The sequence below is a fragment of the Micropterus dolomieu genome, linkage group LG04 (genome assembly GCF_021292245.1).
Source record: "Micropterus dolomieu isolate WLL.071019.BEF.003 ecotype Adirondacks linkage group LG04, ASM2129224v1, whole genome shotgun sequence".
NCBI classification, from domain to species: Eukaryota; Metazoa; Chordata; class Actinopteri; order Centrarchiformes; family Centrarchidae; genus Micropterus; species Micropterus dolomieu.
In genome coordinates this window covers 23,270,362-23,383,284 of record NC_060153.1, presented here as the reverse complement: position 1 = coordinate 23,383,284, position 112,923 = coordinate 23,270,362, and the positions used below count along the sequence as shown (strand labels likewise).

Here is a 112,923-nt window from a genome sequence, read left to right as displayed (position 1 = left end):
TGAGCACATGCCTTCATCAGCAGACATTAAAAGGTCATTGGTGACTTTAAGCAGGGCAGTCTCAGTGCTGTGGTACTTCCTAAAACCAGACTGAAACTTTTCAAATATTTTGTTATTTTCCAGCACAGTGAGCAGCTGTTTGGACACAATTCTTTCTAGAATCTTTGCAATAAAAGGCAGTTTTGAAATTGGTCTAAAATTATGAGGGAGGGAGGGATCTAAACCAGGTTTCTTTAAAAGTGGGTTCACGCAAGCCGTTTTAAAATAATCAGGGACACAACCAGTAGATAGGGAGCTGTTGAAAACAGAGATCAAATGGGGCCCAACAGAATCTATTACTTTCAGTAAAAATTTTGTAGGTATTATATCAAGTGGGCCGGAGGACACTCTCATTTGTGTCGGCTGATGTAAGATGTCACAGTGTCAGTTAGTTCGTCCAGGTCAGTGGCTGCAGACTCAAAAACACTCCAGACAGTGCAGTCAAATCCAGCTTTGACTCGTTGGTCCATCTTTTCACCCTCTTTGAAAATAACCAAACCTGTCCAGAGCCACATGCAACAAATTCGCCACATCAGGTTGCAGAACTCTCGTTTTTTAATTCTGACTTAATGGAAGTGTACTAAAATCCTGGAGTTCCCCTTTAAAGGAATAGTTAAACAATTTAGGGTAACTTTCTTGCTGAGAGTTAGATGAGAAGCTTTATACCACTCTCATCTGTCTGATTAATCTGAAATTGGAGCTAGCAGTCGCTCAGCTCAGTTTATCATAACGAGGGGGAAACCCGTAGCCTGGCTCTGTCTGAATCAACAAAATCCACCTATCAGCACCTGTAGACCTAAAATGAGATATAATGTGTAAATTTGTGAGATTTAGAGGTGAGCCACCTGGTTAAGGTGTGGCTGGATATGTGGTGTGAAGTGACCAACATGATGTCAGCTGGTCAAGCTGGACTGGTGTGACCAGATTCCTCCTTCAAAGACAAACAGTCCAACTCCTGTAGAAATGATTTACTATGAAGTGGAACAACTTCAGCATCACTGCACAATTGGAAACAGGGTAGTGTAATGGGTACTACAGTAGGAGATGAGAGGAAAACACTTGGCTGCTGAACTGAATATGTAAATGTAATCAACCACCCAGAGGCCATCATATGATTTGTCAGTGGAGCATGAGATTTGGTGCCGTTGTGGGTCTTCGTCAGGGAGAGGGAGAAATGCAAACCACAAGTGAAAATACTGATTTAGACAGCTGTGTTTATTATTTAGACATTTAGAATAATTATTCATGTATCAGGTAGTAGCACAGTGTGGAGCTGCACAGGATGAAGGGGAAACCAAAAAAAAGAACATTTTTTTTAGGAAACAGCACTGGTTCTGATTCATGTGACAAGTCATGCAGGGCCTCAGCAAATCATTACATCATATGAACACAAGCAGTAAATACATTTAAATGTATTCAATCATAATGATCTAGTGTACAGTCCAAATGCTTTCTGAGGCCTGAACACATTTTAATTAACACTTAGACTTAAATCTGGACCTCAGTAGGTGCCATGTGAAGTGAAACAGGGTATTGTTAGGCCCTAGCAGCAAACTATGTCAGAGTGGACTAATCACATAAGTCAACACATCAATATTGCACTGTCTGAACATGCAGATAATCTCTGTTTGTCCTGGTGATGAGGCAGACCACAGGAAGTAGATACACTCTTTGCTTTGCTATAGGACACCACTTCAAGGACTGATTGTAGTAATGCCACCTAATAAAGTCAAACACAGTATGATGCTGAACACAGATACTTTCATGATATTCTCAGCAAATATAACATGGGAAATAATGAAGCACTTGGGTGGATTTAACAGCTTTACAGGGTGCTCTTTTCAATTTCAACATGATTCCCAGTTACACTATTAGTGCTCTCTCTATAAAAGCGTCCAGCCATAAAGGGGAAAACACATCTTAAAAAACCATTAAGCAGCATCTGACAGGGTTTTCCCTCACTTTGTTGAAATGCTGCATTTGTTTTATAAAAAAAACACATTAATTAATTTAGCCTCCAGTTTAGTTCTTTCCCCCAAACGGTCTACTTTATAAATTGGTACAGTTCACTGCTTAAAAATGTGTCATAGGAATAAGGGATAATTACATGTCTATAAAACCTAGAGTTACTGTGTGTGGATGATTGCTGCCGCCTGTCGTTTCTTTGCTCCATATACTGTTAATACAACTTGTGGTGTAGTCATTTGGACGCTACATGTCGCTTTAAAGCAAGTAAATTAAACAAAAATTGTAAAAACCCTCCATCAAAAGTTCTACTAGCAATACATCTGATTTATCTGACTTAATTTACACTAACGTGATATGAAAGCAGCTATAAAAAAAAGTAGTTACAGAGACATGTAAAGCCGTTCACTTAATCAGACTATTTATTTTTATCTACCAAATATAACCAAAAAAATGCTTTGACCCATTTACTCTTGAGTCTTTGCACAAAACTATAATGTGGGCCTAGTTTGAGAGGAAACTAATGGATAATCCGTGAACGTGCGATATACATATAGCTGATCTTGGGTCTGATTTCTACTCATCTCCTCGCTCTCACTAACGTGTCAAACTGATCCCAGGTCGGCGTTCCCTGCGTGCTGCGTCCATGCGGTGACCACGTGTCTCCGTCCGGCCTGTCAGCGGACCATGTGGAGCAGCAAGATGGCGGCGCGGTGGAGGGGGGAAGACGGGGATTTAAATGCCGGCAACAGCGATTTTCTGCCCAGCAACATTCCCAACGAGGTACTGGTGTGCTCAGCTGAGCTATTTTGATGTTAAAAGAGCGGTGTACGAGCGGTTTTTGATGTTTGGATAGCGGCCGTTTCACGAGGCCACATGCGGGCATGGCGACACGTGGCTCAATCAAGGTAGTACTACTACTACTACTGAGGTAGTGGCAGAGCTGGTAAATCTGTCTGGTATTTGGCTGGTGTAGCGACGGAAACAGCTTAATGTGATGTTAGATAAAATCGTAACCTCGTTGTTCACGTTTAACACAATCTCCACCATCACATGTGAAAGCTGACAGGGACACCGGCTCATGCTCTCTGTGAAGTACAAGATGTTCAGACAAGGCTGCACCCTCAGCACTTCCCTGCTTGCTACTAACGTCATGTCCTTTTTCATTACATCTTCAACATTAGTCTTAACTTTAGAGTCTTCGTATTGCTGGATTTTATATTGTTGCAAGGCATGCGCGTTGATAAACCGCGGCGCTGCCACATAAGGGCGTATACCGGGAAATGCCTTGTTACAGTAAGGAAGGCCCTGACCTCTTGTTTCAAGTAACTTCCAGAGATGGAGTGCAGGTTGTGGTTGTGACCCGCCTCTTGTCCCCTCAGTCTACTTCCTCAATCCCTCTTAAAAAAAACAACACACATTTTCCCTAGTGTGGAGTAAGCACAGTTTTCAGATTCACGTATGTCTGCAGTTGTTTTCAGCAGAAATGATTACTGGATTAAGCAGTTGATTGAGTGACAGAAAATGAATCTGCAATCAATTCATCGTTTAAGTCCCTCTTAGGCAAAAGTGGCAAATTCACTGACTTCTCAAATGTTAATCATCAATTGTAGTAAACTAAATACCTGGTACAGGGACGGTTTTTGTGCTGTTGAACGTTTTAGAATTGTAATCTGCATATTTTACTATTTTCGACATTTGATAAACCAAATGATTAATCAAGAAAGCTGTTAGTTAATTTTATTTTTAAAATGTATTGATTGTCTGTCTAATATATCACATAGAGATGTCTCCTCATCAGTGTATTTATTGAGCTCAGTAAACATGGGTTAATCACCAGCATTGCCTCGATGGCGTTTATTCACAGCTGTATCTGAAGCTTTGTCAGAATTGGCTCTTCCTGTTTATGCTGAGAAAGTTTGTGTCAAGCTTGTTGCGTCCTGTGCCTCAGCTTCCGGTCACGTCCTTAGGAAGAAGGAGTGTATGGTAAACTTGCAGAACGAAGGGATAGACCAGACCAGCGTGCAGACAAATTCACAACCAGTGGGTGTAATATAATGTTTGTGTGTTTGTGTCTCCGCAGTTTGTCCCTAGTCAACGTGACGTGGAAGCCGTGGAGGTGGACGTGCAATCCTGCATGGATCACTCAATCCTGGCCATTTTTGAAGACTCCACTGTTGCAGCAGAGGTCAGAGTTCAAGCAGACATACATGCATCACCGCAGTGAACCATTCTAAGGAGCATTTTTGGGAGTAGCCCAGGAATGTTGCCTCCGTACATTAGAAGTTTTATAGATGACTCCTTTTATTCACATGTTTCTCAACATGTGTTCAGGTTTATTAATCCTAATGTTGCTGACAGTTTTTCTATTGATTCTCCTTTGGGGTCGAAAGTTGCCAAATGTTGGTAGAATATGAGTTTAGGTGTTTAAATCTGGATTGCCTCTCTTACCCTTTTCAGGGTAAGAGTGGGGTGGAGGAAGAGAGTGAGACCCTGCTGTCGGCCCTGACTGAGATGCTGGACAGTGTGGAGGATGATGATGGGACTCCCTTCGACACCCTGCCAGACACCAAGCTCCTTGCCCACCCGGAGTGCAGGGACAACTCAGTGGTGGGTGCACACTCAGGAACAAGAAACCCAAGTCTAAAATAACTTAAGTGGAAATAATAAATCCCGTTACCTAAAATCCACTATATAATAATCATTATTATTCAGTACGTAGTAGAATAGAAAAGAAAACTGTACATGGTAAAAGTACACAATAAATACATAGTATGTACTAAAATAAATACATAAGATGCAGACCTGGTGCATACCAGTTACCCAAACGCCTGCCTAAACAGGTGTGTCTTTAGCGGCCTTTATAAAAATGTCCACAGAATCTGCAGACCGTTCAGAGGCCCAGTAGTTTGCTTAATCATCTCTCATGCTACTCCACTGCCAGTCCCATTAACCCTTTCTGCTGACAGAAGTTTTGACTGTCAAGATCTAAGTTTTTTCTTTTTCTCTCTTCTTTTTAGGAACCGTTGCTTGCTGACAGACTTAGACCAAGATCCAAATCACCAAATGTAACATTCACAATTAAGATTGAAGAAGAAAAGAAAGATGAATGCAAAATAAAGAGGAGCAGCCCCCCACAGCTGTCAACATTGTTTCACTCCAAAACTAAGAAGGCGGTGGCTGAAGTCGAGCTCCTCACCTCAACGTCGCTCGTCAACCTGGTGAGGATCATGCACCCCTACTGTCTGCAGCTGCATGTGGAAGAGGAGGGAGATAAACTGAGAGAGCATGCATTATTCTCTCGGGAAGAGGTGTGGAAGTACGAAAGACCCACCGAAGAGTGTGATGAAGAGATCAATGTTGTGTCTGATGACGAGGTAACTGTGAAAGAGACAAAGGAGGAAGAAGAGGGAGATGAAAAGAGTGATGGGGGTAAACTCTTAAAGAGTGTGTTGCTGAATGGAAACTCACTCAGAGCTCCACCATCCAGAGAGAAGAAGAGGGTGAGCTTTGGCCACGTTCAAGTGGCTTCAATTGATGAATCGGAGGAAAAGGGATTGAATGGGAAAAATCTAACAAGTGGGCTCACAAGTGAAATGGTGTCGGTTCCAATGAGCAGCACAAAAGCTCTTGAAAATCCAGCTGGCTCCGCACCTGAACCCCAAACACATTCCTCAGAAGTGAAGAGTAACGATGATCAGGTTCTGCCACCTAAAGGTGAGACAAAGGTCAAGTCACTCAGCCTCCAGCAGTACAGACAGCTGCGTCAAAAGAGACAGCCCCTGGTGGAGAAACAGAGGAACTACACCACCAAGTGGCCCTCTGTCCCTGAGCCGCCCATGGAGCTGACCCCCATCCTCTGTTTACAGGGACAAAGACAAAACAGCTGTGCACCAAAGAAAGCACACCACTGTCCAGATGGTAGAGGAAGGGGTGCCGATCAGCTCCATAGATCTCGTACTCCTGGGTATAAGACCCATCGCACCTCTGCTCCACCCAGGCCTCAGCTGTCAGAGGCCAAACCATCCACTCATCTACATCGCAGCGCATTGAAGCGCCCAAGGACTGAATCCCAAATCCTCTCATATGCTAGTCCTCTGTCAGACATCACCGCTAACACAAAGGTGACTGTGTCTGAAAGCAAAATAAGTCCAGTGAAGAAACCAACACTGCTCAGCAGTGATCCCCCGAATCCTGTCCTCCTCCCCCTTCCAGTTAACCACACAACATCCCCATCCTCTGACCTCTCCTCATCAGAGTCCAAAGTGGAGTTCCTCAACAACAGAGACTCCAAACTTGACGGCACCAGGCACTTAGAAGAAATCCAAAATGACTCCTCAGGCACATCTGAATCACAACAGCAGTCATCCTCCTCATGGCCAAAGTCAGAGGTGTCGTTACTAAACCAGGACTGCACTCCCCTGTTTCAGGAAATGAAAAACGAGTTTACTGAGATAGATTCAGGTATCTCCTCAAGATCTCCAGCACTGTGCGCAACCACAACCGAATCTTCCTCAAGGAGCGAGAAACTACAACCTCAAAAACGCAGCCTGAACTTGACGAAAGAAACCACGCTGGAACCAAAGACTCCTCTGTCACCAAGTCCAGATACAGTGTCGCACATAGAGGCTCCTCCCGGTAAACCCCGGCCTGAGGAACCATCACCCATTCTTCAGTTGGGCTGTAGCGTGCAGAGTGCAACACCTGACTCAGGTAAACTGTTGCGATATGGGCTTTTAAACCTGACGCAGTGAAGGCACTGAAGCTACATTTATTTAATTGAGTTTACAATGATGATGAAGAATGGGAGAAATCAACAGCATCTTCTAAAGTAATCTTTACATGTCTGTTTGTTCTTCTACCTAAGGAATTGAAGCGCCTGATCTGACCAGCCTGCTGCAGCAGTTTGAGGAAACACAAGGTGAGTGACCAGATTACTGATGACACTGTATTGTTGGATGTCTTGGTCTTGTGTAACCTATTTGATTCTTCCTCCTCCAGCTAAAGAGGAGAGTGTGTGTGAGCCTGAACCTGTTAGTGCTACTAACCCACCATCAGATGGACACTTGGACAGAACTCAGCCTGTAGGAACAGAAAGAGCATCCAGATTAGTACTGACACCCCCTGTGGGGCCACTTAAAGCTTTAAGCACTTCAGAATCACCTGGCTCTCCAAAAACCCTCAGGAATTTACCACATCTTCAGATGTTGAACATCCCAGAGCCCCTCGGCACTGACGTCATCCTCAGCACTCAACACAATCTGCCAGCAAGACGCAGAAATCCTCTATCCAAGGCCATTCAGATAATCGACCCCCGTCCTCTACCGTCCAAGAAGACACACACAAACCTCTCAGAGTTCCCCGCGGCTCACACCTCTGCACACATTTATTCTTCTGTATCCTCTGATCACGATTACTGCGAGCCTGTATACCGTACTCAGCGTAGCAGAGCCACTAAACTGAAGGATGTTTCTAAAGGCGCTGATGAAGAGGTGACCACTCATAACTCAACTGCTGCTGAATGCAACAAACAGAATGCAACCGTTAGCACCGCCATCATGGCTGTTATTAACTCTGAAAAGGCTGTGATGCAGCATCTCTCTGAGCAACCAATGTCCAGATCAGACACAAAATCATCCACAGACAAAGTCCTGTTGCCTTCGGACAGTGCTGCTGCAGAGCAAGACTGTGGTGCAGCTGAAGACCAGACAGCCCAGTGCACTCTCCCTACACCCCCACCCAGCCCTCTTGACAGAAGGAGGGAGAAAATGAGATATGGGAGGAGATCTTCCCGTTCCGACTCCAGCTGCAGCTCTCGTTCCTCGTCGTCCTCCTCCAGCTCTGCATCTCCCTCTCCAAAAAGACAAAAGTAATCATCTTCTGTTGTTCATGTTCAGTATGAGTCTTTATTTGTCCTCTTTGTGCACATCACATACTAATTATTTTTTTGCAGGCACCGGCATAAGCGTTCAGAGAGCAGTTCATGTTCGTCGTCTTCACGCTCCGTTTCTCGCTCTCCACCTCGCCGCTACAGATGGTCTTACTCTAGGTCGAGATGCAGCAGATCCAGATCCAGATCTTGGTCCCAGTCTAGATCCCCATCCAGATCCCGATCGCCTTCCCCGCGGGTTTGCCGTAGGCAGTGGAGAGATGTTTACAGGTCAGTTAATGTTGAAATTTACCATGAAGATGTCTGATAAAAGGAAAATCAAATGTTGGTGTTCCTTTAAAATACCATTTATCTCTGCCTCTCGCCCTGGCTTTACCGCGTTTACGAGTCTAATCTCAGTCTCTGTCTTCCTCTCATCTCAACTCCTCATCCCTACAGCAGGGAGTCCAGGAAGCTCAAGAAAGAGCATGAGATGAGGATTCAGAAACTTAAAGCCATAGTGAGTAAAGGATTACTGTCAGTGTTTATTCTTTCTTTGTTTAATAGTGAGTGGTGAGTAATAACAAAATTCCTGTCATACAGGAAGAACGCAGGGTGGTGTATGTTGGCCGCATCTGCAGGTCTATGACACATGATGAACTGAGGGAACGCTTCACTCAATTCGGAGAAGTAGAATGTGTGTCGCTTCACTTTAGAGATAGAGGGTGAGTATGCACAGTTAAAATTATGCTTGAAAGTTTTGGACCAGTAATCTGTGTTTATCAGCATTAAAATTCTGTCTCTTTGCTTGCCATAGCGACCACTACGGCTTTGTCACATTCTACAACATGAAAGATGCTTTTGCAGCCATCGATAATGGCGGCAAACTGCGGAAGCCTGATGAGTTGCCGTTTGACATCTGCTTTGGTGGAAGAAGACAGTTCTGTAATTCTCACTACGCTGACCTAGGTGAGACTTACAACAACATAGTCATAGACAGTATAGTGAAGGTAAACATTTACCCTGTCAAAGCCTTGTTTCCAAGCACTGTTGTTTTTGCAAGCTGCACCATAGAAACCAAAATAAAATATTCCTGGTAGAATGTGAATTAACTGATTCAACCATTAGTCAAGTTTCCAGCCAAATGTTGGGCAAATTGTAAACAAATTACAAGAAAATTGGCAAATATTTTGTGAATGAATGGGTTGTTTTATGTGCTGATTGAAAATTTGCACAAAACAGGTGTAAGGAAACTTGCTTAGTGTTGCAATGATGAATCAACACCTTTCTGACAGTGCCGGTGTAAAGTGAGCATTATAAAACATAAGAGACGAGTCACTCCATAAAAACAGGTTGAGTTGTTAGGAAACATCATCAGCCTAAATGATGCATATGCGTAATCATCTGGTGTTTATTAGCTGCTGTTTCTGACACCTCTACCTGCCTCTGATGATTTATAAGTCAGACAGAAAGCAATGCTTCTGTCCTTTTAGTGGATGTTGTACGCTTCAGAGTGTTTACTGCAGGGCGACTGTGCCCATTACTTTTGTACACCCAGGAAGTCATTGAGCGTTAACAATGAGCCTGTAAATGTCCCTCAGATGCAAACAGAGATGCAGATGCAGACCCGTCTCCTGCCAAGAGCAAGATTGAGGACCTTGACTTTGATTCGTTGCTGAAACAGGCCCAGAGAGGATTGAAGAGGTAGCAGAGCTGTGTGGGAGGACAAGAACACCAAGCTGCATGTGGCACAGATGAAACGAGCGCTTTTTTCATGAACCTCAGAGCCTTATGCTCGCACTTATGTAACAACTTTCCATGTTTGTTTTTTTTCTTTCATGTTTTGACTCGTAATATGCATGTTGTTTCTGATGTGTAGAGTTAATATGTACGAATATGTAGCACTGTTCATTTGATAATATGTTGTTAGTGGAACCCACTAAAGATTAATTTTGCATTCCATAACACTGATAAAGTTTTTTATATTTGTGTATAAAAATAAAAGCTGTTTCTGGTTGACGAGTGTGTTTCCTGATGAAATGTGTTGAGTTTATGGTTTATTTAAACCAAAAGAACCATACGTATGTTAATCGTTACATCTATATGTGACAGGTTAAACTGTTCGCTGCCACAGTACAAGTCTGTCGGTCTAAATCTCACCACCTCTAGCCATGTTTTTCCTCACACTGACCCTGCATCTTGTCGGTTTCCACGTGTTTCTGTGGTTTTGCTGAGAAAGAATCTCATAACATCCCACCTGTTTGTTCTGCAGGCCCCTAATCTCAACTCCAATCTTGCACACTTTTTAAAATAAAAATTGTCTCGCTCTTATATTCCCATCCCTTATGGAATCAGCAACTTAACGCTCACCACATCATGTGCGTTTGGAGGCTTGACAGCCCTATCAAAGAATTGAAGCTGTGACATCAAATGGGGATTTAACTTTGTCAGATTCAACATTTCATCATATGTAACTTTCTCTGATAACTTGTTATGGGCTGATGTATGTCAAGGTTATGGACTTTACCTTCTCTGCTCTTTCAGTAGACATCATTTATCATTGTGGACATAATTCATTGTCAAAACACAGGTGTAACTAATAACTAATTATAAATGTACTCCAATTAAGTGCTACATTACCAGGCCCCTATTGTTTCCCCAGTGGCTCATTGTCATGGCTGTCATGAAACAGAGCAATCTTTAATGTTATTAATTACACCTGTGCCTTTCCTGTAATGCTGTATTAAAATGTCCAGATGCACTCGCATCCTCTCACATTCCCAAGAACTCCATATACTTTGCTGGAGGTCGTCATTGTGTCACTTGACCATGTAATTGTGATTTTAGCAATTACAAACCGCGATAGAAGTGATCTATTAGGGGTGTGATCAGATTAAACTCCACCTCACGTTCACTGAGAATGGACTTGACAGTGAAGTATGGAGCATCAACATCCTGTGTCTAGTAATCAATGTATATTCATAGATTTAGGATTTTTCAATAAGGGATTTACTTATTTATTTTTACCAGGTGATTGAACTGCAGATACAAATTATCGTTTTATGTGTCTATTACACAGTATAGTCACAAATACTGACAAAAGGAACAATTCTCTCAAATAACTGGGACATGTTATATGGAAAGTGTAAAAAGTACACCATCATCTACATTAACATTTTAGCTTAATCAACACTACAAAATAGCTGGCTGGTAGTTAAAAAATACATTTACTCAGCTACGAAATGCAAAGTGTTTGTGTTATTTAGACTGCACCTTCCAGTTTAAGGCGAACGGTGGGACACTGTCCCTTTAAGACACAGGGACACTGTCCCTTTAAGACGTTCACCCGGTAGTGAGACGCGCTCTGTCATCATGCGCAAGTGCGACTCTGAGGTTAACTCCAGTCATAACAAAACAAGAGGTGGTTTCCTTATTCTCCCCGAGTATTTACAACTTTAGACTTTACACTTGAAACGTGCTCTGCGCAGGCGTGAGAGGACGGTGCAGTAAAAGAGAGTGGCACACAGAGTCATGACTGATAATAGCGCAGTGTCAGTGCTGGAGCGTCTTCCTGAGCATTAGTAAACTGAAAGCAGAGACTGAGGTAACGTTAGGAACGACAACTCATTTTAAAAGTGAACCATGTCTAAACCGGGCACTGACGGGGGGCCATCCCAGAGTGGGGCGAGGCGGTTCATCAGTGGAGTAGTGGAAGGTGAGCAGACTGGGAAGCCAGTGTTATCATGATATCATCATACATCATGTTGATATAACGTAAAGCTGATGATACACGGGGCATCTTGAGCAGTGTTGCTGGGCAATCTTGCTAGTGGCAAGTCCGATTATGTTTTGAACGGATAGCGGTGGTGCTGGAAGGGGATTAGGGTAGTAATCTTTTATCATTACCATTGACAGCAACATTACCCAGCACTATTGCTCTAAAAGTTGCTCTGTGTATCGTCAGCTTAACAGCTCTTCAGTCAGCAGACATCCAAATGAGACTGCTATGAACTGCAGGTATATTTTGAGGATATCAATCATGCATTGATCACTTCTGGTCAGGTGATATCATTTGGTGCATAACTTGACCTTTGCTTAATGCAGGTTTTTATGGGCGGCCATGGACTATGGAGCAGAGAACAGATCTGTTTAAAAGGTATGTGGCCTCTTAGGGAGCTTAAAAGTCACATGAAAACGGAGCCTGTCCCAAAAAAAATGGGCAAATGGGTGTCCGCTGCTGGTGTTTATTTTATGTCCACCTTTAATTCAGGGAATAAGCTTAACAGCACTGAACACCCAATATATAACAAACATGAATGTATTTGTCTACGTGATATTGGCATCAGATGTCTCCCAGTGCCTAGTTTCATTTGCATTTTTTTAAACACAGAACTGTATTCATCATGTACACTGCTGATGTTTCACAGAGAACAGAAGTGGGGTTTGAACACGTACCTCTACGCCCCCAAGGATGACTACAAACACAGGATGTACTGGAGGGACTTGTACTCTGCTGAGGAGGCCGGTGAGTTTCACCTCTTCACATGTTGTCCTTTTTCATCATCAGGTCGCAAAGCTCGCTGTCTCTTGGAACTGGAGGGTGGCCTGAGACCTGCCAAGAACCACAAATGCGCAGCCTCTGAGCAGAATAATGCATCTGTAATTGTCAAAGAACCCAAAACGGAGATCACATTTTCTCTTTGATTAGTCCCCTATATTCACTCACATGAACGTAAAACACAATGTAGTCACTAAACTTACTGCCAGAAGGATTACATGTTGGCATCAAACCACTTAGAAACACAAGCTGTCACTGTTAAACTGTAGTTATTTCTCATTTTGCATCTGTGTCATATCAAAGTCCCATCCTGAGTCATCGTTATCTCCTTAAAGAGGCTCAGTTTGGAGCCTCTCCTTTTGTTAGTTGGATGCATCTTATCAATAAAGTTACATACGTAGGGGCAGTGATGATGTGAAGCTTGACCTGTTAAAGCTATCACGTCTCCAAGCGTATGCCAGAACAGACACTATCAGTGGACTTTGGGTCGTCACACATTATTATATTTGTACATTTGCATAAATTACAGGCCTAGTGATGTTGGAACGTGGAGAGAACGAACAGGGCTGACTGGGATTTCTCCTGGCGTTTTCATGATCATAGACACTACTTAAGCATCTAGGCATTGGAAAAGCATGTGGATCCATGATTGTTGAGAGCTGTTGGTTAACCAACAATCCAAACTGGGAACTTGTGCGTCATTTCCTTCCCATTAGACAGCATTTACTGAAGATCTTTCTGTGCCTGGGAGAACAGTTTTATTTTTATAAGATTTCTTTTCTCATCTCTTACTCTTTCCCCAGAACAACTCATTGCCCTGATATCAGCAGCTCAACAGCACGACGTAGAGTTCATCTATGCAATCTCTCCTGGCTTGGACGTTACTTTTTCCAACCCCAAAGAGGTTGCTGCCCTGAAGAGGAAACTGGATCAGGTAGGACTTTGTATGCCAAGATGAAGGGTGGAGAATGGAGAGATAATTTAATCTCCGCAGTATGTAGCTTTATGGCTCTCTGAGGGGTTGTTTTGGACACCACATTTTTTTTATTTAAAACATGCAGCAGTAAAATAGAAGCATTTGATAAACTGCAAGTAGGTCAATGGGCACCTGATGGCACTGACACTGCTGCAGGTACTGAGTTTAATTCCTGGTGGAATAACCCTTGGGAGGATGCTCACTGTACGGCATGTACAGTATGTGTTACACTCTGTATATACACAGTGTAACACACTTAAAGTGAGCAACATTTCCAAGTTTAATTTTATCATCCGAAAATGAAATTTACTTAGTCGGAAACGAGGAAAAACTAATTGATCGTAAGACCTCCAAATCTCAAGCTGTCCTATTTCTGCCTCAGGTGAGGTCATTTGGCTGCCGGTCTTTCTCTTTATTGTTTGACGACATCGAGACTGAGATGTGTCCAGCCGATAAGCAGGCCTTCAGCTCCTTCGCCCACGCTCAGGTGGCCATTACTAACGCAGTGTACCAGCACCTGGGAGAGCCTGAGACCTTCCTCTTCTGTCCTACAGGTCAGGCAGTAGGGGTTGCATAAAGCTGCTACTGAAAGAACGAGGCTACCGCAGTTGTTCCTGTAAAATGTTTATAATATTTAGTCTTATTGAACGCAGCCTGGGAGTTTTAAGCATATACAGTGGTGTGAAAAACTGTTTGCTCCCTTCCTGATTTGTTATTTTTTTGGATTTTCCAAAAATATTTAACAATAAAAACCTTCATTTAAAAACTGCATTTTGTGTTTACTTGTGTGACAAACATGCAAAAAAATAAATCAGGAAGGGGCAAACATTTTCACAGCACTGTATACACTGTGTAATACATCTATTTTACATAATAAGCTTTTTTTCCTCCTTCTTTTGTAACTCGTTCTGTCCCTGTAACTCCAGATTACTGTGCTGCATTCTGCACTCCCAGTGTGTCCCAGTCCTCTTACCTGCACACTGTGGGTGAGAAGCTGCTGCCTGGGATCGACATACTGTGGACTGGTGAGGCTGCACTGAACTAGCATCTCACGGAACCTGCGCTGATGTGTTTAAACTCCACAGAGTGCAGTTTCATAACACATTTCTCTGTCTCTCTAATTCATTTAGGTCCCAAAGTGGTATCCCACAAAATATCTGTTGAGTCCATAGAAGAGGTGTCCTCCGTCCTGAAGAGGGCACCTGTCATCTGGGACAATATCCACGCCAACGACTATGACCCCCAAAGACTTTTCCTCGGACCCTTTAAGGTACAAGATGGTATTGTAACGTGTGCTCCTGTCTGACCCCAGGGATCTGTCTCCAGAAATAATTAACATTATCTTCTATTAGGATCGTCCCACCGAGCTGATTCCCAAACTGAGAGGAGTGCTCACCAACCCCAACTGTGAGTTTTACCCAAACTTTGTGGCTATCCACACCTTGGCAACATGGTGTAAAGCAACCACTGAAGGAGGACAGAGGGATGTGGAAATGGGTGAGTGTCTTTAAAGACTCTGTGCTGCCTTTGATTGTATCCAACTGCTTTGGAAAATATGCAGACTATTTGCTTTTACGATGTAGCAATTTCTACTTCCATGTTTTTTTTTTTCCAAAGCACAACATAGGCTCTTAGAGTGCATTTTCCTCCTCCCAAACCACTTAAATGCACCAACAGAACAGGATTATATAGATATAGATTGATGTTACAATGGTATTTCAAGATGTATGTTTGTCCAGAGGTGATCCAACCTGAAGAATAGAGATGGCTGTGCACCCCTGTCACAAAATGTTATATCTGCTTGTTCCCACATTTCATCAGTGTTCCAACTCAGGATAACATTTTCTAAGGTTTCCCATTTACATCAAATGGAGTCAGAAATATGTGACATTGGTGGAAACACTGGGTTGTCTCATTGTCTCTGACCTCCATCATAGGTGATGAGGAGCAGGACCCCTGCTACAGCCCCCAAAGAGCCCTGACCATGGCCCTAACTGACTGGCTGCAGGAGTTTATGAGCACCGACCAACCTGGAGGTAGAGTCCCGAAAGAACAGCAAACAGTTTAATGATATGAAAAGGCAGAGATGGGGTGGGTATCACGTACAGTAAATCATCGTTCCTGGACCTTGTCGTCCTCCAGCTCGTCTCAGGAAAGAGGCGTCAGATGAGGAGCCCATGCAGACTGACATGGGAGAGAGCGCCTATGTTCCTGGACCTGGGGAGAACCGGCTGTACACAGCAGAGCCCCTGACCCTGGATGACCTGAAGCTGCTGTCCGAACTCTTCTACCTACCGTACGAATATGGGCCGACAGCCAGGACCATGCTGCAGGAGCTGGACTGGCTCAGGAACCACAGTCCGGCCGCCACTGAACAGACGGACAAGGTAGTGTTGCGTGTTTCTGCTATTTAAAAAGCGAATAACGTTGTGAATAATGTTCTTTATCCAGTACATTTATGCTTAGGCACTGTTTTTCAGACAGCAGAGTGGTGCTCCAGAGCGCAGCAGTTTGATGACATGTGCGAGGCCGTGGTGCAGATGTTCAATCGTCTCTCAAATGCCCCAAACCGCAGCATTCTGTACGACCTCTACAACTACATCTGTGACATTAAGAGTGGGGTCGGTCTGGCTCGAGCCTATGTGAAAACACTAGGTGGGAAAACTCTTGTAATGATGGTCGAACAACACAGGCTGGTGTGAAAGGAACATGTTGGGGAGTAAAGCTGTTGTAGGCATGTTTAAAGGAGAAAAATACCTCTTGTTTCTGCTGCATCTGCTACTTGCGAGTGATTAAGGCTGAAGACAAACAGGACTCGGTGGTGTCTGTTAATTTTCAATAGGGAGCAGCGTGAAAGAAAAGTAAAATCAGAATTTGTACCCAAGCTGGGAAAAAAATAACTGCAAAGAAACCAATCACACCAGGCGTCTGTGTATTTTCATCACTCAACAATTAATTTGTTCCTTCTTCCAGCACGTCACAATGCAGAAGAAGGCTGTCACGCTGATGAATTGATTACCCCAACATGTCTGATTACAGGAGACATCTAAGAGAAATATGTAAATGTGCAAAGTAATGATGCATTCAAACATAATAAGCTCTTACCCTAACGCCTTTTTTTTTTTTTTTTTAATGAAATGAGTCCCATTAGAACATGTAGAGAACAATTCCTGCGACTACAAAAATCATGGAGGTATTACAGAATTCATTACAATATATAATGAAGGCAGAAATTGTAGTCGGGAAGAAATTCATGAGATTGTAAGGGCAGGATCTCCACTGCTAGAGCAGTCATGAAATTAAGCAGTAACGCCTGCGATTAAGGCAATGGTGGATATGCTTACCAGCGTTTTTAGGTTTTTAAGTTGCAGAGGTGCCATGCGGCTTTGCCAGGTCCAGTGTGTCTGGGTAACACAACAGAGTCATCGGTCGTGTGAATTTATGCAGAGTAATACGGCCTCTGATTCATGCTTGTCATAATGGTTGTCTGTAACCACATTTATGACAAATGTTAATCCATAACCATCCTTAAGCTTCAAATGCTGTGTTTGCTTCCCATAGGAGGGCAGGGTCAGCCCTCAGCCCAGCTAATGAACAATGATCCTGAGCCCTGGGGCTTCAGAGGTGGCCTCTCTGGAGAGTTCCAGGTAACTTCATCATTGCAGTGTATAAAGACAGGGACACATTTTAAAACATCATTTTTCTAGATTAAATCTGCCAGTTTTTCCACCATGTGTACAGTGATAGCTGTGATTAATAGGACAAGGTGTTATTATCTCAATCATTTTTCAGAGTCAGTCTACATGAATATACTAATAATATACTGTACATTTGTACTTGCAGAGAATGCTGCCCTGTCACGGAAACAGGGACCTCTTCAGACATCCTCCCACGACGGCTGTTTACTGCATACGGCCGTACTGCCCCGATGACAAGGTTAGCATGGGAGATCCTCTGGACACTTGATACATTTTTGTTCGACGTCAGTAGTGATGTAACATGTTTTGTGTCCTAGATGGAGGTGCAAAGGATTTTCAGGGAGATGCAGAGAGCAGGAGAGGGCAAAGTGCCCCTGATGACACAGCCTCCACGCATCTGTGATGGGTAAGAAAGAATCTAATTTCTCTCTGCAGCATTTATGCTTTCATACCTCAGTCTTAACTTTCCCTTGTCCCCACTGCAGCCTGTCAGCAGGTGAAGTCTCACCTTCCCCTCACTGTGCTCTTGTCCTGGAAGATGACACTGGGATGTGTGGTTACGCCCTGGCACTAACTGATGCCAAACCAGCAGCAGCCAAGATTCAGGTGATCAAATGCGATATCTAATCGTTTTCCAGAATACCAGGTGAAGAAAAAAATGTTAAATTACTATTTTGTTTGATCTCATACCTCTAGAGGGCAGTAGGTGACTCAATGTTTGAGGACTTCCCCTCCCTAGTTACCATGCAAGTGCTGCCCAGGGTCACTGATCCCTCTCCAGCAAAGCGCATGATTGGTCAGCTGTTGTCCTCCATTAGGAGCAGTGGTAGGTCTTACTTTTTCCCCCCCCAAATACAATACAGCCAGGAAGGTCGTCTTTCCCTCTCTAAAGTAACATTGAGGACAGTCCTGGAGACATGCGATGGCACACAGAGCAGTGTGACCTCAACTCTTATCAGTATTCAGCAGAAAATATGCTTTAGTTTGATAAACTCTTACAGGTTTAAATATAAAACCTCAAACACACAGCAGTCATTAGAAAAACAACTCCAGTTGCCGATGGTACAAGCACAGTTATAAATCTGCAGGCACCTAAGCTGTGCAATAACACTGGCTGGGTCTGGTTTTGGGTCTGGCTTTGAGTCACTGATGCTGCGTGACATTGTCTCAGTAACATAATTCGTCCTTTCTTAAGACTATAGAGAATAAAGATTAGATTCCCAACACTGTCTCTGTTTCCTTTTTTCCATAACTTTCAAGGTTCCAGAGGAGCGTTCTGTGAGCTGAGGCAGAGCGATCGGAGGATGCTCAACTTTTACACAAAACTGGGCTCCTTTAAACCAATAAACACGGCTGGTCTACCTCAAGACATCATTGCCATGGGAACAGGCCTGTGAGCAAGATCAGTCACAGGGATTTCCCTCAGGTTTGAAATGTTTTGACATACAACTGTGAGAATAACTGCAAAGTTTACAGCATGCCAAACTAAAAACCGCCGCCATTATTAATCAATTAACATCATTAGTTGTGTAATTTGGTGATAATCACCATTTGCCAATGTCCTCCGACATTAGTCAAGAAATGCTTAATAAAATGTGTGTAACAAAGTACTGCATCATGTGAAGTGTAATGTAACACTGATTTTGTAGACATAAAAATTTGAAAATATATAAATTTTTAGATAATTGTTGTTAAACCCAGCACAATAAATATGTTGACAACATTATGACTACAACTGTTTAAAGTTTGATTTGTTGCATTAAAGAATACGACAACATTCAGGTAATAGTAGATATTTTAATTATTTGTGATTTGAGGATACAAAAGGAATATAATGATTAATATTTAAATAAAATAGCTGGTGTTTCACTTGTTCTCTGGCTTGAGAAGCTTATGATATTCAGTTCAACATATGTGAGCCAACAATTGACCTGAGGCCTGTACGAAGCGAGGTAACTGGCTTATCGAGGTAACTTCAGGAGTAACTTTGTGACGTCAGGTGTAACTTCCTAATTAACCCGTACAACGAAAGGTGGGTAAGAAGGTATGCTGTCATGGCAATTTAAGCCGCACCTCTAAACCGCTCAGAACACCTTACCTTCATGTGACCCTGTATACGTGAACAGGCTATTATAAGTGTGGGCTATACAACAGTGTTAATGAGCACTATCAATACATAGTACTTTATAGACTGTTAGAATCAATCATTGCATTCATACAGGTAGCCCTGCACACTGTCATTTAGGGCAAATTCATTAACAGGCACATTTCTGAGATGTAGCCAATGTGTATAACCGAATTATCCTAAATGTTTCACATATTTAGATTTTTACAAGTCCAGAAAATACAGAGCCAGGGGATGGGGATAATAATCTGAGTAAAAACTCAATCTAGATGAAATTTACAAGCAAATTTACCCCACTTTATGCAAACTCCAATCAACTAAGCAACATCTTAATTCACTGTCGTAGTGCCTTTTAACACCAATCTAGGCGGTCAGTTTGTCAACCCTGACTTTCCTTGATAACCCAGAGTAAAATCTGAGTAGGTTAAACTCCCTTCATAGTACAGGCCTCTGCTCAGAAAAGCTTACGCAGTTTACGATGCAGAAGTTGATCTGCATCAAGAGACTTCACTGTGTCGTAAGAGATTTGATAAAACACAAAGTGATGAGTATGTTAAATATTTCAAGTAATTCAAGGACATTCATTTCTATTTTTGCAAATATCTGATCTTTTTTTCACCATGTTCCCCTGAGAGTCTGGCCAGCAGAGTTTGGCTGCAGGAGAAGAGAGCCACATTACCTGGTGTTTGCTGTTACGCCTCTGTAATATCAGTAGTGTCTAATCAAACCACGATGTTCATCTCAAGGCTTAGATAAAACCATCAATCTACCAGCACAGATATAAACTAGTTAAGACTTTAAAATGTTTAAAATCTTACCAGGTGGTGACTAACTAGTGACAGTTTATGGGTGATCGCCGGTCACAGATTGGCTGACCATAACAGTCGCACATGGTCAATCATGGGCGACACATCATTGTCCTCCCCGGGTAGTGATGGTATGGCATTTCCTACCCTTTTACCTCATCAAGTATCATAAGCTATAATTATGTATATTTATAACTTTGGGTCATACGACATTATTGCACAGTAGAACTGAGAGGGGAATGTAATATTTAGCACTCAAAACAACAATGCTGCATGTATATAGATTTTGATGTTTTGCCTTCAGGAATGTGTGCACCTTCAGCGCCGTCCTTGTCAAATAAACTCCAGCCCTTCGTACTTTACATCCCCTATCTTTGTCTCGGGCATCAGCACTCGACCGTCTAGAGTAAATGCAATGATGTAGGTGGCAATCCTGCCTGCATCTTCTTCAGATTTCAGGGCCAGAATGATCTGATCGTCTGTGTCTGGAACAAATTTAAACGAGGAGAAGCCGTGGGTTGGGTTGAGCGGTCCGACGTGCCGCACTGTTACGGAGCTGAAATCTGCGGGGCACGACAGGAGGAGGTTGGTGGCACGTCGCTCGTCTGCAGTCTCTTCGTAGTGCTCGCGACTGGCACGGCGAGGGAGAAAGAACCAGCGCTGGAGACGCTCGCTCCACGCTGCTGACTCATGTATGAGGTAGCCTATAGAACAAGAACAGTTATAGAAGGTGTATGAATTACAGAGACTGTATATAATTGTCAGTGACAATCATGGGTGTAATTTTCACTTTTCTAAATCCTATTTTTCCCCCTGCTATTACAGGATTAGTTAGTCAAAATCCAAATAAGAGCAGCTCAGTTCATTCCAAACCATGGCTAAAGGTTTTCCTGCAGAAACCTTTTCTGCCCTGGGTTTGCCTCCCAGACTATGTGCAAGCTATAACTACCCTCTTATTGGTAGAGATTGGTGCTGCAGTGTGCTTGTCATCTCCTCTTTTGATTTACAGTTTTGTTTTTTTAGCAAAAGGTGCAAATACAACATCTTACAATGAAACTAAATGTGATTTTAAATATGGTTAGTGCAATCACAACACACAAATTTATTTCAATGTTTGTTTGTTTTTTGGATTATATAACCACTAAGACCTGAAACCAAAACTATACCCTTGGTGCCAATAATACAGATACCGATTCAGACATTGTTGTGTGTGTTTGGACAGGACAATAAAGAAGAAACCAAAACAATTTGTCAGAACCTGGTGGTTGGATCCCTGTTGCGCCCCGCAGGGCGTTGTAGTACGGCACCCAGTTCTCATGCGCCACGTCACCATGGTAGCCAACAACTTTCACCCACTCTGGGTTGTTGTTGACGACTACCCCAGAGGTCGTGGTCCACTCCTTCCCCAGGCCGCCGACATACAGGTGCTCATCTTTCACTGCCAGCCACTCTGCCTTGAATCCTTCACAAAAAACAAGGACTGATTTGTAAGAAGGCGTGTGAACCTCTTAAGCCATACTTGCTTTTAACTATGTGTTCGTAAGATGGCCGCCGGGCATATCCTGAGTATAGGTTGTGCATGTCTCCAGAAATTAATGCTACGCGTCTGCAAGATGAAATTCACCACATGAACGTGGGGGCAGTATGTCAATCTGACCGGCAGGTCAGCCGCAATCTACTGTTCCACAAACAAGCCCAGGTGGTGGCGGTATGCAGTTGGCCTACGCATTGTTAAAAAGCAAGTATGTTGGGGGCTTTAAAACACTTGTTTTTGTGTTGCCAATTGTTTTCTACTGATTTTCCAACTATAGTGGACAACATACACTGACACAATTTAAGTCTTTGGACTACATTTTGTAGTTTATAGTTTTAGACTTCAGTGCGAAGTTGTGCTGTTGAAGGAAATCAAAATATTCACTTGAAACCAGTTAGAATAGTTGAAATGTTGCTCAAAAGGACCTACATGTATGCAAGGAATAGAGGCAACACGTCTATTGGAGACTGACCTTTGGAGACTGAGCCGTCACCATCGGGTAATATAACCCAGGGGACAGCCTGGTTGCCCTCGATCCTGTACACCACGCCCGTACGGTCGTCCACACTGTACAGGTGACCGTTGAACACCACCAGCTCAGACAGCTCCATACCTGCAGTACAGTTTGTGAGAACACAAATATAATGGATATATGCAAAGAATAATAGATCTGTGTGTGTGTGTGTGTGTCCCTCTACCTCGTCCTTTCTCAGCCAGATGACTCTCCAGAGTGTCCGTCTCAGCATCCCACTCTACCTCCAGTCTGTCAGCGCTTTCTGAAACTGTCAGGTAACCTCTTTTCATGTAGCTGAACCATGTCTGATCCTTAGAGCTACGCGACGCTGTGTCCAGGTCTGCAATCACACCAATACGGTAGCGGATGCCGTGCTTTGTCTTCTCCGGTGGACTTAACGGATAAGTGTCATTGTAAGGTTTTCCCCTTTTCTGGAAGCGGGGGAGGCTTTGTGCAGTTTGTCTGTTAGTGTCCCTTAAGACATCATCATCACCCTCACTGTACAGTTGCAGAGGGTGAACCCTGTTGCGGTGGTAAGGTCTAGTTGCAGTGTCTCTGTCTCCTACTGTCCGGTGCAGGTATAACATGAGCACTAAAGCCAGCAGGGTCGCCACAGTGATCGCCCGCCATTTGGGGTGGAAGCGTGAGTCTGATGTGGTAGCTTGAGTCATGGAGGCCAAGGCCAGGGGGAGGCCTCGGACAGCAACACCGAAGGAGGTCATGGAAGTATCGTCTTCATCCTCACTGTCAGGCTTGGACTGGAGGTGATCACCATTATAGCCTGGGATTGAGCATAGAGAGGCACATCAGCAAAGAGGCACGATGGAGGATGTGGTCTATAATAAAACTGACAATAAGAGAAGAGTGCCAATGCAAAAACTGTAAGAAAAGAAGACATTAAAAAACAAAAATCAGTATGCATAATTACAGGATTTCTTTAGTTATTCAAATCATGTGTCAAATTGTCACGTTAGTGTTCATTACATGGTACTGTACAGAATGACCTGGAATAGTTTTCAGTAGACAAGATTCAAATGATTATTTGTATCTGCTTTGTATTGTTAATCTCATAAAAGATCTTTATAAAGTTTGCATAAAAACAATAGCTGGGGAGGATGAAAGAATGAACATGGTGGAGGAGAACAACATGTTCCTATTGTTCTTTGTTCAAAACAGAGCTTTGTTGTGCTGTTCAAGCAAAACCACTAATATGCATATGGAGTAGGTAGCTGGCACGTCCTACTTCCTCGGCACGACAAGCCTATAATTGACCTTGCACTGTTCTGATGTTTTGTCAAATTATTTTGTCCTCCTGAGCTGCAAAGATATTTGTTTGTAAACTGAAACTGCATTTCACTAGTGCCTTAAGGGAAAAAAGCCAACCCTGGTTTCTTTTAGTGATTTTCATGTTTTCACTTGAACAGGAGTCAATGTTTTATAGAAAATGTGGGCCACCTCGCGTGAAAAAGAATATTTCCAATAACATCATTAAAAATGAATACACTTACATATTATTTAAGAATAACACTATTTCACCCAGAAAACGCCACTTGTTTAATGAGTGTGACTGTTGTTTAGACACTCATCTACTAACTACATTGATAACGTGGAAAGATGCGTCAGGATATGGGAGGCTTAACACCTCTTTCAAATAATGTCTTACAGGGAACCATGTTCCTATGTGGATTAAGTGAAATGCATAAAGCTCAATGGGTAAAGTGAAAGATTTATCATGTTAGAAACAAAATAGTTTTTCTCAGTTGCTGGGAGAATTATTTGTTAATAATTTTCAAGTGCAACCAGTGGGTATAGTAAATAAGCTTTATTACAGTCATAGATTGAGCTCCTTCAACCTACATGCACACATAATGTGGTTTCTCCCTGTTTAAATCATTGTAAAGAAATAATGGCCAATATTATAATTTCTGAGAACATCACTTCTCCGTAATAGCAGTAAAAGAAAAAACAACAATGCTTAAGTTTACTACATCAGCACATGCAGTACTTTCCTGAAAAATTACACCTCTCTAACAATTCTGAATAACTGCCTGAGATTAAAACGTATAATTATAGCATAATATTACAACCATCTCAGCACGATAACAAAATACAGTTTCAAAATAAACGGGATCTTACACATTTATGGCAAAGCTGAAGCAATGTCTAGGTGGAACTGAAGCAGCAGAGCACTTGTGTAATTAAACAGAGAAACCATCACCATTTAGCAACCCAAAATAAATGTTACAACAGCGTCAATAAAATGTCTGTCTCTGTTAGAGCAATATTATCCTTAACGACTATTTTCTCAAACATAAGGATGTAACACAAACCAGTTCGTAGAAATATGTAGTATTACTGAAGTGGACCACACAATCTTATATCACATCCGGCTGGCAAGAAATACTTCTTTCCCCTGACCCTCTGTCTAAACAAGTTAACACTCCTCAACTAACATCCTTTTTAACATGCACACATAAAGTTGTCAAACTCTTGGCCAACAAATGTCTTCATTGTCACTAGTATGCACGTCTCCTATTTCCCAGCCCTACAGCACAGACCCCAACACAGCCTCTCTGTACCCTGTATGAAGAAATTCTGTTATTCACCCTTTCTTCGCCTCTTCTGTCCTGAACACGCTGTAACCATCATGTTGTTCTCCTTCGCATGCAGCCCATAATAAACTCCACGTCCCTACAGCCCTCTGTCCCACATGAACAACTGATCTCTATCTCACCAAGTCTCCTCCTTTTCTATCCATTACACTATCTCAGGTTTCTACTCTTTCATGTTTCTACTCTCTCCTCCAGAAAGAAAGCCAGGCTTCACTAAAAATTTAAATGAAATCTAGGTCAATGCGGAGAAACATGTTGGTCATCAAAACCAAACCTGTAAAAGGTATCTGAGTTTTAATACAAGTGGGATGATCAAATAATATCAAAATATAAGTCCCAATCCCCTGGATGACTTTAATACAGCTAAGTTTCCGATTACCTTTCACTCCAAGTGAAAATAAAGCTAAAAATGCATGCACTTTTTGTCCATCTATGTTATTTGCGCACAGCTTTCAGAGGTGTCTCAATATCTTTTTATGGCATTTTCATGTATTGTATGTCAGTTTGAATGGTTAAACGGGGGGAAAAAAACACTCATTAAAGACCACAAGTATGAAACATTGACAAAAAAAACCCAACAAAGTGAAAAAAACCCACCTGTATTTACCATTAACAGAGAGTAATTCTTATTAAAGTAGAAGTAGCAACAGATGCAAACAGGTAGTGGAGTCATCTCTTAACTCACGATTGACCAATAACGTTACAAGGACATGTTCCTACTGTGCAGAGAGCTGACTAAAACAATGTGCAGTTCTTGTCCGCCGTATGTCTGCTTTAATTGGTGATGTAACTTAGCACTGCAGCTCGTTTACCCTCCCGTAACGTAAAGCACATTTCTAAACTTTGACCGGCTGTTACACAAGTGAACAAAACGTTAAACCTCAAAACTTTCAACTACTTTAACCACACGTAAATCTACAGATTTAACTTCGACGTACTTAAGCACAATATAATTGTCAGTTAGCTAAACACATGCTTAGAGCTACAAGTTACAAGTATCGGAAACACCGGTTTCATTTAAAACGGTTAGCCACGATGAAGCTAACATCAGCTAGCCTCTTCAGCTTGTTAGCATTAACCTCTGCCAGGCAAACGTTAACATTATCAACACTGGACACGACGCTGAACTGAGTTAAGAGTTTACCTGGTCTTCATTTCGTGACCTTTGAAACCTCAGGCCTTACCTGGTGCAGAGGGTCTTAAAGCCAAGCGCTCGGTTGGCCATATTTGACGGGCTGTTAGGTGAGCAGTCTCCCTGTGATTAGCTCCTCCTGTCTGGACGAAACAACTGAACTGATGTGGTTCAACATTCATCTCACAGCCTGTACAATCAAAAACTAATATCCAAACAATGCCTTACAGTGGCATAACTGATATTTAAACACTCCGTATAAATACTATACACTATATATTATTGATTACAAGTTCACAAAATGGGTGAAATGTCTAGCCATGGGCGGACTAACCTTTCAGAGGGGTCTGGGGTATAAATAGCTGTTAGGCCCCTCAATCCTTGACCTCATTAATTATCTGGTCTTTATTTACTCATTGATATAAATGAGTCTGACAAAATATTAGTTTAGCTACATGTACATAATAAACTGGCAACTGAGTGTAAGTGGTGACTTCATTATTTACCCAGAAATCAACCAGCACTCCTATTGGTAGAGCTAGCCTTGGTTTTCTGTGTCTCTTTGTGTCAGTGTGATTAAATGAAACTTGAATTGGAAATATGCCCCATGTGAGCCCAGTATAAACTAAAATAAATGTCTTAAAACTAGATTTCAAGACAGGGCCAGAAGATCAATAATGAAGTATCAGCTTTGCTTTAATAGTGTACTTAAGTGGCACAAATTCTACTTTTGTCACAGGGCTGCATCTTATTTGGGAGCAATATAACATTCAACAGTGTTTCCTCAACATGCATTCGGTGCGCCGCTGCTGAATCACGACCGCCACTACTAAAATTTCCCACGATCATTAAACTTTGCGCTACAAATATTTTCACTCGCACGCTGTGCGAGCACAGCAGCACTCAATGCTCGGCTCGCTTCCTCTCCTCGTTCTAAGCAGAACACACGTGACAGATGGTGTTATAAGAGCAGCGTAACTCTGAATCAGGAGGTGCGTAGCGAGTGTTTGATTGTCTGAACGGCAAAAAGTGAAGGTGAACGCGAGTGGAGGAAAATATTCTGGCAGTAAATGTAAGGTGTCTGTTACAGTGTGTCAGCTTCTCAAGACCAAGAAAAGTCTGTCGTTTCCCACCTGCTGGAAAAGTGAAGCCGGTTAGCGCTAAGTTAACTAACATCTCCCCTCCCCTTCAGACTGCGCAGCTGAGCAGAAAAGCTTCTACAGCAGTTACATAGCTGCTATGTAACTTAACAGTAGCTCAATTTATTGAAAGTAACTGGAAGCTGTATTTTATTACTGCCTACTTGTCCAATGTTGAGAACATCAGGTATAAACTTAGATTAAACTGACGTAGCATGCAGCTCTGTCCTGTACAGACTGATTAAATTATTTTTCAGTTTTCAGTCTGAAAAAGTGGTTTTGGAAAAGAAAGGACGGAGGTGACCGGAGGAGCTGAGGTTAGTAAAGCTAAGCACTGTCCCCCACGCTGCTGAGAAAAATCCTAGTGGAAACACTGATTCAACTAGTTGCTACATACGTAGGACTATCAAATTATATCTGATCTCTAGACACATACTTATATAAACAACCAGTCACAGAATTTCTCAAATATAAATATTTATTGTGATTATTCTCTTTATAATCTACAGTCATGATTAATAGAACACTTTGTGTAAACAATAATGTAAACAATTATTTAAGATGCTAGAATGAGGGCAGTACGTAACGTGTGTATCAGTTAACAGTGTTCTTCTAATGTACTAGGATGAAACCAAGAGTGCAAATATATAGTTTTCATTAAAGTTCCCCAGGTGAGATATCAGAATTGTATAGGTTACAATAAAAAGCTACATTCACTTTGTATGATATGTCCGTTGACGATATTTTTGCCTTACCCATGTATTTTAATGCTGCAGACTGTCACAGGAAAGAAAAAAACAAAAACAGACAGACCCACCCTTTTACAAAACACTGGAAATAACCCAAAACTAACCCCCCCTCTCTACAACATTTAGTATGCAGTGTAAAAGTATTTCCTTACAATAACACTGTGCATTATAGTCATTAAATATTCTGCTTGTGACCGATTATGAGCGGGGTGACCTGTAGTATAATTTGCAACAATCATCTTCCTTGAAGTGTTTTAGGCACATAATGTTTTCACAACATGTTAACATGGTTGGAACATATAAAGTTTGTTTAGGGTATTTTCTATCTAGCAGTATCTATAGCGGACAAAGAGATATAACTAATGAAACAGTAAACAAGACAGTCAAAAACAATCCATGCCATCTTATTGTTGATCACTCAAATTACATTGTACAAACCTGAAATAATGCATATTTTATTAGTATCGGTGCACGATGACTCTGTTCAGAGGTGTATGTTGATACAGAGGTATGTAGATAGTAGATGATGGATCCGCCTTAGCTCTTCCCCATCATCTTTAAGAGAAGCTACAGAAAAATAAATAAATTAAAACACCACTGTTTTAACAACAAATAAAGTGCTTAACCTTATAACCTTAAATGCTTATATAGTAAACATGTACTACAGTCCATAAATGCTGAATTTTGTGAAAACTACCAAAACTTGGCTGGATATTTCATAAAAATGTGTCTTACAGTTAACAAGATAATGTTTAGGCAGGTTTAAGACTATTGCTACTGTGCAGTAAAGCCCATTCTCATAACTTCAAGTTATTTGTTATCAGCAAAGCGCCAGGTTGTACATTAATATTGTATGTTAATATTGTAATGCTCAGAGAAAGAAAGAAAGATTGCATCAGCATCCATTACGACTTTTTTGTAGCATTCTGTACCTTTGTTAGGTGGTACTCCCCATCAACCAGTTGCTCAATGATACTGAAGTGGTCTGTGTTGGGCACATCTTCCATGGTCACATCAAGTCCTGAGGCCTCCAAAGTCTTTAAATCCAGAAGAAAGAAGTAAGGAAATAGTACATATACACAACCATTTCAAAAATGCTAATTGATGTATATTGTATGAAACATGATTATAATTCATTTACACTGAAATTTAATTTGTCAGTTCATTTTACAATTTGATCAGTGAACAACAGAATATTTTCATCAACAAATGAGAGGTTACAGCAAAATCAATTGCTGACAAAAATGTGGGTTCTTGATTTATTGCTTAAGTTTGTAATCAAAAATACCAAATTTTCTCTGGTTCTAGTTTCTCAAATGTGAAGGTCAAGATGTGTTGATTTTCTCTGTTTTACATTATTTAAAATGACATAACTTTGGGTTATTTGCTGGTTGTGTCCACAGGGCCCCTTTAATAAGCTCTATCAGCAGCACTCACTTTGTAATATTCTTCCGACTGCTTGCGAAACTCCGGTGAGTCGTTCTCAGCGACGGCCACAACGATGTGGCAGCTAGAGAAGGAGAGTTTGAGCTGAGGGACCAATTTGCTGGGGCTGTTCCTCACCGCCACCTCCCTGCCAACAGGAAACAACCCGGGGGACAGAGGAGTCAAATACTGACTGGCACGACAGACCAGCAGGACAATTACACACACATACACAGTTCTCCTCCACAAAGACAATCACTCTTGTCACAGTTCATTTATAAGCACACACACACACACGACTGCAGGGTTTCTCAACCTTATCGGGATCATAGGCCCATTTTTAGGTCTGACAAATTTCAAAACATGACCAAGTTAAATTAAATTAAAGGATTTCAAAATGTTTTTTCTTAATCTTTTTTTATAGAGCACTTTTCAAAATCCATGTTACAAAGTGCTTCACAAGGGCAGAAAAATAAAACAGCCATAAAACCATCAGGTTTTAAACGAAAACAGATAAAAACAAGAAGTTGTTTTTGTAAGAAATACCAAATAGGAAAAAACATTAAAGGTGGGATTAATTTTTCTAATTCAATACACATCTTTTTGTCTAATTCAGCTAATATCTCCTCACGGTCCGCAACTGTAACAACAGTTTGCTAACCCACAACTTAGGTAACATTAGTTACTTTACTTGCTGTGTTGTTGTTCACTCTATATCATGGTACTGGATTTGTCCAGAATCACATACCCCACCTTTAAGACTGATATTCTCAGAAGTCTCTTGCAAACAAATTTGTACATCAAGTAGCTCCAGCCCCAAGGTTGAGGAAGTCTGGATTACTGTGAGTAATAAGATTAAGAAAGGAAATTGAATTATCCCTTTTACATCTTGTGAAATTCTGATTATCTAGTCGGTAATCAGATTATATGCCATACCGCTTCCAACAGTACTGCACCGATTGAACACTGCCCTCCTGTAATATTGTCAGACGATGGACAGAACAAAAAGAATTAAAACTGCAGCAGAACCAGAGATGCGTCTTTTTATTCCTCTAATTCTTCTTCCTCCTCGTAAAAACCTGACACCTACATTACACACAATGCAACTGGGGGTGGCATTAGCTCAGTCTGTTCAGATTTAGCTTGAAACCAGAAGGTCATCGGATCGGGTCCAGCACGAATCATTACATTTATTCCTTTAGCTGATGCTTTTATCCAAACCATATATGTTGCATGCCTCTGGAGCAACTAGGGGTTAAGTGTCTTGCTCAGGGACACAGTGGTGGATGTGTCACAGTGGGGAGTTGAAGCCAGGTCTCCCACACCAAAGGTATGCATCTTATCCACTGCACCATCACCACCCCGATGTCCCAATGAACCCCAATGAATGCCGAAGGTGTTCCCCACTTATATTTTGGCCCGTGGCTTTTAGGAAGTGAAATAGTTCCAATGCTCTTTCTGTTTGATTAGGACCATCACCCACCAGAGTTTTTACAGATAATAGATCAACTCCCAGAACGTTTAGGCCAATGAATAACAATCTCCTTTCCTCAGCATATCTCGGACAGAACATGATGACATGCTTGACAGACTCCTGTACTCCACAGACTTGACACTTGCCGTCCCTGTGCTTTCCCACCAGGAACAACCCACTTGCCAATCCACAATGACCCAGTCTTAATCGGGCCAACTTAATCTGATCCATCCGAGGCATTTTCCCTACCTAAACTTGCCCTAGCAGCCTCATCAGCAGCCTCATTCCCCTCAACCCCCACATGAGCTGGAACCTACAAGAAACACACACTACACCCACTGTGACACATCCACCACTGTGTCCCTGAGCAAGGCCCTGAACCCTGAACTGCTCCCTGGGCACTTTCAACTGCTCACACTACAGCGGCAGCTGTGTTTGGGATTCTCCAGAGACGCCGAAGGGGAAAACGTGCTGGTGCACTGGTTAAACTGAGACAGCGGGGTTTACGCACTGCGCTCCCTTCTATCCACCTGCCGAATGTCCGCTCTCTGGCCAACAAAATAGACAAACTGCTGCTCTTCTGTGCAGACCAGCTCGCCCCCATCTTCACACAGATCTTCAACAGATCACTGGAGCTGTGTGAAGTTCCCTCCTGCTTCAAACATTCCACAGTCATCCCTGTTCCCAAAAACCCCTCCATCTCTGGACTAAATAACTAGAGGCCTGTCGCCCTGACATCTGTAGGCATGAAGTCCTTTGAAAGACTGGTGTTGGCCCACCTGAAGGACATTACAGGCCCCTTGCTGGACACCCTGCAGTTTGCCTACTGGGCTAACAGGTCAGTGGATGATGCTGTCAACTGCATTACATCCTGCAACACCTTGATTCTTCAGGGACATATGCAAGGATCCTTTTGGACCTCAGCTCGGCGTTCAACACCATCATCCTGGACATCCTCAGCACCAAACTCTCACAGCTCACTGTGCCAGCCTCCACCTGTCAGAGGATCACACACTTCCTGACTGACAGGAGTCAGCAGGTGAGGCTGGGGAACATCACATCCAGCACCAGTGCTCTCCCCACTGCTCGTCTCCCTCTACACCAATGACTGCACCTCAGGAGACCCATCTGTGAAACTCCTGAAGTTCGCTGACGACACAATGGTCATCGGCCTCATCCAGGACGATGATGAGTCGGCCTACAGACAGGAGGTTGATCTGGTGTGGTCAGAACAACCTTGAGCTTAACACACTCAAAACTGTGATGTGTGAGCCTATGATTGATTTAATTACTGTATTATTGTGTTATTGTATAAGTAAGCACATCTTGAGCATTGAACAATCCAAAGTCAAATTCCTCGTATGTAAACTGATTCTGAACCACCAACAGTTCATTCAGATATTTGGATGTGTTAATGCTCAGAGCTGCCAACTCTCACACAACTGACACTTTTCACACACTCACATCAATTTTCTCACACAGTGACAAACAAATGCATAACTGACAACCAACTGGTGCGACAACAGATATGATGACACATGATGTCACACATTAATTTTCTCTGGCAGTGAACATCAAATAACTTAATCATTTTTATTAATTCCTAGTTTTGTTTACTATTTTATCTTGTTTGCAATTAGTTAGAAAATGTTATCTACCTTATTCTTACAATTTTATTACAATTGTTTGCTTCAATGTCCGTGATTTTATTTGCATCCAGTGCAATTCACAGAATCACTTAGGGTTAATCTTTGTTGTTCTTAGCATTACTCCTAATTTCATCTGATTTCAATAATTACTGATATGTGGCAATGCCTATCTACTTGTGCAATGCACCATGTTAAATCTATAGAATAGACTGTACTCGTGTGTGATTTTTAAGTCCGTATGCTGTTACTGCTTGTTACTGCAGCCTTGTACGGTACTGTTGCCCAAAATACATTTCCCTCAGGGGACAATAAAGTTTATCTTGATCTTGATCTGACAAAAATACGCAATGCCTGAGAGCCTACCAGCATATTTTTATATTTTGAAATATCTGCCGCCTGCCGACATGTCCACCATAAATTGGTGCAGGAAATTTCCACCATAATGCAGGAAATGCTCTTGAGGAGCTCCCTTAGACCCCCACTTGATGTGTCCCCTGTTGTTGAAGCAAAACCTACACTCTTGCATTTCAGCAACAAAATAACTCCATGTATTCACTACAGTGCAAAAAAACAGTCTCTGGGATGACACACACTACCTGGCGGGGACATTCCCTCGAACGTTTTGAACTCCTGATTTAGGCTATGATGTCTGGAGGTTGGCAAGTATGCTGATCATTGATCATAATACTTATCACTGACCATGATTATTGATTTGGTTTTTCATATAGGCTATACATGCTGTAAAACTGTGTTCTTTTTTTAAACAAAATAAATAGGACTGAAGAGTGAAGTCCCAGACACCTCTGGTGGGTACTGAATACCCAAATCTCACTTCAAACTAAACTGTAAAGTCGGCAGCCCTGGTTATGCTAGTAGTGGCAACTGTAGCCTCAAGCTGAGATGAGGAGCGGGCTACAGAGGTCTGTTAAGATCACTTCTTTCTAACTCCACACGCCCAGATTGTTTTCATTTTTGTTGTCCTCAGACCCAGCTGACCCTAACCCTTAAGTAAAAAGCGAGTAACAATCCGATTACTATAGTACAGTACAGTACAGTAGTAAGGAACGTACTCTGTCATCTTCAAAGGCTCGTTGACGTAGGTGGACAGGATGGGCAGGAGGTCATATATGCCACTGACAAGGAAAGCACCTAGAAGACAATTAGAGAAACAATTAAAACGACAAAAGTATATCAGCTTTCCAGCATGTCTATCTCTAGCCTTGTTTTTCTTCTTCTTCTTCTTCTTCTGTTCCTTTCCAGCAGACTAGGCACTGTTAGTTCATTGCTGCCTCTCACTGGTGATAAAGACAGTCTACATTAAACCTCCCCCTGACCTATATTTTGGCCCGTGGCTTTTAGGAAGTGAAATAGTTCCAATGCTCTTTCTGTTTGATTAGGACCATCACCCACCAGAATTTTTACAGATAATAGATCAACTCCCAGAACGTTTAGGCCAATGAATAACAATCTCCTTTCCTCAGCATATCTCGGACAGAACATGATGACATGCTTGACAGACTCCTGTACTCCACAGACTTGACACTTGCCGTCCCTGTGCTTTCCCACCAGGAACAACCCACTTGCCAATCCACAATGACCCAGTCTTAATCGGGCCAACTTAATCTGATCCATCCGAGGCATTTTCCCTACCTAAACTTGCCCTAGCAGCCTCATCAGCAGCCTCATTCCCCTCAACCCCCACATGAGCTGGAACCTACAAGAAACACACAATACACCCCCGCCTCTCTAATTTATAAACCCTTGTTAAGATGTCCCCGACTAAATCTAACCTTGCCCCTCCTCTTTCTCCCCCTATCGCCATCAAGCCAGATAGTGAGTGTAGCCTTGTTTTTCGAGAGACGGCTAGCTCAAATAGTGGCATCGGCAGCTTAGTAGCTGGCGATGGCATTTCCGGTGGCAGCTTGAGATGTGTATGGATAAGAAAGATTCAAACAGTAGCCTACATATAGCACAGTGGTAAATCATTATTTTGGCCAGATGATCTGTAGGACATTTCTGATGTGTCTGTTGCCTGAGCTGCTAAGAAGCTGACAGCAGAATCAGGTTAGAACAGAAGGGGATGCAGATTTAACGCTGGGCTGTGGGTGAATGAAGATGGTAACCAGGTTACAAATTAATCCTTAATAATGAAAAAACAAATGAAACGAAGAACAATATATACATCTGTATGGGTAACCTGGATTTAAAACAGTTAACAAAGACACAAACCAGACATTCATTTTAATACTGCCACCTGCTGGTAGAAAGCCGAAACAGCTCTATTACTATGAAAACCACATTAAATATGAATTTAATATTAAATATAGTGCTAACAGTAACAACTCTGCACACACCTAGGTTAAACTACCAACTGTATTGCACCAAACAATGCGTACATTAAACATGACTCTTGCTGTTTACATGAAGAAATGCACAATATTATAATGCATAATAAGCTACTGTTGCTAACATAATTTCTCTCGGTTCAGGTTTATTGATTGATTGATTTGAATCAGCGGCATATGCCGGAAATGCCGCAGATAACCGAGGCAGATGCCGCGGCATCTCAAGCTGCCACCGGAAATGCCAATAGTAGCTGCCGACGCCACTATTTGAGCCAGCCCTTGCTGTGTTTTTCTGAGCATATTTGCTTCTTCGTCAGTATAATGTATGTAATTCGTCCCGTTCCACTGGATGGACCTTACCTTTGATCTGAGGAGTGATGCTGTACTGCGACCAGTCAGTGGAGAGGACCATTGCGGCAAGGTGAGCCCCAGCAGAGTGGCCGCACAGGTACAGACCGCTGAGGGATTAGATTTGTGATGGTAGGAAAGAGAGTTTTAAAATTGCATTTTTAATGTAATGCCTTAAAATGAACTTGAAGCAACAAGCATGAGTACCTGATGTGAGAATACTGCTGAACAACGGACACAACACTCCTGCGTACTTGAGACACCATCAGGTCCATGTTACCTGAAAAAGAAGTGAAAGGGGGCACAGATAGAAGGCAGAGATTCCCAGTCCATTGTCATCCAACAACTTGGTGAGAAGAGACTCTACCTTTGGGCGCGATGTCATAGCCTACGGCAACCACCACTACACCTTTATCGACGAGTGGAACAGCCATGAATCCTGACTCCTCCTTGCTGTATGAGCACAAAAGCATCAACATGAAAACTCTATATCCGCATTGCAAAGCAGAATGGAGCATAACACTGTACCTGAGAAACTGCCAGTAGCCTCCATGTATGTAAATAACAAGGGGGACATCTGAAACAGAGGGAATCAGGCCTGTTAATCCTCACACATTATCTACGCTTCTGCATATTTGAAGCATGACAACCGGGTGGGGTGTGGGTGTCATGGCAGTCTGTACCCAGAGAGTTGGTGCTGGGTATGTAAACGTCCAATTTCTCTCCATCTCCCTCCCCATATGGCACGTTGAGCAAAGTCTGAGCCAGACCACGGGCACGCTCTGTACCTGGACACACACAGTACCAAAGCATGACATCCTACTGGACACTGGGGGTAATCGATATGACGACATATACAGTGAAGCAGTATAACTTTGCCATTACGTTTGTTCCCCTACTTTTTTCTTTATATACAGTATTTCTAAGTGCGTTGGGTCAATGCTGCAAATAAGTGTGAGCACTGTTGGATTTTAGCATCAATCTGATTACGTTTCTTGATTTGTCAGGTATTTTCTTCACTGGTTTATTAAAAAAAACAGGCATTCCCATGTAGTTGTTGTATCCATACATAGTTTCTCAAGGGGCAGCCAGGGGATTGAGGGACTGGTCATGAACGGCAATGTCCCGGATTTAAAACTGGGGGGCTTTGTTGCATGTCATCCCCCACCTCTCTCTCCTGTCACTTCCTGTCATCTACCTGTTGTAGGCTCTCTAATAAAAAGGCATCAATTAAAATTGTATATACAATTCATAATCTAATTAAGTCTTTTGCAGAAACATGTTTACTTATAGTACACATTCTGCACAACAGGGAGGGGAAACATATCTCCGGCACAGCATGCTCGCCAAACTCACTGTTTACCACATATGCCCAGCTCTGGAGTTATATGAGCAATCTGAACAGGAGAAAGAGCATGCATTTTGTTTTTTTATATATCATATTATATTATTTAGGCTACACCCTCAAGAGATGGAAGTTGAACAGAAACATATTTAGTTGTGAAATATAGGAGTGATAGGCTATAATTACGCAGCCTGCGTTTTTTTTTTATCCCTTATCCTCTCTCTGGTTACAAAGCTTCGACAGGCAAACAGACATTTGTCGAGACACCTGTGTCCCTGCTCGCCTCAACCGGATTTCTGTGTATTGTTGCGAATTAGCGTCTAGCTTCAAAACAGACCGACCTTCCTTTACAGCCTTCACATGAGCCTTGATCACGTCGTCTGCCGACATCCTGCGCGACCATCGGCTGGGCGAATACTGCCTCTCAAGCTCCTGTCACAGGGAGAGACTGCTGTCAACCAGTCGGCCATGAAAGCCCAGACACCAACCACCTAGAGCCGACGAGACACACAGTAAACATGGTCAACAGCGCCCTCCCCTGCTACTATTAACCACCTACTTTAGAGAGGGCGTCGGTCTTCTTCGGCTTCTGTTTCTTTCAGGTGTTTTGCAGAGAATTGCATGCACCTCGCCAGAGGTAACACCATAGACTGTATATTAAAAAGGTTAACACTCATTTATGTTTAGAGGTGGATGCAAATTTCGGCAAGAAGCTTAGAACATCTGTTCTGCCTAATTTTGCATCCACCACTTAAGATCCCTTTCAGACTCTTGTGTAAATGCGGTTATCACCAAAAAAATTAGCTGAATCATAAGGAATGCTACATCTACTAAGTGTTATAAAATATTGCTGTCTCCCACTGGTGAGAGGGCGTCCCTCTCTTACTGTATGTTCCTTTAGGCCTAATTGTTCTAATGGGAACAGTTGGGCCAAACTACACAGTTAAAGCTAGAAGAGAGAAAAAGATCAAAAGTCAAAACTCTTACATCTTTCTTCATTTCAGCCCAGTGCATCGTTGTATCTCTGGAAGTGACTAAACTCGCCTAGTGCGCTGGCAGATAAGTCCGAGCTACTGAAGGACTTTAAACTCATGACCCGAGCTGGAATTACACAATATGAAACACAATATCAGCGGTCTCATGCTTTCCAACAGGCGACAGACTGAAAACATGTTTACAGTCGCGTTAAAAGAAGGAAGAGAAAGATACTGCAGCTGTTTTCTACATCTGTTCCTCTGACTGGCCCACCATGTGACCACTATACAGTAGGCAACAGCTGCTTTATAGGAAGTGAAAGTCGTTTTCATATTAAACTACATAAATGCAGGCGTTTGTAGTTTGTAGTGCAGTCCACTTTCTTTGTAGTGGTAAAACACTAAGCATATTAGTGTTCACTGTGTGTCTGTAGTGCAGGAAGTACTCAGATCTTTTACTTAAGTAAAAGCAGCAATACACAGTTTAGACAGACTTGACTTTGTTACAAGTAAAAGTCCTGCATTCAAAATTGTACTTAAAATAGTAAAAGTATTAGCATACAAATATACTTATGGTCGGCCTAACTAAGTAAAAGTACTCATTATGTAAGACGGCCCATTTCAGAATAATGTACTATATTATTGGAATATTAATGACGCATTATTGTGTATACCTATTTAATGCTGCAGCTGGTTCCTTTTATATACCTGTTGGTTGTGAATGTCCCCTTTATATCTCATCTTATCTTAGCCTATAATGCATAGGCAAATAATTTATTTGTTGATTATATTTTATATTGTCAATCTGAATCTGCAAAGGAACAAGTAACTAACATTATCAATTTAAGTATAGTGAAGTAAAAAGTACAATATTTGCCTCTAAATTGTTGTGGAGCATATAAAGTAATAGAGAACGTAAATTAGTACAATTACCTCAAAGTGCTTCTTACTAAATTTTATAGAAGCACTTTTCCCCAGTGTAATTTATTTTTCTCGTAGCAAATAGCCTTATTTTATGTGTTGCCTAACCTAACACTGCAGTACATTGTGTTTTTATGTTAAGATAAAAACAACATGTTCATCTAGGAAACAGCATGGACAGAATGATCAGTGAAAGCTCACCAGCATCTCCCAATACTGTCCTAATGTCAGAAATGATTGTAGTTTTTGTAATGAATGAATGAGTGTATTATCTACTAGCTGTCCACAAACTGAGACATTCTGAAGATTTGGACAGCCACCTCTCAGTGTCAGCATAACGCCGACTGTACAAACAGGATGTACTGCTCTCTGCACAGTACCAAACTTCATTTCATTGTAAAACATTATTCTTGGCATATTGTTCAGCGATGCTTCAGCAAAAAGCCAATCGTGAGTAATGTTTCATTACAGTGGATGGTTATACTTACCTCTGCAAACAAAAAAAAACATTAGATCTGAATGTGGGATTTAAACATTGTACAGAATAGTTATATATTAATAGTGATATATACCTCTGGCCTCATTTCTTACTATTTATTGTTCTGTAGATTATTCGGTAATATAATAAAGTTAAATACTCTAATACGATGCAAGTAACATTACTTGTACTGAGCTACAAAGCAGGGCTCTGCTACAAGGCGCTTTATCGTTTTGTTATGTGCTGTGATTGGTCAACAGTGGCGCCTGCGCGCTCTGCTGTCAAATCTCTGTGGAAGGTGATAGGTTCAAAGAATCACGTGACTCCACGCCCATTGGTGGAATTTGACATAAAGCAGCCGCGGGCCCGCCATATTCAAAGTTTAGTTTCAGAGCAACTTTTCTTGTGCGGATTAAATTAGTAATGTGTTTATTTTTTATTTGACTGTTTTAAGTTTTATTTGAGTTGCCGCGTCTTTAAATAAAAAATGGACTGTGTGGATTTCCCAAGAGTTCTTCCAAATTCACCGAGGAAAGCACGGGGACAGGTTCAGGTTCGTATCTGATTGATGTAACGTTAACGTTATTGTCTCAGTTAACTTATATCATACCTTTAACTACCACAGCTCAATTTAACGTAGGCAAACAGGACATAGACTAACGTTAATGTGTATTTAAATGAATGTTATTTGTCATTGACTTTCATAGACTAACTTCTCCACTGTTGTTTACAGGTCATCTTTGGACCGATGTTTTCAGGCAAAAGGTGAACTATTCATTCACAAATATAAAAACAGCAGGTCTCTTTGCAGGTGGAGCTAACTAAGTTACAGTTATTCATTTTCACTGTAAATAATGTTAAAACCAGAACTATGTCCCAATTCCGCCCAGACTTGAATGTCCCGCCAAATCCACTCTATTGTTTACCTTAAACGTCTGTAGGAGATATGTTGTAAAGCGTACAATTGCTGCACAGTATGCTTTGTATGTTTACACATTTTAGGACCACTTTACACTGATTTTGCACATCATACTAAACCATATTGAATCATTTTGATGTAGTTAACGACATTCGCGTGAGAGATGTGCTGTCACAAATCTATCTAACTTATCTATAAAAAACCTTTTCATGCACAAAATGTACAGATTGGTTTCACTGGTGTTGACTAAATAATTGTCATTTACTTTTCAGCACTGAGCTGATGCGAAGAGTGCGCCGTTTCCAGATAGCCCAGTACAACTGCTTGGTGGTCAAATATGCCAAGGACACTCGTTATTCTGACAAAGGAATGGCCACACATGACAAGTACGTCCACTGTATTAACAAGTTGCTCACATTTACAGAAATCCACTTGTCTTTGTGTTTGGGGAAGTGGTAATGGAAGCCAATGGTAAAGGAAGGCAAAAAGGCTTCGTAACCTTGCTCATTAGTGTGGGTTTAATTTGTGCTGCTTAGTCAATTTTCTTACAATAACAAATACAAAATACGGTGGATTTACATAAAATTACTGCTTGAACATGCCTAACTACAAAGAGTAAAATGGAGATGATGGAGAAATGCAAAGCTGAGGGTGGATCCACTGAAATGTCAGTTGTTGTCTAGTGAACTTTTATTTTGAACTGAACAAATCAGTAATTGCATTAGTAGCTTTTGAAAAGGGGCAGACAGGGAGAAGTCTTTCAGCAATCTGATTCATGATGCCTGATCAAAACATAACCTAGTGGGTTCCTGGGTAGATGTAAGTTTTCCTGTCAGGACTTCTGAATAAAGCAGGAAGTAATTTCTCTTCTGATTGGAAGGGCAGATGAAGCAAGGTAACAAAGCAATACACATTTCTTTTTTAAAATTAAGTGTTTTCTCTCTATCCTGTTTATCTTTTTAGAAACACAATGGAAGCCGTACCAGCTAACTGTCTAGGAGATGTGCGGCCTCTGGCATTGCAAGCCTGTGTCATCGGAATTGATGAAGGACAGTTTGTAAGTTTTTATGTGCTGTATGTATTTCTGTGAACTAGTTAATATTGATCTCCATTAAGACCAGGTTGTCTTGATCTGCACTAGTGAGGAGTGTTAATTCAGCAGGAAACATTCCTCACTAACTAAATCCCGGCTTCTTTTGTGTTTATTGTAGTTTCCAGACACAGTAGAGTTTTGTGAGGAGATGGCCAATTTAGGAAAGACTGTCATTGTAGCTGCCTTGGATGGAACTTTCCAGAGAAAGGTGTGTGTGTCTGTGTTTGTCACCACATGTCAATGTGATCCTGGCAAACACTCACAGTTCGTACAGAGATACTGTGTGCATGGGCAGATAGAGCACCACTGTGTGTATAGACACAACACAATGTCAAATACAAAACACACATTTTAATGGAAGGACTGAACAATCCGCATGGACAGCACAATAACAAATTGCTCAATGTGCTTATTATTCCACACTATAATGTGTCTGTTCTGTCTTTGTAATGTAATTTATACATCCAATTATTCAGTGGTACTGACTCCTTGTCTGCTGTCCTATGGATTCTTGTAGCCATTTGGAAACATCCTGAACCTCATTCCTCTAGCAGAGAGCGTAGTGAAGCTCCACGCCGTCTGCATGCAGTGTTACAAAGAAGCTGCCTACACCAAGAGGATAGGGGCAGAGAAAGAGGTGAGGAGGCAAACCTTAGAAGTCTTGAATAAGTTGACCGTAAAGGGCTTCAGAACAGAAGAGTTGGACACGTGACTATATTATGGTTTATTTGTATATTGTTTTAACAATTTTACCAAAATCTGCCACAGCCTGAGTCTAATTTCCATAACCAGTGAACTGTTTGTCTGTGCCGCAGGTGGAAGTCATCGGGGGAGCTGACAAGTATCAGGCGGTTTGTAGAAAGTGTTATGGAGGTCTGATGGTGGACAAAGAGAACAGTGCTCCTTTCAGGCATGAAACTCCGCAAAATGTCCTCGTTGGAAAACTTGTGGACTCAGGGATTCCCAGAAAGCTGTTCTCCTCTCTCCACCTCTGAAAACACACAAAGACTTGTTGCAGAAGTTGAGCGGAGAGTAGAAAACCAGGAATTAATGGTTCTATTTGTTATCCTTTTTTAAGCATTTGTTTGTATTTGATGTCTAATCAGAGTGATGTAGTATTCTACTTTATTTTGGTATATTACTTGAATGACAGCACTTGACAATAACCCTGAAAATGAGCAAACTAAACTCATTGCAATGGTTTCACTAAATTCATGTGCATTCTCCTGTCAAATAAAGGTTGTAAATTATATTTCTATTAACACAATGTATTGTCTAACAGTGTTCAATATGTAAAGTTTTACTATGTATAGCAGGTCAGGAATGTTAAGTAAAATGTCTGGTTTCAAACCAGGATCTAACTTCTGGAGAGATTTTTCATGGAGAATGTTATGGAAATTGTTCTTTCCTCAAACTTACAAAACGTAAATGTTTTTAACTCTGCACTGTGTAATCCAGTGCCCTCACATGCTACAGAAGCCCAAAATAACCTGTTTAAATCCTGGCATGCTCCAAGGCTGTGCAGTGAGCTGGCAGGCTGAAATGGAAAAGTAGATCCTCCACGAAGTGTAAAACATGTACTACTGCAGTACATGAACACAACATCCTCAATAGGACAGAGCATCCTGTACATGATTTTATTCTCTAAGCAAAAGTAAACTTCCGCTTTTGACACCGTGATGTCAAATGACGAAAGCAGAAGTACATGTGGCAACTTCACAACTCAATTGTCACAAAAAGTACTTGGAAGCAGAAATGAAAATAAATCAAACCAACCACAACCTAACCAGTATTTTGTTTTTTTTTTTCTTTTATAAAACACTAGTACTCACAAATCATGATTTTTACACATTATTCTAGTTTCCTCATATCTAAAACATGGCACTTGAAATATGCAGTAGTCAAGTAAAATACCAAGTTAATCAACTTAAACATTTAATGTGTGCTACTAAATATACATTAAATCAACATTGTATATCAAAGTTTAGCCTTGTTACTATTACATGGGGCACTTTAGGTCTAAAGGCACAATTTAGAAATTCAGTTGAGCCAGTTCAGGTTTGGTAATAAGCTGCAGTCTTCATAATCGGAGGCATACAATTATTTTAAATGATGTTCACTGGGGAGCATTAACTGCATGAAAATCAGCCTTTGCAAAAATCACTCATGCACAGCAGGGAAGGCAGCTGTGATACACAGCTGTTTAACCTAAATATAACCATATTTAATCATGGCAGATTTTATTCACCAAAAATCAATGTCTTTTTCACTAGTACAAAGGTCTTCAATGCAGTACCATAACAGCATCATGTTTAACAAATATCCTCATTCAATTTCTCGTTTGTCAATGACGGATCTAAAGTCAGCTCACACCCCTGCAATAACTACCAAAATCTGACTATCTGCCAACTTTTGTGTCACTTAAGCTGAGATAAAACAGCCTGACAAGGCAGCTGAGGTGTTAAACTGACACACACTACTGTCAGACACAAAGCAACACAGTGAACCAGTAGTCTTTCTAAGGACACGTGTTTGATTCTCATCATTGCAGGCTGAGGTGTTAAACTGTCATCGGTAAAGACATGCCCGCTGTGTTCTGCTTTCAACAGTATTAAGGATTAAGAAGCCTGTAAACCAGAGATAAGCATCAGTGTTCAGAAAACTAAATGTCATCAAGACCTTGGAGGAAGTGTGAGGCCGCTCTGCTTGCGGGCTTAAGAGGAAGCATTGTTGCTGGTAGTTAATAAGTTACCCTCTTCAGAATGAGGACATGCTCGGTGGATAAACCTGCTCAGTAAGTGCAAAGTTATCTACCAACTCCTCCCTCTGGTCCATCTTAAAGTTTGCTAAAAAGGCAACAATGACTGAACATCCAATAGACACCTCTACAGATTTACACATTTTCCATGGTCCAAGTTAAAGAAATGGAGGGGTTTTATGGTTTCTCTTGTCACCATCAACAACACTTAGATTAGAGTAGTTATTAAAAACATAGCTAGTTGAGATGGCGAACACGAGAGCCATTTTACTGTAGCACAAAGATTGCAATACTTTCTTTCAAGGGTGATTTTATGGTTATATGGCTAACAAAGTTAACTGCATAATTGCTACACAGCCCGGATTAACAAAAAAATTTAATCACACGGGGACATTTGGCTTTACAGTGGTCCAGTTGTTCCCACTGTTCCACAAAATCATTTGTCAATGTAATACATCCTAAACTGTCCATAGATCCTAAATGCACTGAAGGGGAAACATCTACTAAACCAAATAAGAAAATTAGGCACATACAACCATTAAAATCAGGTTTGCATAGTGAAATCTATGTACAAATGCATTCTCAGGTTCACATTACTGTGTTGGCTTGTTGCTCCCTGATTGAGCCGTTATGAGTTATTTTTCATAATGTGACCTTTGACCTCCTGGGTACGTTCTATCTACCTGTCCGCTTCAGGATTAGCCCATTTGAGGTATAAGTTGCGTCTTTGCACACAGGTCTAAGGTAAGATTACCCAATCATCAGCACTAATGTCAGCAGTTAGCCTGATGTCTTAAGATCTGACCACAGACCCTTTGGCGTAAACCGCAGTGTCCCTCATCTCTAACTTGCAGCTGCACTGCTCAGGTTTTCAAATCTCAAAAAAAAAAAAAATCTGACAACACTTGGAAAACTGTGTTAAAACAAACATAAAACTACATCAATATGATATAGCTCTGGGTCTGCGTAGTACAACTACAAGTCCACCAAAAGATGACCTGGAACACCACCACATCCATGTGCCTCAGTAGCTGGGCGGCTGGTAGCCGGCGTCTCCTTGCAGCTGGGCGTTCGGGGTGTAGGGAGGCTGCTGGTGCATGTCGGCCACACTGCTGGGATAGGCTGTGTAAGTGGTAGGGGTATAGGGAGTGGGGTTGTAGGAGGTGGGGGCATAGGTTGGAGGGTAGGAGGTGTGGTGATCTGGTGGTGGCTCCGTGTAGGTTGGGATGGTAACTTCATTAACGCCACGACGGAAACGACCCAGGGCAAAGTAGGTCAAGATTCCCTGTATAGTGAAATAAAAATGTTATTCCATTTACTTTGAAGACTCTTTCAGTTTTTCAGTAAAAAATTTTGACTTTATACAATTGCTGAGGATGTTCCAAAGCATTGTTTTAGACTGGTGTATTTTTCTCAACTGCCTACACAACTGGTATTACTTCATACCAGAGTAAAAATAAACTGAAGCTTAGTGGGAGGTATTTCATCACAATGCCAATGTTTTACTTTATTGCTACATTACTTGTGCGATAATGCCGTTAAATGGTTGGGTTTGCCTTCAAAAGTCTTCTGAATTCAGCATTCAAGCTCCAACACACGTGATCTAAAAGCCATCGAAAAAGAAATAAAGAATACCCTTGCAAACACAAGCTGTGCTGTCAGAGACCCTGAAGACAAACAATGAGGAAATGTTGGGTGTTTGCTCAGCTATTACTGTGTCATTATGGTTAATGCAAGAGTCACTGTAGTGGCAACTTAAAAAACTTCTTTTGCCACTATTGCAGGACATAAATATTACCAAGTGAAACACATAAAAAGGAAGATTAACATGACTTATGAATACGAAATTATCCAAAACATTATCCATATTTTCTAAATGGCTCTGACAGCTACATACGACAAACACTCTGTGTGAGATCAAAATGATTAAAGTATCTAGAAATAAAAGGTTTGCTGTTCAGCAGCTGTCAAATGTTATAGGTTTCCCAACAGTACTTGAACACACCAACCAGGAGGACTTCTACAAACAATATGTGACTTCATGTGTTATTATGCAAAAATCTGAAAAGACTGTTGAATATGAAACAACGGAGGAAACTGCTAGTCTGGCTCTGTACAAAGGTTTAAAAATACCTCAGCACCTGATTAACACATTACATCGTGTTTGTTTAATGTGTACAAAAATCTAACTGTAAATACGACCAGTTGTGGATTAAAGTAAGTCACTGTGCCTGGCCAAGATATAGTCCCATTCTTGACCTCCCATACAGTCTTTATGTGAAGCTAATCTTATCGTCTCCTGGCAGTAAATTCATATTTAACAGACACACAAGAGTGGTATTAATCTTCTCATCTAACTCTCGGTAAGAAAGCGTTATTTCCCAAAATGTCAAACTCTTGCTTTAATAAAGGAAAAACATATTTGTCAATTTTAAAATCTATGATATTCTTTCAAAAATAAAATACGTAGAAACACAGTATGTTTATTTAACTTCATTAGTAAAAAGCCCCAGTTATGTAAAGTGGTAGACTTTTGTCTGAGTAAGAAGGCCAACAACATGATTGTTGGCCTTCTTACTCAGACTAGAGGCTTAGCCTCAAACAGAGGCTAAGGTCTGAAATGTCTGAAATGTCTGTAATGAAAAGAAGACAACAGCAGTCCCGCTCACCCAGGTGGCGATAGAGAAGAATGAGAAGGCCACGGTGGCGCGTGCAGCGTCCTCAGGGATACTACCGACATTGTGAGTGCGACCCCACTGACTGGCCAACAAGCAGAAACACACAAACCACAGGAAGGTCCACGCCCCTAAAAAACACACACACACACACACACACACACACACACACACACACACACACACACACACACACACAGAAATAGCTCAGCTGACAACCCTGATATGAAAAGCCAATTCCTGTGAAAAACATACAAAAGAACAAAAACAGCGTCAATAGAATAATAAGAGCTTTCCTGTTTCCATTTTTCTGGAATGGCCACAAGCTGGTTTTCAAACTAACACTTCTTTGTGTCCTTGAAGAATGGCTGACTGTGAGCTGTGTCATGTACAGCTGATGTTTAATTTCATCAAAATATTTCACGTCATACTCTCCTCGTCCACCCTGCTGCACACCCATCATCTACTGTGTGCGACAATGAATAATACCACATTACACCAATACTCACATCCACATGAGAAAAGTGAAACTGGAAGGAAAGGACTGAGAAGGGGAGACACCCACTAGTACACTTGATAACACTGAAAAAACTACACTACGGCCAAATATCATCTTCAAACAACTACGAATCATATATTTTATTACATAAATATCTTAAAGTAAAATCTATTATTATTATTTATACACTAAATAAAACTCTTCATTAATATGGAAATCAGATGAATTACTGTAGGGGGAAAATGTGTGGTCTAAGTATGACATGACATCTCTGCCATATACTGTACTCATGTATTCTGTATACAAGAATGTGTCCAGATGTTGACAGATGACATAACGTCTTGTGTACCATCTAATCAAAAGCATTAACTTGTGTTTAATTTCTGGTTAGGAGACGGTGTCCTCACGTATCTTTAATCCTTTACACTTTTTCATCTCTCAAAAAGCTGGGCGTCCTGAGAAATGACTGGGCCCTCCACTATCTCTACAAAGGCAATTCACTGGGCACAAAGCACCTTTCATTCAAGTGTATTATTTTTGTTTCAGATCCGGGCATCTGATTCAACTTTCAAGTTCACTTTAAAGCAGCATTAACTGATGTGTTTGACCAATAGGGGACAGTTAAACAAGGTGTAGCCTAAACAAAACACTGACATATTATCAGCTTATAAAGTTGATATGGTGAACGGTGGTGTTAACATGTTACTTATTTTAGGATGAAATACAGATAAACATTATATTTCATTCGCAGTTATTGGTGTCCACCTGACTAGTCCAATATTCACTCTCTTTTAGGTCTCCACCAACTCCTGAGGGAAATATCTTGTTCCTTAGCTGTTAAATGCTCCACTATGTTCACCAGCTAGTCGCTAACTGTGTCTGTCTGCTGTTCGGTGCTGTTCAGGTATTGTACAGTGGGTTTTTTCTGAAAACAGCTGCCTGCTGTGGCTGGAGAGGCGAACGATGAGAGTGTTTATAGTAACCAAAACTGTAAATGTGTGGGCAGAAAACCCAAAACAATGAGCTGAAAGAAGGTATAACACCCCATAGAGCTGTAGCAGCTCTAACGATCTTACAAAACAAAGAAATCACTTTAACTCTCCTGCTTACCTGAGAATGACAGGTCTGCTATGACAATATACTTCCTTTCCTGAGCGTTGCTCATAAAAGGCAGGTAAACATCCAACATCAGGAAGGCCACACATGCCAGGAAGGCAATCACCCCAATGCCAACAGCGTACTGACATGCCGAGTCATTCTGGTTGAAGATGCACTTTGCCTCAGGACTGTGGAGAGTGTTGATGTATCCCTCTGTTGTGATGCAGCCGAAGACCACTATGGCAAATATCTATGTTGACACAGAGAAAAGAAGATGGTAGCCTTCAATAATAAATAAAAAGCAAAATGTTTTGAGACAGATTTCCTACCTTTAAGGCATGTTTGGTTTTAGTTCAGTTTCTGTTGAAGTACTGCATTAAAATCTACTAGCAGAGACTTAAATCTTGGCTTAAAAATAGGTTATTCACTTTGTCAATGTCTTATGAAAACTAAGTTAAGAACAGGGACCATTTGGGCTCTTCCCTGGTGGTGCATTCAAATAAACTCAGGACATCTGGTATTTGGGCCTGCTTCCAAAAAAGCACTGCAATCATGTGCTCTGCTATCACAAAATCACTTTTTTTACATTATAGAGCTTACTGTTAAGCAGCCAACTTTAAAATATAAGGAGCTTCTTGAACGCACCAACAAGCATCATCACATGACAAAAATCAGCAAACATCCCCTGGTTTAACTTGTCTACTAAAAGGAACCTTTACAGAAGAGATGACTCCATTCATCAGACATAACGTTTCAAGAGTCACAAGAACCTGAATTAATTTCTATAACTATAACAAAAACATGTAATTATTACATGAAACGTAGGGACACTATTACATGCCATCATGAACAGTCTCTTATTGCTGACTCTTGAAATCCACCCCAAGCTCTTGCGCTCGTAGTGTTTTATAAAGTGAAGATTGCTCACTGCTGCCTGGTTTCTCTGACCGTCCCGCTGTCTGCTCTGGTTACCCACCTAACCATGTGACCTACTTTTCAGGACAGCTGCCAGCCATGTGACTCCAGAGATGCCCCCGACTCACTAACAACACCCATAATGAGATCTGGTAGCAGGATAGAGAGGAACTGTTTAACGAGTGAGAAGGAGGTTGCAGAGAGAGAGAGAGAGAGAGAGAGAGAGAGAGAGAGAGAGAGAGAGAGAGAGAGAGAGAGAGAGAGAGAGAGAGAGAGAGAGAGAGAGAGAGAGACCACAACCCTGCTGATGGGATGATACAAAAAGTACCGAAAAGTACAGAAGGCACAGACATTAGGGAAGTGAATGTGGGGGGTTTCAAATCACAAGACAAACGTGAGACAGAGGGGTCGTTAGTGGAGCAGATGGATGTTTCTGTACATAAGTGGACAGATGGAAAGTGTTTGTGTGTTGAGTGACAGATGTCACAAACATGCCCAAATGTCCCAGATGTACATACAATGTGTTCTTTTGGTGCCGGTTGCTCATTATTGAGCATAAACATACGGTTTCAGTGCAGCATTTAACAGCTAGGACAGCCGGGTCTCTAAAGAACATGAACTGGTTTTCCTCATTCTGGCACTTCAGAGGTGATCCAACATGTTGTTCCAGGAGCTGGTGTGGTGCATTGTGGGACCTGTAGGCACAGTTACAGGGCAAACAATCCTCTCTTGTGCCAGGCGGTGCTGGCTTGTTGAAGTAAGATTAAAATCACCAGAGATACATGGTGATCTAGCCAGTGTGAATTTGAGATGGAGTAGAGCACAGCTGCACTAAGCATGCACGTGTGTGTGTGTGTATGTATGTATATGTGTGTGTTTGAGGGGGAGATCAGTGGCACACATTCACCAAGAGTAAAAAGAGAGGGTCAGCGGGGAGAGCTATCACCTTACCTGCCCATCAGCCCCTGTTTACCAGTGACACACACATAATCTCTCTCACTCTCACACACACACACACAGTATGCACATAAACACTCAGTCGTTCAGGCAACCGAAAGCACATTCTGTCCTCAGTCCTTGTCCACCCCGCTGGATACGCTACCCTTTCCAGGTGAAGCTGTGCGTTTCCTCACCCTGCATGTGCATGAGTGGGAGGCCTAACAAAACAGTTTACACTTCATGAATCAACTAAATGAAAATCCACCGTTGTCTCGGTAATCCCGGCTATGAGTCTGTAAAGACATGAAAGCAGTCCTGTCCAACTGAGGATCCAAAGCTTTTCCATTTCACCCAGGAGATAAATCTGTACAATCTGTGTACTCACAATCACCCAGGGTTAGAAAACAATGTATATTAATTGGATAACCTTAATTGGACCTTCTGGTTTATATTCATTTTTGACTTTGCAGATCAATGTCCGAACCACAAAAACAAATCTATGACACAAGTTTTGCCTAGCAACAAGTGATCAGGAGCTCACAACTTAAACTTCCCAGGACTTCCCCTGGTGTATAAATTCCCTCTCTGTGTAAATACCCTATGTCTGTATAACCTCTTTGTGATACCGACTGATAACGTCATTGTATGTTATCCATTTTAAACGATCAAACATTGTAGAAGAACTTACTCTTTTATGTAGTTTACGTGAATGTGATCGTTAGTTAATGGTAGGCTCCGTGTGTTATGTTAGAGACTACAGACTACACACAGAGTGAGATGATCATGCATCCTATATTTAGCAGGTGTTTTTGCTTCCAGAAGTGGATGTCTCAGTGTGTCTGACAGTTTTCTGTCTTTTGTCCTCTGACAACAGCAGTGTTGACCTGTGCTGTCGCCGAGCTGCTGTCACACACCAGCTGCGTGCAACATGACGCCCCGCGGAGACGCTGCATATAGTAGCCTACTGTCCTTGCCAACACAAATAAAATATCGCTTCACCGCTCCACAGAGGCGGTTTACGGGTTCCGGGGCAGGCGCACCTGCTTACAGACCATGTTACATATTATTTCTCACTCTTTTTGGACCTTTGATACGCATTGATAAAACATAATCGCCTACACACACAGTCCACTCACCCAGCTCAGCAGCCGCACGATGGTTTGCGGCTGTCGGACAAACTTGTAGAAGTCGAAGCCTCCACCTGCGAGCGAAACCCCGTACGCACTTGCACCGCCCGTCTCCTCCATTGTCTCTCTCTCGTTCAGACGATCCTCTGGAGCTCTCCGTGTGGTTTGAACCGACCTGACAAGACAGCCTACCAGCTCAACAAAAACTCAAACTGCTGCCACCTTCTGCCGTGCTCACTGCTTCTCTTGACGGAGACGGGAGGCGCCCAGAGGAGCTGCGCGGGCGGCTGCGCTGTCCTGCTGCGCATCAGAGGGGCGGAGTTGATCAGTTAGGAGCCCGGAAAGATCATCATGCGGTGACTGCTATCAATATTTTATCACAAGTACTTCAGAGATAGATCATATAATTATTCATGCTCAGAGAAGACTTGACAACACAGATCATCACGAGCAGATAGGTTTATTGAACAACAGCAGGCTGTTACAGAGCAAAAAATTTGAACACTCAGCCTCAGGACTCAACTCGACTGGTTCATTAACCAACATCTTCTTCCCTTTCTCAATTTGGGGTTATTAATCCAAGGAGGCATCAGAAGACTCCTGAGGAGAGAACAGACATATGAGCAGGAGAATCTGACTGCTTGCTTTGTTTATATACAGTGGCAAGAAAAAGTATGTGAACCTTTTGGGATTTCATGGTTTTCTGCATAAATTTGTCATAACATGTGATCTGATCTTCATCTAAGTCAAGGGTATTGACAAATATGTGTCTAAAATAATAACACAAAATAAATTCTGATCCCTCACGTCTTTATTGAAGACACTCATTCAACATTCAAAATGGCAGTGGAAAAAGTAAGTGAACCCTTATAAACAATAACTGGGCTCTGGGCTCTGAATAGGCCACTCCAAAGGCGGATTTTGTTTTTCCTGGAACCAAACTTCTACACAGTTTCAGCTGACGTAGATATTCTCACATTATCCTGAGGAATTGTCTGATATACTTGGGAATTCATCTTCCCCTCAGTGATTGCAAGCTCGCCAGGCCCTGATGCAGCAAAGCAGGCCCAAATCATGATGTTTCCTCCACCATACTTTACGTGATGCCTTCAAATCTTTGGCTGTCATTTGGGATCGTTTCTTTGCCTCATTGTTGAGTCTTCGTTGTGCTCTTGGTGTCATTTTGACTGGGCGCCCACTTCTTGGTAGAGTAGCAACAGTCCCAAAGTGTCTGCATTTGTAGAATGTTTGCTGAACTGTAGACTGGTGAATTTCTAAAGTCTTTGAAATCACTTTATAACCTTTGCCAGCTTTATGTAAATCAGCAATTCTTGATCATAGATCCTCTGAAAGCTCTTTTTGGCAAGGCATAGCTCACATAATTATGTGCTTCTTGTGCAGCGTGAACTCCAAACATTTTGAGGGTTTTTTATCAGTCAATGTTGTTGCATTCTCGTTAAGAAAATGAGTTTAGAGGTGGGGACTCTAAACTCATTTTCTTAACGAGACTGTAGGTGTGCTAAATCCTGACTCCAGTTAGCTTTTCTGAGGTCATTAACGCAAGGGTTCACTTACTTTTTCCACAAGCATTATGAGGTTTTTTTGGTTGTTTTAATTTATTTTGTGTTATTATTTTAGACACATTATATTTGTCAATTTCCTTGACTTACATGAAGATCAGATCACATTTTATTACAAATCTATTCAGAAAACCATGTAATTCCAAAAAGGTTCACATACTTTTTCTTGCCACTATAGCTGATTGATTTCATGAATAGTTTGGATCTCACCTGATCAAATTCACCATCTCTGGCTGTATTCACCACATCAGCATCCTCATTGTACTCTGACAATTCCTATAAAAAGAGATGGGCTCTGTGTCAAGGTTAAGTATCCTAAAGCAGTTAGAAGCATTGAGCAATTACTTGGTTGAAACGAGTATCCAGTACAGATAATGTACTTTTTGCAAGTACGAGTATCATCAGATACTATTGTAATCAAAAACATTGCACTGACGCTCAATTCTGAGGCTGTTTTTTAAATAGTTTTCTAATAAATACCGAAATTTCTGATCAACCCATTCATACCAATTTCAAGCTTGAATAACTAACTAGTTCGTTAGTCCTGCCCACATCTGGATTAAGCGCCATCCCCTTCCGAGTACGGCCACAGATACAAATCATTTAGTTTTTTGAATAGATCCAGATACAGATAGTGGTGTACTTGCTCATCCCTAGCAGATAGTACAGTGTGCGATCATAAAAACTGCTTATATGACAGTGATTGAGGTACAGAAATATTGACTGACCAGCTCGTCCTCATATGCAGGAGTCATTCTCTCCATCTCCAAGCTCAACCTGAGAGGAGAAAAGGCCAGCGGTCACATACACAGCTGTTTTCACGCAGGCAAGGTTTGTTTGCAAAGTCCTGTAGCTTGGCAATGTTGTTTCTGTGAAGGTTTCAACAACCCAACGAGGAGTACACATGGCACAGTTACTCCCAAATGAAACATGATGAACTTTTAAAGGCTGATTCAGACATTTCTTTTGAATCATCAAATTTAAATTTGACATCTTCTGGTATATCATGATGATTTGAAATGACATATTATGCAGCAAGAGGAATTGAGTATTTGTCCATGGGAATTAAAATCCTGGGCATTTCGCATTTACATCATCATGTAGAAAATTCACTAAAAACATAATTGAACAGTTAAACTAATACAATCTGAACTATAGCTATAATAATAGTCTTTTTTTTATTGATTGAATTTTTCCCACCACATTCACATTTAACTGCGGGCCATATGTGGGGCTATGAGAAAACTAGGTAGGCCACTGCTTCTGTTGCACTGATGCACCGGATTTCACATTTTCTGTGGCTGTTTTTCGACCTTTGCATGAAATGAATGCTGCTGTACTGGTTTCATGGCACACAACTCACTTAGCAACTGATATGTTTCTTTTAATTGTACATGGTGGGTTAACTGCCAGCATGTTATTCTTCCTCAGTAAAAGAAAAAAGAAAAACTGACTGAAGATCAAGTAGTTCTATTCAGAAGAGGAAGTAAAGGCTTCATGGGAAATGTAGTCATAATTTTTCAAGGTATCAGAATCAAACTCACAGAGACTTCTCTCCGTACCGCCTTCGCCCTGAAAGAGGAGTAAAAATGTTCACTCACAGTAGCAGTGAGGAGGTCAGATAAACACATCACTCCTTGAAATTATAGAAACATTGTGGACTCACTGAACAGCACTCCGGTCCAACAACAAACAGAGATCAGAAAAACCAGGAATGTGAAACATCCAAACACAACTGCCACCACCAAGACGGGAATCCGATTCAGCACTAGAGTAGCAGGACGATGGAGAAGAGATGAAGCCAGCTATCACGGGGATGTTTTATACAAATCAACAGTAGCAGGTCAAATATACCTTCTTTATCCAAATACTTCCTCTTGCTGCTTATAGCGGTGGTGTTGTCATAGCTGTCTGACACTTCACAGTGGTACGTCCCAGCACTGCTCCTCCCTACAGACAGCAAGAGTATAGATTGTTCTGGGGGCTGGTTGACCACATAGTAGAAGCTTCCTTGGTCATGCAGAAGGGTTCTGTTGAGGAACCACTGGTACCGTGGAAGAGAACCCTTCGCGGCCTTGCAGTAGAGCCTAAGGCCGATTACAGCATAGTTTTCTCCAACGTCATAGTCGTAATGCATCATCACAGGCCCGCCAACCGGGACTGTTAAAGACAGTATGGATCCAAATATAAATTATTTACTTAATTACAAAGTAGTGTGTACCACAGTATTATGTCAGCAGTTTCAAACAATGCACATACCAACTTCTAGGGGAATAAACCCACTGTATCCAATCCGATCTCCATTGTTTGCCTGGCACTGGAGCCTTCCCAAGTGCTGGCCCAAGACCAGAGGAACCTTAAATGTGGCCTTTCGCGCTTCAACTGTCGCATTGGCAATCACTTCTGTCCTGTTGTATAGTGAAAAGGTGACAGGCAGAGTCCCTCTCGTTGACTGACAGGTGACCATGGCAAAATACTCGTTGGAGCCCTCTTTTGACACGGTGAAGGAGAGGTCAGGGTTTGACACCACGTCTGAGGGAACAGGATGCAGGAGAGTGTAATATTATTTAAAGGAGCCTTTCCATGTCAATAAAATATTGAGCCCTGTGGTTTTATTCACAACAGCCAACCTTTGACTGTGATGGAAACTCCAGAGCTGTTGGAGGTGAAGACTGTTTTGTTGAAGTGGTTGGTGGCGACACACATGTAGGAGCCGCTGTCTTTAGGAGTAGTTCTAAGGGCGACACAGATAATCATTTCAGTAACTCCTTTTACTGATTCAGTTAAAAATTAGCATGCTCAGTGGCTTCTATTACAATAGGCGTCTTTCAGTGTTGGACAGCTGTTCGATGAGGGAAATGAGTCATATATCACAGGAATTTGCATAATTTTGTTATTTATAAACCTGGGCGATATTTTCACATTTCACAAAGAAGCGCTATTTGTGGACGTAATTTTGACAGGAGCAATTGCCCCATATGCATACGTTGCAGCCACTGCAGCCAGTTCATGGCTGCCAGCTGACGCCATTCCAAAAAAATTTGTACCTACTAGTCATTTCGATCCCAAAATATATAAAATATATATTATATATATTATATTTATATATTATATATATATTTATAAAACAAATATATGAAAAAAAGGGTTTAAAAATATAGAAATTACCTTTTAATTAAGAGATGCACATGGTTGCCCTTTCCAGCATCATTAAACAACAACTTTTAATTTTAGATCAAATTTTCATTCAACTCTTAACAAATAAGCAAATAAGCATATTTCCCAAAATGTAGAAGTGCACCTTAAATAATTGTAACATTCCTAAAGTTTTATCCTAATTTGCTGCTTCTTATACTACTACTACTACTACTACTACGTGACTTTTAAATTACAAACACACAGTATGCTCTATCATCCATAGAGTACCAACCACCAGAATCACCATTGCAAGTACAACCACCTATCAACACCCCACCAACCACTTAGCAACCAACCTACATTACTGAGTAGGTAATTAACAATAATCAGGTAAATTGTTAAATTTCTCAAACCACCACTGCAACCACCTCATAATGCAGTAGCAATGGGATTCCACTGACCTGTAGATGGAGAGATGCTGATCTGCAGCATAGTGGAGAGGAGACTGAGGGAGAAGCTTATCATTCAGCAGCCACTTGTAGGAGACATAATTTCCAGCTTTAAGTTTACAGCTCAGCTTCAGAGTCTTCCCCTCAAAGAACTCCACTGGACCTGAATCGACGATAACTGCTGCACCGACCACTGGTTCTGCAGGACAGACACAGCAACAGCCTCAGATCCTGGTCTCATTTCATTAAAGGTCCACTGATTTCAGAGACAAGGAGAGGGATTATCTTCATGTTTGATTGGTCTGTTGTGTAATTCTTTTGTTTGCATTTCTCTATTGGATTTATAGGTGATCATTTCCATTAGCTTAACAACGCCTATCTAATCTAGTTTTCCTACCAAGAAACCTTGTTATGATGTCCTAACATAATATTACAGTTTTTTAAAAGCCATTCCAGCGAGTGGCTCCATGGATGGCAATATTGTCCTGTCCCTCAGTCTGTCTGTCGGTCCAGCACTTTGTCCAGCCTGAACAACTGTTGGATGGACTGTCATGAAACTTTGTACAGACATTCATGGTCCCCAAAGGATGAAGCTGTCTGAGTTTGGTGATCCCTTTACAGTAGCTCTAGTTCCATGAGGTTGACATTTTTGACACTCCCATGAACCTCAGCTGTACTTTGTTTATAGTGCTAGTACATGTCATTATTTCAAAATGCTAAACTTAGATGTTTTTCAGGAGAGATAGATTAAACTCTTTGTTACACAGACAACTGTACAATACCATCCCCACTGAGAAATGTTTATCATTGAGTTGAGCTTTTACAACCATACATGCCACTGAATGCTCTATGTTACTGTTACAAGGAGACATGTACATATTATAATACCTACCTACCACATTATATACAATATATCGCCAGTAATAAAAAAACTTACCAACAACCCTCAGGTAGTGTGTGTAGCTGACAGTGGGCTCTATGTTAGAGTTGTTCTGCCCTTTGGCCACACACTCCAGGTTTCCTTCGAGGGATTGTTTGATCACCAAGGGGAAGTTTGCAACCACCCCATTCAGGGAGGAGTATTCGCCGAACAGCTTGTCACGGACACCCTCCCTAGAATGGTTGATCGTTAGAGGGATTTTCTGTCATTACTTTTACGCTTCGTTGCAGCAGTTAGATGTAATATAAACACATTCTCACTTGAATAACTGCAACAGGATAGATTCATTCTTTGGGTAGATCCCCAGTTCACAGTGAAGATCCAGAACTTCTCCCACCAAAGCCTCCGAAGGGCCAAACAGTCGTGGGCGCCCCAGAATGAACTGACCTATCAAAAAATAAAAACACTCAACAGAAGGAATCATGAGCTACATGCACTAACACACACTCACACAATACAACTGACTTACTGCTCTCCTTGCTACAGTAGCACAACCCTGTAGAGAGGAAAAAGAAATCAAATAGTTCACAAGAGTTTTAAAATGTGAGAGTTTTATGCGGTGCAGATTGTGTTGATTAGCTTACCCAGTATGACCACAAAGAGGGAAGCAAACATTCTTGAAGAAAGCGTGAAGAACACTTGAAATATGATTACGCTTAGCTCTATAATGCAGGAGTTTTGACAGTTTTGAATTGAGAGTTGAAGCACTTTGGGTAAAAAAAAAAATACACACGCACTTAGAAACATGTGCAAATTGCTGATAGTGTTATACTTCACCTCCCTGCTGTACCCTCCCTCTCTGTATCCTCACAAGATGAAGACACTCACTAAATGGTGTTATGTTACATTTTGAAAAATGTGAATCTCAATAACATAAGTCAGATGTATTTTAAGGTAGAGGAAAAGGTGTAATCAAACATAATTTTTTTCATTGTTTAATTAAAAAAACAATCAAACATCATTTAAAATTTGAATTTTTATTTGCAAACATGACAGTATAATGTAGTTTAGCTGAAAAACATAATCTCTAACTCTTCTTAACTGAATGTCCAAGTAACGTGGCAGCTCAGGGAAAGTCACACTTGTCGTGCCTGCAGAACAACAACAAATAGTTGCAGATTTTAAATGAAATAATGACAGTTTGCATGAAGAAGTGCAGGTTCCTCCTGTGTCATACTGTGATCTCTGCAGTCTAAAACAGAGAGAGAGAAAGAACAGTTATGGTGTCTTCTTGTTTACCTGGTTCACAATGTTTCTTATATATAAACAAAACAATCACTTCATTTAAGCAGACACAGATGGTAAGTAATCCTTAATTTTAAGAATATTTGTTTACATTCTTAAAGAGTTGATGTTGTTTTAAAAAGATAGAAGGTTTCTGGAGAACAATTGATAACACTTTATTTCACATGTCTGCAGTTTCCTAATCATTTCTGTGTCCTGGTAAGAAAATTGTAATTTGCTACTGTTATACAGAAAAGAGGGGCAATTATTAGAATTACTTGTGTTTAAAAGCAGTATTGGATCTCCTGAGTACTTTTCTAGAGAGAACTGCTAAGCCTAAAATATATTCACAAATCATGTATTTTTTTGCATGTTATGGAGGCCTGCTGTTTTCTGACTTAAAATCTATCTATGTTATGGTAGAAAATAATTGGGAATTTAGAAAACTACTTAAATTTGTACAATAACAGCAAAAATAGACACAAGGTTCTATTCATGTTACATTCATTGATTGATTACAATTAATTGCTAGTGTAACCTTGAGAGTCTTTTGACCAGTGAAAATGCATAAATGTCAAAAATATGAAATGTGTCTTCAGTGAATAGTTCATAAATATTTGGTTTAAATCGAGCAGTTCTATTTTCTCTTTCTATTTTCTTTCCAGAAAACAAAATCATTGCTTATTTTAGGGGGCGGCTGTGGCTCAGGGGGTAGAGCGGGTTGGCTGGAAAGTCGGCGGTTCAATCCCGGCTCCCTCAAGATGCACGCTGAAGTGTCCTTGGACAAGATACTGAACCCTGAATTGTGGCTATTTTTACCATTGTATGAATTTCTCATTTCTCATTTCTCATTTATTTATTTAAGGACAGTGCACATTAATCAACATTTCTGTAAATGTGCCAGTGTTAGCCAGCAGGCTAATTTTCAACTGCAGTCCATTGGCAAGATGTTATACTAGGCACATAATGGCTTAAAAGAAACAAAAATAAAAAAAAAACCACATTAAATCACACAGCAATTGATATACAACAATAAAACATAATGCCATAGCACTGGCTCCTGTGTGAATGTTAGTTTCTGTTTGAGCACTTAGGCTCAGTGTATAAATGTGTGTGAATGGTGAATGCAGATGTAGTGTAAAAGCGCTTTAAGTGGTCGAAAAAGACTAGAAAGGCGCTATACAAATACGGAGCATTTACATTTACCTTATTACTGTGAAAAGGCAGACATGTAAAATACCAACTGAAAATGTACCAATTAAACACTGTCCACTTTTCCTGTAATTAGTACCAAGTTACTAATATTTCCCAGGAACCTTACTATGAATTTACAGTTACATATTAGTACCTTCCTAAGAAATTTTCAGAAATTAAGGGACATGTAAAGTAAAGCACATGTGGATAGTGTGTAATATTTGACTGATTCAGAATCATTGTGTTCTGCAGGCCTGCATACCTGATTCTGAAAATCATAGTCTGAAGAGGGAGTATTACCCTGTCTGCTTCTTGACAGAGACGTGGGTGCAGGCAGACGATGTGCATCAGAACTGGGACTGGAAGGCACACACACTGTTGAACAGGTTGTTGTTGAGTTACAGAACAATACATAAACTTAAAAGCTTACTTTGTTGTAGAAATGTGGACGTGAACAGTGAAAGAAATCGGAGGTGGCGACAGAAGAACATTTTATATAAACGGTTCCAGTCAATTAATTATTCCCTCACACACACAAACACATACAAACAAAAACAGGGAGACACACACCTCGCTTGTGGTCCAACATCTTGTACACACAGCCTACACCCACTGCCAACGTCACGAGAAGGAAGCAGCAGAACCCTATACTAATGGCCTCTATGGTGGTCATGAAGACCTCTGTGGAAGAGAAGGGATGAGGGCAGTGAAGTATTACAGACTATAAGGCATTTAAATGTAAAATATGTGCTTAATGGTGTTTCGCAGGAAGATTTTACTTGAGGCGTGGAGTTGTCTGATCAAGAGTAATAATTGTGATGTGGTAAAGGGTGCAGAGACCCCACACAAATAGCAAGGGCACGTGTGACATGTTAAGATGAGTCTGGATTCAAAAGAAATTTGTTAAAGGAATAGTTAAACATTTTAATAAATATGCCTATTCTTTTTTAAACCAAACATTACACCAAGAGATACTACTCACACATTTATGGTAAATATGTAGCTGGAGCTGAAGCTGGTTAGCATAGCTTAGCATAAAGGACAGCTAGCCTGGATCAAAACCCTGGCCAGGAGTTTTGTTGCCACTGCGCGGTTCCTGGTCAATCAGCTGAAACTTTTGCTCCTGGTCAAGAAGTAGTCAGGGACGTAATCCTCTGGAAAATTGTTGTTTTCACACTTAAAGGCAGGCTAGCTGTTTCCCCCTGTTTCTATTCTTTATGCTAAGCTAAGCTAATCGGCTGCTGGCAGTTGCTTCATAACGTACAGAGGTAAGAGTGGTATCAATCTAATTGCATCCAACTTTCTGTAAGCACACAAATAGGCATATATCCCTTATCACTATTACTTTAAGATAATTTTTATTCGACACCTAGTCTTGATCTTTTCACCTGTGACTTGGACTAGCACGGAAGCACTCTCCACCCAGGGCCCTGAGTCATCGTAGCTGTCCCTGACCCTGCAGCTGTAATAACCAGACTCCTCTGGGCCGAGCTTGGCCAGAACAAGGGTTCGTCCATGGTCAGCAAGAGCACAGTGAGACAGGACGGGCGGAATATGAGAGTCTACATGCGTCTCAGAGGGGAAGATAGAGTTGTTCAAGAGCCAGGAGATGTAAGGGAAAGTTCCTCTGCTGACATGACAGTTCAGCCTGGCAACCGCCAGTTTGGAGTCATCTCTGTAGAGATACTCCACCTCCACTTTCACATCACCTCCGACAGGGACTGGATGAAGAGGAGGGAAGACAAGGAGAGAAAGGTTATGAAGAGATAGACAATAACAGAAAGACAAATTTCCTTGAACTTGTCAGTGTAGCTCATACCCACTTCTAGAGCCACAGGCTCACTCATCAAGTCCTGCACCTCAGTATTCACCCGACATCGAGCCACACCCATGTCCAGCCCGGGTACCATTGCGACAGGGAACCAGACAGCGAGGGATTCAGTTGCTGAGACAGATCCCACTTCCTTGTCATCTATTGAAAGAGAGAAGTTGACTGGAGGACTCCCTCTTGTTGACCAGCAGGTCACGTTGCCAATGTAACTGGCTCCCTCTTTGGAGATGCAGAAAGAGATCCTTGGTTTTGAAACATAGACTGTTGAAGGAATGAATAGGAGAGAAGATGGGGACAGGAACATGTCAGGCACAGGCACATCAGGCAGGTACATGAATCAGGGTATGGGTATGGCCAAAGGTATGTGCACGATGATTGTGTGCATTTGGTCTGGGGCTGTTTTTAGTCCCCTTACTTCCACTTAAGATAACTCTTAATGCTACTGTATACAATCATATTTCACACTATAGTGTGCTTCCAACTTTGCAGCAACATTGTGGGTATGGCCCTTTCCTGCTTCAACGTGACCATACCCCAGAGCACAAAGCCAGGCCCATAAAGAAATGCTTTTCTCAGTTTGGTGTGGTGACTGGCCCGGACCTCAACCCCATCCAACACCTTTGGGATTAATTGGAACTGTGAGCCGGACATCATCGCCCAACATCAGCACTGAAAATCTTGCCAAAATCCCTCCCAGAAAAGTGCAGCAGCATTTTAACACGCCATGAGTGTCCACATAATTTTGGCCATAGAGTGGATTTTCAAAAAGGTTTGATGTAACATCTTGGGTCTAAAGGCTCCATTTAGTCATCTTGTCGTTGTTGGATGAAACTCTTTAATTTTAAAATGTTTCAATTTATGTTATTATGATTTTGTTTCCACCTAAACCACAATGCTAAGAGCTAACAGCCATGATAGCAGCTGGATGCGGCTGTACTTAGACGCAGCTGTGTTTTGAGCTAAGTGGTGACATGCTAATGTTTAGCAGGTAAAATCTCAACAATTTAGCGTGTTAGCATGCTAACATTTGGTAATTAGCACCAAACATAGAGTCCAACTGAGGATGTATTAAAAGTCTTATTTAATGTACAGTAACTTTGTTTTTATTTACTGTAAGAACGCTACTTTATTGTCTGACACTTTATGTCATGTTTATGTTTATGCTACTTTGTACACTTATCTATCTCTGCTCTTGTCTTTGCTGTTGCAAACCGCAATTTCCCCACTGTGGGACAAATAAAGGTTTTCTTATCTTATGGTGCATAGGATAAGGATAAAACACATGCCTTTGGTGTGAGAGACCAGAGTTCAATTCCCACTGTAACAATATCTCTGCCAATATGTCCTTGAGCAAGACGCATACCTTTGACAGTCACCTGGACCTCTGAGCTGCTGGAAAACCTCCTGATGTCCTGCACCCTGGACCAAGCCATGCAATAATAGTTCCCAGCAAGCTCTGGAGTCAACTCCTCAATCACTAGCTTGTTCTCAGTGATGTGGAAGAAGGGAGATGTTGAAGATGTGACTTCCTTCCTATTGAAAAACCAGGTGTAGGAAAGGTGGGAGCCCTTTGTAACGTTGCAGCTCAGTACAATGTGTGACCCCTCGTATGCGACTGGGGGAGAGGGTTCAGAAGTCACTCTGGTTATTGCTGGTGGAACTAGAAGTTAGATAATGATATAAGGGTGAGGAAGGAAGAGGTCAAGTTTGGGAATGATTGTCTACAGTAAAATAACAGGGACTCAAAAGACTGTAATAGTGTGTCTTTTACTTACTGATTACACTCAGCTTGATGCTGTTGCTGACTCCTGTGGTTCTTCCTGCAGTCGCCTTGCAGTGGTATGACCCCTCTGATGTTGCAGCGATCTTAAGGAAGAATAATGCAGGTTGGTCCCCTTGAAGGACAGTGACTGTGGCAACCCGGACACCACCATCCCTCATCAGCTCGTAGGCGTTTGGCGGAGAGGAGTCCGGCGCAATACACCGGAAAGCCACCCTTGAGCCGAGGTAGGCCATGTCAGGGCCAGTCAGCACTGGGCGAAGAGAGATTGATTCGCCTAAAGAAAGACATGTTTTAAAGAGATTATGAGCAGATGCAGCCACCACATTATTTCATGAGATCAAAGAATATCAATAGCAGTCTTCCCCTGACACTTTACAATGCAGTAAATATCTGAAAGGTTCTGAAAACAACAAACAAAAAATTTCTCAGCAAACTGAGCTCCATAAGATAAGCACCACTTTAACAAACTTACTTATCTTGACGAACAAACTTGCCAGAGCTGAAACAAAAGTCAACAAAACATTTCAGTAAGGATATAAGTCCATTAAATTATTTATTCATGTCACCATTTTTAATTTAAACTTCTATTAACTCACCCAAAATTGGCAACAAATTTAGAGTCTGTAGATTCTTCATTACAGTGCTCCGCATTTATCTTTGACATGGTTTCTATGGCTGGGTTCAGTGTGTTTCTGTGTATGTGTGGATCCATGTGTGTGCGTAAAAGCTGAGGGTGTCGCACATGTGTTACAAGTAGATAACATTTTAGAAAAAGTAAAAAGTTCAATTCAGTGGGGCTTTATTGGCATGGGAAACAGATGTTTACATTGCCAAAGCAGGTGTGAAATAAAAACATGAACATAAGAATTGTGACCTTGCTATTAAATATATATATAGTTAAAATAAAATAAAGTTGACTTGCAGTTAAAAATACAAATAAGTGAGAACACAAACGTTTCAACTATATATTAAGCTTAACAAACTCAAAAGGACCATAAACCAATCATCACAAAATGTCAATACTATAGAAAATGACTGCAGAAGTGACTAAGATTAAGATAATGCATTATATGAAGGTTAAATACATTTGCAGAAAAAGGTAACTTTTTCTTATCTTTGTATATCATGTGGAAAAGCTCATCAGTCCTTCAACTTTTTTATTTTTAGCCACCCCCGGGCCTCCACCCAGCTGTGGTTGGCCAAAGCAAGGCTTTATTTTTCAGTGGAAGTCTGTGAATGGACAGGCCTGACAGACAGCTCGGGGCCTTTAATCAGTTAGTATGGCTTAAATGGCCGCAGAACGGACTCTATTGGTGTTTCTCTTTTGTCTGAGCATTGTGGCATGTTGCTTCACCAGGAAACGCTTATCTGAGCTGCTCTGTAAGGAAAACACATAAATTTATAGCCACAACACGCACCCAGACACAGTAGAAAAGCACAACACACTATCAGACCCCAGCAGGAATGATTAATTTACACCAACTAAATCAACTGGGTGTAACTCGGACATTTCCTATATATCTACCAATATCTACATAACTTTATTCTGTGAATGTTCCTTGATGACATGTGACTTACCATAACCAGCATGTCTTTCAGTCTCTCAATGGCCTTCTGATTGGCTCCTTTTCGTGACACGTAGGAGGTTAAGATGATACTGAGGAAACAGAATGTGTTCCTTGTCAAATTAAAACCCCTAGAAATATTAATACAAAGAATTTCTTCTCTCACAGTTTTAAGGCATTTTATTTTTACCTCCAGCTTTGGTGGGATATAATTTTTCACATTGAAAGACCAGCAGAACAGATGAAAGTGCTGCACGTGTATTTTTAAAACAGTTTGTAATGTTCATTACTTTTGTACAACATGCATGCAGCTGTACACATGGTGCTTCTAGTTCTCTCACCCAAAGGTTAAAACACTCTTGAAGTAGGTTTGTTTTACTTCCAACTGGAAATATAGAGCCAGTGTTTGCATATGCCTGTTGTCTCTTTGCATACTCACATCTCAGCTAGTATGAGCGGCAGAGCGAAGGCCTCAGAGGACAGGTAGTGGAGAGTGGTCTGTACCGGCCCCGGGAGACTGTCCACACACACTCCTGTCACATTTAACACAGTTTCTCCGTTTCCAAATGGACCACAGGAGGTCCTGGGGGGGGGGGGGGGGGGGGGGGGGGGGGCAGCAGATAAAAGTAAAATATAAATGTTATCTTTACTTCTACTGCTAAAAGGCCAGATATGTTTTATATTAACATTTAAACAACTAAATAAATAAATAGGGTGAATTGAAAATGAACATGTAGACAGTGTGTTCAACATTACAACATTACAGTCAAAGTTACAGTAAAAAGAGTACATGTTTGTGTTCACTGCGTCTTGGTTTTGCTGGTAGAAAGTGAAGCCCAGTGTGGCTACAGCCATGAGGAGGCCGAGCAGCAACATGAAGTGGAATAAAACGGAGGAGCTGGAGGCTCGAAACATCCTCTGCTCTGCCACACAGCAACGCAGGACCCCGAACTGAAGACAAAGAGACACGGGCATTGTTGGAAAATGTTCAAATACGCATGGTCACTAGTGCTTCTTGGTCACAAGCCTGTGCATCTGTCACTACAAAACCATGTACCACAGAGCAGTTCAAAGAGTTAAACAAGGAGAAAAAAACTGTTCCATTGAGCTATTTAACCCGCAAACCCTTTCAGGACAGATACAAAGAAAGTTACTCGTTAACTTAAAGGACCATTTTGGGAAATTTGTTTAATTGTATTCTTGCTGAGATTTAGATGGGAATATTGATACTGCTCTCATTTCTGGACGTTAAATGTAAAGCTCGAGCCAGGAGACAGTTAGCTTAGATTAGCAGAATGACTGGAAACAGATTTAAACAGCTAACCTGGCTCTGTCCAATTATCAAAAACCAAAGTGTACAAACAACTTTATGTTTTACTATTTCTTTTACGGACACGGTAACTTAATGAAGTACCTGCACCTACCATAGCAATCGTGCCGCACATGACCATAAAACCACGAATTGACATTTTTACACTTTTTGCACAGATTAAACAAATATATGTTAATTGGTTCTTTAGAGGTGCTCGGACGTAGATTTAGTTACCTTTGGACAGAGCCAGGCTTGATGTTTCCACCATTCAAACCATTCCTTTAAAATGTGTGGATTATGCTTTTGAAATTCTCTGCTATTACTCACCTCTTCTCATAGTGGACTACTGTGTTTTTCATTTCAGGCTGAAAACTACCTTCACATGTTAGTGTCAGCCGTTTGTTAAATAAAGACTTGCGAAACTTTCATCACGCCAGTGTCTGTATTTGGGCTCAAACCTCTGTACTCTGTGTGTGTGCAACATGGCAGCTATTTAGTTTATTGTTAGATTAAATCTTTTTCGGTTTGTTCTTAATGTGATGCCAGCACAGTATGTTGAACTGTATTTAAACATTAAGAGATGCAAAGATAGAAAAAGATAGTTGACCAGCTTATGTGTTATTGATGATCCATAACTCTCATGTTCCAGACAACCTTTTTGATGTAGAACGTAGCCATCAGTGTTACAGTTCCTATTAGAGGCAGCAGAGGGCAGTAGTAGACTCCCACCCAGGACACTGTCTGACTGTGCACCAGATCCAAAACATTGAAATGGATCAGAAAGCGCTGCTTCCCCGACAGCCGGGCCAGCAAGGATGAAGGGTACTTCTCCTGCAGCAGCCTGTCACATAGAGGAAAGACAGTTTGCACAGTAAGCTGATGAATCTTGACTAGGTAGCATTAGTGAGCGTTAGTATTTCCATAGATTAGCCAAACTGTTTTGGAATCTACTCAAGAAAGACATCAAACGCATTGATCATTATATTTAAACCATAATGATGACTAAGAAAGAAAGAAACTGTTGATCTCAAGCAAACCCACTTCCTGGGGTAGTTCAAGAGAAAGGCGTTGCAGAAAGTGGCGAGGAAGTTGAAGATGCACAGCTTGTACATCTCTCTACCAAATATGTTCTCCCAGCACTGGGAAAGATAGGAAAACACACAAATGTGGGGGTTAAAAAAATCCAAAAGATCAACCAGACATCACACATTAGTCCTGAAAGTCTGAATGAAAGACACATCAGATTTCTTCTGAAACATAAATCTCAGTCTCACTTGCTTATGTTGTTTTATGAAGACGAAGAATAAGTAAATCCCCAGTGAGGCCAGCTTCAAGAAGATGCTCCTGAAGAAAGGACAGAGTGAATCCACGCGCATGTGTGCTTATGTATGTGTGCATGTAAATTAGGTTATCCTGTGTGTTATCTCTCTGTGCACCTTACCTCACAAGCGTGGCATTAACCTGCGTGGTGAAAGAGTAGTCTTCAAAAGATGAGATCTTGCGGAAGATGTGAGGGAGGAACAGGTTGACAAAGGTGATGGTGATGGGAGGGAGGTACTCCAGGATCAGACTGCCCAACCAGTGCTCACTCTAAGAAACACAGGGGGTATCAAATGTGACAGTCTATTCAACAAATGCAGGACATACTGTAACAAAACCAGATGTTCTGCATCAAAGGTTTACCTTGGTCTCTGATTTTGTTATGGCGAAGTAAATAAGGTAGAAGGCTCCACCCAGCAGAGATAGAACAAGCAGGTTGAGGATGAACCTGAGCAGGTAGCGAAGCACCCGCTGTCCAAGTGTCCTCTGAGCCTCGCGGAGGGAGAAACTCTGCTCCTCCAGCAACAGCTGAGGGCCAACAGGAAGAAAAACTGTTACCATCTACATGACTGTTTTAACTCAATAAAAACATTACAACTGCAGCATGCACACACATAAACAAGAATCATCCAGTATATCTACATTACATATATTGTACACACCTTTCCTTTTCAGAGAAATATAAAAAAAGAAACTAGCAGAAAATTCATCGGGGACGTCTCCAAACTGTTATTTCAACAACTGACTTAGAAAATTGAAACCAGGCATCCCGGGACACACTAAATTTCTTTATCCGCTTCAAACAATGTTGCCTCTGTGTAGTCTTCTATTATTACAGAGGTAGCCACCACTTTTCACTGACATTTATCGCAGTGCGTCTGTGTAGGCAGGTATATAGTATATCTATTTGTTTGTGCATGAATGTGTGCATGCACCTATTTTGGAAGCTATTTTAGTAGATCAGCTGTAAATAAAGATGGAGGACTGCAAATCTGCAAAAACAGACAATGAAACAGCCAATTGGGCAATTGGATTGACAAATTTAATTCTTCTCTTAAAATGTCCCAGCATCCCACGGTCAGTGCCATGGTAAATTAGAAGATTAGAAGAATTTAAATGCATGCAGGTACTACGTGTGCCTCCATTCACCTTGAGATCATTCCTGATGAAGCTATGTTTGAGAGTAGCAGAAAAAGGGTCCTGGATATTGAAGTCCCAACCACAAAAGATCTTATAGCTCACATTCATACTGTAGCGCTTCCCCAGCATCCAGGTGTGCTTATAGCCAACTGTCGTTCTATCAGAGATAGGTACAGATGAGCAGATTTAGTACAGAGGCTTTCTTTAAGATGTAAGGAAACTTTTTGTTCCTTAGCAGTTGTATTGAAACTGACCTACGGACCACCATGATGAGACTGAGGAAGAGGATAGTGAGGATTCCACCAAGGTACAGCAGAGGTGTATTCAAACATGGCAAATTCAGGGAACCACGAGTATAGAAGCCAAAGAAGACTGGAGAACGATCCAGGTAGCCCTTTAGAGAGGAGAAGAGAGGTTACATTACATGAAACACATATAACTTACAGTACACACACACACATACACAAGCAAAATAACGCTTACTGATCCCAGGAAGAAATCCAAAACAGAGTCATTGCGTCCAAACCTCAAAGGTTCTGTAAAATCACAGAGGAGAATGGTGTTTTTGCATGAGTCTACACTGAGTTGTGGTTAATTTTCTGTAATCTGTCATTACAGCTGACTCACCACTGCTGTTGCTCCTGCCATAAAATGTTGTGGGCCCCAGAATGAAACCCCAGATAAGAGCACAGTGAAGTAGGTTCAAGTAAACCAGATATCTGAGGAAAACAAAGTAAGCCTTCACGCCGACTCCAAACCTGCCTGGAAGACATCAGTGCAGGTTGGTGATTTTAATTGTGCAACGACATGGTTTTAGGTGAAATCATCTAGTCAGGGAAATACAATACAGTGGAAACAAACCGGTGACCCTTATAGTGAACTTCAGGCCTTTCCTACCTTTAATGGTGTGGAGAGTGTTCTGCCATGGCAACAGGCCTGATAGAGCTCCTCTCATCTGTGCCCAAATCCTCATCCTGTTGATGGTCTGGCTCCGCCTCCAGGACTCCCAAAAACCAATATTGCTGATTTGCATCTTCCTCCTGTCCCTAATTAGTAGCATAAATATCATGAATGTTAAACCCCCAAATCTCATCATCGAAATACCATTAACCTTTTTATATACAGAGTATGCCATTAACACAGTATTTGATCAGAAAAAAAAGATGAGGCAGCACATTTTCATCTCCTTACTTTAAAGCAAACATTAAGGCTTTTTAAAAGGAGACAGACAAACACTTCTTAGATTAATATTTAAACATGTAGGACTTAAATGGAGACTCTACTGATTCTACACATTAAGATCAATGCACTAATCACAGGGAGTGCTACTCAGCCTGTGGAAACAGTTGTATAATGTCTTCTGTGGCTCTGGAGGAGCTTTCTAAAGTCTGAGACTTTGGCTTTAGGACACATTTTGACAAAAAGACATGTGTAGGTGTGAAACCATACAGTCTATGAATGAAGTGCATCTCTGTTCACCAGGCAGGAAGGGTGTAATGACAGATCCTATTGAGTTGCAGTATGGGAATTGTAGGATCCAGTGTTTTAATGCTTGACCCAAACAAGGAATTAAAAGTCTGGGTATTTCTTATTTTGTCCACTCTTTTTTTTTTAATCCCGTCTCCTGCAAGTCAGTAAACTCAACAGCTTGAGGAAAAATGCAATGATGATAGGATGTGCCTAGAATACAGGCGTGCGTTTGCACAGGTTTAAATTAAACAAACAACAAATATTCTGTTGAAAGAAACACAGACTACAACAAGGCTATCGTCTAAGGGTTTTTTCAGGCAGTGGTGCCCAACCTGGAAGATGGGACCCCCCACCCAAAGTGATCACAAGATCAGTTTGAGTTACAAGATGATTAACGAGATAGCAAAGCAGAAGAAACACACTTCTGCCACACAAAAATATTTTATTTATGATTATATATAATAAAAAATTCAAACGCTTTTTGTGTGAGGATGATGAGATCCTTTCACATCTTCTGGCCAAGTAAACATGGTGTTGCATGGACATTTTACACTAGAATGTAACTAGAGAATGAGAAGACACAGATTTCAGGAGTGTGTAGACTCTCCCACCTGGCATCTCTCTTCCCCTGAATACACATGACCAGGTTCCTGAGCGGCTGTGTAGATGTCTTGTCTTTTGGTCCTCTGGACAGGTGGCCATGGCTTATCTTCTCCCCCGGCTCTGAGCCACCCTGGTTGGCCTGGCAGGGTTCCCCAAAACCCTGTCTGTTTTGTTCGGCTCGGATGGCCTGGACGCTGGGCAGCTGATCAAATATCTCTGTCTGATAGTACTCACAGGAGTCCGACGACACGGTGGAACGAGTGCTCTCATCTGTGGTGGGAAAGACACACGCTGTATATATATCTGTATATATTTACACGTGTGATTTCCTACACACGGTACATGAATGTAGATTCCAGTGCATGATTACATACAAAGCAGTTTTTGTTACAGGCTGTATAGGATTACAACTAACAGTTATTCTATAATCAATCTGCAGATTATTTTCTTGATAAATCGATCCCAAAGTTACATCTTCATATATAACCCAAGTATATTCAGTTTACAATGATATGAAACACAGAAAAAACACAAATCTTTACACTTGAAAAGTTTAAACCAGCAAATGTTTGGTATTATTGGTATAATTATCAAAACAATTATTCAATCACCAAATTAGTTACAGCTAAATTTTCTGTTGATTCTTTCTCTTGCCTCTGTATGCAATCTCAGTAGAATCTTGTAAGTGTTTAAATTCATAGATCATGCAAGTGTATTCTTTTTGATAACACCTTTATGTGTCAGCATTTACCACTGTTACTTTGAAGCAATAAAATTGCACATTGCATGTAGTTTTCGATGTGAGTGCGTTAATGGGCAGTTTCAGACACCAAATGTATCCTATTCCCAAGAAATGAAGTAATCGTGGCTCTTAGTTTCATCTGGCAGTAAACTATATATGCAAAGATCCAGTACATGTACTGTAAGTGTATCACTCAGCATAATCCCACACAAATTCACACATACTACAAGTGCAGACGCAGTGTTGAACAAGCAAGATGTCGTCTCTCTCTCACACACATATATAGATGTAAATGCACAACCACAGTTGTATGATTTTACCTGACAGCAGTCTCATGAAGTTGACAGTACCGTGCTCCTCCATTTTTTCTCCCTGCACTTCCTCTTTAATAACAAATGCTTGAACACCACTCTTCTTGCTTCATCAACTTAACAAGAATCTCCACCAACGCTACAACTTAAAGTTCTGAAACATTTACTTCCGCAATCTGCATCAAAATATCCGTCTTTTGCAGCTCACATCAACGCCACACTGAAATGAAAGACCCCCGAGTGGCCGATCTGGAGCTAGTGTTGTTCCTCAAGTCCCGTTGGTACGGCTCACTTTCTGGCAGGTTGAGTAGATGTACAATCTGTCCACAGAGACGACCACCTGTAGCTGAATTTGACAGCTCACAGGAAATCACATGACAGGAAGCAGAAGCAGGCGCATTGATGGCTGAAATCATTTCACAACATATGCCCACAAATACACACTGGACTGAAAACCAGTAAGAAATTGTTGAAGGCCATAATTAGATGAGAATTAGTATGGTTAAAGGTTTTGTTACGGCTGGACCTGATCAGACTGGACACCTTACTGTAGATGATAGTAACACAGAAGATGGAGCTTTTCAGTGGTGTTGAAGTGTTTCGATTTAATTTTATTTTCTACTTTTCAAGTACTATCTAATGATTTATAATGAAATATGATATGTTTTCAGAGGCCTTTGTCTGTGAAATCCACTGTTAAATAAACATTTAATTTTAAATTCAATTGAAAATGTGAATATAATTTGCCACCATTATCAAGCCAAACATCAATTTCCCTTTAAATTAAGTTAAATAATTAGGTAATCAGATAAGTAATCATCATCTTCCTTTTTCACAATCCTGCCTGACAGCACTATATAGACTTCACATGAGCAACACTAGGCAGTGTTTCATTTTATGGAAACTGACGTTTGAATCAGAGATGATGTCGCAGAAAGGCTCTTTACACCCACTTACTACACCACAGACATTTGAGGCTTCCAGTCAGAACCATTTACAGAGAAACATGAGCATGGGTGTCATTTCTTATGTGCTGTTTCTACACGCTTAGTTTCAATTAGTGAGTAGAAATGTTCAATTCTTTCTTTACTTTCTGTGATTGGATTAGAGAAACTTCTTACACTGTCATTACCTAAAACATATGGACACATCACTTCATCATTTTACTTCACATGAAAAAAATGTCCCTTTGTAAGTGAAACATGAATGTGAGCATGTAAGTGACAGATGGGCATCGGCCCTTTTTCTTAGGAAAAGCACAGGCATAACTACTCTGTTCTATTCCTTTGTCCCTGTAAGCAATGGTAGAGCGACAGCATGCACAATACCAGGACCCTGAAACTGAAGGAGCTGAATCTAGTTCAGCCATCATTCATTTTATTATTTAGTTTGCTTTTTCTGCTATGACATTTCAAAATGTCTTCTGCAAAAAAAGGCCAATGGAGACACTGGCAGTAAGATGTCACACACATAAGCATAAGCAACCGTGTAACATTTTTTAAACTATTTAAGTTTATTACAGATATTTGCTTGGCAGTGAAGTAGCCTAAAATGACAATGTAAGATGAGGCTGGTCACTTCATCCTCACACAGGCTTTTTGTTTTTTTAGAGTTAGCTTAGGTGTGACTAGGTATGTGCAGGTGAGTCAAGAGAAAAGGCCAAAGGACACTTGGCCTTTCTTACCTTGAGATGGAAAGGGACTACTTTGTAGCCATACAATACTTAAGGTCACAGGTAGTGCTGTTTGTATTACCTTTTTAGGCTTCACCATCTATCTCCATCAGATGCTTATGTGTGTGACATCTTACTTTCATGCTCTTATCTTGTTTTTTTTTGTATTATTCTTTACACTTGTTAAAGCACTTTGTAACTTGTTTTTGAAAAGTGCTCTACAAATAAGGATTATTATTATTATTATTATTATTATTATTATTATTATTATTATTATTATGTGTAAATGCTTACTCTACTTCTAGTTGTTTCAGTGTAGACTCACCATATGTAGGTCATGTAACTATTTATATGTCACAGGCAGACAGTCTATTGTGTATTTTTTGAGTAGACAACAGCGGTAGACAGGATTTGAAGCCTGAATAGGACTGTACCAAGAGTGGCAACTGTGCGGGGGGCATCCTTACGTTACCTCGTTATCAGTAGAGGGTTAGTGGAGTAAGTTCAGTTCATGGATGCATTGGAAAGAAAGTCAAAGTCGAGTTTAACAGTAAAAATGTGAATTTCTTATGTGACTCTAAGGTTTAACCCTCGGTTTTGTGTTTAAAAGCAGAAATCCAACATCCCTCCGGGAAAATGGTATCTCCTCCGCTGTCGGTGCTCTGGGTTGCGCGTGCAAACTATTTTGACTACCACTATAGTGAGCAACGGGTTTGTCCAGTTGCTGAACTGGTGAGTCAACGCTATTGGTCTTCTTTGTCGATGTTTTAAGTTGTTGTTTCGCCTCACTTAGCTACATCTTCATTTGAAAACCGGAAGATTTGTTGTCACATCTAAGTTTAACAAGTGTCAGTTAGTGAAACTCGGTGACAGGTTGACAAGCCGGCTGGTCGTTAACTTAGTTAACATGTAACTGTTAGTTAACGTGTAACTGTTAATTAACGTGTGACTGTCGAGCTAGTGGACAGCAGACAGCAACACAAGATAAGTCAGTGTTTTAAAAGGACGAACGCTGTAACTTTTTCCTGTGTCGCTCTGAGATGTGAGCTCGTTGAGCAGAAAAGCCTGCAGGAGTAATTACAGATTCACCATCTCTCGGGTGAATGAGCTTTTGTCGTGTATTGTGTAACTTCAGGGTCTTTTGTTGTAAAACTTTTTTCTCTTGTTCGAGTATCTTCAAACAAGTCCAGTTGATCTTGATTTTAACCCACCTCGTGAGTGTTTTGTTTGTGCTTTATCGTATAGATTTTTTTAACCGCAGCTGCACAGGGATTTTCAGTTTCTGTCATGTAGCCAACACTGAACCTACAATTTTGTGTCCTTTCTGAATGAAGGCGCAGAGGGTGCAGTTTTGTGGGTCTCAGAGGAGTGCAATAATAGTGTAACTGTGTATGTACATGCATGCCTGACTGTTGTAACTGCATGCACATTTTCTCTCCCTTGTTAGCAGCCTGTTACTGTTCTCTGATTTTCTTGTGTTTTCTTTCTTTAACATCTGCCTTGCTCTATAATCAATTTATAACTTTTTTTTCTTCTTTTAATTGTCTCTATTCCCCCTCTGAACCCCTCCACCTCCCCTCCTTAGGCAAACTGTGTTGCCTAACTCATAACATGAAATATAACCATCTCTGCTGCCATGTTTGCTGGAGCTTTGTGCCTCCTGGATCCCTGTATTTGTTTTCTTTCTCCTTACACTAGGGACTGATTGTCATGCAGTTGTTGAAGGTTATCAGAGTGGACAGATTACTTTACACCCCTCCCTTCCCTATGCCTCACCCTCAAATCTGCTGCTATCTGTTCTATCCACTGGACAGTGTTGACCAATTTATGCAATCTTAGGCAGTGGACAGGGATTCATTTCTCTTTATCTAGATTAAACTGTTCTTCTGCACATTTCAAGTCCACTTTTTGTCCTGTTAAGTTAACTTGTAGCACAAGCTGTTTATATTATCTTTGTTTTCCCAGTGGATTTTATTTGGCAGTGGTGCAGCTCTACTCTGACCCCCCGTCAGGCTGTGTTGAGTGACTGTCCCACCCCCACAATATCCTGCCTTGGCTGTACAGTCTCGGAGGACTGCTTCAACATTAGAAATCACATATACACACATTAAAGCAAGACACAAAGACTCACTACGAGGCTAAACACACAATGTCCAGCCAACCCAGCCATCCAGTGGTGCGTTAAGCCACTGTGTTTGCTACTGTGACCTGCAGAAGTGGGAAACTGAGAGAATTTAGTCACACAAAAAGAGAGCGACTAAAATAAATACACGGAATAAGAACTGGACCCTTACTGAGAGTGTTACATGATCCTGAAACCTCCGGTAATGAGAAAAGTATGGGGAAAGGGGAGCAGATGTGTGCAGTAGATTGCAGTAACAGGGCCTGAGAAGAATTAGCTCAATGGGAAGATTATGGTTGATGGTGGTAGAGGGACATTGTTGAGCCATTCAGTCATTACCCAGTGTGTTGGCTGATATTCAGAGCTGCGCTCGGCTTCATGCATGCAGTTGATATCATATTTACTCATGATGAGAACCACAAAAACCTGAGTCTCTGTTGCACCTAAAATACTCACACAGCCATGAGTGTAATGATTGAAATATGCATACATTGTGTGTTGACATTCACCCAGCATTCACATTGCACAAAGCTCTTTGCAGTGAGTTTGAGTGCATGGTGTACGTTATTGTATGTGTGTGTAAGAGCCTCTTACTGGAAACTGACCTTCCAGTCTTGGTTATGGTTAAGCAATAGTTCAGTTAAAGGGGAATTTTGTTCTGTCTTACCCAGAAGACGAAAAACTCTTGAATGCCTCTGATGTCTGTGTGCAGGGTTTGTTTAATGGTGAATTTAGACTAGGAACGTCAGTATTTGCCACCACTGTTTCTGATGTGCGTGCATGCAAACAGGAAGTGGATCTGACGTTTAATGTTACCTAAACCGTTCTCACAATGAACTGATATACAGACATTACAACATGTTGTGTAGGACTAAATATTTACAGGTGTTTTTCCTGCTTTTGAGGAAAGCTGCCACCCAACCCCAAAGACATCGAGTACCCGGAGATAAACTAGGCAAAGCTCACTTTTCAGCATCCTGTCAAATATGGCTGCTGGGTCATAGTTCAATGTTTTGTCATTTACTGTCTCTCCAAATAATTGATTATGAGAAGATCTGAGAAATATAATCTATTTTGATTTGAGTCAACTGTGTTTTACTTGTGATTATGATTTTGAACATTTATTGGTAAATATAGATACTGAAATAGTTTATGCACAAATATATTTTCTATGAGTGAGTTTGATATGAGTCTAATATGGATAAAATATGAAATCACGGTGATGAATATCACGATGAATGAACCATCAGAAATGTGGCTCTTTAATATCTTTGGGTTTATGCTGCCATTGTGGACAATTATGCAAATCAGTGAGAAGGACTTTGTATGAAAAGCCTCCTTGGTACATGGTATGGCAAAATGTTGAGTAGAAAGGTTGAGAAATTTGTTGTCAATTGCTCACGCTAAAAGGAAAGTTTAAAAAAGTAATCCATCCATTTAATGTTATATCATATCCTCTCAACTGTGCCACGCCTCCTGGTTCTAATGGATCTATTTTCAGATCAGCTGTTTGTTTGTTTTCTTATGGCCAACTATGTCTTCCAAAGAGCAGTCCACAATCTCTGCTCTGCTTTATCAAGTTGGGCCTGGATAAATCTGCTAAAGAGGTTTTATTAATTGCTAATGAATATTATATCAGGATTCAATAATGTTTTATTTTATGAATTCTGTAAATCCTATTGTATAGGCTAAGCCCAAGCTTTAAGCCCCTGAGGTGCTGTCCCGGGGTGAAGTAATTTACACACTTTTACCTTGTTTGATCTATGAAAGTCCAAGTCATAATTGCCTTTAAAACTATTGGTTTCTATTTATTTCCATCCATTTAAATTTTTTCTCCAGACAGTCTTCATTGTATATGTGGGGCAGTGTGGCTTTGTACTGGTATGGTGTGCGGGTGTGCGTGGTCAAAAACTGTTTGTGCTTCCAGGTAGCATCTGAGGAACCAAAGATTGTTTCCAGTTTATGCTGAGAGCGCTCATCGGCTCTTACACATATAAAACAACAGGACGTTTTCTCTCTGGGTCTTTGATGAAAGTTTATAACTTTGCACATATACGAGGACAGATTTTTAGACTGGAATGAGGGCCTTTTCTAAAGTGCACCAAACACACAGGAACCTGCATGTTTCCTCCAAACTTCCCATATGTCAGACTGACAATGCATCACTCTGTCTCCGGCCCTGAATATTCATTTCACTGGTGACACTGCACCATCTGACCCTGACCACTGCCCTCATCACAAGCAGTGGCACAATGGGGCTGTCATGAGTCTGGACAAAATGACGCAATCCCTCGACTTCAGGAGAGTCTTTGTCGCCTCACTGTAAGTAATGGGCAGTGAATGTTGACACCATGAGGTTGTTTCTTCATGTGGCCTTATGTAACGTGAGATCCCTATTTACACTTTTAGTCTTATCCAGATACAGATCACATATTCATGCAGTAAGTGTAAAAGGTACCTGAGGCTGGAGATGCCACAGTCAGTTAACTACACTATGTAGTTAAACGTGTGCGCAGGACAAGCAGTAACATGACAAGAGTGTTCAAATTCCAAGGAAGTCTGCTGGCATTTCTCCCTCACCTCAAACTCCCTCCCCTCCCCCTCCTCTCTCAGGTGGAGGAATAAACGCCATGGTGGGAGTGGAGTGCAGGTCTGAGCAGGTGAGGGTGTGAACCCTCTGCGATTGGTCGACGAAGAGGGCGACAGCCGGACAGATCGAGACTGTCAGAATAGAAGAAGAATGGCTCATAATGTTAACTTTGACCTGATGCACCCTCTCGTCGAAGCTGGACTAGAGTAAGTGTTTGAGTACTCCTCTTTATCTCTTCGGGTTCCTCCTGATCTTTCATAGATCTTTTGTTTGGTAAGCCGTCAGCATACCTATTGCTGCTTAACAGTAAAGTATGTGAGGGAGGGTGGCAGGAAAACAAGGAACTGAGTCGCCAGGATTAGCTGTGCTCTTTGATGACTTGTTAAAGACTTAATGGCAAGACAGATCATAATGCACAGTGTCCCAGGGCTTTCATTTATGATTTTTTTAAACCATGTGACCAACTACTAACCTCTACTTCATTGTCCTCATAAAAAAAGACTAATTTGTTTGGTTGACAGCATGTTTGAATACAAGTGTGTGTTTGTATGCATTTTATCTCTGTGAAGGAAATGTTTCCATTTGAGAACAGCACAGGCCTGATTGGCTTCTGTGTAGCTCTCCTCCTGTGCTATCTGTGTAAAAGTACTATGTCAAAGGGAACTGGACTTGCTGTATTTTCTTCCTCTTGCTTTAAGACAAAAACAGTCAGTCCAGTTGGCTTTGACTTACGGTACATCTAGTTAGCGCAGGAAGAGGATCACAAAGAAGGCAATCTGGGCTATAAGCTCACAAGTGAATGGGTTGTTTGGTTGCAGTTTCTCCCCATGAGAGTACTGGTGACTGAGTCAGAAGTTCATTATGCTTTGTCTGTAGTGTTGTCAGTGGTCTGTATGGGCGTGTGTCTTCTAACTTGTATTTTTGAGCCTGTATTGCTCTCTTTTCTGTCTTTGCATCTGTTCTCATGGTCATGTGTCCCTCTGCCAGGAGCCCGTTAGATGAGGAAGGTGTTCACAACTCGTTCAGCCAGCTGATAGCAGAGCAGAGTCAGAATGAAGAACTGTCTGACGCCTTTGAGCTGCAGGAGCTGCAGAGAGCACTGGACGAGGAGGTTGGAGGTAACTATGTTTGACACAGACGCCGGTCTGCATGGCGAGGCCTTTTGTACTAAAGCGTATTGATATCCCAGACTAGATATCTGGGATTTTGGTTATAGTAATATTGTGATGTGGTTTAAATGTAATTTTCTAGTCTTAAAAGCTACAAAATTATTAAGTGCTACACCTTTTTAACTCATCTTCTAGCTGAGTGAAATGTACAGGGAACATGTCTAACAATTCAAATAAAAAATGTCTTGTCTGTCCACAAAATCCTCATATTATATAGAGTTAAAAATGTCCAGCAGTAACAACATTTTTAATGTGTTTTTTTTCTTCCCACAGACGATGTGCCCAACCTGTTCAGCCCAGGACATGGGTTTACAGGAAATAGGCAGGGGCAAAGCGAGGTGGAATGGGAGGATGATGAAAGACAGACAGACGCCTTCTTAGGTGAACGTTGGTCCTCGGCCACCTTGAAGGTCCTGTCCTCCATGCCCAGTCGCACCATTGGTGAGTCCTGCTGAAGGCCAGTTAAAATACTAATGTAGAGACGACAATACATTCAAAAAGATAGTTATAGACTAGTATAGCATTAGATTTTGTGGCCGTTTATGGTGGCAGTGTAGATTGCTGCTGTGGGCAGCTGCTACTACGCTACAGCATAGTTTTTCTATTGTAATATTTTAACATCGCTTAAAGATCTTAAGTTCCTCTGAGGGTTGAGAAAACCTTTACAACCGTTGGTTTGTTAAAACCCATTCAAAGCCCAGTGAAAAATGTGTATTTGCTAAGAACAAGGCTGTTTATCATAGTTCCTGAAAAATTGTATTTCGGGGACATATATTTTGATTACATAGGAAACTCTGTGCTTTGATAGTTTCTCATGATAAGTACCAAACATAGCCAACAAAGTGAGCTACTGTGTTTGGTGTTGGTTGGTTAGTGGAACACTTAACGTGCCTGAACTGGTGCCATCCTGCAGATGTTGAGTGTTTCACTTGAGCAGAGTTTCATGGGGAAGCAGTTTGCTTGTCATCTTCCTGTCAGCGTCTGCAGCAGGTCAGGTGCTTCAGCTTGTTGGTGTAAATGGCTCGATAGTTGTTGATTTCCTTTGCCATGCCACATGATATATCTGCTGGTTTGACTTTCAACATGGGAAACGTAAGTGTGAGATAACTGTTTATCATTCAGCACTTCCCCTCTGCTAACAGCCGTGATTAGAAAAATCTACATGGTATGGTTTGCTGTATTACATCTTCCATTGGCTCTTTCATATTGTACAGTAGATTACAATATTCCTGTTGTTTTCTTGTTTTTAGAGGGTCATTTAAACACTCATGAACCTATTTGAAATTTGGTGGACTGACAAGCTTGTGCCAAAGAACAATCAATTAGATCTGTGGGGTTAAGTCACTGACCATGAACTGCAATGTCCCTGGTGTAAGTCCGGCCCGGGGACCTTTTGTTCCATCTCTCTCTCTTCCTCATTTCTATTTTAGTGCTGATACAGATGTGGGGTTTTTTGTCATGAGATTGTTTATTTTATGTAAAACTATATTAAAAAAATAGACAAATCCTGAAGCCATTGTCTTTGGGTGCAACAAGAAGTTGGAGAATTCAGTGATGCACCTACGAGGCAATAAATGCTGCTGATCCTGTCCCTGAACAGTCTGATCCTAATTCTTTGTCAGGTCGCAGCAGAGGAGCCATCATCTCTCAGTACTACAACAGGACCATGCAGCTTCGGAGACGGAGGCAGAGCAGACCTTCCATCCGAGACTTCTCTCGCTCCTCCAGACCGAGCATACGAGGCTACGGCGTGGAGACAGACAGTGCTGACTCAGAGGGTTGGGAGGATGCCGTTCACTGATAATAAACTAACTGAAATTAATCTGTTTTACGAGTTTATAATGTAAGATCGGCTGTGTGTTACAGTGAGTAAGAGGGAACGTTTGGTGAACAACCTGCAGAACCTGTCAGTAGGCGACAGAATCCGGATGCTCAGAGCCATGCCACTCAGCGTGGCTGAGAAGAGTGAACTCAGGTAGATGTGGTCCTATCTAGATTTGTTCCTATCTAGATTTGTTGTGTTTTTTATGCATCGGCCTGAATTTTCTTTCTTTGTCTCTCCGTCCACAGGAGGTTAGCATTACAGAAGGAGAGACGGTCACTTTCTGGCAATAAGATCCCCTGTTGCAGTCAGCTCAAATATTACATCATCATTGTAAGTCACCACCAGAAACCTCATTCTGTGTTTATACTTCTTATATTTATTTTTATCCCTTGCATCTCCTTTTACCTCTGACAGGGTGTCTAGATAATGTTTGAATTTGTAGTTGCCCCTTTTATAAACCAGGCAGACAATATAACACAACCTCACCACAGGGTCCATTAATAGCTGTTCGATGTTCATCAGCAGATGGAGTTCACAAAGTTGTCATTGAATTATAAATGTTTCAATTTTCTGAGCACTGTAAAGACTTCTCGGTGAGATCGAAAGTTTAATTGAAAGGATTGAAAGTACACTAAAAGTCCTACAGTACTAAATATTTAGCAGATTGTCCTGGTATTGAGTTGCAGTCCCTTTTTGCACACAACTGCAAGTCATGAAATTGTTACAATTATAGTAACAAAGATGCTCAGCCTTTTGTACACAGCGGCAATGTTGTCACACTGTTTGTGTTCCCCATTTTATATGCAATCATCACGTCTAGACATGGCCTCATGATTGTTTCTTTTTTAAGACGTTGATTAAATGTATACTTAAGGTGTGCTGTAAACGATCTCAAAGTGATCTCAAATGATAAATGGCACAGAGAAACGCACAGCACAACACATTCTTCTCTAAGGCAGTTTAGTGTAGAGTGGGTATTTCCTGTAAGCGTTATCAAGGCAGTGTAATCACCCTGTTGCTCAAGTATTTGAGTCACAGATTTCAGACTCACAAAAGCTAAACGACGAGCACTTGTGTAAACTTTGCCTGAAATAGTACTGCTGCATTGAGTCATTTTTAGCAGAACATGGATACATTTCTGTGTCAATGTTTCTTTTTTAATAATGATATATAGTGCAATATGAAAATAAGTGATCAGCGATCCATTTCTCTCTATATTCCCACATTTTCTCCTCCCAGGCTGCACGACAGAGTTGGTACAGCTGGCTGTCCTTCCTGCACTCTCTCCAGCTGTGGCAAGTGGCGCTCAAGAGAGTGAGTGGGCGTTTCGGCACTGGGGTCCTCTCATACTTCCTGTTCCTCAAGACCCTGCTCTTCTTCAACTTCTTCCTGTTCCTGGTGACTGGTGCGTTCTTGGTGCTGCCTCAGGCAGTGCATCCTCCAGTGCTGCCTGAGGGGAGACGCCCCTTCTCTGGACTGGAGCTCCTTTCTGGGACGGTAAGTTGTGTCATGTAGTGACTTGTTATTGCAAGCCCTTTCACACGCTATCAGGCCTGCTGATGTGGGATCAAAACTTTAAACGTGTATGATGAGTGTCCAACAGCAGAGCCATCTTTAAATAGCGGCAAAAAGAAACAAAACTGTATCATTGGATATTTGAGCTTCACTGTTAAGAATGTTTTGAAACTAGAAGGCTGTTTTCACTTTCATCTTTTTGAGTTTTGTACATATGAGCAGGATTTTGTGATACGCGATTGTTAAATAATGCGTCATGTGGAAACTTGAAGCCTCCCGTGCACACTCACTGAGAATGGATATTTCAGTGAAGTGGGAGACATCTTGTGTCCAGCAGTTTAACCTTTGATACTAAAACTATTTGCATATTCACAGATTCTGGATTTGTCAGTGAGGTAGAAGGATTAGATGTATTTTAATTTTAATTAATAATAATAATAATATAATAATAATAAATTATTCAAAGCAGAGTATCTTTATGTCTTTAAACATGTCGGGGAGATCTTTAAGTCTTAAAATGTGCCAGCAAGGTAAATAATTACACTGCGTTTATAGTTTTTGACCCAAACCTGTGAAGCAAATGTTAAGTTTTTGCAGAAATGACAGTCTCTCTCTTTTTTCTCCTACTGTCTTAGGGATACTTCTCAGACACAGTGATGTTTTATGGGTACTACAGTAACTACACATTGCATAAGAGCTGCAAGGATAATTTTGGACGGCAGAATGTCTCTGTGTCCAATGAAACCAGGCTGGACTGTTTATCGAAGCGCCACTCTTACAACATGCCGCTTGCATACTTCTTCACCATAGGAAGCGCTTTCTTCATCACATGCATCATCCTTGTGTACAGGTAGGCTACATAGTGCTTTTGTAAAAGAGAAAATACAAATTCACGTCTAAGAAAACATTACACCAGCATAACTGGGTTTAAGTGTGATAATATCTGATGAAGCAAATTTCCCAACAGCATGTCAAAGTCGTTCGGTCAGAGCTTCCGAATCGACAAATCTCACAGTATTTTGGCCATGAAGGTCTTCTGCTCCTGGGATTTCAAGGTCATTAAGAAATCCTCTGTTAAACTCATGTCTGAGAATATCTCCACCCAGCTCAAGGTACATGTAAACACAAACACACACACACACACACACACACACACACACACACACACACACACACACACACACACACACACACACTTTAATTTACAAAAAGTCATCCTCCCTCTCCCTGTCTTCTTCTCTGTCACATAGTTGGCAGACAGGAATGTGATGATGTAACACATTGTTTTCCTCCTGTTACCTCACAATATTCCCTCCCCCCAGGAGCTGCTAGCGGATGTGAAACAAATGGATGTCAAGAACTCTGTGTGCCAGCAGCTGTGGACACTGATGGTTCATCTCCTGGCATGGACTATCTGCATAGCCAGCACCACTGCCTGTGCGCTTGGTATTTACTACTTCTCTGATTACATGCACCAGGTGAGGCAGCGCGGTTTCAGGGTCCAAAGTCAACATTTACTAAAGATAAAAATTGTCTTGGTCTTTATGTTTACAGTTTTCCCCTGCTGGCCACTTTACTTTCTGTCAGGTCTCTTTCTACTACTTTTTTTTATATGTAGGACTTAAAATGTCTGACTTACTAATGGCAGTTATGCCAGCTGTTAAAAGGAGTACAATAACAAAAATCTGTGACAGTTTAAGAAGTCATTTCCAACAGCTGGAAGATGACAGAGCAGCCAACAGTACGTTTTCAGGACATCATCTAATTGTGAGCTGAGATTTGTCCAACTTATCTGCTTTGGCTCTCTCCCCAACAGAACCTGCAGCAAAGTTATAATTCTACTGTCAGTGACCCCTTGCATGAGGCCAGCCTTCTGGCTGTCCCCGTGTTGGTGTCCCTCATCAACCTGCTGCTGCCTGGCCTGTTCAACCTCGCAGCCTGGATGGAGGACTATGAGTCACCTTCTGTACGCACATATGTCGCCATTGGCAGGTACGAGCAGAGGAAGTGAATGTAGCCAGTTCTCTGAAAGTGCAGAACTGACTAACATTTTGTTTGCTGTCTTTGCTGTTCTAGAAACCTGATGTTGAAAGTAAGCGTGCTTGGAGTCCTGTGCTACCACTGGCTGGGCCGGGTGGCTGCTGACCCTAAAATTATTAAACTGACGGTGATGAGACATCATTTTCACTTTCATACTACCAGACCTTTTTCCTCACAGCTGTGGTGCAGAATATTAAAAGTCTTGATTATTCAATTTTCTCCGTTTAATGGTTCTCTGTTTTGTCTCCAGTGCTGGGAGAGTTTTGTTGGCCAGGAGCTTTATCGTTTCCTACTCATGGACTTCATCTTCACTCTGCTGGACACCTTGTTTGGAGAGCTTCTTTGGAGGTTAGTAAAAAAAAGCTCTCTGCATTTCTTTCTCTGTTGTCGTTAAAGGTTATAGGAAAACACTTGAGCCTATTATCTCACTTAATGTTTCTTTTTCCATTTCAATCAATCATTTATTATATTTATTTATTCCTGTTATTTTACTATATTGTCTTAAACCATCTCATTTCTCCTCCTGTTGCCTGCAGGTTGTTTTCTGAGAAAGTTCTGAAGAGGAGGAGGAAACCTGTCTTTGATATCGCCAGGAACGTCCTTGAACTCATATATGGGCAGACGCTGGCCTGGTACAAAGCTTGCTGTTAAGATGCACATACAGTCGTGTTGGGGAAAGTGAAATTGTTTCAGGGTTATGACAATGAACTTTGTGTTTTTCAGGTTGGGTGTGCTCTTCACTCCTCTTCTGCCTGCAGTGCAGATTCTCAAACTCTTCCTGCTCTTCTACATTAAGAAGGTACTTCACTGCAAACGTTTCTTTATTGGAATTCTTAAAATAAAAGCTTAAACAGTGATTTCCAAAAGAAAAAAATATGTTCGGACCGCTCATTTTATAACTATTATTAAATGTTCTCCCCGTGTCTGCGTCGGTTCTCTCCGGGTGCTCCGGCTTCCTCCCACCGTCCAAAGACATGCAGACTAGGTTAATTGGTGGCTCCAAATTGTCCTTAGGTGTGAGTGTGACTGGTTGTTTGTCTATGTGTGGCCCTGCGATGGATTGGCGACCTGTCCAGGGTGTACCCCGCCTTTCGCCCGATGTCAGCTGGGATTGGTTCCAGCCCCCTGCGACCCTGTACGCAGGATAAGCGGTTGACGATGGATGGATGTTATAGTTGTAATTTTCCTCAGTAGTGGCCTAGTAGTAGTAGCAGCCTTAGATTTAGTCACCTTTTGAACCTTTATCTGTTTGTCTGTCTGTAAATTGTATCACTATTGTAACCATCAAGTTCCTGAACCATAAAATATGTGTTTAAATAGTATTGTATCTTTTTTATGAAACAATTTTTAAATCTCTTTTATTTTTCCATTTCTCCATCTGTGAGTTTGGGAACAGTAGTTTGACTCAGCAGAGCCCCAGCTTTGTCAGACGTCTTGTTCTGGAGCTTCTGACCTTTGACCCCGGCCCGTGTTTTTTTTTTTCTTCCCACAGAGCAGCGTGATGATGAACTGTCAGGCCCCCAGGAGGCCATACAGAGTCAGCCAGATGACGACCATCTTCATCACTCTCCTCTGCTTCCCCTCCTTCCTCGGTGCCTCTGTTTGTGTCACATACACCATGTGGAGGTATGCACACACCCAAACACTCTGGTGTTGTGGAGATTTTATTTTCATTAGAGTCGTGCTGTTACCCAATCCTAACTGTTTGGTAACATTATGGAGAGGATCACTACAGAGAGAGATCTTTTTTTAAAGAGATCCTTTTTGTTTAACCAGCAAGCGTCACTATATTGCTCTTGTCAAAGCCACCAAACTCCCTTGACAAAAATAGTAATTTGACCTCTCTGGTCTGCCTCAACCGGTTAATTTTGTTAGTTTAATTGTGTGACTTTGGTGTTTGTAATGCTTTCAAACACCAAAGATCTTACTCTTTAAAATAAAGGTCTATCTCTGTAGGGGTCCTTTCAGTAGTGTTGGCAGACACAATCTGATCATGTTATTGGCAAAAACAAGCACTTTAGTGGACGTATTTTGATTGGCGCGAAATAGCGTGCAAGGATTATGTTGCAGACTTTAATAATACACAAGGATGTTTCCTGCTATGTTAAGATAATGGATGAGGCATAATTTTATACTTCAGATTGCATAACCACACCTATACCATGGCCACTTAACACAGAAAAAGATGTGCTGAAATCATATTAAAGAATGTTTGTAGCCATTTTAACCCATCTGTTTGACAAGTGAAAGTTAACTGCTAATGTACTGTCAAGCAAAGGTACTGTTGCTCTGGTTACCTGCAGTTTAATATACTTCGCACACTGATTAAGTTCAAGGGGTTAAACTGTTAATGAGAACTGTCTAAGCTGTCCTATTGTTAGGTTTTATTGGACACTCCAGTCACTGTCCACCTCAGAGAAAGGTCAAATAAATTAAGATTCCTGTGCGACTCTGTGCTGCCAGTCTCAACATCTGTCTTCTGTCCTCAGTATCACACCCTCCTCGTCGTGCGGCCCGTTCCGTGGGCTCAAAACAATGATCCAGGCGGGGAAGCGCTGGGTGGAACAACTGGAAAAAGACAATCCCAACCTGTCTCTGCTGGCCAGGGCTCACTCCTACCTGGTGGAAAACCCTTTCTTCCTGTTCGTAGGAGCAGGTATCTTTCTGTGAGTCCACACACACACACACACACACACACACACACACACACACACACACACACACAGCTGTTGCAGGATGTCGGTATGTGCTGTATCTGTCACAAAGCAAGTGGCAGTACACCATCATACTGCTTTATTATTGAGATCAGGGCTACTTGGATTGATCTTGCGTCTTTTCTTCCCATCAGGATAGTCATCTACTTCCACAGTCAGGTGGTGGACGGTCAAAGGAAGATCATTGGCTTACTACAGGAGCAGATTGAAAATGTAAGACATCACCTGCCTATAAACAGCACTGTTTACCAGTCTATGTAATTATAAAAATAAATATAAAACCTCTTTCTTCTCTCTGCTCAGGAGGGAGAGGATAAGAAGTTCCTGATCACTCGCCTCCAGTCAATCCATGAGCAAAAACGAACCCCCGCTCGAAGACTCACAAGCCAGGTCAGTCTTTGCTGCTTTGGTGCTTCACAACAGTGTTTGTCTGCAGCTGAAACAATCTCTATACCCCAGCCTCCTCATACCTCTTGTTTTTTTCCTTTAGGACTCAAACTGTTGAGTTCCCAACCTCTTTGTCTCCAGCAGACAGGCCTCCTCACTGAGCGCTGAGGTCTGCAGACATCTTTAACCAACAAGGATTTGACGGGGAAAAAAGGGCAAAGGACACAGCTGTGTATACGACCAGGTTCAGATGATTTATGCATTAGGTACATTTAAAATGTGGCTAGGATTTTAATAGCTGGAGTTTGTAGAGAGAGGAAACAAACGGTGTGGAAATATCAGGCCAAACAAAGCTGTCTGCTTTATACATTATGTTTATAGATGAAATACCCAAACTCAAACTTTAAGATGTTCAAAGTTACAGACAGAATAACCTGAAACTTGTTAAAGCTGATGTTTTCAGTTTTTCAGTCATCTCTCATAGAAGCACTTTTCATATCAACTGTGAAGAAAGAAAGTTTTTATTCTTATGTCTTGTGCAAAAAATGTTGTCTACAATGTAGTTTTTAATGCTTTTACATTTTTTAAAGTAACTTTATCAGTATGTATGTTGTGGGTGAGATTACGTGGTGTGATAATACTGGAAATGGCTTTTTGTTCCTCCATTTTGTTTTCTGAGATTTTTTTTTTTAGGGTGATAACAACTACTTTATTGCCATACTTGTAATTATTAAATTATGTTTTTATCATATCGGCTTGTATTTGTATTTATTAGCGTTTACATTAGATGCTGGCACTACTACAGCACAAGAAAATATTTGTCAGAAACTCAAAAGCCTTAAAAACTATATCGACTTCAGTTGTCCAATTAGCATACAGGATTTCTTACCACAAACATGCAAGTAAAAAAGTAAAAGGTTGTGGAGACACTGTTACAGTAGCTAACTGAGTCTGACTATAAGACTTATATAAAATATATTTTCAGTAGAAAAATAAATATACAAGCACTTATAAGTAGCCTGAAGAACAAAGTAATAATCTTAATATTTGTACCTTTTTATTAGTAAATATTACCCATTAAATTATTTTTCCAAAATGAGAAAAAGCAGCATATTTGACGGAGGGTAGGAACAGCAGCACCATACATGGATTTCTGAATTTGATACCTTGAGTCGACAGAAGGGAGCGCCCTATCCCCACAAAACCATCTGTGTTTCCACTGACTATTTTAGACTACCACCATCTCAACTGCACATACATAATGTACAGTACATATTTCCTGTATATAGTCTATATACTTTATATACACACTGTGGTCACTGTACCCACCTCACAATAATGTTATGAGTATGTCTATATATTAAAACAAGGAGCATGTGATCCTCTATGTTTACATGTTTAAACAGCTCAGGTTTGATTGTGTTTGTCTTCCATTCTCATCAGGCACTTCGTTGTGAGTTTTTGTGTCGTTCAGTTTTTCAGAAACTGAGTCTTGTTTGTTGATGGAGGACGATCTTTGGAAGCATTGACAGTTTTATCGTTCAAGTTTTGTTCCCGTCGTCTTCCATTTATGTTCAGCACTTTCCTATCTCTGCCGTGTGGGTCGCTGACACTACACTAACTTTGCTGCAACTCAATTCCCGTTACTGAGCATGCCCAGTAGTGTCCTGGGGTCCATCCCCTGCTGCTGGGCCATCTTCTGCACGTCAAAGCCCATGTGCTTCAGGAACTGGATCACGCTCATCTCCTGTCCCGTCAGCTGGTCACGAATAGTCGGACAGGACGGATTGCAGTGAGGCCACGGGCAGCTGTCAATCAAATGTAGAGGGCAGCCCCTCGTGGGCAGGGTCTTGTGCTTTTGGTGGTTGTGGTTGCTGCTGTTGATGTGGTTGTTATCTTGGAGACTGCGGTCCCAGCAGTGGAGGGCTCTGGGCAAGGAGGTGCCTTTCACGTGAATGTCCATCCAGTAGCTGCAGAGACAGGAAGACACTGAGTGATGGAGGGTCACACGCGGCGAAGAAGGAACACGGGATAAGAAAATAACTTCACCTGTACTCCCTAAAAATCTATAAGAATGATTTATGTTATTTCAATGTAAAATGTGTATATTTGCAATCTTTATGTAGTGTTTTACATGATTAAGGCACTATCACGATGATTAAATTAAAAAGTAATACTACTGTATAGGGTGATATGATGATATACAGTGTGAGATGATGTTACCATGGTATCCGTCCCCTTAATTTCTCTGGGTTGTATGTGGAGACTGAACGATAGTTGTTGAGGTACTGATTATATCCAAGTTACCAAAATCTCATGAACTGGCTAATATTGATTTTTATTTTTGAAATGCATCCCTTAAATTAGTTTTAAAGAATCGTTACCAATGTATGTTTTAAGTGGGACAGTTACATTTGGGGGGGGGGGGAACTCATCAGTGCTCTCTGGTGGACAAACTTTGTAACAGCAACACGGTTTTGGCAATTTCTTGTTATTTATCTGCCAACATATTCAGACATGTCTGTGATAAGCTAATATCGGACTAGCCAATTTATTTCATCTTTTTAAATGTATTCATAGTAATAATTTACAGGATGTTTTCAGCGGTATGTTTAAGTACCTTGATTTGTTGTGTATATAATTCTGCCAAAATCAGACTTTTCCATCTCTCATTTTAATACCGTGATGCAATATTCAAGCCCAGCCCAACTTTATGTTTTATTTATGGTTTATATACAGTATGCTAGTGGAGTACCACATGATCATTTACTGTGTGCGTGACACACGTGTCCTATACAGTGTCCAAAACGTATGGGTATCACATAGTACCAAAAACTATGTGTGAAATCTGTGGACCTCACATATTTAAAACAATAACAAAGACTGCATTTTTATATAGAAACCAAATTGTCCATCAACATATGCACTACTTACAGATTTTTTAATATTTTGCATGAATAGTTAAAGTTAATGTGAAGATGATGTAGAGCAAAGGTTGAAGCATCTAACTGATAGTAGACAGCTAATGACGTCTATTACGAGGGGGCTAAATAAGACTGTATGTACTGACAGACATCTGACATGTTGAGTCAACAGTGGACTGTTTGAATGAACTGTTAATGGAGAGAGCCTTAAAGATCCATGGTTTTATTTACTTACGTTCTAGTAATGAGTTCGTGCGACAGACAGGCCGGAGCAAACATCGCCCTGCCATTCAAAACAAGGAATCACACAGTCAACAAAACAGTCCATTTAAGTTTACAGTATCTTGAGTGTGTGTTCAGTCAGCCTTACGGTACGTCACGTAGCGTGCTGCTCAGCTCCTGTCCCAGTTTCTGTATGTACCTCCATTGGCCCTCGTGGACGGGCTGTCCGGTCAGGTGGACGTTGTCGACCATCAGCTGGGCCTCATCAAACAGCCACTGCACCACGAACACCGGGCCTGGACAGGAGAAAGCACGTACCGCAGCTTAGACCTCAAGCGGCATACACACCAGCCTCCGTCCTTATCCTTACCCAAGATATTTTGTCGCTCACTTTTTAACGTGGGGTAGACCTTATATCCAAAGAAACAGTTCCACTCCTCTCCCACATGAGCCTGTCTGCAGCTCTCTGGCACCAAACCGCCCCAGTACCTGCACAACAGCAAAGAATCACCACTTTAGACATCTGTATATCTTTACCCATCAGGACACCCATCTGTCCTTTCAGCATTCCTACCTGATGCCTCTCTTTATGGCCTCAGTGGGGGCACAGCTGATGGTATCCAGGCAGTCTGTGAATTTGTACTGTTTGTTGTCCAGGAACCATCCGGAGTCAGCCAGACCCCGGACCTGCACCCCTCGGTGGCCCTGTGACTCCAGCTGCTCTGCAACGTGGTCCACGTTCAGTAAGACACCTGTACCCCCCGCACTGGTAAGAGTAAGAGTGGGATCAGAGGGTGCAACTGAGCGACTGGCTTTGGTATAACACACACACATATAGTCTGTGCTGAACTGACCTGCTTCCTGCCAGAAGCAGAACCTTGCCATTGTCCAGACCTTTTGTCAGCAGCTCGTTCACCACTTCCTTAATGATCAGAGAGCCCATGAACGCATAATCACCTGAGAATGGACATGTTTTTTAAAAATTATTAACGTAGAGCCACATCACACACTTCTCACTAAGACTAAATTGAAAGGTAAACAATGGTTTATTTTTTTTAGGTGCTTATTAAGGTTTTTTTCTGTGCTTAGTTTACTGGATTATTAATGCAAACAACATCAACAACCTGACTGATTACAATAAATCATACACAACTTCACAATTACTAGATACTCAACTATTTTTGTGCTTTAAGCTAGGCAATTTTGAAAGGAATGATTGATCTTGATTTCATCAATAGAGAAAATCAGGACATTTTATATGGATGAAATAATGGCGGTTCTGCACAGCTTGTGGCTAAAATAAACACAATATAATTATATATATATAAGGGTTTTCAATAAGTCAGACAGATGGAGGAAGTTCAAAATGTTGTAGCTGATATGAAAGCTAAAAGAAAAGGCTTCCACACAGCAAAGGCACAGAAAACTGAACGAACCAATGAACTCCCAGACCAAAGGATCTCTGTATCTGTAGCCTCTAATGTGTTTGCTCCTTTTCTCTAACTTTAAATAGCTAGTACATCAATAAATATGTCTTTATATATCCTCAGCCAGATCTACAAGCTCCCCGACTGATTTATTGTGTCTTACTGTGATCTGTCTTCGGTGTGGCTCCGCTCCACACGTCGCTGGAGCAGTACGGGATGAACCTGCAAGAGAGCCAGAGCAACACTGGCAGCTGGAATCATACTTGAAATCAGAGCAGCTTTTATTAGAGCTGATGCTGACAGATTAAGACAAACATGGCTGTATGATGGCAGGCTGCCGAACACAAACAAAGTGTGCATTCAAAGGCAGAGAGCTGTTGTAGGGTGTCAATGTGAGTGTGTGTCTTTCATTATCTAACAATGACAAGCAGCTGCTGGAGCAGGACCAGACTGAGAGTGTTGTCAGGTTTTTTTAATGTCTGAAAGTATGATAAATGGCAAAAACCATAACAACAGACATAACAAAAGTGCTCATTATGTCTTGTATGTACTTATTGTAACTAAAAGTAACAAGGCCAGGGTGGAAATGGAAACATAAACCATTAAAGTCCTGTATGATACAAATAACTTTCAAATTATATGCATAGATGTAATACCTTAGAATTTAAAGTAAAAGCACTGTTTCTAAAAGCATAGTCCCCTTCAGAGAACTGAATAATTGATGCAAGATGTAAGAAGTATCTTGCTTTTGTAGATTTACAAAGCTCTACTATGTCTAAAGATTCAAAAATAATATACTAAGACTGCACCAGTATGCACGTATCATTGACATATGTGTACACAGTTACAGTTAACAAGAACAGTAAACATATCTGTAAAACTGAAAACCATTGAACACAATTAATAAAAATAAAAAGAGAAAATACAAAACACACGAGTGCATTAACTATAAAGTGAAGGAGAGACACATCTTCTTACACCATGTTGGCATTCCACCAGTGAGGGTTTTCCTCCGGCTGAGGAGACAGAATTCCTGTTCCTGTGAAATAAAGAAAGCAGAGATGCAACATTTACTTCACTTTCCGGACAAATGTCCCCATCGTAGCGTCAAATAGCTTCCGTAAAGGTAAGGCAGGTTCAAATCTTTTAGGCTACTTGTTAAAATTCACAAACCTTGACGCATAGCTGTGTGTTTTGATGGATGTGTGTGCGTGTGTTTTCCCTGCGGTCAAGAAGTCATTAACTTTCCCTCCTTCGGGCAGCAATTACATGCAGGCATTGAAGAGCTCTGTGGCCACCAGTGTGAAGTGTACACAGAGAGGGTGGTGGAGAGAGCGAGTCACAAACAAACAAGGACTTCCCTGACGGCTGGAGAGGGGGAAAGAACCAGGGAGTTTGACTTTTAAGGATGAATGCAAACTCAGCTAAAGAGGAAACACAAACATTTCTATGAATCTCCTTCATTCAGGGGACGTTTTGTTTTCCTACTAAGGAGTTCTACTAAGTTCTGCAGGGCTGTGGAGAGTCTGGGAAAGCTGCACAAACCAGCTTTCGTGTGTGTGTGTGTGCAGGAGATGTAACATGCATTCATTGTGATTGTGCTGCACACAATATGTGTGTCTTGTTACCTGTTCTGGTCTGTGGCCACTTGGTGGAGCTCATCAGTCTCCTCATTGTCTCATACCTGCTGTCACAGGTCTGTTTGTTGAAACAGTACCACCCACCTGAAACAACACACACACACACACACACACACACGCTTGTTAACAGATTACATGGAGTTCTGTTCAACCTTGGTGTAATAGTAGTAGTTCACAGGTTCATCCTTACCTTCTAAGAACAGCAGCCACCTCTTGCTGCCTTTAGACTCCTTGATGTAGAACCTGCACCAGACCAGCAAAACACATGTGTCAAGCATGCACACACACACACATAGATGCATACACAGGCTACACAACTCCGGATCCTGACATTAAGGATTTGGCTTTCGCACTCATAAGAACCTCTGCAGTTTCTGTTTAGAGGCTTTCAGAGTTCTAAACAAAACACAAGAGTAGAGGAAACACACACACTCACAGTGGCATGGTCACATATGGAAAAGTCCCACTGTGTTTTTCCATCTGTGTTGTTTATTCATACTAAAACTGTGATCTTGCAGTGATGTACAAGAGGCACAGCAGTTAAGTCACATGAGCCACTTCTTCTGAAGATGGAGGAAGTTACTTTTCATTTGTTGTAGCCTACAGTAAGTACTGAGAATAAGCAGCCTACAAATGATGTTTTGGGCACGAATCTGTGTGGTCTAACGTGTACACCTGTACCACTTATAGCGCTCAGCGGCAGCGCGCACTTCCTCTGATCTGATCTTTGGATCCAGTTTGGTCACATCTGGAGGGACAAGAGGATGAAGGGCAGGCAACTAAACTAAGCCAGATTTACACTAATTGGAGGACTGGCGAAGCAGAGCGCAACTTAATCTCTGCGCCTTCATGGCTTTAACCAAAACTCATCTCCATATAAAATGACGAAAGGTCTTTTAGGTGACATGTTATAAGTGAGAATTACAAGACGCACTTCAGGCCGCTCACTTACCCTGCTGGTGAACCGTCATTGCAAGTCACAGAGGCGTTCTTCAAGAAGTGCAGCTTCATGTCTTGGTCCAGCTTCTGCGCAGAGCACGGGTACAATGACTGTGCCAAGTTCTTTATCTGCACCATGAAGTTGTCCATGTTACCCTCCACGGCTGTAAAGTCTAGCGGGAAGCTCTCTGCTCCTTCCACCCGCTCCCTGTGCGCCGGAGGCTGCTGCTGCTGCGCCCGTCGAGTTTGCGCCCGACCGCCCTGCACTCTCTTCGCCTCCACCGGTGCGCTCATGTGGATGAAGAGCAGCAGCAAGCAGGAGCGCGCCGCGGACAGACCGGCCAAACTTCTCACCACACCACGGCTCTGCATGTCAAAGTGTTGTTCCTGGAATGCGTCTCTGAAGTGTGTGTGAATGAAACACTGCATGTCCTAAGAGTCGTTAGAAGAGTGAAAAGTTCTTTGAAAACGCACGGAGACCACTTGGAAGCTGGTGGAAGGTGTGTGGGATGAACGCAGGTTATGATTCTCCATGGTGCCTTCAGATATGGGGAACTTGTTGAATATTCAACCCAAATGCACGTGCAGTCCCCACGTTATTTCTGTCATAAACTCGTCATTACGCATTAGTCCCTGAATTCATTCGTTCAGCCCAGTTTCACTGACGACCTGTCGGCTCTTGGTTCGGGTCCTCAAGAGCTGCGGACGAAGTGGAAATTTATTTGAAGCCCCCCTCCCCATCCCTTTTCCTGCCCAATGCCCCGCGTGCTTCTCACTCCAGCAAGCCAATCGTTATTATCGTTGGCTGTTGCTCCTCGCGGGGCGTCGGTCTCACGCCAAGAGCGCGCGTATGCCTGGCACGCCCCTCCAGTTGTTTCACTCACACATTCAGTCGGTCCCTTTGATGTTGTTCATCATATGACCACTCGGCCTTTGAAGTGCCTTTTGATTGAATGCGTTGTGTGAGGGAAGCTGGGCAGGCTGCAGAGGTTCCCACCACGCGCCGGGGTCCAACAGAAACAAGTTTGCAGTGATTCACATGTTCTGCTATAAGGCTGAACGTGCTCTGAAAGGAAACCCGCATTTTCTTTTTGTTCTTGGCCTGTGATGATAAGCTTATAAAGATAATTCTGCAGTACTTTAGAAATTGGTAGAGGAGATAAGGTCTCTGTGAAGATTTAAAATCATGACGGTGTGTAAAAACATATGCAGAATTTAGACTCTCTCTCTATTCGCCAACTGTTACACATGCATTACTAAAAACTGATACCATCATTTTGAATGAGTCAAATGAATCAGGGCATTTTCAGATGATTAATATTTTTAGGAGAACAGTTCCTTCTTCTTCAGCCTTTAATGGGAGTTTCTGTGCACATTCTGCCTTTTCTTGCAGTTTTTTCTTTTAAATTTCATTACAGCCTGTGTTCATGTTTAACACTTTCTAACTATCTCACCATCCTTTTCCTTGTTTTGAGCCCATAAGTGGTTCAGAGTTGGCTGAAAACAATGACACTTTCATTCTAAGAAAAACTTAATTCTGAGGGATAGTCCTCACTTTAGTGTTCTCCATCCAGAGGCTCCCATTCACTACTTACTCATATTCATTGTTAATGCAAACAATGGTTTCAACTTCATGTGTACTGATTTAAACCATGAAATCTCTATTTTTATTCACTTTAATTTGACAACAGTGGCAAGGAAAACTCCATTTTAACAGGTAGAAACCTTAATACAATATACTTCTGTATATATAACTACTGACAATGATTGCACAGTAATGCTGCGATAATTGGACTAATAATAATTGGAACAGCGGGTGTCCAGCAGGAACATGGGGGCAGCAGGCGGCCTGCCACCACAGTTCCAGACTCTGCAGCTCCGGAGGCAGAAACACCTGCAGAAAGTGACAGAAAGAGAGAGACGAGAAAGCACAGAACTACAAGAGAGGGAACAAGCATTAATGGGATAAGACTGCATACAGATGGAGAGGAGGAGAGAGGAGCTCAGTGCAGCATGGGAAGTCTCCCAACTTCACCATTTGGCATTGGGCATTTCGGCCATCGCCATCTTGGTTTTTTGGAACCTCAAGTGACCACATTTGGATTAACCTTCATGAACTGAAAACACACTGTGAAAATTCACCTCTATCCTTATTGACAGGTCGCTGTGGTAGTGACTTGTCAATCACAACATACTTAAGCCATGCCCTAAAGCATCCCCTGCTTTATTGTTTATTTTACTCTAAATGGGACCATAATTTACAAAACGAACATCGTGCTGTATTGAAGGAGACTTGAAACTAGTGAGACCATAAACTCATTAGGAAAGTGTTTATTGAGGTAATAAATCAAGTGAGAAATAGGGTCATTTTTGTCATACACTCCAATGCAATCTGACCCCTTTCAGGTTTAAGGCACTTCTGCATTGGCACTTTTCAGACCTGGAGGTTCCCGCTAGAGCGTAACTAAGGAATGGTTCAGGACTCACCTGAGCCAGCTCTAATAAGCTTTATCAAAGAGGAAAGTCTTAAGTCTATTCTTAAATGTGTAGATTGTGTCTGACTCCTGAACCCAAACTGGGACCTGGTTCTAAAGGAGAGGAGCTTGATAGCTGAAGGCTCTGGCTCCAGGAACCATAAGTAGTCCTAACCCTGCATTTTGGGAGCACAGTGCTCTACTGAGTAATAAGGTGCTATGAGTTCTTAGATAGAGCTTAGATAAGATGGTCCTTGGTTGGTGAGCTGAAGGATTTTAAATGAGGATTTGCAATAATTGAGCCTAGAAGTAACAAATGTGTGGACTGGATTTTCTGCATCATGAAAAAGGCGGTCTGTCAAATTTGTTTTATGTGGGAGTTAAAGGACATATCTTGGTCAAAGATAACTCACAGTGGTGCTGGAGGCCAGGACGATGCCATCCAGAGTAACTATATCTTTAGATAATGGGTCACAGAGGTGTTTGAGTCCAATTACAATGACTTCAGTTTTAACTGAGTTTAACATCAGAAAGTTGCTTCTTTCAGGTTTTAACATCCTGAAGGCACGTTTGAAGTTTAGCTAACTGATTGATTTCACCTGGCTTGATCAATAGATAATAACTGAGTATCGTCTGCATAACAATAACGGTTTATGGAGTGTTTCCTGATAAAATTGTCTAAAGGAGGCATTTATAAAGTGAAGAGGATTGGTCCGAGCACAGATCCTTGTGGCACTCCATGACTAACTTTGGCGTGCATGGAGGAGTCATCATTAAAATGTACAAACTGAGATCGATCTGATAAATAGGACTTAAACCAGCTTAGAGAAGTTCCTTTAATGCCAATTAAATGTTCCAGTCTCTCTAATAGGATACAGTGGTCAATGGTATGAAAACTGGCGCTAAGATCTAAAAAAAACAGTACAGACAAAGTCCTTTGTCTGATGGTAATTAGTCATTTTCACCACTGCTGTCTCTGTGCTATGATGCACTCTATATCTTTGCTGAACATCCTCAAATAAACTATTGCTTTGTAGAAAGTCACACAGCTGTTTGGCAAATGCTTTCTCAAGGATCTTAGAAAGAAAGTGAAGGTTAGATATAGGTCTGTAGGATCAAGAGCTCAGGAAGTTATTACCACTGAGAGCTATAGGAATACATGGCTCCATGGAGCTGTGATTCTCTGCCAGCTTGGCTACAGGGCTGAAAGGAAACCTGATGGGGTTATTCTTATTTCTCTCTATTCGTGCTGAGTAATAGGCTGCTCTGGCATTACGGAGTGGCTTTCTATATATCTAAGACTATCTTGCCAGATTAAGCAACCCACATTTAAGTCTGACATTCAGCAACATACTGTTAAATTTTAGTTTTCTGACTTTGATAGATATTTGGCATTTTACAAGAAAGAAACCCTACTTTAAACAAGTGTATCTGTTTTCCATTCATTAATCAGTCAGTAAATATTTCTTTTTGTGAAAATGTTGTGTAAAACCAGACACACTCTGCACAGATGCCTTCACGTGCTTTCACCCCATCCAGGCAGTTCTGAAGTTTCTAGCCTGCTGAGTGAGGAAGGAAACTGATTGTTTGTTTGTTTATTCAGACGGTGGCAATTTCCCCCTAGAACTGAGAACTGTATTCACCCCTTCTCTCTCTCTCTCTCTCTCTCTCTCTCTCTCTCTCTCTCTTTTCAGTCAGACAGTTGGATGCCCTCTGAAGCTCTGACCTCACACCTTTTCGTCTGTTGGCACCATGTGTCATCTGTCCAGTCTGATTCTAACTTTGATCCAATTTGATTCTTGCTGAGAGAGAAAAAGGCCTTGATTCAGGTCGTCTTTACGCACATGGTAAATATATATAAATATATATACACACACCATATGCAGCATGTATAAAGTTTTCCATATGGGGAACAGATTGGATGTGTTGTTTCCAGTTTATGGGCAGGATTTATCTACTTCTCTATTGAGGCTCACTGCAGTTAAAGTAGGACAACTTGTTTAGCCAAATTGGTAGGCTACATAGTCTAGATACATTTGGTTGTGTTGTGTTTTGTTATGTTTTGGAATATGTTATACTAAAGTTCAGAATACAAACTAAAGTTCAGAATAAAAATAATACAAATATACAAAATGTGTGCTTTGTTAGGAATTTATCAAATGTAACTTAAAAAATGTCAGCATCCATTAGTTAAATGAATATGGAACCCTTTGTTTTTGCATTTCAAACTCAAAGATAATTATTTTTTAAATAAAATAACATTTTCATGGTCATGGCCAGCATTGCTTTTGCTAAGCAAAAAAAAAAGTAACAAAGAAATAGATAGTTTTACAAGTCAAGGATTACACAAGCAGAGATGACTAATAAAAAGTAAACATAAAAAAAGACATTTCCTGTATAAAGGTGCCTCACTCTGCCTTTCCCAATCCCTTTTTTGTATGTCTACATATAAAGTGCACCTGTATACCAGGGAAATATGTTAGACATGTTTGGAAAAGATTTTTCATAATTTGGTGGTTTTTATGATGACGATGGAGAATGCTGTCTAACAGTTTCCTCCAAAATCTTGTGTCATTGTTCAACTGGGTAAAGATCTTTTTAGTATGACACCATAGCATATGATCCACATCCTTTCATACTCATCATGCTGTTCAGTGATCCATAAAGTGTCCTGTGGATGGACACTTTCCTTTCACAGCAGACAGTGTTACAGCAGGAAAAGCACAGGTGTAATTAATATCAATTATTCCAATTTAAAAGTCACAGTAAGAAGGCCAGCATGCTTACTAATAGAGCCACCTGATAAACCTGCATGACACTTAACCATCAATAATTATATTATTTACACCTGTTCTTTTTCTACCATGACATATTTATTCAAGTTTGTTCTTTATTTTGTCAGTCGTCTGTATGTATTTGTGTTTGTAATATATTAGTTAAAAGCTACGTTGATACAAGAAGTGATATGGTCATACATTTGAAATAAGCATAATCTACATGTGTGGCTTATGTGGAATTGATTTAAGATTTGTAATAACCTATATTGCAGGTCATGTCAGTTGTTATGAGGATTGTTTTTTTCAGTAGAACATAGTTTCTATAAAAAAACATTTGTGGAAAATAACTGCGACATTGTTTCCAACACAGAAAGAAAAACAGTGAGGCACAAAGATGTTCTTTTTATTTATTTAGTGTAAGTTTCAATGCTGTGACCACCACAAACAACAAAATGTCCTCGTGTAATTTGGGTGAACTGCCCCTTTAAACTCTGTTCGTACACAGTCAATAAAGTTTATTCAAATAAACACAGCGACGTCATGAAACACAATGGCGGCCGCTGGTACAGCTGTGACGGTTCTCACTCCAAACGGGAGAAGACAAACAGTTAAAGTGTTTCCAAACACGCCGTTATTACAGGTGATTTGTGCATGAAGAGCATTTCATGTTTCCTGACATGGAGGGGTTGCTTTATTGTGTTTCTTTGTTTCCAGACCAGAGAAAACTGTTTTTCTCTGAGTTAGCTTGTGTGGCTAACGCTAGTTAGCCAGTGACGGATCAGTTTCTTGTTGTGTGGATAAAATTAAATGGTTTTGCGAATAAGTTGCCGTCTCTTCCTCTGTGAGATTCATCTTGTGTTTGTCATCTTCAGGTGCTGGAGGATGTCTGCAAAAAGCATGGATTTAACCCCGATGATCACGGTTTGAAGTGAATATAAGTTGGCTGATGCAGCTGTCACAGTGCTGACATCTAAGCTAAATTAATTTTAGCCTTTCATTGCTGGCCTCTAAGGTTTTAAGCAGTTTAAGCCCTGAGCCGACACCGCATCTAAACACACCTCGAGACGTAATAAAATCACATGTGTGTACTCAACAGAAGTAGTGTAGTAGTACAGTGTAGTAGAAGTAATTAAGAGGCTGCTGATATTTAACCAAACCGCAGGAGTCTGTCCCAAATTGTGTATATGAGTTATTTATATTCATTCACTCATATTCTAACCTATTGGTAAAACAAATGTAATTTTGGAAAACATTAGGTTAAGTTGTATTTGGTAAGCAACAGAAAATGTTAAATAAATATAAAAATAAATCTAATTTGCAGAGTTGAGATAAAATACAGGATTTAATCTGTAAAGCTGCCTTCAGTTGAACTAAAGATAAAAAGCAGCTGTTACTCACGTTTAATGCATTGACCTAATTTACCCTCAGGGATCATATCATTTTCTTCTTGTCCCAGCTCTAGAGAAAATATATTTTGTCAAATTTAATGGTTATTGTTTTGTTTTATTATTATATTGGAAAAATTTGATTGCCCCATCATGCCCACCCGTCTCTCCTCTGTGATCACAGGTTTCAGAGGACTGTTGTTGACCTCACACTGCCATGGAGGTTTGCCAACCTGCCCAACAACGCTAAACTGGAAATGGTGACCAGTGCAAGGAAACAGGCTGTAGCTGACAGCCAGGTTAGTTAAAACAAAGTGTGTGTGTGTGTGTGTGTGTGTGTGTGAGGGAGGGAGGGAGAGAGAGAGAGAGAGAGGGATAGCAGTGTTAATTGTGGTGGCTGACCACATAAGACTCATAATAGCAGTGTATGTGTAAAGTACAATATGTTTAGTAGCTTAATTCTCAGGTCTGACTTGGCAAAACAGAAAAATGTAAGCTTATGACATTGATATTGTTTTTAAACATAAAAAAGTACATTTCATATGATTGTATTTCCAAACAAACATTGATGATATTCTATACATATAAAATGATTGGTTGAGAATTCCTAGTCAATAAATTTAAATCCACATCCTAAATCCACATGGACATGCATATACTTTTGGATATGTTTGGATTCAGCTCAGTAATAATACCTTTTGACATCTGCGTGTGCAGGCATGATACTGACTGAATCAAATATCACAACATTTTAGACTCAGTCTTTTGTCAGTCATATTTTGATAATGTGAATTATAATATTAATATTATTAATATATATTAACTGAATTATATTAATTATGGTAACATTCAGGTAGTAATCAGTTCAAGATATTGTATGAGTTAACTGTGATGTAGCTTGGACTCTGGAACGACAAAGTGTCTTAGTAAGGTGACTGGAGGGATGGACGGCACTCTTCCAAAAGATATTAACTTATTTGGTGTTGTGATTTTGATGATGGTGGTGGAGAGTAAACATGTCAGCCAAAATCTGTTCTGTTGGGTTGAGATCCGGTGACTGTGAAGGCCACAGCATATGAATCACATTAAATCAGTCAGTGACCCCTGATGGCCTGCATGGAAGCATCTGCATTCATTTAATTTCTCCACTGATTTATTCAGGTTTCTTCCTTTAACTTGTCACTCCTCTGTATATCACAGTAGGATGATTAGGGCTGGGTATCTCAATACAGGCGATTCCCCCTAGAGTGCGAGAAAATGTTCTCAGCTGTGCTTCATTGGATGATGAAGAGCTGTCACTTGTACACAGTTAAATACAGACAGGTGAGATAAAAGCCTGTGTAACAAAGTACAGGGAATCTGAGCCAGACAGTCCTAAACTGGCAGAAGACAAAATAGTTCAAAGAGGAAATATCTGCAGGAAGGAAAGGAAATTCCTCTGCTTCAATAACGCAGCTCAAAGTATAGTGAAACTGGTGCCAGAGTATCAGCACTGTATCACATAAAATTGTGCGAGTATATTGATTATTTGTCCCAGCCATAATTATGTTTAGGGGGAAAAAAATCCCAGCTCAAATGTAGCCTTATATTTTCATATCGGTATTATCTTGGTTTTCTGTGGGCTTTTATTGTCGGTACCTGGAAATTCATAAATTGCCTGTGTTCATGCGTTCACTCTGATCTGATCTGTATCCAAAAAAACACTTTGTTGTAGCTGAGCTGTAGTTTCCTATGACATCATGGCATCATAATCTAAGCAGTAAAATCATGGCTGGGTTTGATCTGTTGTTTTTGTTCATTTGATGGATGGTTGAATGTGGATACCTCACAGATTTTATATACTCGCATACACTCACTATTACCACACACACACACACACACAGGCTCTCCCAGCATTTAACTCGGCTAAACTGGTGTGTGAGAGTGTTTCGTGTTTGGCCGTTGACAGCCAAGGCGCTCGTTTCATCTCTCCTGGTGTGCCGATGTGCAGTGTGCTTTCTGTGCTGGACAACATGGTCGTTGAGTAAACATAAACAACTCGCAGAATGACTCAGAGAGAGAAAGAACAACAGAGAATCACACTGATGCCTGTGTGTTATTCATTTCCAGACCGAGGTAGGCCCACATGTGCAGCTTAATCAAGTTTGATTATCAAAGAATTTTCTTCCTCCAAAATGGCTCAAGACTGCAGAGCCAAGTATGTACAAATGGCCACCTAGGGAGATTTTGATATTAGTGTAGAGAGTTTTCTTCCTGCATTTCAGGTCGTGAAAGGTAAACATATGTTTTGCATCCTTTTGTGTTTAATAGTGTTTAAATGCAACTAAAATAGTTAAATTATTTTAAGGAAGAGGTCAGTGAGACACTTGAAAGTGTTTAATATTCTTGTTTAGTGGTTCTCAGTTTTTATGCATGTGATTTGCCTTTGTTAAACTGTTTCAATTGAATAAGGTCTAGATGTAAATCTATGCTGTATTTCATAAGAAAAAAGCAGAAAAGGTCTTTTATCCTGGTGGCTGAGGTGACCATGTCATTGTGGATCAAATCCAGTAAGGGTCCTTTGTCACATATTTGTCACCAGCTGTTAACATAGTAAATGCAAAAACTGCCATGATTTCTTAAATTCATCCCTCAACCGCCAATAGTACACGCAGACTGAGGTTAGACACCCAGCTCAAGACATGTGGATGGACTGATCATTTAGACCTGTTATTGGTTCCTGTGTAAACGGTGTTTTTGGTCTTGGACATATGTTTAAGGTTGTGTGTTTACTGTCGTTTCATATCCCTCAGGTGCGGATTGCACTACAGATGGAGGACGGCTCTCGGCTCCAGGGTTCCTTCTCGTGTGGACAGAGTCTGTGGGAACTGCTCACACATTTTCCCCAGATCAGGTGCGTGCGCGTGTGTGTGTACATACACATGTGCAAAGTTTGTGTGTGTGCTATTTGAAAAGTGAAGACACATTTTCTGGTTCTCACATCTTTGCAGGGCTGTTCGAGGGTTAAGACTTGGTTTTAGGGTTCAGGTTAGAATGAAGTTGTATTAATATGTTGAGTTGAGAGTTGCAAAGTGGGAGGACCCGCTGGTACTCTGAAGCGTTTTTTCAGATGAACAACATCCAGCGTAGAAACGCAGGACTCTCTCAGATAATGTTGGCTATTAGTTTTAACTTTTCTGAAAAGCCACGTTTTGTCCATTAGTTTGGCATCACGGACTGCTGTGAATACTACAATACCCATAAGCCTCGGTCTCCGTTGCTATGGTGAAGAAACCAGTCAGATTTGACCGGTAGTGAATTCAGAATGCTTCGTTGTTGTATGGCGCCATGGTTTCTGAATCTATCCAAAGTTGAACCAGAAATCAGAAGTGATGCACCTGATATTATGGTAAAAACAAATAGGACCTTTACTTCCAGAATCAGGGTGCCCTAAATATCTCCTCCCACTTTGCAACCCTATTTAATGTTATTGTTTATCGTGTATAGTGATGATATGATGCTATCATTCTACAAATTTCTGTGCAAAATGTATTCACTTGTCCAAATTAATAATGTTCATTGCTAATACAGTTCATTGTTTTGAAAATTTGTTTTAATTATTTTATGTTTTTTCATATATTTGCCGTATTGTACCATATCTTGACACAGCCCCAGTAAGGTGCTAGAGATAGAGATGTGTTTGTGTGTTTCCCTTTATTTTCCACCAGGCCAGAAAATGCAGGTGATCATTGTTTAAGAATGAACGCAGGCTAACACTGTGTTAGATAACATCCCTTCTTCTCACCACTCCCCTACTGAGGTCAAAGCTCTCCCACACAACACCGCCACTAATTCAAACACACACATACACGCAGCTGTTACTCAGTAGTTCCAGCTGTGCTGTCCCAGGTGCTCGTGCGTCCGTCCAGCCCTCATCTCATCTCTATTAAATGACATCACTCCGTAGCCTGATCCTTTTCCAGTGAAGTTACACTTCCATGAAATGAGTATAAGCTCCACACCAGCGTGAAAGCTCTGGGAATGTGGTGAAGCAGAGGGAGAAGCTTTGATTTTCAGCATTGAGAAGAACAATAGTAAAACATTTATGGTTCAATTAGTTTCTACAGAGGATTGTGCACACATGGTTTACACATGCAGACAGCGTGCCACCGCATCGCATGAGGATTTATTGCAAAATCATAAAGCTGATTTCTCTGAACAAGGGAAAGTCACTTCTGTGTTTTGTTTTGTCACAGTTAAAGCAAATAAAAAAGTCGCCCATAATTTTAATCCCTGTTTTTCTTATCGTCACCTCCTGATTCCAGTGTGTCGGAGCAGTGTGAGTCAGGATCCACACCCGTGTGTGTTTACATGAGAGACGAGGTATGCAATGTTCCCTTAACTCTCCCTCTTTTTAAGAGATGAAAGTGAGTTTTATGGTAACAAAGGTGTGTGTGTGTGTGTGTGTGTGTTTGGTTGCGTGTAGGTGAGTGGGGAGGAAGCGCTGAAGAAGGCCACTCTAAAGTCTCTGGGTCTTACAGGAGGAAGTGCAATTGTCAGGTAGGCCGCTTGTGTGATAATGTCTACAAACAGCGTACCGTACATAAAACAATGTAAACTGGAGAGTTTATGCTTCATGATAAAGCTCTTGTTTCTATTTCTGTTTAAGGTTTTTACTCAAAAAGACCAAAGCACAGGGAGAGGAAGATGACAGGGAAGTCACTGAAACAGCTGCTATACCTGCCACACCTGTTGCCAAGGAAACCACACCTAGCCCATCATCTCAGCCTGATCCTGCTCCATCACACCCGGAGACGTCAACAGCAGAGGTGCCAACTAAAAATTCAAGCCCCCATAGGCCAATGGAAGCCCACCCTGAGCCAACTCCTGCCTCTGCCACAAGCAAACTTCCTATTCAACAGGAAGAGGTTCCCAAATCCCACGATGCAGTTCGGCCAAAGTTTCCTCCTGTGGAGAGGGGAATGCCAGAGGAGGATGGCGAGCAAGCCGGGCCATCAGGACTGAATTCTCTCTCATCTTTTTCCTCCTCTTCCGCTCCCCTGGCTCCTTTCGTTCCCTTCTCTGGAGGCGGTCAGCGCCTTGGCGGTCCAGTGGGAGGTGCAGAGGGACGCTCGCTATCTTCATCCTTATCATCCTCGTCTCTATCAGCTCTCACAGCTGGAGTAGAATCTCCCAAAGCCAAGAAAGCTAAATCCAGCTACGGTTCTAACGCCAAGGTAAGCGATATCTCTACAAGAAGTGCAAATGAAGAAAGTCCTAAAGTTTTCTGTTATTCTTATCCGAGATAAATAAACTTGCACAATTTGCATTTTGAGATTAAATATATTTGATTAAATATAAATCTCAGCATGGTTGATCCAAAGGCTCCAGTTTCTAAGCACTTTTTAATTTCTTGTCCAAGTTTATTTAAAAGGTGATGTTATGATCTTGATGTGATTTGACCAAAAGCTACAAAACAATTTCTCCACAAGTAATTGAGTTTAACTTTTAAGCCTTTTCTGTCTCTTTCACAGCGTCAGACCACTGCCAACCAGCCAGACGAGGACATGGATCAGGGGGACGAGTTCTTAGAGGTAAACCCATTTGTTTCTGACCTTTTTAACCTGTTCCCTGTTTATTTCAGTTTATCAGCTTTCCTCACTGTTGGGCTAGCGTCCCTCTCAAGCCACTCTTTAGATTAGATGATACTGTGGGCCCCCACCTAGACTACATGGAGACAGTTGCACCTTCCCCTCCATCCCCACTCTAAGTTTTGGAACTACAGTTCCCATATCGCTTTTGTAGCCTATATTCGTTTATATCCCTGCAAAGTAATCCCCACTGGATTACTTTGATACAGGAAAAAAAAACTTAAAAACATAATGATTCTGGCAAATTCTGGCGTTATAAGGAGCGTCTTTTTCTATGATTTTTATTTGCAATGGACATCACATGACATGGTATTCTCTGAAAGTGCAAGTCACACTGAATATTTCCAACTGCTGTACGTGTTGATAAGCTGCCAAATCAATGAGCCAAACTACAATGGCTGTTGTTTTTAGTACAGCAGCATGCACTTTCACCTCACACAGTATATTTGTGTCACGCCTCATAGTTTGAAAACACTCACTCACTCAGTCTCTTTCTGCAGCCAATAGAGAGGGAGCCTCTCATCTACCACCTGGACTCAGTGTCCCGCCACTCTGACGACAACGGGAATCTCCCTGACGAGTTCTTTGAAGTGACCGTGGATGATGTGCGCAAGCGCTTCGCCCAGTTGAAGAGCGAGAGGTGGGAGAAGGAAGTGAATGGAAGCGATTGAGTGACTTTGGGTCAGAGGACTGTGTGCGATAGTTAGTCTAAATACCTTGTTGCTGCAGAAACGCGTCTGGATCTGATGCATCTCTGCACTGTTTGTAACAGATAATTAGTCACTTTGGCATTTGGTCCTGCGGTGTTTTGTCGATGTATAACCCTTAATTGCAGAATACCATAGCAGTGATGAGAGGCCATAGGCAGAGAGAATGGTGGCCACCACTGCGTGCGTTTAGATGTTTTTTTTTTTATATATTTATTATGAGTTTGAAGTTTTTATTTATTTATGAGCGCTTCTTCGAAACAGATGCGGACGCGTTTACTCTGTGCTCTCTGAATGTGGCCGCAGCAGGCCACAGCTGCTGAGACATTGTGTGTGTTTGTAAACCTGTTCTCATTTATGAGACACCACGCACACTACAAAGGCTTCTAAATACGGCATGCAGGGAGCAATTAGTAAGCCTATTTTGTGTAGACGTTTATCTTCCAGCCATCCACCCAACACCGTCGGGTTGAGACCTCACCGTGTACATCCTTTAATCTCCGTCCACATTGACTTAGCTGACTGCCTCGTGGCTATGCTACTACCGTGTCAGTGACTGCAATTACCAAGGGTGGAATTAAGCCGACCACAGCAATTCGTCTCTGCCACTGACACGCATACACGGCCACACACAAGTAAGAGCAGAGGATGAAATATTTTCTGCTCATCTTTCCCCCATTGTTGATTCCACAGGCTGCTTTTTATTTCACCGCTCGTTTCGTTATAACCGTGTGTCGTCCCTTCCTCCCTCGTTCCTCCAGGAAGTTTTTGGAGGAGGCCCCGCTGATGACTAAATCTCTGAGAGAAGCACAGATGAAGGAGAAGATGGAAAGATATCCCAAAGTGAGCACAAGTGACAGCCACATAATTCTGTTTTTAATTGTGCGCGTTTGTATGTTCTTCGGTGACATATACAGACTTTAAATAACCCACTGCCACTGTGTATCTCCAGGTGGTCCTGAGGGTCCAGTTTCCAGACAGACATGTTCTACAAGGCTTCTTCAGGCCCCTAGAGACAGGTGTGTGTGCGTGTGTTTGTGTGTGGAGAGTGTTCATTTCAGCTGGCCTAGCCACAGGTATGGCTGCAATGTTCAAGCTACTTGCGGCTCCCTACCACAGTTATGACTGTAGCCACACCAGAGTGACAGGGAGGCAGAAAGAATGAAACCGGTCTGTAATTCCAGGGATTAAATCCACCTCAGCCCCCAACAGCAACACCACAACCAGCAGAACAACAAATGGGAGGGAAATTCCATCTGAAAAGTGAATTATACTCCACGGTGTGACTGATGTAGGTGTTCTGTGTTTGTTTTGTGTCCAGTTGGTGCTGTGAGGCATTTTGTGCAGAGTCACTTGGAGGATCCTCAGCTCAGTTTCTACCTGTGTAAGTGTCATTTTCCCACTAATGAATTACAACATCATTAAGCATTAAATCCCTGTAGCTCCTTGGTGAAGGTTGGATTTTTTTATGACACCGTGTTTCTGGGGATTCACACTTGGCCTGAAAATATCTCTCAGGATAAATCCAAGTAACATTTCTGACAACCACCCCTTCATTTCTTTTAAATAACGGTGATCATACAAAATAGGTACTTAATGGCACATTTTACAGCTGAAGAATAAACTTGTCAGTGCCTGCTGGACAAACTGTGTAATGGAGACAGTGTTTCTGAAGGACCTCAAGCCTAGTTTGGCATTTATCGATCAACATATGCTAGTACCAATATATCTGTGATTAGTTTGGCTAGTTCTCTATTCATCAAAAGTAACTGCTGAGATCTGGGAACGCAGCGACATCTCTACAATGAAGTTCAACAGGGCAAGAAACGGGGGTGGTCAAACAATCGTACAGGTTGTAAACTAGCCAAACGTTTCACCAGATTGTCTAAACCACCTTCTCTCTTTCATCAAAGTTTGGCCAACCTGAAGGTTTCTTTAAAGCCCGTCTGATGGTCCGACTGCTTAGGTTTCTTGCTCCGTCTGACTTGTTTTTAGTGATGATGCTGCATTTCCAAATCTCAGCAATTGACGCAGTGAGTACAAAGTTCATAAGTTATAAAACTATGAAAATAAGTTGCATTAAAGTGGAAAAATATTTTTCTAAAATTCCTTTTAAAAGCTCAATCAGCACATCCTGCATCCTATTTTCTCTTTTGTTGTTAATTGTCCAGCTTTTGGTTGATTTCACAGCCAGTGCCTCGTGCAGACAACTTTCACATGAACAGTATCTGTAGATGTGGACAAAATGTTGTTATACAACCGCATTAGTTTTAGATGAGCATGTCTGCAAACCTAGGTCTCATTATTTCTATTTTTTAAATTCACTTTGTTCTGTGGAACTTTCCAGTATCAGTAAGGACTTAATTGTATATTTTAGCTCAAGGATGATGTGGCCTCTTTCTAATTTCTACCCTTTTTTTTGTTTTTTTGCTGAAAACTTTCTTTCAGTCATCACCCCTCCAAAAACCATCCTCGACGACCCTTCAGCTACACTGTTTCAGGTAAGATCCCTCAATAATTAAAAGTGATTTGATTCAAACAAACCACATCACAGTCAAACTCCAGAAAACAACTCCAAAACTCTGACTTCCCATCTTAGATTATCGTCACACACACACACACACACACACACACACAGGCTGGCTGTAAAATGTATTGGCTGGTCCCTCTCTCCTCTTCAAAGCCCCACCACATTCCCGTTCTCCCCCTCTTCTCTCGCTCCTACACACTCTCACACTTGTTCCCCCCTCTCCACTGTCCTTGACCCCAGCTGGGCTTGATTTTTCCCAGACTGGCACATGGGGTTAATACAGGCCTCGCTTTGATCTCTACACACACGCACGCATATACACACACACACACACACACACACCCACACAAAGCAATTGGATGCCATGATGCTTTGTTGCCTTTGAGTATGGAGCTATTAGAATAATGCACAGTCGAGAGTGAAGAGACACAAATGAAAAACAAAAAATTGTCTTCTGGTACGGTTAATCAGTCTGTCCTCAGAGGCCCTCATGGACGCTGCTTGTTGTGTTATTTTTAGATGCATTAGAACAACGAGAACATTTTTATCATCAGCGCCTCCCGTTTTCTATTTTGACACTTTGACTCAACGTAAAGTAGACAAAAGAAGAAGTGGAGGAACGAAGTGGAGGAAGAGAAAGTAGTTTGAAGTGATATCCTGTTGTGATGATGAACAAGATTTTGCTCCTCAAAGGGACTGCTACAGAAGATAACGATTCTCAAAAGCACACTTTGAAATGTGTGTGTGTGTGTGTGTGTGTGTGTGCACGCACGCCCTTTTGGTGCCATGATCCCTCTGAATCAAATCTGATGTTCTGATGCAAGTTGCCCGTCTCTCTTTGTTTTTCATCTATTTGTTCCTTCTGCCTGCCTGTTTATTACTACACTTCCCTCTCCTGAACCCCAACTCCAGCTTTCTCTCTCTCTCTTTTCCTCTCGTCTCCCCACTCCACCACCCCCCCTTACTTGTCCATTTCCATCACCACCAATACTGTCTCTCTCCCACCCTCTCTTGTGCCTCACCCCCTCCTTCTTCGCCCCCATGTCTCTCTCCATTAGGGACTTAAAAGCGTTAAAGTGCACAAAAACAAAATCTTTTATCCCCTTGGTGTGATGACACAGACAGACACACACACACACACACATACACACTGTCTGGCTCTGTTTCCCTGTCTATACAATCAATCTTTGACACAGACACACAAGGAATCTTTAATCTTTTTTTGTCATGTCACATGGACACGAGTGCACATGCATATGTTCGCTCGCTCGCTCGCACACACACACACACACACATACACACACTCGGTTCAAATTCACAGAGAGACACACTTTAATCACTTTGTGTCATGTCAGGAAAGGAATGTTTCCCAACCCAGAAGCCCTTTGATACCAGGCGTCCCCTCCCTCCTCCGTCTCTCCCTCTGTCTTCCATCAGGATCCGTTCTGCCTCTTTCTCTCCCTTGCTCCATTCCTCTCTTATGTTTTTTACACTGTCTCTCTCTCTCACACAAACACACACAGGTCTTGTCCCGTTGCCCTGTCTCATCCCAGTGCTGCTGCCAGAGGGAGCAGGATAGCAGGAATGCCCGTTGTTTCACTGTAACACAGTGTTTCCTGCTTGCAGGGCTGCGATAATAGCAATTAGGCCAGCGTGTCCCAATTTAGCATCTTGCTAGTGAGGGCTGGGGGGGGAAGGACAGTTAGTCTGGAGATATCGTGCCAACATGTCATACTGACTCCTCACAGACTCTTTATCTCTGTAATAGATTCATACTTCCCAAACTGAACAGGAAGGTACAAACTGTCGTGAGATTGTGAAGCGAGATTTGAGGAGATATGTGCTGACTGTGCTGCATTTGCTCCGTTTGCACTGATGGTGGTTATTTATTTTATTTAAACTGTTATTTGAAGTGTACATAAGATACAGGAGAACAGGGATGAGGGCATCTGTTAAGATTTATTAAACAGGGATTTAGGCGATGAAACAAGAAGTTTTATCCTGTATTTTTTCACCCTCGTCCCTCTGTCGTCCAAGAAGCCATGTTTTCCGTTGACATCCGTAGTAGGAGGGTTTCTCTGAAGCAAGCATTAGGTAATAAAGATCAGGTAGACACTTTTACATGTGATAAAACAGTTCCTCCTTAAATACTGATAAAGCACTTCCACCTACTATGATTAGTATGAATAATTAAGTCACATTTTTGGTTTACATATATTTAATATGCAATTCATAACATTATCATTTTTCCCCTTGGTGTTTTTTTGTGTTTTTGTGTGGTGTTTTTGGGGGCCACAGGACAGCCCCCAGCTGAAAGTGATTTTTACCTCTTCCTCATTCAATACAACTCAACTTCAATTTTCTGTGTTCTGCTCTCCTTTCTCAGAATGTGCGCATGAGTTTGAGGACTGTGTTTTTCTTAAACCGGGTTAATTTTACTACTTTCTATTAGCTTCACAGACCTTGCAGACAGACAGACGTGCCCTGCCTGTCTGTCTGTCTGCGTTTCCACCTCGTAATTGTACGGTTGATAACATCTGCCTGCCACTGGTCCATTATAACCATTAAGACGTTCACCGGAGAGGAGTGTTGTGCTTCAGGGGTGAAAGTGTTTTCACTAACCATTTGATTGGAGCTCATTTTGTGGTCTGCTTCAAAGAGCCACGGTTACTGGTTCAGATCCCCGAGCAATGAATCATCTTCAGAACTGAACTTGATTTTGGCTTGGATGTGGCGGCAGCTCTTGGTTTGCGTGTAGCAGGAGGCAGTTTTGTTTAAATCTTTCCATGTTTTGCAGACATGGATTTGTGTGCCAAACATTTTTGATGGCTTCTGTTCTCTCTCTCTCTCTCTCTCTCTCTCTCTCTCTCTCTCTGTAGGCCGACCTGTTTCCTGGTGCACTGGTGTACTTCGGCTCCGACGTTAAGACAGGTT

The 112,923-nt window shown here is 41.4% G+C and overlaps 12 protein-coding genes across 29 annotated transcripts in view; 5 read left to right on the top strand and 7 right to left on the bottom strand.

Annotated features, from left to right (window-relative positions):
• Nucleotides 1-2,635: 2,635 nt before the first annotated feature.
• Nucleotides 2,636-9,892, top strand: LOC123970060 (peroxisome proliferator-activated receptor gamma coactivator-related protein 1-like). Of its 4 annotated transcripts, none has more exons than XM_046047927.1 (11): nt 2,636-2,787; nt 4,088-4,192; nt 4,465-4,614; nt 5,025-6,717; nt 6,872-6,925; nt 7,006-7,873; nt 8,039-8,164; nt 8,333-8,393; nt 8,477-8,598; nt 8,691-8,842; nt 9,475-9,892. In XM_046047927.1, the coding sequence occupies exons 1-11, from the start codon at nt 2,692-2,694 to the stop codon at nt 9,579-9,581; spliced, it is 3,534 nt and encodes a 1,177-aa protein (XP_045903883.1). In that variant the 5' UTR covers nt 2,636-2,691; the 3' UTR covers nt 9,582-9,892. The 4 variants fall into 4 exon arrangements, with proteins under 4 accessions (XP_045903883.1, XP_045903881.1, XP_045903880.1 ...); XM_046047925.1 differs by having other exon boundaries at nt 7,958-8,164; nt 8,336-8,393; XM_046047924.1 differs by having other exon boundaries at nt 7,958-8,164.
• An 824-nt stretch (nt 9,893-10,716) lies between these two features.
• Nucleotides 10,717-18,828, top strand: ogal (O-GlcNAcase like). Its single transcript, XM_046047150.1, has 17 exons — nt 10,717-11,588; nt 11,978-12,029; nt 12,301-12,398; nt 13,235-13,365; nt 13,790-13,961; nt 14,334-14,432; nt 14,538-14,677; nt 14,760-14,904; nt 15,345-15,443; nt 15,550-15,794; nt 15,888-16,062; nt 16,969-17,054; nt 17,251-17,343; nt 17,423-17,511; nt 17,591-17,711; nt 17,802-17,931; nt 18,366-18,828. Exons 1-17 carry the CDS (start codon nt 11,516-11,518, stop codon nt 18,500-18,502), a joined length of 2,085 nt encoding a protein of 694 aa, XP_045903106.1. The 5' UTR covers nt 10,717-11,515; the 3' UTR covers nt 18,503-18,828.
• A 54-nt stretch (nt 18,829-18,882) lies between these two features.
• cant1b (calcium activated nucleotidase 1b) lies at nt 18,883-26,117 on the bottom strand. Of its 3 annotated transcripts, none has more exons than XM_046047147.1 (5): nt 25,881-26,117; nt 22,269-22,865; nt 22,043-22,183; nt 21,295-21,498; nt 18,883-20,740 (listed from the first exon to the last, which is right to left on the bottom strand). In XM_046047147.1, the coding sequence occupies exons 1-5, from the start codon at nt 26,008-26,010 to the stop codon at nt 20,370-20,372; spliced, it is 1,443 nt and encodes a 480-aa protein (XP_045903103.1). In that variant the 5' UTR covers nt 26,011-26,117; the 3' UTR covers nt 18,883-20,369. The 3 variants fall into 3 exon arrangements, with proteins under 3 accessions (XP_045903103.1, XP_045903104.1, XP_045903105.1); XM_046047148.1 differs by having other exon boundaries at nt 22,269-22,963; nt 25,881-25,962; XM_046047149.1 differs by having other exon boundaries at nt 25,841-25,912.
• A 1,310-nt stretch (nt 26,118-27,427) lies between these two features.
• Nucleotides 27,428-38,855, bottom strand: afmid (arylformamidase). Of its 5 annotated transcripts, XM_046048471.1 has the most exons (12): nt 38,770-38,851; nt 37,290-37,403; nt 36,644-36,734; nt 35,641-35,745; nt 35,486-35,534; nt 35,325-35,410; nt 35,165-35,237; nt 34,970-35,067; nt 33,335-33,413; nt 29,154-29,289; nt 28,649-28,753; nt 27,428-28,283 (listed from the first exon to the last, which is right to left on the bottom strand). In XM_046048471.1, the coding sequence occupies exons 2-12, from the start codon at nt 37,314-37,316 to the stop codon at nt 28,254-28,256; spliced, it is 879 nt and encodes a 292-aa protein (XP_045904427.1). In that variant the 5' UTR covers nt 37,317-37,403; nt 38,770-38,851; the 3' UTR covers nt 27,428-28,253. The 5 variants fall into 5 exon arrangements, with proteins under 5 accessions (XP_045904427.1, XP_045904423.1, XP_045904424.1 ...); XM_046048467.1 differs by having other exon boundaries at nt 35,325-35,534; nt 38,770-38,855; XM_046048468.1 differs by lacking the exon at nt 37,290-37,403 and having other exon boundaries at nt 35,325-35,534.
• Nucleotides 38,856-39,054: 199 nt separating this feature from the next.
• tk1 (thymidine kinase 1, soluble) lies at nt 39,055-41,939 on the top strand. The gene is made up of 7 exons (XM_046048473.1): nt 39,055-39,228; nt 39,409-39,440; nt 39,867-39,980; nt 40,558-40,651; nt 40,806-40,895; nt 41,205-41,324; nt 41,503-41,939. The coding sequence occupies exons 1-7, from the start codon at nt 39,163-39,165 to the stop codon at nt 41,680-41,682; spliced, it is 696 nt and encodes a 231-aa protein (XP_045904429.1). The 5' UTR covers nt 39,055-39,162; the 3' UTR covers nt 41,683-41,939.
• Nucleotides 41,940-42,263: 324 nt separating this feature from the next.
• On the bottom strand, nt 42,264-51,015 carry syngr2b (synaptogyrin 2b). The gene is made up of 4 exons (XM_046048472.1): nt 50,708-51,015; nt 47,730-47,967; nt 46,115-46,251; nt 42,264-44,730 (listed from the first exon to the last, which is right to left on the bottom strand). Exons 1-4 carry the CDS (start codon nt 50,816-50,818, stop codon nt 44,470-44,472), a joined length of 747 nt encoding a protein of 248 aa, XP_045904428.1. The 5' UTR covers nt 50,819-51,015; the 3' UTR covers nt 42,264-44,469.
• A 127-nt stretch (nt 51,016-51,142) lies between these two features.
• On the bottom strand, nt 51,143-57,620 carry si:dkey-93h22.7 (platelet endothelial cell adhesion molecule). Its single transcript, XM_046048461.1, has 13 exons — nt 57,390-57,620; nt 57,275-57,301; nt 57,066-57,192; nt 56,803-56,978; nt 55,878-56,064; nt 54,909-55,012; nt 54,538-54,810; nt 54,133-54,438; nt 53,945-54,046; nt 53,823-53,850; nt 53,007-53,055; nt 52,489-52,554; nt 51,143-51,298 (listed from the first exon to the last, which is right to left on the bottom strand). The coding sequence occupies exons 1-13, from the start codon at nt 57,550-57,552 to the stop codon at nt 51,272-51,274; spliced, it is 1,635 nt and encodes a 544-aa protein (XP_045904417.1). The 5' UTR covers nt 57,553-57,620; the 3' UTR covers nt 51,143-51,271.
• A 68-nt stretch (nt 57,621-57,688) lies between these two features.
• On the bottom strand, nt 57,689-63,606 carry LOC123970427 (putative pregnancy-specific beta-1-glycoprotein 7). 6 transcript variants are annotated; one of them, XM_046048463.1, is made up of 9 exons: nt 63,434-63,606; nt 63,310-63,336; nt 62,830-63,111; nt 62,418-62,714; nt 61,043-61,315; nt 60,612-60,944; nt 59,794-59,904; nt 59,524-59,598; nt 57,689-57,896 (listed from the first exon to the last, which is right to left on the bottom strand). In XM_046048463.1, the coding sequence occupies exons 1-9, from the start codon at nt 63,486-63,488 to the stop codon at nt 57,757-57,759; spliced, it is 1,593 nt and encodes a 530-aa protein (XP_045904419.1). In that variant the 5' UTR covers nt 63,489-63,606; the 3' UTR covers nt 57,689-57,756. The 6 variants fall into 6 exon arrangements, 4 of the variants coding, with proteins under 4 accessions (XP_045904419.1, XP_045904421.1, XP_045904422.1 ...); XM_046048465.1 differs by having other exon boundaries at nt 57,767-57,997; nt 59,486-59,598; XM_046048466.1 differs by having other exon boundaries at nt 57,767-57,896; nt 59,486-59,598.
• A 106-nt stretch (nt 63,607-63,712) lies between these two features.
• On the bottom strand, nt 63,713-71,617 carry tmc8 (transmembrane channel-like 8). 2 transcript variants are annotated; one of them, XM_046048459.1, is made up of 16 exons: nt 71,310-71,617; nt 70,256-70,517; nt 69,072-69,220; nt 68,802-68,936; nt 68,658-68,710; nt 68,429-68,568; nt 68,184-68,331; nt 67,398-67,562; nt 67,156-67,304; nt 66,989-67,058; nt 66,756-66,853; nt 66,369-66,555; nt 65,193-65,353; nt 64,842-64,985; nt 64,416-64,494; nt 63,713-64,215 (listed from the first exon to the last, which is right to left on the bottom strand). In XM_046048459.1, the coding sequence occupies exons 1-16, from the start codon at nt 71,350-71,352 to the stop codon at nt 64,123-64,125; spliced, it is 2,076 nt and encodes a 691-aa protein (XP_045904415.1). In that variant the 5' UTR covers nt 71,353-71,617; the 3' UTR covers nt 63,713-64,122. The 2 variants fall into 2 exon arrangements, with proteins under 2 accessions (XP_045904415.1, XP_045904416.1); XM_046048460.1 differs by having other exon boundaries at nt 63,713-64,210.
• A 2,001-nt stretch (nt 71,618-73,618) lies between these two features.
• Nucleotides 73,619-88,085, top strand: tmc6b (transmembrane channel-like 6b). Of its 2 annotated transcripts, none has more exons than XM_046046643.1 (21): nt 73,619-73,704; nt 77,708-77,890; nt 78,672-78,802; nt 79,127-79,294; nt 80,476-80,631; nt 80,720-80,828; nt 80,924-81,008; nt 81,918-82,175; nt 82,829-83,043; nt 83,161-83,305; nt 83,516-83,671; nt 84,010-84,185; nt 84,270-84,360; nt 84,484-84,581; nt 84,770-84,865; nt 84,957-85,032; nt 85,726-85,859; nt 86,723-86,899; nt 87,082-87,160; nt 87,251-87,337; nt 87,438-88,085. In XM_046046643.1, the coding sequence occupies exons 2-21, from the start codon at nt 77,835-77,837 to the stop codon at nt 87,450-87,452; spliced, it is 2,508 nt and encodes an 835-aa protein (XP_045902599.1). In that variant the 5' UTR covers nt 73,619-73,704; nt 77,708-77,834; the 3' UTR covers nt 87,453-88,085. The 2 variants fall into 2 exon arrangements, with proteins under 2 accessions (XP_045902599.1, XP_045902600.1); XM_046046644.1 differs by lacking the exon at nt 73,619-73,704 and adding an exon at nt 76,486-77,416.
• notum1b (notum, palmitoleoyl-protein carboxylesterase b) lies at nt 87,393-95,152 on the bottom strand. Its single transcript, XM_046046646.1, has 11 exons — nt 94,500-95,152; nt 93,738-93,790; nt 93,536-93,631; nt 92,886-92,946; nt 92,071-92,129; nt 91,335-91,437; nt 91,055-91,246; nt 90,872-90,969; nt 90,629-90,776; nt 90,494-90,541; nt 87,393-89,304 (listed from the first exon to the last, which is right to left on the bottom strand). Exons 1-11 carry the CDS (start codon nt 94,913-94,915, stop codon nt 88,968-88,970), a joined length of 1,611 nt encoding a protein of 536 aa, XP_045902602.1. The 5' UTR covers nt 94,916-95,152; the 3' UTR covers nt 87,393-88,967.
• A 5,098-nt stretch (nt 95,153-100,250) lies between these two features.
• aspscr1 (ASPSCR1 tether for SLC2A4, UBX domain containing) overlaps nt 100,251-112,923 on the top strand; it is a 17,289-nt gene continuing 4,616 nt past the window's right edge. The window contains exons 1-14 of one of the 2 annotated variants that reach the window (XM_046047521.1): nt 100,251-100,377; nt 100,610-100,665; nt 101,307-101,421; nt 103,915-104,015; nt 105,427-105,484; nt 105,588-105,661; nt 105,771-106,338; nt 106,636-106,695; nt 107,253-107,392; nt 108,221-108,302; nt 108,412-108,478; nt 108,781-108,843; nt 109,908-109,960; nt 112,869-112,920. In XM_046047521.1, the coding sequence (XP_045903477.1) occupies nt 100,288-100,377; nt 100,610-100,665; nt 101,307-101,421; nt 103,915-104,015; nt 105,427-105,484; nt 105,588-105,661; nt 105,771-106,338; nt 106,636-106,695; nt 107,253-107,392; nt 108,221-108,302; nt 108,412-108,478; nt 108,781-108,843; nt 109,908-109,960; nt 112,869-112,920 (1,579 nt within the window). In that variant the 5' untranslated portion in view covers nt 100,251-100,287. The remainder of the gene's footprint in view (nt 100,378-100,609; nt 100,666-101,306; nt 101,422-103,914; nt 104,016-105,426; nt 105,485-105,587; nt 105,662-105,770; nt 106,339-106,635; nt 106,696-107,252; nt 107,393-108,220; nt 108,303-108,411; nt 108,479-108,780; nt 108,844-109,907; nt 109,961-112,868; nt 112,921-112,923) is intronic. The other variant, XM_046047522.1, reaches the window with a different exon arrangement.

Excerpts from the sequence above, each read along its gene's own strand:
- LOC123970060 (XM_046047924.1), top strand. The coding sequence starts at position 2,692 with ATGTGGAGCAGCAAGATGGCGGCGCGGTGGAGGGGGGAAGACGGGGAT. Across the intron at positions 6,926-7,005 it reads GCAGTTTGAGGAAACACAAG|CTAAAGAGGAGAGTGTGTGT; the intron begins GTGAGTGACCAG and ends TTCCTCCTCCAG. Across the intron at positions 8,165-8,332 it reads CAGTGGAGAGATGTTTACAG|CAGGGAGTCCAGGAAGCTCA; the intron begins GTCAGTTAATGT and ends TCATCCCTACAG.
- ogal (XM_046047150.1), top strand. The coding sequence starts at position 11,516 with ATGTCTAAACCGGGCACTGACGGGGGGCCATCCCAGAGTGGGGCGAGG. Across the intron at positions 12,030-12,300 it reads AGAACAGATCTGTTTAAAAG|AGAACAGAAGTGGGGTTTGA; the intron begins GTATGTGGCCTC and ends GATGTTTCACAG. Across the intron at positions 14,678-14,759 it reads TTTTCCTCGGACCCTTTAAG|GATCGTCCCACCGAGCTGAT; the intron begins GTACAAGATGGT and ends ATCTTCTATTAG.
- cant1b (XM_046047147.1), bottom strand. The coding sequence starts at position 26,010 with ATGAATGTTGAACCACATCAGTTCAGTTGTTTCGTCCAGACAGGAGGA. Across the intron at positions 22,184-22,268 it reads TCTGGCTGAGAAAGGACGAG|GTATGGAGCTGTCTGAGCTG; the intron begins GTAGAGGGACAC and ends ACTGTACTGCAG. Across the intron at positions 21,499-22,042 it reads TGACGGCTCAGTCTCCAAAG|GATTCAAGGCAGAGTGGCTG; the intron begins GTCAGTCTCCAA and ends TTTTTTGTGAAG.
- afmid (XM_046048467.1), bottom strand. The coding sequence starts at position 37,316 with ATGCACTGGGCTGAAATGAAGAAAGAT. Across the intron at positions 36,735-37,289 it reads GGGCTGAAATGAAGAAAGAT|GAGCTTGAGAGGCAGTATTC; the intron begins GTAAGAGTTTTG and ends TCCCTGTGACAG. Across the intron at positions 28,284-28,648 it reads GGGAGTACCACCTAACAAAG|CTTCTCTTAAAGATGATGGG; the intron begins GTACAGAATGCT and ends ATTTTTCTGTAG.
- tk1 (XM_046048473.1), top strand. The coding sequence starts at position 39,163 with ATGGACTGTGTGGATTTCCCAAGAGTTCTTCCAAATTCACCGAGGAAA. Across the intron at positions 39,441-39,866 it reads CCGATGTTTTCAGGCAAAAG|CACTGAGCTGATGCGAAGAG; the intron begins GTGAACTATTCA and ends TTTACTTTTCAG. Across the intron at positions 40,652-40,805 it reads GAATTGATGAAGGACAGTTT|TTTCCAGACACAGTAGAGTT; the intron begins GTAAGTTTTTAT and ends TGTTTATTGTAG.
- syngr2b (XM_046048472.1), bottom strand. The coding sequence starts at position 50,818 with ATGGAGGAGACGGGCGGTGCAAGTGCGTACGGGGTTTCGCTCGCAGGT. Across the intron at positions 47,968-50,707 it reads TCGTGCGGCTGCTGAGCTGG|ATATTTGCCATAGTGGTCTT; the intron begins GTGAGTGGACTG and ends GTGTCAACATAG. Across the intron at positions 44,731-46,114 it reads TCTTCTCTATCGCCACCTGG|GGAATCTTGACCTACTTTGC; the intron begins GTGAGCGGGACT and ends TTCACTATACAG.
- si:dkey-93h22.7 (XM_046048461.1), bottom strand. The coding sequence starts at position 57,552 with ATGTTTCTAAGTGCGTGTGTATTTTTTTTTTTACCCAAAGTGCTTCAA. Across the intron at positions 57,302-57,389 it reads CCTCTTTGTGGTCATACTGG|GGTTGTGCTACTGTAGCAAG; the intron begins GTAAGCTAATCA and ends TCCTCTCTACAG. Across the intron at positions 56,065-56,802 it reads ACACTACCTGAGGGTTGTTG|AACCAGTGGTCGGTGCAGCA; the intron begins GTAAGTTTTTTT and ends TCTGTCCTGCAG.
- LOC123970427 (XM_046048463.1), bottom strand. The coding sequence starts at position 63,488 with ATGCGGAGCACTGTAATGAAGAATCTACAGACTCTAAATTTGTTGCCA. Across the intron at positions 61,316-62,417 it reads GGTCCAGGTGACTGTCAAAG|TCTATGTTTCAAAACCAAGG; the intron begins GTATGCGTCTTG and ends TTCCTTCAACAG. Across the intron at positions 57,897-59,523 it reads TCTGTCAAGAAGCAGACAGG|GCACGACAAGTGTGACTTTC; the intron begins GTAATACTCCCT and ends GTTGTTCTGCAG.
- tmc8 (XM_046048459.1), bottom strand. The coding sequence starts at position 71,352 with ATGGAGGAGCACGGTACTGTCAACTTCATGAGACTGCTGTCAG. Across the intron at positions 67,563-68,183 it reads TCATCAGGAATGATCTCAAG|CTGTTGCTGGAGGAGCAGAG; the intron begins GTGAATGGAGGC and ends GTTGGCCCTCAG. Across the intron at positions 64,495-64,841 it reads CCGCTCATACTAGCTGAGAT|TATCATCTTAACCTCCTACG; the intron begins GTGAGTATGCAA and ends CTGTTTCCTCAG.
- tmc6b (XM_046046643.1), top strand. The coding sequence starts at position 77,835 with ATGGCTCATAATGTTAACTTTGACCTGATGCACCCTCTCGTCGAAGCT. Across the intron at positions 79,295-80,475 it reads CATGCCCAGTCGCACCATTG|GTCGCAGCAGAGGAGCCATC; the intron begins GTGAGTCCTGCT and ends ATTCTTTGTCAG. Across the intron at positions 84,866-84,956 it reads TATGGGCAGACGCTGGCCTG|GTTGGGTGTGCTCTTCACTC; the intron begins GTACAAAGCTTG and ends TGTGTTTTTCAG.
- notum1b (XM_046046646.1), bottom strand. The coding sequence starts at position 94,915 with ATGCAGTGTTTCATTCACACACACTTCAGAGACGCATTCCAGGAACAA. Across the intron at positions 93,791-94,499 it reads AATGACGGTTCACCAGCAGG|GTTCTACATCAAGGAGTCTA; the intron begins GTAAGTGAGCGG and ends GGTCTGGTGCAG. Across the intron at positions 91,247-91,334 it reads CTGCTTCTGGCAGGAAGCAG|TGCGGGGGGTACAGGTGTCT; the intron begins GTCAGTTCAGCA and ends TACTCTTACCAG.